General features: G+C 46.1%; 1 protein-coding gene and 1 pseudogene across 2 annotated transcripts; both read left to right on the top strand.

Annotated features, from left to right (window-relative positions):
• Positions 1-53,139: 53,139 nt before the first annotated feature.
• LOC144339526 (SH3 domain and tetratricopeptide repeat-containing protein 1-like) lies at positions 53,140-109,405 on the top strand. 2 transcript variants are annotated; one of them, XM_077994210.1, is made up of 7 exons: positions 53,140-53,324; positions 99,062-99,242; positions 100,419-100,569; positions 104,013-104,135; positions 104,866-105,022; positions 105,986-106,182; positions 109,004-109,405. In XM_077994210.1, the coding sequence occupies exons 5-6, from the start codon at positions 104,887-104,889 to the stop codon at positions 106,087-106,089; spliced, it is 240 nt and encodes a 79-aa protein (XP_077850336.1). In that variant the 5' UTR covers positions 53,140-53,324; positions 99,062-99,242; positions 100,419-100,569; positions 104,013-104,135; positions 104,866-104,886; the 3' UTR covers positions 106,090-106,182; positions 109,004-109,405. The 2 variants fall into 2 exon arrangements, with proteins under 2 accessions (XP_077850336.1, XP_077850335.1); XM_077994209.1 differs by lacking the exon at positions 104,866-105,022 and having other exon boundaries at positions 99,062-99,232.
• On the top strand, positions 108,837-109,405 carry LOC144339527 (SH3 domain and tetratricopeptide repeat-containing protein 1 pseudogene; annotated as a pseudogene).
• Positions 109,406-144,179: the final 34,774 nt, after the last annotated feature.

The raw sequence follows: 144,179 nt of genomic DNA, 5'->3' as shown, positions 1-144,179 counted from the left end.
CTCTGCTAGACTCTGCCCCATGCAGCTCTTCTTTTGGCTGATTTTAATCTGTGTTCTTTCACGGCAATAAACCATAACTATGAGGATCACAGTTTCAGTGAGTTCTAAGAGTGCTTCTGGTGAATCATTAAACCTGAGAGTAGGCCAAGTTCAGTGGTTCACACCTGTAATCCCAGCACTTTGGGAGGCTGAGGGAGGAACATCACTTGAAGTCAGGAGTTCAAGACCAGCCTGGCCAACATGGTGAAACCCTACGCCTACTAAAAATACAAAAATTAGCATGATGGCACACACCTGTGTGCCTAGCTACTCGGGAGGCTGAAATGGGAGGATCACTTGAACCCGGGAGGCAGAGGTTGCAGTGAGCCAAGATCATGCCACTGCACTCCAGCCTGGATGACAGAGAGAGACTCTATCTCAAAACAAAACAAAGCAAAAAACTGTGAATGGCCTTGGGAATTTCCCAAATGTGCAATTGATATCAGAAGTGAGGATGGTCTGTGGACTACTCACTAATGCGGTACTAACTAAGAGAAAAAGCACAAATATACATAATTAGAAATAAGAAGGAATATGAGCACAATAACAGTATCCCTGGGAAAAGACACCTTGAGGATGCAGTTTATAGATGCTGTGATTCTCATATCCTGTATCTATACTAAGGTCTTCTGGAACCTGTCCAAGGAGCCCTCTGTAGAGAGAGAATATTCCCTTAGCAAATCACTCTCTTCAAAGAGTTCATTTCTTCCTCGCTCCTCCACTGATAAATTCAGATTTTCCACCTATAATCCTAGCACTTTGGGAGGCTAACTTGGGATAATCTCTTGAGACCAGGAGTTCAAGACCAGCCTGGGCAACATAGCAAGACCCTTATCTCTATTTTTAAATAATTTTTAATTTTTTTTTTTTAGACAGAGTCTTGCTCTGTCACCAGGCTGGAGTGCAGTGGCGCCATCTCGGCTTACTGCAACCTCTGAGTCCCAGGTTCTAGCGATTCTCCTGCCTCAGCCTCCCGAGTAACTGGAACTACAGGTGAGCGCCATCATGCCCAGCTAATTTTTGTGTTTTTAGTAGAGACGGGGTTTCACCAGGTTGGCCAGTATGGTCTGGTTCTCTTGACCTCATAATCTGCCTGCCTTAGCCTCCCAAAGTGCTGGTATTACAGGCGTGAACCACTGTGCCTGGCCTAAATTCATATTTTCAAAGCGACATTTCAGTTCTTCTCCCAAATGGTGCAACTACAAATCTGTGATTTTTCTAAAAGCAGCAGAATTTAACCACTTTACTCAAATCAGTACAAAACTAGGACTGTTGGAGGAATGAAGTAAGGTCTGAATAATTGCAATTACAGTAACTCACGTTATCAGTGAGTTTGGAAGCATTTAAAATGTTCCATTATCCTGTGAGGCTGAAAGCTGGCAGGACCCTGTGTGCAGCCAGGAGACTTGGAGGCTCCTCTCTTGAGGTTGAAGGCTAGAAATTTCCTATGCATACAGTAAAGGTGAGAAGCCTTTTGGGCTAGGATAAGGTATTAATTAGACCCAAAAAGCAAATGGGACAAGGGCCCTAAAATATCTATATCTCTAGTATCCTATTTAGGAGGTGATTCTAAACATTCCAGATAGAATATCCTTGTTCCTCAGGATTAAAGCCAGCTGGAAGGCTAGATGAAAATGGAGGCCATCTGGCCCAAACTGCCTGAGTAGTGCTGGAGGCCTTCTAAGAAGACGGCAATAATGGGATGGGGGTCTTTACACGAGCATGAACCAGCCCACCACTCATGGAGTGGGGAGACGGCTTCTTGGGCCACTGTCAGTCAGAAAACCATGCACATTTTTTTGTTGTTGTTGTTGAGACAGAGTCTCGCTTTGTCACCCAGACTGGAGTGCAGTGGCTGGATCTCAGCTCACTGCAAGCTCCACCTCCCGGGTTCACGCCATTCTCCTGCCTCAGCCTCCTGAGCAGCTGGGACTACAGACGCCCGCCACCTCACCCAGCTAGGTTTTTGTATTTTTTAGTAGAGACGGGGTTTCACCGTGTTAGCCAGGATGGTCTCGATCTCCTGACCTTGTGATCCGCCCGTCTCGGCCTCCCAAAGTGCTGGGATTACAGGCTTGAGCCACCGCGCCCGGCCAAAACCATGCACATTTTAAGGGCAGCTATGCCAGACCCTTGTTTTGTGTGAAAGCCATGGCCTAGCAGCCTGTCCCAAGTGCGTGCTACCAAAATCCCATCTATAATCCTCTCTGTGTTCCGGGGGCAAGTAGAAGTTTATGAAGAGGCTCAATGCTATTAGAGACCCTTCTGTAAACTGGTTCCTGAGTGTTGTCTGGTACTTTTCTCCATTACCTTCCTTCCTTCCTTCATCCTGCTCTGAAGTCAAAGACATTGTGGCAATAGCGAGGGACAATATTTAAAGATCACGTTAGTAGGTAAAGTTTGAATTCTAGCTATATGCCATTTACTTTGCTAAATACGTGAAGTCTCATTTGACCTCCCAAGAATTCCAGGAGATAGGTAATACTACTGTCCTTGTTTCACAAATAAGGAGAGATAGTGACTTGCCTAGGATCACACATTACTCAAACCAAAATACAAAAACTAGCTGGGCATAGAGGCGGGCACATGTAATCCCAGCTACTCAGGAAGATGAGGCAGGAGAATCGCTCGAACCCAGGAGGCAGAGGTTGCAGTAAGTCGAGATCGTGCCAGTGCACTCCCGCCTGGGTGACAAGAGTGAAACTCTGGAAAGAAAGAAAGAGAGAAAGAGAGGAGAGAGAGAGAGAGAGAGAGAGAGGAGAGAGAGAGAGAAGGGACGGGAAGGGAAGGGAAGGGAAGAAAAGAAGTGTTGGGAGCAAGCCCCCCAAAATCTGGCCATAAACTGGCCCCAAAACTGGCCATAAACAAAATCTCTGCAGACTGTCACATGTTCATAATGGCCCTAATGCCCAAGCTGGAAGGTCATGGGTTTACGAGAATGACGGCAAGGTGTTCCTTGGGCAGCCATCCGGTGATATTGCTCCTAATATTAATGGAAGAAGCATATGATATTACTCCCAATATCGCAGGGAGGGTACGGCTCTTCTGTGATATTGTTCCTAGTATCCAGAGGGGGAGAGGGTGATAATAATTCCAGTATCGCAGGTGTTCACCCACCCTGTGATATTGTTATTAATATCCTGGAAGGGAGAGGATGATATTACTCCCCATAGAACAGGAGGTGTACACCCAGCCTGGGATATTGTTCCTAACATCCATGGCTGCCCACTCATTGCTACATTGGGAGTCATGATCCCTGGATATTAGGATCAGTGTCACAGGGTGAGTGTACACCTCCTGCAATATTCAAACTAAAATCATGTTCTCCGTCCCTGGATATTAGGAACAACATCACAAGTAGGTGTACACCCCCTGCGGTATTAGGAGTAATAATATGATTAATTATTAAACATCAATGATCAATTTTAATAATTATCAATGATACTATTAATTAATAGGTTACCATTATTAATTGTGAATAATTATTTTAAATATATGATTATGCACGCTTAAAATTAATTATTAATATTACTGTCATTTAACAATATTATTAGTTCTTAATATTAATTATTATTTTATTACCAACATCACTTAGTATTGATTTAAGTAACATTAATTGCTGATATCACTATTTTACAATTAATAGTGATGTTACTATTAATTATTAATACTAACCGTTAACATTTTAGCCAGTATTAATTCTTACTATCTTTATTGTGATTGTTAATATCGAAGATTGCTATTAATTTTTATATTTATGAATATTAATAATTAATAGACTTGTTCCTGATATCCGGTGGGGAGAGGATGATATTACTCCCAATATCAAAGAAAGTGTACACCCTTCTATGATGTTATTCCTAACAGCCAGGGGGTAGAGGATGACATTATTGAAACTATCGCGGTGGGTGTACATCCCTTCGGTCATCTTGCTCCTTATATCCTGGGTGGGAGAGGATGATATGACTCCCAATATCGCAAGGGGCGTAGACCTCCCCCGTGATATTGTCCCTAACATCGAAAGGTGGAGAGGATGATGTTTCTTCCGATTTCGCAGGGGGTGTACACCACCCCTGTGGTATGGTTCCTAATATCCAGGGGGAGAGAGGATGATATTAGTCTCAATACTGCAAGAGGTGTACACTCCCTAGTGATATTTTTCTTAATATTCAGGGACGGAGAGGACGATATCACTCCCAATAGAGCAGGGGGTGTACACCCCTTCTATGACATTGCTCCTAATAGCCAGTGGGGGAGAGGAAGATATTACTCCCAATATCACAACGGGGTTCCCTATATCCTGGGAGGGAGACGATGATACTACTGGCAATATCACAGGGGGTGTACACACCCACTGTGATATTGTTCCGAATATCCAGAGGGAGAGGAAATTATATTACTCCAAATATCACAGGGGGTGTACATCCTCCTGTGATATGGTTTCTTCTATTCAGGGGGAGAGGATGATATTACTCCCAATATCGCAGGGGTTGTACACACCTCCTGCGATATTGTTCCTAATATCCCAAAGGGGAGAGCATAATATTACTCTCAATATCGCAGGGGGTGTACACCTCCTTTGTAATATTGTTCTTAAGATCCATGATGGGAGAGGATGATATGACTCCCAATATCGCAAGAAGTGTGCAGCCGCCTGTGATATAGTTCCTAACATCTAGGTGGGGAGAGGATGATATTACTTCCCATATCACACGAGTTGTAAAACCCCTTTGATATTGTGCCTACAATCCTGCGGGGAGAAGATGATATTACTCCCAATATCGAAGAAGGTGTACACCCCCCTGTGACACTATGCCCCATATCCATGTTGGGAGACGATGACAATATGCCCAATATCACAGGGGATGTACACCCACACTGGGATATAGTTCCTTATATCGACAGGGGGGGAGAAGATGCCATTGCTCCCAATAACACAAGGGCTGTGGCTGTACACCCCTCTTGTGATATTGTTCTTAATATCCTAGGGAAGAGAGGATGATACTACACCCAATATCACAGGGGGTGTACACCTACCCAGTGATATTGTTCTTAATATACTCCACCTCCCACCACCAGGGATATCGTTCCTAATATCCAGGGGAAGAGAGGATAACATTATGCCCAATATCGCAGGGGAGTGTACAAGCCCCAGTGATGATGTTCCTAGCATCCAAAGGTAGAGACGATAATATTACTGGCCATATCGCAGGGGGTGTACACCCTTCTGTGATATTGCTTTTGACATTCAGTGGTGGAGAGGATAACACTAATCCCAATATCGCAGAAGGTGTACAGACCCCTGTGATGTAGTTGCTACTGTACAGGGAAAAGAGAAGAATATTGTTCTCAATAACGCAGGGGGTGTAACCACCCTGCTCCCCGTATATTGTTCCTAAAATGCAGCGGGGTGGAGGCTGATAGTACTCCCAATATCCCAGAAGGTGCACACACACCTGTGATATAGTTCCTAATATCCAGTGGGAAAGAGGCTGATTTTACTTTCAATATCGCAGTGGGTGTACACCACCCCCAAACCCGGGGTATCCTTCTTAATATCCAGGCGGGAAGAAGACGACATGGCTGACAATATCAAAGGAGGTGGACACCTCTTCTGTGATATGGTTCCTGATATCCAGGGGGTGAGTGGATGATATTACTCAGTAGAAACCGTACAGCCACCCTGGGATTTTGTCCTTAATAACCACAAGGGAGAGGTGATATTACTACCAATATTGCAAGGGGTGTACACCCCTCCTGTGATATTGTTTCTGATATCCAGGAAAGGAGAAGATGGTATTACTACCAATATTGAAGAGATGTACAGCCCCCATGGGATATTGTTCTAAAGATACAGGTTGAAAGAGGATGAGATTCCATCCAATATAACAGGGGGTGTACACCCCGCCTGTGATATGAATCGTAAAACCTAGAAGAAGAGAGAATGACTTTGCTTCCAAAAACACACGGGGTGTACACCCACCCTGTGATATTGTTCCTGTCATCTAAAGGAAGAGATGATGATACTACTCCCATTACCAGAGAAGGTACACATCCCCCTGTGATATTATTCCTCATAACTTGTGGGGGATAGCATGATATTACTTCCAATATGACAGTGACTTGACATCCAGTCTGTGATACTGCTTCTAATTTCCAGTAGGCAAAGTATGATGTTCCTGCCAAGAGAGTAGCGGGTGTACAGCCACCCTGTGATATTTCTCTGAATATTCAGGGAAACACAGGACGACATTACCCTAAATCTCCCAAAAAGTGTACACCCATTGTGTGACATGGTTCCTAATATCCGGAGGTGCAGAGGATGGTATTCGTTTTCCTATCGCAAGCTGTGAACACACAACCTGTGAAATTGTTCCTAATATCCTGAACAAAAGAGACTGCTAATAATGGACACACATTGCAGGGGGGAGTAATTGGCTATTACAATCCACATCGCAGGGGGGTGAGGCACCCTCTGCGATATGGGGAGTAATAGCAACCCCCTCTCTCCCCCTGGCTATTATGATCCACATCGCACGGCAGTTCAGGACACCAGCCCTGCCCCAACTTTGACCCAGACAGTAGGTGTCATGGGACCACCTCAGGGTCGGTGGCAGCTCAGCTCTAAGGTATACCTGCTGCCAAAGACCAACTGTTCCTGCTAATTTGAATCTGGCCACAGGGTCTCTGTTGGTGAAACAGATGACCATGAGGCAGAGACCCTGAAATCTAGCACGCCAGAGCTCAACGCCCCCATGAGAGGCACCATAGCACACAGACTTTGCAGATATACTAGCGAAGGCCACAGCAGGCCTTGACTGAGGAGCAATCTGACCAAGATCCTGGGGTCCTGCCACACAGCCCTTAAACCAGGGACCGGAAACTGTTTCCCTAAAGAGCCAGGAGTCAGTATTTTCAGCTTTGCCAACTGATCTTTGCCTCAAGGATGCAACTCTGCCATGGCTGCATGACAGCAGCCTTCTGCAGGTGGCCTGTGAAGAGATGGGCATGACTGCACCCCCATAAAACTTTGACACAGAGACAAAGTATAGAGGAAGGAAAGTGGGCCCAGGGGACCTGTGCTCAGCATACGGAGGACCCGCACTGGCACTGGTCTCTGGAGTTCCCTCAGTATTCATTGATCACTATCTCTACTATCTCGGCAAGCGGTGGGGGGGATGTGGCAGGACTACAGGGTAGTGGTGGGGAAAGGGTCAGCAGAAAAACATGTGAGCAAAGGACTCTGTGTCATAAATACGTTTCAGGAAAGGTGCTGTGCCTCGATGTGCACGTCGGCCAGATTTACGTTTGACTTTACACCAACATCTCCATGCAGTAAGAGCAGTATTGCAGCCAGCATGTCTCACCTCCAGCCAGAAGGCGGTTTTCTCCTATCTCAGTAAATAGAATGTATGGTCAGGTTTTACACCGAGACATTCCGTTTCCAGGGATGAGCAGGAGACAGGTGCCTTCCTCTTACATCAACTGCAAAAAGGCCTTCCTCGTTCACTAATCCTCCTCAGCACAGACCCTTTATGGGTGTCGGGCTGGGGGACGGTCAGGTCTTTCCCTTCCCACGAGGCCATATCTCAGGCTGCCTCAGTGGGGAGAAACCTTGGACAATACCCAGGCTTTCTTGGGCAGAGGTCCCTGAGGCTTTCCGCAGTGCACTGTGTCCCTGGGTACTCGAGACTGGAGAATGGTGATGACTTTTACCAAGCATACTGCCTGCAAACACATTTTCACTAAGGCACATCCTGCACAGCCCTAAATCCATTAAACCTTGAGTCAATACAGCACATGTTTCTGTGAGCACAGGGTTAGGGCTAGGGTTACAGATTAACGGCATCTCAAGGCAGAAGAATTTTTCTCAGTACAGATCTAAATGGACTTTCTTATGTCTTCATCTTTCTACATAGACACAATAACAGTCTGATTTCTCTTTCTTTCCCCCACATAGAGAGTGTCATCACTGTATGTCAGTCACTGGGGGACAGGCTTCAGCTTACACCCACCTTCCAAATTCCACCCCCTCACCTTGGCAGAAGCTGGCAAGGAATTGGGGCCAATGGATGGGTGGGGTCTGCAGATGACACCGTGTTCAGGTCCCCATGACGGCCTCACACATGGGTGGTGGCCTTGCAGTTCCAGATGCCACACACACGCCAGCCCCTGCTCAGGCCCTGATCTTTGAGGAGGGGGAGCATAAGAACCTGGGCACTGACCCCAGAGTGCCACTCACACCCACAGACGATTCTCCACACAGGCATCAGGTCTCGGTCCTGGCCACCTCCCGCTTCAGGGCCTCAGCTCTTTCCCGGGACTCACGTGGTCCTTCCTCACATGCAGCTCTGTCGTGTTATTCTAACTGGTAGAATTCAGGGATTTCCATTTTGATAAGAACATAGGTGAGTCGCACACACTTAATTTTAGTGCTCATTGTTCAGGAAACCTATGTCCACTATAGGATACTGCAGAGCGATGCGTTATGGAGAATTTAGGCAAGATAATATGATTTTCAGAGTTAAAGGAAGACAACCGGTTTTATGTACAGTAACTCCTCATAATATCATAGGGGATACCATATTTAAGCTTTGGGGTATCCCCAGGTACAATTCTCATTTGAGCCACATGTGAATTTCAGACACGGAGGCTTCCCAACTTTGGTGGCTTTCAATAAATGTGGAAGTTAATTCACAACCTATTTTGTGGAGGCATAAAATTCAATGAGCACTCATTTAACCTTTTATTTTAAATATTATTTTTGTAAACTTTGTATTTCCAATTAGGTGAAATTGTAAACCTGTTTCAGTTCTTATCCACTTTTTTTTTTTTTTTTTTCCTGAGACGGAGTCTTGCCCTGTCACGCAGGCTGGAGTGCAGTGGCATGGTCTCGACTCACTGCAACCTCCGCCTCCCTGGTTCAAGTGATTCTCCTGCCTCAGCCTCCCAAGTAGCTGGGATTGTAGGTGCCCACCACCACGCCTGGCTAATTTTTGTATTTTTAGTAGAGACATGGCTTCCCCATGTTGGTCAGGCTGGTCTTGAACCCCTGACCTTGTGATCTGCCTGCCTCAGCCTCCCAAAGTGCTCGGATTACAGGCCTGAGCCACCACGCCTGGCTTCTCCACTCTTTTTAGGCAGAGGGGAGTAAGGGTTGCTTTAAGTTAGGAGGGACTCCCATGTACCCAACCCATTTGTGTAAATTTCTTCCTTCAGAGTTCTTCAAATCAGCATCACCATTGTTAAAGGCCTCCCACATGGTGATAATTGTGCCACAGGGTTTTACGAACATGAAGTTTATGTTTGGCTGAATTAACCTCCTTGCCGTGGCACAAGGGGGCCATAGGTGTTTTCACCAATTATGAAGCGGGTTCACTGCGCAATGGCTACCAACTTTTCTGAGTACAATGAGACCAAATACATTCATACATAAATTCCATGAAGTGAATTTATTACTTACAAATATCTAACAGAAGACAACAGAAGTCTAGGATTCAATATGAACCGCTACCCCAAGATCAGGAAAGCTACCCAGAGCAGATGGATGGAGTTTTGACTGTAAATGCTTCACTTGCACTACAGCTGAGGGACCCCAGAAAGCAGCCCACCTTGGGTTTTCTCCCAGGATGTGGTTTGCTGGACACAAGTGTTAAAGGCCATTCTGTTTTGAGCAGGGACTATAACAGAGCCTGGGCTGTTCTGACCAATGTCACCTGATTATCAGGATATTGCATTCCCAGCATATCATACAGTTATCTTGAGAACTACCAGTATGAAAGGGAGGAAAATGGCCCTGCACCCTTGAAACTGAAGGATCAGGATGTTTGTTGTGACAGAGGCACAGACAGTAGCGACAGAGTGTTCTTGTGAGCCATCTACTAGTTCTCTTGACCGGAGCGTGGCACCTGACTGCTTTTCTCCTTCCTTTCAATGGAAACTGTTTCAGAATATTTTGAATATTTTGAGTTTCTACATCTATAGAGTTGCGGCACATGATCACTGGCAGTGTAGACTCTGCGTGGTTAAAGGAAAGAGTTCAGGAGCCCATCAACCCACATTGGAGACCACCTAATCCTCCAGAGACTGCCACTCCATCTTCCTGGGGTTAGCTCCACATGCAGTAAGGGCATTATGTCTAAGGCCGTCAAGATTTGCAGTCCGAAGATTTGACTTTTGACATGCTGATAAGCAGCGGTGATAAGAAAAGCCCACACACTGGCTAGGAATTTTTCAATGAAAGCAGCTGAGACGCTTCTTCATATGCTTCGGTAGGGGCTAATATCAAACTCTTTTTTCCCATTTTCTTTACTCATCAGTGCCTGAGCCGTGAGGCACCATAGATGTACACCTCATCAGGACGGTGTATGGGAAGCAGCAAGGGGAGCAGCAGCACAAGAAACAAACAAGGCCACTACTCCTGCCTACATAATAACTATTGTCTTGGAGTGTACAATAATTAATAATGTTCACATGGCTGCCCTAAGCATACAGAGATGGTGGCCAGAGTAGATGCAGGGACTACAGAGATACAGACTGATTCTTGCTAATTAGGACTTAAGTGTTGGCTTATGTGCTGTGCTTTTGTGCATTAATAAGCCGGGGCCTCAAAACTGCCTGCTAAGCACAGGCCAAATGTCATGCTGGGGTGCAATTAAACATTCACGTCTAGGAGATGAGAGTATTTTAGTGTGAGAGAAGATGACCACACCTGAAGACCACAAAACACTGTGCAGACCAAAGGGAAGGCCCATCATCAGCTCACGGTTCTGACCCAGGTGACTGCTGATGTGTTACGGAACCGTCAGCCGACAGCAGGTAGGTCAAGTTGAGCAGGTGTCCTGCATGAGGGCTGGTCCATTCCATGTGTGTTGCCAACTGTTTCAATAGAGTCTCATGCACCCCACTGGTGAGGAAGGAATGAGCACCCTACATTTACTGGCATCGTTAAACACATAACATCTATTACTAAACAGATAAGCCAGACATCAGTTACTATTTACATATAGAAGGATGGTGTAAGCTCCCACAGGCCCAAACAGGGATTAACTTGGGAGCAGAGAATAGTATAGCATTAAAAAAGTAAGGATGTTCCTTTTTTTTTTTTTTTTTTTGAGACAGAATCTCGCTCTGTCAGCCTTGCTGGAGTGTAGTGGTGTGATCTCGGCTCACTGCAAGCTCCGTCTCCTGGGTTCATGCCATTCCATTCTCCTGCCTCAGTCTCCCTAGAAGTTGGGACTACAGGCGCCCACCACCACGCCCGGCTAACTTTTTGTATTTTTAGTAGAGACGGGGTTTCACCATGTTAGCCAGGATGGTCTCGATCTCCTGACCTCGTGATCCGCCCACCTCGGCCTCCTGAAGTGCTGGGATTACAGGCATGAGCCACCGTGCCCGGCCGAGGATTGGTTTGTCTGTTGGCTGGTAGGGAACTGAATCATATGACACTGACTGGTAAGACTGTAACACTGTAAAATACAATAGATAAACTATAATACCATAATGGTGTAATATTGTCTACTACAATACCAAAGGCATCGATGAAAAGCCCAACACTATCATATGTGACTGAGAGACTGAATGCTTCCTCCCTCAGATTGGTTACAACATATTGTCCTATCACAGTTCTCTCTCCTTCATTCAAAGTGAATGATCCAAATAACAGAAATAATAATAAAGGGCAACAAATGTAAAGAACTCATGAGATGATACTCTATGGTAAACTTTACGTACTTAGGAATTAATACCAACTCATTATTAGCAAAAAATAAACATCTTTACATCAAGAGTCGTTTTTCCTTTAATAAAAAAAGGTGGAATGTGTATAATGGACAAGGGATAATCAAAATTTGCCAAATGAGGCTAGTAAGACAATTCCAACAATTCACAATCATTATTAACTGGTCCATTAATCACAGGACAATACATACAAATCATGTATGTATTGTCTGGGCGCGGTGGCTCATGCCTGTAATCCCAGCACTTTGGGAGGCCGAGGTGGGCAAATCATGAGGTCAGGAGTTCAAGACCAGCCTGGCCAACATGGCGAAACCCTGTCTCTACCAAAAATACAAATAATTAGCTGGACGTAGTGGCGGGCGCCTGTAGTCCCAGCTACTTGGGAGGCTGAGGCAGGAGAATTGCTTAAACCTAGGAGGCGGAGGTTGCAGTGAGCCGAGATCGCACCACTGCACTCCATCCTGGGCAACAAAGTGACACTCCATCTCAAAAAAAAAATAATAATGAAATAAAAAAAATTAAACTTACCTACATATTAGAAAAACATCAAAATTCAACCATGAATTCAGCACATTATCAAATGAATAGACAAAAATTCTACCAACAAACTTAAGAAAATATCATTATCTATGAAATTCAAGTACTACTGCTTAAAGAGCATTTACAGAACTCTCACCTCAAGGTTTCCCTGCAAAACAAGGTGAAATGCATACTCAAGACTCTTTAAGAATGAGCCACTGATAAAAACAATATACCTGTAACTTATGTAACATTTCATACATTTTTTTCAAGCACTGCATGATAATTAATTTGCATCAGGCTTTCCAAATTAGAAAAGCTTCACTGATAGAACTTCTTTCCTGTGGGAGTTTTCACATGACTTTTCAAGTAAATGTTAAAACTGAAAATATTCTTGCAGTTTCTAAACTACTAGAGTTTTAATCCTGTGTACGTTCTTGTATTTACAAGGTCCAGCCAGCTACAATGTGCATTTTCATATGTCCTTGAGTGGGTATGAGAGAAATGAAACATTCCCACATTCTGGACATTCATAGGGTTTTTCTCAGGAACGAGCTGATGTCTTCAAATGGAACTAACACAACTGAAGGCCTTACCACAAATTTAAATTCAAAAAGCTTTTCTCCACTCTGAGTCCTCCCAAATCTTCAAAAACACGAAAATCTGAAGGCTTGACCACATTTCCTACATTCTTAAGGTTTCTCTGCAGTGTGAGCTCTTTCATGTTTATGAGGGAATGGGAAAGAGTAAATGTTTTACTACATTTCTTACATTCAAGGGGCTTTATTTATTTATTTATTTATTTATTTATTTTTGAGATGGAGTCTCACTCTGTTGCCAGGCTGGAGTGCAGTGGCAAAATCTAGGCTCATTGCAACCTCTGCCTCCTGGGTTCAAGTGATTCTCCTGCCTCAGCCTCCTGACTAGCTGGGATTACAAGCGTATGCTACCACACCCAGCTAATTTTTGTATTTTCAGGAGAGACGAGGTTTCACCATGTTGGCCAGGATGGTCTCAATCTCCTGACCTTGTGATCCGCATGCACAGGGCTTCCCCCCAACCCCCCATGGCTTTTTATGTCCTTGAAAAAGAACTAAGACAACTGAAATGTGCCACCATGCCCAGCTAATTATTTTCTTTTTTTTTTTTTTTTTTGAGACAGAGTCTCGCTCTGTCACCCAGGCTGGAGTGCAGTGTTGCGATCTCGGCTCACTGCAAGCTCCACCTCCCGGGTTCACTCCATTCTCCTGCCTCAGCCTCCCAAGTAGCTGGCGTGAGCCACCGCGCCCGGCATTATTTCATTTTTTGTAGAGACAGGGTTTCACCATGTTGCCCAGGTTGTTTCACATTGTTTTAATCCAGGCTGGTTATGAACTCCTGGGTTCAAGCAATACACACACCTTGGCCTCCCAAAGTGCTGGGATTATAGGCTGAGTCACTACACCTAGCCTCTATATCATGACTTCTTTCATGGCGAGTAAGGTGACTGGAACGAGTGGAGGCTTTACCGCATCTCTTACATTCATAGGGTTTTTCTCCAGTATGAATTCTTTCATGGAGGTGAAGGGAACTGAGGCGACTGAAGGCTTGGTCACATTGTTTACATTCATAGGGTTTCTCTCCACTATGAGTACTTCTATGGTTACAAAGGGAACTCAAACGACTAAAGGCTTTGCCACATTGTTTACGTTCATAGGGTCTCTCTCCAGTATGACTGCTTCCATGGTAATGAAGGGAAGTGGAACAGCCGAAGGCTTTATCACATTTGGTACATTTATAGGGTCTTTCTCCAGTGTGAGTCCTTTCATGCGTCTTAAAAGAACAAGAAAATCTGAATGTCTTCCCACATTCCTTACATTCGTAGGGTTTCTCTCCAGTGTGAGCTCGTTCATGTATTAGACAAGAACCGGAAACAGTGAACGCTTTACCACATTGTTTACATTTATAGGGTTTTTCTCCTGTGTGAGTTCTCTGATGTCTTTCAACTGAATTGAGAAAATAAAAAGCTTTCCCACATATCGTACATTTGTAAGCTGGATTTCCACTGTGCATTATCATGTGTCTTCTAACACCTGGAACAGAAACGAAGCATTTCCCACACGGTTCACATTTATATTGCTTCTCTCCAGATGGTTTGTATGCTGAGTGAGTTAGGATGTGCCTATTAAGGAGGCAAAGATGTACAAAGACTTTTCCACAAATACTGCATGCACATTGTTTTAATCCAGTAGAAATGTTCTCATTCAGATCAAGATTTGGAATTTGGCTGACAACTTGTCCATCATACTGACTACCTTCTTTGCTTTCACACAGACTCTGTACCATATGATTTCTGTAAAAAAAAATGACAAACACATTATTATTGGTTGGTTTAATAACTTTGTACTTATTAATAGGTCTTGGACTTACACTGCTACCAATATCAGGGAAAATGCATTTTTTTTTTTTTTTTGCCATGACTGAATTATTTGAAAGTAAATGGGTTACTACTGAAAACACAGCTACCACCTGCATGGCTATGACCAAAATAGTAAGATTCATATACACAATTTTGTGGTACTATTTTCAAGTAAACTGTTTTCCAAACACTGACTGCTACACTGAAAGTATGTTACACTTTGGGTGAAATTTTTCTAAAAAGAAATAAATTTCAAGTGACTCTTATTTGCTTTGATTGCTTGTTTTTAAGTTCATGACATGCTAAGATTCCTTCAGAGGACTTTATTTCCTCTTCTCAGTGCAAATTATCTTATATCTTTCCCAGGTTTCTCGAAGTGATCTTCAATATTCTGGTCTTTCAATTTGTTTCCTAAAATGTAGACCCACAAAATTATCATGAATTATTACAAACCATAGAAACATTACTAGATTTAATGTTTATTGTACACAGTGCCCATGCCTGATTTCTTCACCAAATCATTCCCTTGCCACATTCCAAATCACAAATAGCACTGATGATAGGGAAATACTTCTGCAATTAGATGAAATGTGTTGTCATTCTTACCTACAGAAGCCAGGTTCCTGCAGGTTTCCTGCATCACTTCTCTGAAGAGATTCTTCTCAGCAGAATCTAGCAAAGCCCATTCCTCCTGGGTAAAGTTCACAGCCACATCCTCAAAAGCCACGGAGTCCTAGAACATTCCACACATGTGGATAGAAGGATGGGTGAGACTGACAGCACTGGGAATCTATACTCAATTCATAAGCTGTTTATATGATTCTAAACTTTCCAAGCATTTATTCTATGATTTGATTGTCACAACTTTTACTCTGTTCACACATACTCCCTCCCACACAGCAGTGCTAATGCTAGAATTGAACTATTGAAAAAGGCAACAGCAAAGTAGAAACACCCATCTCATTAGAGAATCCAGGGAGTAAGATGTGCTGCTAGGAGTTACCTTTTAACTTCACTTTGTACATTTCGAGTATCTGCCATAATAAAGTCCTACCTGATGTGCATGAGTTAATATTATCATTACTGAGACTACTTATTCTTAAAAACGCCTGCTCACAAAGTTCAATCTTTGTTTGTATTAGTAACTTACATTTTGAAAGGGATTCCACCAACCCAAGTAATAAGAATGACTCATTGCATCTAAATGGCTTATGCAATATATTTGTCAAAACTTTTTCTGCTGAAGGTCTATTATTTTGTGTCACTGCAGTGGTGCTTAGGGAACCAGACACCAAAACACAATCTGAACACTAAGTGTTCAATGAGTTTCCCTGGTAGACAATCTTTTACATGTGCTGTCACTTGTTAACTGGGGAGTTGAGCCCATTCCATGTGATTACACCAAGAGAGAATAGGCTTATTAAATTTAATTGAGTAGTAAATAAAATCAATAATTGATTAATTTAACAATACTAATATAACAATTTTTTAAATTTCTATTGCACAATGTCAAGGCAGAAAGGAATAAGAGGAAATATGACACCTGCTTTTTAAAATGACATTAATGTCACCACTTCCAGATGCTATTCCCATGAAATCACATAAATTCCCAAATCAGGTTGTTTTAGGCAAGAAAAACTACTTTTTCTTACATAGTAAAAATGACAAATGTCTAATGATTTTTAGTCATCTAAAAAAAGAGTGATGGCTTGTCTGACATACTTCTAAGATTTTCAAATGAAAATACTCAGGACAGCACAGTATTAGCAGAGAGATGAGCAAGCAGACCAAGGGGAAAAAAAGTCTTAATGATGCAGCATTTATATGGAAAGTTGATGAATGATAGAGTAGGCACTGTAGAATAGAAAAAGAAATCACATGCACTTTAAAATATGAGGCAAACCAGGCTGGTATCTACTTGGGAAAATGTATTGCATTCTTCTCTATTCCATGAACAATAATCAACTTATTATATATTCAAATATGAAAGATAAAACTAGAACGCTTTCGGACGTCACAGGAAGACTTTTTTTTACAAAGGATTAGGCAGAATTTTTTTTATGTAAGAAAAAAATAATAAAGGAACAGACAAACTCAAACATATTAAAATTTAGGGAATAAAAAGAAAATAGAGTGGGCCGGCCATGGTGGCTCACGCCTGTAATCCCAGCACCTTGGGAGGCTGAGGCGGGTGATCACCTGAGGTCGGGAGGTTGAGACCAGCCTGGCCAACATGGCAAAACCCTGTCTTTTTGTTGTTTGTTTGTTTGTTTGTTTTTTGAGACAGACTCTCGCATTGTCACTTGGGCTGGGGTGCAGTGGCAAGATCTTGGCTCACTGCAACCTCCACCTCCCAGGCTCAAGCAATTCTCTTGCCTCAGCCTCCCAAGTAGCTGGGATTACAGGTGCCTGCCACCACGATCAGCTAATTTTTTTGTATTTTTAGTAGAGACAGGGTTTCACCACGTTGGCCAGGCTGCTCTGGAACTCCTGACCTCATGATCCGCCCACCTTGGCCTCCCAAAGTGCTGGGATTACAGGCATGAGCCACCGTGCCAGGCCTAAAACTCCGTTTTTACTAAAAATACAAAAATTAGCTGGGTGTGGTGGTGGGTGCCTATAATCCCAGTTACTCGGGAGGCTGACATAGGAGAATCTCTTGAACCCGGGAGGCGGAGGTTGCAGTAAGCAGAGAAGGCGCCACTACACTCCAGCCGGGCTACAGAGCAAGACAGCATCTCCAAAAAAACAAAAAACAACAACAAAAAACCCTCAGATATCCAGATAAGAGGATACAGATGTGTGTCCACTGTCATAAATTCTTCACCATGCTACAAGAGGGGAACTGACATTTTGGTGAATATTTGTAAATCATCAATTTATCTATCACACTTTTATTTCACCAGTAGCATTTACAAAGCTAAGTTCTACAATTCCGTTTGAAATTACCCTTAAAAAGAACAGACCTTGGCCGGGCGCAGTGGCCCAAGCCTGTAATCCTGCGCTTTGGGAGGCCGAGAGGGGCGGATCACGAGGTCAGGAGATCGAGACCATTCTGGCTAACACGGTGAAACCCTGTCTCTACTAAAAAAAATACAAAAAAAATAGCCAGGCGAGATGGCGGGCACCTGTAGTCCCAGATACTCGGGAGGCTGAGGCAGGAGAATGGCGTGAATCCGGGAGGCGGAGCTTGCAGTGAGCTGAGATCCGGCCACTGCACTCCAGCCTGGGCGACAGAGCGAGACTCCATCTCAAAAACAAAACAAAACAAAACAAAAAAAGAACAGACCTTTAGATTCCAGAGCAAGATGGCCAAATAGGAGCAGCTCCAGCCTCCAGCTCCCAGCGCCAGCAACACAGAGGATGGGTGATTTCTGCATTTTCAACTGAAGTACCGGGTTCATCTCACTGGGGAGTGCCAGACAATTGTTGCTGATCAGCTGGTGCAGCCCGACCAGCAAGAGTTGAAGCAGGGCGAGCCATCGCCTCACCTGGGAAGCCCAAGGGGGAAGGGAATCCCTTTTCCTAGCCAAGGGAAACTGAGACACACCACATCTGGAAAATCAGGTAACTGCCACCCTAATACTGCGCTTTACCAAGGGTCTTAGCAAATGGCACACCAGGAGATTATATCCCACGCCTGGATGGGAGGGTCCCATGCCCAGGGAACCTCCCTCCTTGCTAGCACAGCAGTCTGAGATCTAACTGCAAGGCAACAGGGGGACTGGGGGAGGGGCACCCACCATTGCTGAGGCTTAAGTAGGTAAACAAAGCTGCAGAGAAGCTCAAACTGGGTGGGGCCCACCGCAGCTCAAGGGGGCCTGCCTGTCTCTGTAGACTCCATTTCTGGGGACAGAGCGTAGCTAAACAAAAAGCAGCAGAAACCTCAGCAGAGGTAAATGACCCTGTCTGACAGTTTTGAAGAGACCAGTGGATCTCCCAGCACGGAGGTTGAGATCTGAGAACGGACAGACTCCCTGCTCAAGTGGGTCCCGGACCCCAGAGTAGCCTAACTGGGAGACATCCCCCACTAGGTGCAGACCGACACCTCACACCTCACACGGCGGGGTACACCCCTGAGACGAAGCTTCCAGAGCAAGAATCAGACAGCAACACTCACTGTTCAGCAATATTCTATCTTCTGCAGCCTCCGCTGCTGATACCCAGGCAAACAGCATCTGGAGTGGACCTCAAGCAATCGCCAACAGACCTACAGCTGAGGGTCCTGACTGTTAGAGGGAAAACTAACAAACAGAAAGGACACCCACACCAAAACCCCATCAGTTCGTCACCGTCATCAAAGACCAAAGGCAGATAAAACCACAAAGATAGGAAAAAAGCAGGACAGAAAAGCTGGAAATTCAAAAAATCAGAGCACATCTCCCCCCTCCAAAGGAACGCGGGCTCATCGCCAGCAATGGAACAAAGCTGGATGGAGAATGACTTTAACGAGTTGAGAGAAGAAGGCTTCAGTCAATCAAAATTCTCAGAGCTAAAGGAGGAACTACATAACCAGTGCAAAGAAACTAAAAATCTTGAAAAAAGAATGGAAGAATGGATAACTAGAATAATCAATGCAGAGAAGGCCATAAACGAACTGACAGATAAAAACCATGACACAAGAAATACGTGACAAATGCACAAGCTTCAGTAACTGACTCGATCAACTGGAAGAAAGAGTATCAATGATTGAAGATCAAGTGAATGAAATGAAGCAAGAAGAGAAGTCCAGAGAAAAAAGAGGAAAAAGAAATGAAGAAAGCCTCCAAGAAATATGGGATTATGTGAAAAGACCAAATCTACATCTGATTGGGGTGCCTGAAAGTGAGGGGGAAAATGAAACCAAGCTGGAAAACACTCCTCAGGATATCATCCAGGAGAACTTCCCCAACCTAGTAAGGCAGGCCAACATTCAAATTCAGGAAATACAGAGAACGCCACAAAGATACTCCTCGAGAAGAGCAACTCCAAGACACATAATTGTCAGATTCACCAAAGTTGAAATGAAAGAAAAAATGTTAAGGGCAGCCAGAGAGAAAGGTCGAGTTACCCACAAAGGGAAGCCCATCAGACTAACAGCAGATCTCTCGGCAGAAACTCTCCAAGCCAGAAGAGAGTGGGGGCCAATATTCAACATTCTTAAAGAAAAGAATTTTAAACCCAGAATTTCATATCCAGCCAAACTAAGTTCCATAAGTGAAGGAGAAATAAAATCCTTTACAGACAAGCAAATGCTTAGAGATTTTGTCACCACCAGGCCTGCCCTACAAGACACCCTGAAGGAAGCACTAAACATGGAACGGAACAACCAGTACCAGCCATTGCAAAAACATGCCAAAATGTAAAGACCATCGATGCTAGGAAAAAACTGCATCAACTAACGAGCAAAATAATGAGCTAATATCACAATGACAGGATCAAGTTCACACATAACAATATTAACCTTAAATGTAAATAGACTAAATGATCCAATTAAAAGACACAGACTGGCAAACTAGATAAAGAGTCAAGACCCATCAGTCTGCTGTATTCAGGAGACCCATCTCACGTGCAGAGACACACATAGGCTCAAAATAAAGGGATGGAGGAAGATCTACCAAGCAAATGGAGAACAAAAGCAAGCAGGGGTTGCAATCCTAGTCTCTGATAAAACAGACTTTAAACCATCAAAGATCAAAAGAGACAAAGAAGGCCCTTACATAATGGTAAAGGGATCGATACAACAGGAAGAGCTAACTATCCTAAATATATACATACCCAATATAGGAGCACCCAGATTCATAAAGCAAGTCCTTAGAGACTTACAAAGAGACTTAGACTCCCATACAACAATAATGGGAGACTTTAACACCCCACTGTGAACATTAGACAGATCAATGAGACAGAAAGTTAACAAGGATATCCAGGAATTAAACTCAACTCTGCACCAAGCGGATCTAATAGACATCTACAGAACTCTCCACCCCAAATCAACAGAATATACATTCTTCTCAGCACCACATCACACTTATTCCAAAATTAACCACATAGTTGGAAGTAAAGCACTGCTCAGCAAACGTAAAAGAACAGAAATTATAACAACCTGTCTCTCAGACCACAGTGCAATCAAACTAGAACTCAGGACTAAGAAACTCAATCAAAACCACTCAGCTACATGGAAACTGAACAACCTGCTCCTGAATGACTACTGGGTACATAACGAAATGAAGGCAGAAATAAAGATGTTCTTTGAAACCAATGAGAACAAAGATACAACATACCAGAATCTCTGGGACACAGTTAAAGCAGTGTGTAGAGGGAAATGTATAGCACTAAATGTCCACAAGAGAAAGCTGGAAAGATCTAAAATTGACACCCTAACATAACAATTAAAAGAACTAGAGAAGCAAGAGCAAACACATTCAAAAGCTAGCAGAAGGCAAGAAATAACTAAGATCAAGCAGAACTGAAGGAGATAGAGACACAAAAAACCTTCCAAAAAGATCAATGAATCCAGGATTTGGTTTTTTGAAAAGATCAACAGAATTGATAGACCACTAGCAAGACTAATAAAGAAAAGAGAGAAGAATAGATGCAATAAAAAATGATACAGGGGATATCACCACCGACCCCACAGAAATACAAACTACCATCGGAGAATACTATAAACACCTCTACGCAAATAAACTAGAAAACTTAGAAGAAATGGATAATTTCCTGGACACTTACACTCTTCCAAGACTAAACCAGGAAGAAGTTGAATCCTTGAATAGACCAATAGCAGGCTCTGAAATTGAGGCAATTATTAATAGCCTACCAACAAAAAAAAGTCCAGGACCAGACGGATTCACAGCCGAATTCTACCAGAGGTACAAGGAGGAGCTGGTACCATTCCTTCTGAAACTATTCCAATCAATAGAAAAAGAGCGAATCCTCCCTAACTCATTTTATGAGGCCAAAACCTGGCAGAGACACAACAAAAAAAGAGAATTTTAGACCAATATCCCTGATGAACATCGATGCAAAAATCCTCAATAAAATACTGGCAAACCGGATCCAGCAGCACAGCAAAAAGCTTCTCCACCATGATCAAGTGGGCTTCATCCCTGGGATGCAAGGCTGGTTCAACATACACAAATCAATCAACGTAATCCATCACATAAACAGAACCAAAGACAAAAACTACATGATTATCTCAATAGATGCAGAAAAGGCCTTCGACAAAATTCAACAGCCCTTCATGCTAAAAACTCTCAATAAATTCGGTATTGATGGAATGTATCTCAAAATAATAAGAGCTATTTATGACAAACCCACAGCCAATATCATACTGAATGGGCAAAAACTGGAAGCATTCCCTTTGAAAACTGGCACAAGACAGGGATGCCCTCTCTCACCACTCCTATTCAACATAACGTTGGAAGTTCTGGCTAGGGCAATCAGGCAAGAGAAAGAAATAAAGAGTATTCAGTTAGGAAAAGAAGAAGTCAAATTGTCCGTGTTTGCAGATGACATGATTGTATATTTAGAAAACCCCATCGTCTCAGCCCTAAATCTCCTTAAGCTGATAAGCAACTTCAGCAAAGTCTCAGGATACAAAATCAATATGCAAAACTCACAAGCATTCTTATGCATCAGTAACAGACAAAAAGAGAGCCAAATCATGAATGAACTTCCATTCACAATTGCTTCAAAGAGAATAAAATACCTAGGAATCCAACTTACAAGGGATGTAGAGGACCTCTTCAAGGAGAACTACAAACCACTGCTCAGTGACATAAAAGAGCACACAAACAAATGGAAGAACATTCCATGCTCATGGATAGGAAGAATCAATATCGTGAAAATGGCCATACTGCCCAAGGTAATTTGTAGATTCAATGGCATCCCTATCAAGCTACCAATGACTTTCTTCACAGAATTGGAAAAAACTGCTTTAAAGTTCATATGGAACCAAAAAAGACCCCGTATTGCCAAGACAATCCTAAGTCAAAAGAACAAAGCTGGAGGCATCAGGCTACCTGACTTCAAACTATACTACAAGGCTACAGTAACCAAAACAGCATGGTACTGGCACCAAAACAGAGATATAGACCAATGGAACAGAACAGAGTCCTCAGAAATAATACCACACATCTACAGCCATCTGATCTTTGACAAACCTGACAAAAACAAGAAATGGGGAAAGGATTCCCTATTTAATAAATGGTGCTGGGAAAGTTGGCTAGCCATAAGCAGAAAGCTGAAACTGGATCCTTTCCTTACTCCTTATATGAAAGTTAATTCAAGATGGATTAGAGACTTAAATGTTAGACCTAATACCATAAAAACCCTAGAAGAAAACCTAGGTAATACCATTCAGGAGATAGGCATGGGTAAGGACTTCATGTTTAAAACACTAAAAGCAACAGCAACAAAAGCCAAAATTGACAAATGGGATCTAATTAAACTAAAGAGCTTCTGCATAGCAAAAGAAACTACCATCAGAGTGAACAGGCAACCTACAGAATGGGAGAAAATTTTTGCAATCTACTCATCTGACAAAGGGCTAATATCCAGAACCTACAAAGAACTCAAACAAATTTACAAGAAAAAAACAAACAACCCCATCAAAAAGTGGGCAAAGGATATGAACAGACATTTCTCAAAAGAAGACATTCATACAGACAACGGACACACGAAAAAATGCTCGTCATCACTGGCCTCAGAGAAATGCAAATCAAAACCACAATGAGATACCATCTCACACCAGTTAGAATGGCAATCATTAAAAAGTCAGGAAACAACAGGTGCTGGAGAGGATGTGGAGAAATAGGAACACTTTTACACTGTTGGTAGGATTGTAAACTAGTGTAACCATTGTGGAAAACAGTATAGTGATTCCTCAAGGATCTAAAACTAGAAATATCATATGACCCAGCCATCGCATTACTGGGTATATACCCAAAGGATTATAAATCATGCTGCTATAAAGACACATGCACACGTATGTTTATTGCAGTACTATTCACAATAGCAAAGACTTAGAATCAACCCAAATGTCCATCAGTGACAGACTGGATTAAGAAAATGTGGCACATATACAACATGGAATACTATGCAGCCATAAAAAAAGGATGAGTTTGTGTCCTTTGTAGGGACATGGGTGCAGCTGGAAACCATCATTCTCAGCAAACTTTCGTAAGAACAGAAAACCAAACACCACATGTTCTCACTCATAGGTGGGAATTGAACAATGAGATCACTTGGACTCTGGAAGGGGAACATCACACACCGGGGCCTATTATGGGGAGGGGGGAGGGGGGAGGGATGGCATTGGGAGTTATAACTGATGTAAATGACGAGTTGATGGGTGCTGATGAGTTGATGGGTGCAGCACACCAACATGACCCATGTATGCATATGTAACAAACCTGTACATTGTGCACATGTACCCTAGAACTTAAAGTATATATTTTAAAAAAAAAGAACAGACCTTTAAAACTTACTACACTCACTCTGGGGAAGAAATGAATACAAATTTTTAGCAAATAAAGTACATCATTTTACCTTGCCTCTTTGGAAATAGTATTTTTATCTTTCAAGCTGTACTGACAAAATGTATCTTACAGTCAATGAAAAACTGAAACTCAAATAAGCAGACAAGTCTTTTCAAGGTAACAAACTCAGGGAGAGGCAGTGCTGACTCCAACACAGACCTTTCTAAGTGTCACAGCAGGCCATTCTATCCCTCGGGACACCCATCCTGTTCAGTAAAGTACTCAGTGACCACCTAGGAGGCACTGGCGCTGCTCTTTGTCCTCCTGTGTGCCTTAAGTGTGTTTTCATATTCAGGTTCTTGCACATCCTCTCTGGGGTGGGTTTTCCTTGTCTTTGGGACAGTTTTTCTCTCTTCACAAGTCTGAGACAATCTAGAGAGCAGAAATCATTTCTGCCTTTTCCTCTCAATATCAGCATCCAATTGGCAGACCATCAATGTGTCTCCGAGGAATAAAAACTCGGGCTGGAGGAACAATTTTAATGACCTAACTTTAATGACATTACATTGTATTGTCCTAAAATTTTAATGACCCTAAGGGGTCACCATTTCAGATGAAACTATACCAGGAGATTCCTCTAAGGCCAAGAGCATCCAGCTGCTCCCCTAAGAGACTCTACCCCCTACCTCAGGCTGTCCTTGGGGATGAGATGACCCCAGGGCTGATACTCACTAGACCCTCCAATAGACATGGCCACTGTGGGTATCCTGGGTCATCCCCAGACAGTTCTAAAATGCCAGCACTAGGAAAAGACAGGAGGGTGGCTGAGGACACAACACCCTGTAAAGTTTTCACGGGGGGACCTCAACCTAAAGACATTTTGGTAATACATACACTTAGGAAAGATGAAAAGAAGAGAGGCACAAAGATGTTTTTTACAGTAGAGTGTCAGATGATTTAGTCTCCGCTTTCCTCTCATGTAAAATGATTGGAAACAGAAAAATATTTTGGCCAAGGTGGCTCACGCCTGTAATCCCAGAGCTTTAGGAGGCCAAGGCGGGTGATCAATTAAAGTCAGGAGTTCGAAACCAACCTAGCCAACATGGCGAAACCCTGTGTCTACTAAAAATACGAAAATTAGCTGGACGTGGTGGTGGGTGCCTATAAACCCAGCTACTTGGGAGGCTGAGGCAGGAGAATCGCTTGAACCCGGGAGTCAGAGGTTGCAGAGAGCTGAGACTGCACCATTGCACTCCAGCCTGGCGACAGGGCAAGACTCCGTCTCAAAAAAAAAAAAAAAAAACCATATATATATACACACACACATATATGCATATGTATATACACACATATATATGTATATGTGTATATGTATGGTTTGCTTCCTCATTAACCTTATCAAAGCCTCTCATTTACGCCCCTCCTGTGGACCCCAAACCACAAACCATGACTGCGGTACCCGTTTTATGAATCGCGGATTTGCTCAAACACACCGTTTAACGTTTTAACAAAGCCTCAGGCTAATTTTAGGGGGAGAAAGGTGGCACTACAAGCTCCATGAACCACAGCTCCTCCCACGCTGGAACCACGCACACGGAGTCGGGGCTCTCCCGGATCACCCTCCCGTGGTCACTGCACTACCTGGGTAGGGGAGGCGCGGGATTCCCGAGAGGGCTCCAGCCGGCGGAAGTGGCGCCCACAGGTACAGACAGGACTCAGGGGTCCCGCTGCCCGCCCCGCCTGGCCCTGCACAGAAGGGGACTGAGGCCCGGCTGCGCCGCGGCGGCTGGGTCCGCAGGTTCCGCAGCCGATGGCTGGTTCCAGCAAGTTTTAACCAGCCCTCTTCCCCACTTCGGGAAGCCAGGCGCAGTCCACTCACCGTTCCTCAGCTTCCCGGGTGTCCTGGCGTCAGCTAGGGATGTCCCAATACGCGCAGGTCACAGGGTGGCAGAGGCTGCTGCAGAGCCACCTGGGCCTCCCAGAGCCAAGAAGCAGCAGCGGAGACTAACAGAAAGAGCCTACTGTGGCGAAGGAGAGACAAAGCGCCCGCCAGCCAGATCCTGGAAGCCGCCCTCTCCTTTCCGGGGGCGTGCCTGATTGAACGGTCCCCACCCCAGAGCCCCTGATTGTTTGCGGCTTCAGGCCCCGCCCCCTCAGGCCCTGAGGGACAGGAGATTGCGATCTCACATGAGGCTGAATGAGGCCAGAATGACCGTTTTGGCCTAGCGGTTTGTAAGGGGTGCGTCCTTCCTGCGCTGGGATCTGACCATGCAAGGAGGACATTCGCATTTAACCTTGTATACAAGGTTATAGCTATTTGTGCATAACATATATATAAAATTGCAAGCAATATAATGACAATTCCATAACTGCCCAGTGGGTTCACCTTGCCTGCTACCTAGACAGAGCTGATTTCTCAAGACGGGGGAATAGCAATAGAGAAAGAGTAATTCGCGCAGAGTTGGCTGTGCGGGAGACCGGAGTTTTTTATCTTATTTTATTTTTCTGAAACAGAGTCTTGCTCTGTCGCCCAGGCTGGAGTGCAGCCTCGGAGTTTTATGATTATTCAAATCAGTCTCCCTGAGCATTTGGGGATAAGAGTATTTAGAAAGTTTATTTTGCCAAGGTTGGGTATGCTTGTGCATGACACAGCCTCAGGATATCCTGATGACAGTTGCCCAAGGTGGTCAGAGCACAGCTTGGTTTTGTTGGAGATAAATGCTCGGTACTGCAAAGTGAAACCAGCACTCAAGCGAAAGTTTTCTCAGCAACGCAATTTACTTCTGCAGAAGCGTGCTGCTTGCATCAATCACAATCGCAAGAGCACACCAACAAAGGAAAGCAGGAGTTTTTATTCCTAAGGCAATCCCTACCTCTGGCATAGGTTGGGGCCAGACCTCAAGCTCTAAACTGACCCGGTTGGCTATTTGTGAATATTTTCCCAAATAAGGAAGGGGGAAGGGGGATGTGAGTTACAAAGGTGGGACGTGTGGTTTCGAAGGGAGAAATGGGTGCAGAGCAGGTAACCAAGGAAACAGATGTGAGTTCTTGATTAGAACTGACAGGAAGGTTGTTTACAGTAACTAAGGGCAAGTAGGCATGGAGAACAAGAAAGTTGAGTTCCAAAACAAAAAACAAGAACGTTAACATGCCAAACCTTGGAAGAGAAACTGACTGTATCTGACAGTTTTATACATTTTAGGGAGACAGGAGATGTCAATCAACATATGTAAGATGAACACTAGTTTGATCCGGTACAACCTGAAGCAAAGGTGGGTCAACTCGAAGCCAGGAGGGGGCTTCCAGGTCACAGGTAGGTGAGAGACTAACGGTTGCATTCTTCTGAGTTTCTGATGAGCCTTTCCAAAGGAGGCAATAAGATAGCATTCTTCTCAGTGAGCAGCGGATGACTTTGAATAGAATGGGAGGCAGGTTTGCCCTAAGCAGTTCCCAGATTGACTTTTCCCTTTATCTTAGCGATTTGGGGGGCCCAAAATATTTTCCTTTCCAATTTCCCCCTTTTGTTTTAAAAATATTTTGGAGAAAGCATTTTAGAAGAAAATCAGTCTCTGGTGCTAGGTTTTGTCTGATTTCTCATGGAGTAGCTGGGATTACAGGCGTGCCACACCATCCCTGTCTATATATATATATACACACACACACACACACACACACACACACACACACATTTTTTTTTTGGTAGAAATGGGGGCCTCTCTCGGTTGCCCAAGCTGGTCTCTGGTGCCCAACACGGGGACCCCCGTAATCTCTACAAATAATCCAATGAAGGAACACTAGAGCGTGGAAAGCAGAGGACGACCGACAAAGGACTCCCGAGTAGGTTTTCACTTCAAGCTCTAGGGTAAGTAGGGCGCTCGGAGAATTCCAGCAAAACCTCGGGAAAATATGGGTCAGGCTGAGAGTAAGTTCGCTAATTACTTAAGCCTTGTGCTGCGGAGGGGTAATTGTGAGTACCCAAAATCTCACAGCTTTGTTCCATCTGGTAGACAAGTATTCTCCTTGGTATTCTCCTTGGTTCATGGAATATGTAACCATGAATGTAAAAGATTGGGACAAGGTCGGATCAGACTTAAAACGAGCACAAGAGGGCCACGATATTCCCGTCTCTGCTTGGTCTGTGTGGTCGGCAATTAAAACAGCACTGGAGCCCTTCCACACTGAGGAGGAGAAGGAGGAGTTTCAGGATGACATAGGAAAGTTGAATAATCAGTAGTCTAATTATCAGCAAAGTGAACCATGACAGTCTAGTTTTAAAAAGGGCGAGAAACGGGAAGGTATATATGCTAATCTTCAAAAACTTATAGAGATACAGTGCCACCTACTGCGCCTTTAGGGGAAGGTCTGGAATGGCCATCCCCAGGCCAGCCTTAGGAATTTTTGGAAGGGGAGCCTGAGAAGCGCCTTGCCGCTCCCATTGTTGCAGGCCCCACCAGTAACTATGGTGAAGGGAAGCTTTAGGCTTGTTTAACAGCCAGTTACGATGAGGAAATGATCCAGGCTTGTCCACCTGTTAATTATGGTAGAGGAATGCTGCGAGCTGGTCCAAATACAAATTATGGCACAGGGACAATCCAGGCATCCATTCGCCAGGCACAAGAAATGGGGGATTTGAATGCTTGGCAGTTTCTGGTAATTCTTTCACCAGCTGAGGAGCCCAGAGAACTTGCTCAAGCATGCTGGGAGCCATTTCCTTTTAAAATATTAAAAGACTTAAAGCAAGCAATTGGACAAGATGGGCCAAATTCTCCTTATGTTCATTACTTGTTACAATGTGTGGCTTATAACAGACGTTGGATACCTATGGATTGGGAGGCATTACCCCGATCCACCCTGTCCCCCTCTGAATTTCTCCAGTTTAAAACCTGGTGGACGGATGAAGCAACAAATCAGGCATGCAGAAACACTCAAGCCCAACGTCCCGTTAATATCACATCTGATCAACTGCTTGGAATCGGACAGGCATGGGGTACTCTAAATCAACAGATGGTAATGGCTGATGAGGCTGTTGATCAGCTCAGAACTACATGCCTAAGAGCCTGGGAAAAAATTCACGACCCTGCTACTGCTTTATCCTTCTTTTCACACAGTTCAACAGGGTCCAAGGGAGCCTTATCCAGATTCTATCACCCGTTTGCAGGGTGCGGCTCAAAAGGCTATTTCCGATTCTCATGCCAAGAAATTGATCACTCAGCTGCTTGCTCATGAAAATGCTAATACAGAATGTCAGGCAGCAATTAGACCTATTAAGGGAAAGGCAGATCTAAATGAGGAAAAAACTTTAAGTGAATACATTAAAGCCTACGATGGCATTGGGGGGCACTTATATAAGGCCAACCTCCTTATATAAGGCCAAGGGGAGAGAGGGGGATGCTATTACTCCCCATATCACCGGGGGTGCCTCACTCCCCTGTGATGTGGATCCTAACAGCGAGGGGGAGAGAGGTGCTTACTATTACTTCCCATTAGGATGCGGATCGTAATAATTACCCACCCCCCGCAATGTATGTTCATTATTAGCAGTCTCTTTTGTTCAGGATATTAGGAACAATTTCACAGGTGGTGTGTACACAGCCTGCGATAGGAGAACGAATACCATCCTCTACACCTCCGGATATTAGGAACTGTATCACACAATGGATGTACACTTTTTGGGAGATTTGAGGTAATGTCCTGTGTTTCCCTGAATATTCGGAGACATATCACAGGGCGGCTGTACACCCACTACTCTCTTGGTAGGAACATCATACTTTACCTACTGGAAATTAGGAGCAATATCACAGACTGAGTGTCAAGCCACTGTCATATTGGAAGTAATATCATGCTCTCCCCCACAAGTTATGAGAAATAATATCACAGGGGGGTGTGTACCTTCTTTGGTAGTGGGAGTAGTATCATCATCTCTTCCTTTAGATGACAGGAGCAATATCACAGGGTGGGTGTACACCCTGTGTATTTATGGAAGCAATGTCATTCTCTCTTCTTCTAGGTTTTACGATTCATATCACAGGCCAGGTGTACACCCTTTGTTATATTGGATGGAATCCCATCCTCTTTCAATCTGTGTCTTTAGAACAATATCCCATGGGGACTGTACATCTCTTCAATATTGGTAGTAAGGCCATCTTCTCCTTTCCTGGATATCAGAAATAATATCACAGGAGGCGTGTACATCCCTTGCAATATTGGTAGTAATATCACCTCTCCCCTGTGGTTATTAAGGACAAAATCCCAGGGTGGCTTTACGGTTAATATTTTATTGGGAGTAATATCATCCATTCACCCCTTGGATGTCAGGAACGGTATCACAGAAGAGGTGTCCACCCGCTTCGATATTGTCAGCCATGTCATCTTCTTCCCGTCTGGATATTAGGAACGATACCCCAGGTTTGGGGACAGTGTACACCCAGTGCGATATCGAAAGTAAAATCAGCCTCTTTCCCGCTGGATATTAGGAACCATATCACAGGTGTGTGTGCCCCTTCTGGGATACTGGGAGTACTATCAGCCTCCACCCCCCTGCATATTAGGAACAATATATGGGGGGCAGGGTGGTTACACCCCCTGCGATATTGAGAGCAATATTCTTCTCTTTCCCCTGTACATTAGGAACTACATCACAGGGGTCTGTACACCTTCTGCGATATTGGGATTAATGTTTTCCTCTCCCCCACTGAATGTCAAAAACAATATCACAGAAGGGTGTACAGCCCCTGCGATATGGCCAGTAATATCATCGTCTCTACCTTTGGATACTTGCAACAACACCACACCACAGAGGGTGTGTACACTGCCCTGCAATATTGGGCATAATGTTATCATCTCTTCCCCTGGATATTAGGAACCATATCCCTGGTGGTGGGAGGTGGAATACATTAAGAACAATTTCACGGGGTGGGTGTACACCCCCTGCGATATTCGGTGTAGTATCATCCTCTCTTCCCTAGGATATTAAGAACAATATCACAGGAGGGTTGTACAGCCACAGCCCCTGCGTTATTGGGAGTAATAGCATCTTCTCCCCTTCTCGATATAAGGAACAATATCTCAGAGTAGGTGTACATCCCCTGCGATATTGGGCATATTGTCATTGTCTCCCAACGTGAATATTGGGCATAGTGTCACAGGGGGGTGTACACCTTCTTCGGTATTGGGAGTAATATCATCCTCTCCCGTCAGGATTGTAGGCAAAATATCGAAGGGGTTTTACAACTCGTGCGATATGGGCAGTAATATCATCCTCTCCCCACCTAGATGTTGGGAACTATATCACAGGCGGCGGTACACTTCTTTCGATATTGGGAGTCATATCATCCTCTCCCATCATGGATATTAAGAACAACATTACAAAGGAGGTGCACACCACCTGCGATATGGAGAGTAATATTATGCTCTCCCCTTCGGGATATTAGGAACAATATCTCAGGAGGTGTGCACAACCCCTACGATGTTGGAAGTAATATCATCCTCTCCCCTTGAATATAAGAAACAATATCACAGGAGGATGTACACCCCCTGTGATATTGGGAGTCATATAATTTTCTCTCCCTCTGGATATTAGGAACAATATCACAGTGGGTGTGTACACCCCCTGCGATATTGCCACTAGTATCATCGTCTCCCTCCTAGGATATAGGGAACAATATCACAAGGGGGTGTCCACCCCCTGCGATATTGGGGATAATATCCTTCTCTCCCCCACCGGCTATTAGGAACAATGTCACAGAAGGGGTGTTCACCCCCTGCTCTATTGGGAGTGATATCGTCCTCTCCATCCATGGATATTAGGAACAATATCACTATGGAGTGTACACCTGCAATATTGAGACTAATAACTGAAAATGAAGGGCATGGTAAGCTGAGATAGAGATATCCCTTCTTTCCCAACACGCCACCCCTGAAAAATCAGGGTAGGCAGCCCTCTGTTAGAGCTCTCTTGCTCCAGAAGAGAACTCACAGCCACTTTGAAGTGAACCCCACCCATGAGAGGCCAGGGCCCTCAAAGCATTTACCCAGGGAGACTCTGCATTGAGGGGAGGGTGGGAACAGCCCCACTCGCCAGCAGCTGTTGGCAGCAGTGAACTTGAGCCCCCAAGATGCTGCCCAGGAGTGGAAGAAACCTGACTTGGAATAGCCCCGGATGTAGCGCTGAGCCTGAGCACTGACCTGCCTGCCCGGGAAGCTTGGTGACAATTCCTGTGTCTGTGCTTGGCATAGAGTGAGTGGAGCTGCCACCTTCAAACTGCATAGGGGGGCCACTTCCACAGGCCTGGTTCTTGCTGCATGGGAGAGCACTGTCCCCACCCCAGAGGCAACTAAAAGCTTCTCATTAAAACAAATGTAGTTGAGCCCCAAAGTTCCAGGAAATAAGATGACTCCAGGAGAAGTTGATTGTTAGGGTGTCTAACTCAACCCTATACTCTTGTTTGGCTAAGAAAGGAACTTCGGTGTGATGGATAAAGTGACCTGCACACCCCACACAGGTAAAACTCTCCTGCTTCTGGGATAAGAAGCTGTCCTGAAGCAACCCTCACCCATGCCATCTTGTGAGCTCTCAGCCCTCAGAAGAGGTGGTCTGCGAAGAACTAGAGTTTTTCATTACCATATCATCTTGGGACTCAAAATATGTAACCACCCCGAGAAAGGGACAGAAAACACAGAAACAGAAAGAGCTTGTTTCCCTATCGTTTTAAAGACTTCAATTTTAAAAACTGCCATTTCTTTGCATTTTTTTGTTCATCAATTTCTGAAGAATTCCTATAGGCAAGGGCCTTTCCAGGCTCTGCTGGAGATTTTATGGGAAAAAAGTTCAGTGTCTGATCTTGGAGAATTTAAAATAGGCAGGAAAGATAAGAGGGGCACAGTTCTCTCTTTCTAGAATGTGATTCCACTCCTCAGTTGGCCTGACTTAATCACGCTTCCATCTCAGCCTCGACGTGCCTTTCCGAGGTAAGCCTTTGGGGCACCTGCCCCTGATACAGAAGAAACACTAAGTTATTTTCCTGCTCTGTGGTCCCGGAGTTATGTGAATTTCCTTTTGAAACTCATCATGCATATTTATTTATTTATTTATTTAAGCATATTTATCTGCGAGAGTATACCTGTCACCATGGCAGGGATTTGTCTGCCTCTTTCACTGCAGTGCATAGTGCTGGCGCTGTTGGGGGTGCCTAGTAAACCTGGGTGAACGAATTTTTACCTGACTCTGAATGAGGGTGCTCAGAAGTAGCAGTGAACGCTGGGATGCTGGGGGAGGAAGAGGGTTATCATAAAGGAGGTGACACAAGGCTGGACCTCACAAGACGAAATCTCAGTAGGGCAGGAGAGCAGGGAATTTGGACAATGGCAGAGAAGAAGCGAAGCTCAGAGTAAATTAAGTAAATTGATGATGATGACAATGACAGTATCATTTATCATGTGGTCACTTTATGCCAGGAACTCTTACATTCGTAGCAACGTTTATTTGTTACACCAACCATGAGGGGCAGGTACCACTGGGCCCCATCTAGTGATATGAAAACCAGGGTTCATAGAGGTTAAGTTCCTTGCCACGGTCATATGGATGGAAAGTAAAGACAGTAAAGACATTGAGCTCTGCATTTAGACTCGGATCTAAAGTTGTTCAAATCCTAGTTCTGCTTACTCCACGGAAATGTGGGTTTTTTGAGGGGAGTACAAGTAGAGGAAAGTGGAGAAGTGGATTGCAGTTTGATTCTTAGCGGTCAAGAATGCCACCGGGGGATTTAGACTTTAACCTAATCACATGTATTTATTTCTTCAAATGCTAGCCTTGGAACGTTTTTGAGCACGTGCTTTGGAAACATTCCTCTGGAAAACAGAGAAGGTGAGGGAGGGGAGGGGAGGGTCTGAGATTTGAGGGGTCTGCAGCAGGAGGTTGGGAGACACAGTAGGGAGCTGGGACAGCAGGTCTAGAAATGAAACTAGGGCACATCCAGACCTCAGGTGGAATTAGCTAGAATCTGGTTAGAGAGCCAGAAAGAACAAAGAGAAAAAATACCTCCCAAGTTCCCACCTGGCTGCCCAGGAGGCTGTAATGCGCTTAACAAATAAAGCCTGCCCTTTAACAAATAGAGGAGGGAGGAGGTGTCTGCAGGGAGGCTACAGACAAAACATGGAATGAGGCTGCCCTCTTCTGGAGGATGAAAGCCGGCTGCTGAATCAAAGTTCTCATCTGCCCAGGACAATTTATTATTATTATTATTATTATTATTATTATTATTATTATTATTTTATTTTCAGAGACAGGGTCTTGCTGCCCAGGCTGGAGTGCAATGATGCAATCATAGCTCACTGTAACCTCGATCTCCCGGGCTCAAGCGATCCTCCTGCCTCAGCCTCCTGAGTAGCTGGGACTACACGTGTGTGCCACTACACCCAGCTATTTTGTTTGTTTGTAGAGAGGAGGTCTCACTATGTCACCCAGGCTGGCTTCAAACTCCTGGCTTCAAGCGATCCTCCCAACTTGGCCTCCCAATGTGCTGGGATTACAGGTGTGAGCCATCACACCCAGCCATCAGCACGTTTAAATACACATCCTTATATATATTTAAATATATGTCTTATATATATACATATACATCCATACAGAACGGACCAATGCTGAGTTGATACTAACTAGTCAACCAACAAACAACTGGTAACTAACGACTTGGTAACCAGGTAGGAATTCGGACAAATCTGGTTGTTCAGGGAGAACAAGGGTCTGTCAAACAAGTTGTTACATCTTGTAATGCATCCTATTTCAGACTCAGGAGCAGTTTATATTTTACACGGTCTCTCTCTCTCTAATTCCTTCAGATTTATCAAGCACAGGAGAAAACCTAGGTAAAAAATAAATAATAAAACACTCAAGAACATCTCAAATGAAAAAAAGAGTTATAATAGCAAATGTTGTTGCAGATGTGGAACAAGATGTGGAAAAACTTGAAACCCCACTAATAGGAGATACTGAAAAGCCAGACAGCAAGGACACAGAGAGGGAGACAGAGCTGAGCTAAAAGTCCAATCTAAGACAGTACACTATGACCCAGCAATTCCACTGCCAGTGTAGACCAGATAAAAAGAATTCTATGATACCAAAAGATATGTACGTGTATGTCCCTAGCAGTACTTTTCGTTATAGCCCAAACCTGGAAATCATCAAGTTATCCATCAACAGTAGAATGGACAAGTGTATTTATATAAGTATATTCATATAATTTAATTTAATAGAGATATGGGAATTTACTGCTACCCTGAACAGCAAAAGTAAATCTCACAAGCATAACTTAAGTAAGGAATCCAAACCAAAAATCATATATATCATTTCATTCACAAATTTCAAAAACTGGCAAAATTTTGTATGGCGATGGAAGGCAAAATAACAGCTCCTCAGGATATGGGCTGGGTAATGTTCTGCTCCCAAATCTAATTGTGGATACAGGGGTGGGTCACTGTGTGGATACATGGGTGTGTCACTGTGTGAATTCAGGAGTACACACTTTGATATGTGAGTTTTTAACTTTGTATTTCATATATATATATAAATATATACATAAATATATAAATATATATAAAAATATATAAATATATTTTTAAAATATATAAATATATATATATTTAAGAGACGGGGTCTTGCTCTGTCTCCCAGGCTGTAATGCAGTCCAGAACTCCTAGGCTCAAGGGATTCTCCTGCCACAGCCTTCTGAGTAGCTGGATTAGCTGGGACTATAGGCATACACCACCACACCTGGTGGTATATTCAGCTTTAAATAAATGAATTGGCTGGGTGCGGTGGCTCACACCTGTAATCCCAGGACTTTGAAAGGCTGAGGCTGGAGGATTGCTTGAGGCAAAGAGTTCAAGACCAGTCTGGGTGACAGAGTGAGACTCCGTCTCTAAAAGATATTTTAAAATAAAACGTACTTAAAATTTAGGAAAGATCTCAGTTGCAAGGGCTAAGTTGAAAAGACAGGAGTAAAACGGTAATAGACAATTTAGAATATATGGATATATATCATTTGGTACTTTAATATATATTATTGTTTTTTAATTATTTAATAGTCCATGAATAGATTAAATTCCATGAAGATAAGAACTGTACCTCATTCATCTTTATAGCCACTGGATGCCCAGTGTACATCATAAAGTAACTATTCAGAAAATATATATTTAAAAAATTTTTGAATGTTCTGTTTACAGCAAAGTTCTCTAAACTAAATATAGTGATTGAATACATTTCTACAATAAAAAAATTAGACAACAAAGACAAACGGCATTTCTGGGCTTATACTGGACAAAATAGGAGCAAGAATAGGGGCAATTTACTTTGTTTCTGTTACCTTAGGATGAAAAGAGTTTGCTTGGATTTATCTAAAATCTTTTTTCTCATCCAAATATGAAAATATTATAAAGTTAAATTTTCAGCAATAACATTGTATTGGTCCATTTTCATGCTGCTGATAAAAGCATATCCAAGACATGACCATTTACCAAAAAAAAAAAAAAAAAAAAATAGGTTTAATGGATTCACAGTTCTACACGTCTGGGGAGGCCTCACAATCATGGTGGAAGGTGAAAGGCACATCTCATATGGCAGCAAAAAAGAGAAGAGAATGAGAACCAAGCAAAAGGGGTTTCCCCTGATAAAACCATCAGATCTTGTGAGACTGATTCACTACCATGAGAACAGTTCGGGGGAAACCACGCCATGATTCAATTATCTCCCACCGGGTCCCTCCCACAACATGAAGGAATTATGGGAGCTAAGATTCAAGGTGAGATTTGGGTGGGGACACAGCTAAACCATATCAGACATATTATCTATTGCTACATAATAAATTATGCCCCAAACTTAGGGCTTATAACCACATACATTTTTTTTTTCTTCACAGTTTCTGAGGCTTAGGGATCTGGAAGTGACTTAGCAGGGGTTCTGACTCAGGGTCTCCCAAGATGTTGATTGGGGCTGCAGTCACCTGAAGGCTTGACTGGGCCTGGAAGATTCGCTCTTCGAGAGGCTCACTCACATGGCTGTGGGCTGGAGGTCTACTCACAACTCTCCCCAGAGCAGATCATCCAAGAGTAAGAGCAAGCCGGAAAACACCATCACTTTTATGACCTAGTCTCTGACATCACACACAATCACTTCTACATTCTATTCGCTACAAACAAATCACTAAGAACGGCCCACATTCAAGTGAAGGGGAACTATGTTCCATCTTCTGAAAGGAATATTAAGTAATCTGTGGCTGTATTTTAAATCATCACAGTCCACCATCTGGCCACAAATTATTTCTCTTTCTCCCACATGTAAAATACTCTCATTCCTCTCAACTCCTCCCCAAAGTCTCAAACTTGTACAGGATGTACAGGTTTGAAGTCCAGGATGTAATTATTTAAATCAGATCCCAATACAGAGAAGTCTTCTCAGGTGTAGTTCTTTTTTTTTTTTTTTTTAATTGAGACAGAGTCTTACTCTGTTGCCCAGTCTGCAGTGCAGTGGTGCAATCTCAGCTCACTTTCAGCCTTGACCCCTGGACTCAAGTAATCCTCCTGCTTCAGCCTCCCAAGTAGCTGGGTCAACAGGCACACACCACAATGACTGGCTAATTGTTTAAAAGTTTCTTGTGGTGATGGGGTTTCACCATGTTTCCCAGGCTGTTCTCAAACTTTTGGGCTCAAGCAATCATCCTGCCTCAGCCTATTCAAAATGTTGGAATTACAGACATAAGCCACTGTGCCTGACCAGGTGTAGTTCTTTAAGAATAGATCTTCAAGTAGAGTTCCTCTCTGTCTAAAGTCTTGCGGACTAAAGAGACAAGTTATCTGCAATGTCTATCAATTATCTATCACTGTGTGACTAATTACCCCCAAAACTCTGTGGTTTAAAACACCATTTATCTCAGTGTCTGTGGGTCAGGAGTTTGGTGGTTTTGCTGGATGAGTCTGACTCAGTGTCATTTCACAATGTTGTAGTCAATGTGGGATGCAGCAATCTGAAGGCCTGATTGGGGCTGGAGGGTCTGCCTCTAAAAATTCCTCACCGGCATGGTTGTCCGCTGGTGGCCTCTGTTCATTACCATGTAGCTCTCACCCTGGATTGCTTAAATCTCACAACACACGGTTGGTTTCCTCCAGAAGAAGTGATCCAAGAGGAAGCCAGCAACATGGAAGCCATGATGTCCTTTATGACCTAACTTTGTGACATGCCATCACCTCTGCTGTGTTCTATTGGTTACTTGGAACAACCCTGATATGACACAATAGAGGACTAGGCAAGAGCATCAATCCAGGAATTTAGGGCTCATGGGTGCCATCTTGGAGACAAGCTAGCATGCCTGTAATGCTAGAAGCTGAACCCAGGAGCACCATCAGAGGCTGTAGATTCTGGTGATGTCTCAAACACTCTTCCTGTGATCTTGATACAGTAACAAAATTTCTGAGTACCCTGAAAATGGAAATAATAAGTTTCTACCAGATGAATGATTAGGTGATGATGATCACTTTGAAGTAACATGAGCCTGGCCATGTAAATCCAGCAATGTGTTCTTGGAAAAAAAATCACTGCCCTTCTCTAGGCCTTGGTTTCCTCAGCTTCAAAAAGTGTATAATAATAGCTGCTTTGGGCCAGGCACAGTGGCTCATGCCTGTAATCCCAGCACTTTGTGTTGGGGTCCACGTGTTTCCTAAACAAAGGAATGAACACACAAGACAACACAGGACGAGACAAACATGGCTGCCACCCCAAATGACATGCTCTGCTTTATTTTATACAGTCGTTTGTGGAATGTTGCCAACTCACAAGACACATTGTTGTTTTTCTGACCATTCCCTGACTTTCTGGATTTTCAAGATGTTTACACATAAATCAGCCCCCAGGGTCTGCTGTTTGCAGCTGGCTCCTTTGTCCTCCCCGTTTGCAGGGAAGGAATGCCCTGCTTCGTTTGCAAGAGCAGGACTTATCGGGAACGTCTCATTTGTGAGCATGTAGTCCTCTACACTTTGGGAGTCCAAGGAGGGCATAGCACAAGGTCAGGAGTTCCAGACCAGCCTGGCCAATATGGTGAAACCTGTCTCTACTAAAAATACAAAAATTAACCAGACGTGATGGCTTGCACCTGTAGTCCCAGCTACTTAGGAGGCTGAGGCAAAAGAATCACTTGAACCCAGGAGGCAGAAGTTGCCATGAGCCAAGATCATGCCATTGCACTCCAGCCTGGGTGACAGAGTGAGACTCCATCTCAAAAAATAATAATAATAATAATAGCTGCTTTGGTCAGTTCTTACAGGGGTTCAAGGTTACATATGTAAGATACAATTATTAAGCAATTGATAAATGGTAACTATTTTAAAGAATATTGCATATTGGCCAGGCACGGTGGCTCATGCCTGTAATCCCAGCACTTTGGGAGGCTGAGATGGGCGGATCACAAGGTCAGGAGATCGAGACCATCCTGGCTAAGACAGTGAAACCACATCTCTACTAAAACTACAAAAAATTAGCCAGGTGTTGTGGCACGCACCTGTAGTCCCAGCTACTTGGGAGGCTGAGGCAGGAGAATGGTGTGAACCTGGGAGGTGGAGCTTGCAATGAGTTGAGATCGCACCACTGCACTCCAGCCTGGGCAACAGATCAAGACTCCATCTCAAAAAAAAAAAAAATGCATATTTTGTGATATTGCCTGGTAACCATCTGAGTTGATAGATGTATTTCAGTTTTTGGAAAGGAATATTTAAATTAGTAAGAAGGTAAACCTTTCTCATTTAATAACTGATATACCATATTTCATAAAACTAAGAAAATAGAAGAAAAACATCCATTGTCCTACAACTCTAATGCAATGTCATCACTGTGTTTCCTTACAGCCTTCTTTTCCATGCATTTCCCATAACTGAAGTCAGAGTGTACATAAAAGTTTGCTTTTTGCTTCTTTCTCTTTATATCTTAATATAGAAACTTCTAACAGAGTTTGACACAGACACTTGCCCCAGTGTGTCATGCTCAGAGGAATGACCCATGGGTCCTAATGAGAGGTAAGCACTGGAAAAGGAGGGGAAATTCCATAGGTCAACAAGGCTGCATCAGGATCAGATGAAGTTCTGACAGCAGATCTCATGGAGAGTATCAAAGGCTAACTAGGGGAAACAGTAGGAGTCACTAAGAGATTCTGGAAGTTGTGTAGGGATGAAAGTTGCTTAACTACTCTCTGACTCAGTTCATCTTCTATACACCAAAGATATTACATGCCCCTACCTTTACAGGGCTGCTGGGAGGATTCATGAAGTTCCTGTATGTAAAGTTCCAGGCACAAAGTAAAGATGTTGCTATTAAAATGGTAAGATGTGGTTGGGCCCGGTGGCTCATGCCTGCAATCCCAGCATTTTGGGAGGCCGAGGCGGGTGGATCACGAGGTCAGGAGTTCAAGAGAAGCCTGGCCAAGATGGTAAAACCCCATCTCTACTAAAAATTAGCCGGGCGTGATGGTGGGCACTGCTCGGGAGGCTGGGACAGGAGGATTGCTTGAACCCAGGAGGCAGAGGTTGCAGTGAGCCAAGATTGCACCACTGCACTCCAGCCTGGGCGACAGAGTGAGACTCCATCTCAAAAAACAAAAAAACAAAACAAAGCAAATGGTAAGATGCAATGCATCAGGGTCTGGGATTTTCCCGTGTTTAGCAGCGTAGGAATTCTCAACAGACTTCTGAAACATAATTTATGCCCTAAAATGTTGATGACTAATATCTATAATTTAGAAAAGTATGTCTGGATATCAAGTCAGTGTGGGTTTGATCATTCATTTCAACCATTGGAAACAAACCCCAATGTCTCAAGGAGCCAGGTGGGTGACCTAAGGGTGCAACAGCAGGAGGGTGTACCACCTATAGAGCACAAGCCCTCCTCAAAAGAGAAGCTGTTACTGGGTTCATTGTTGCCCTATGTAAGTGTGGACCAGGGTTGCTGTTTGACGTCTACAGAGCATTATTTCAACATTCATCAGATTTAATGCACTATGCCACATAAGCGAGGTGATGCTACTAGGGTAGTTTTTGGAAATTTACACACACACAAGTCTGCTAAAGTAGTTAGGTTGAAGGAGTGCTAGCTCTGGGAGAAAGGTTACATTTTCTGCCTTATCCCCAGTTCCCCAGCTATTGGGGTTATTTGAATTATTTAACCTTGACCTGTGGGATTAGTCCATTCTCACACTACTAATAAAGACATAACTGAGACTGGGTAATTTATAAAGGAAAGAGGTTTCATTGACTCACAGTTCTGCATGGCTGGGGAGGCCTCAGGAAACTTACAATTATGGTGGAAGGGGCAAACATGTCCTTCTTCACATGGCAGCAGCAAGGAGAAGAATGTAAGCTGAGAGAAGGGGCCCCTTATAAAACCATGAGATCTTGTGAGAACTCACTATCATGAGAATAGCACGGGGTTAACCACCCCCATGATTCAATTACCTCCCACCAGGTCCCTCCTGACTCATATGGGGATTATGAGAACTACAATTCAAGATGAGATTTGGGTGGGGACACAGCCAAACCCTATCACCTGTATTTAATTTATATAATAAAATACATTCAATTTATAAATTAGGTTAAAAGTACACATTGACACATGAAAGGTTTCAATAAATCCTATACTAGAGCAAAGAAACCCATTTAACTGTATTCAGCCACTTATTTCTCATAATATTTCATTCAAAAGCTTTATTTTCCATATAAAATGTACGAACACCTTACAGAGCACTCTTTGGGAAAGGATGCCCGACTTTTAAAAGGAAGACCCAAACAAACTGGTCAACAGAAACGGAGTGCTGCTGTGGTGCCATGCCCGAGACAGCTGCCAATAGTCCTCTGCCACTCACCATCCTTGCATCAGCATCTGGGACATGGTCATTACACTTGACGGCTTGTAACTCCACCTCTCCTCACTCCTCAGCTCACAGAAAAGAGATTTGTGAAATACCAGCTCTGGTCTTGGCAAATATTTGTTTTCCCCTGGCACCCTGGAAAATGCATTTTTAAAACTCTTCCTACACTTTCGGTATGGCAGCAGCTTTATCAGTATGTGAAGATAGAGCGATGATGTGGCTTGAATACTTGACATTTTGTATTGGTGGAAAGTGGCAAACTGCACTGAGCTGTAAATGCACTGTAAACGGTGTCGTGCTGAATTATAAAGACAATTAGCATATTTCTTCCTTGTTTCTCATTTATCTTTTAGTTTGTAAACATGGAAAGCAGAGTGCGGTAAGCTTTACATGCCTTATCTGTAAAATGAGCACAGTGATACTTACGTTACAGACTTTTGTAAGCCAGAATTTTAAAAATGTTAAACTACCTAAGATAGTATAAAAAACATAGCAGCATCCAATAAATGACAATTCTTAGTATTACTTCCACGCCTCCTGTTAACATTAAACTCTTGGAGGATGGAAGAAAGCATGGCTGTGAGGCACATAAAATCACCAGAGGAAATCAGAATACTGCAATGTTTGGGGTTCCTTGAAAATTTTTAAAGCGTCTAAGGGTCCTTAGACATCTTTTACAGATGAGAACAAGATGAATGAGATTGATAAAAATTAATCAATTTGCCCACGTTTTGCACAGGAGCATAAATTACCAGCAGACAACATCTGGATTCCATACTAAGAACAAGCATCTCATTACAAAGTTACAAACTGAACATGCCTCATGCCTAAAGTGCACACACCTATCAATCTTCACTTTGCATGGTCCCAAATATTCTGTAACTTTCACAAATTTGCATGTTTAATAACAAATTTGAACTTTTAGGCTACTGAGTCATGTGCTGCAAATGTCACCGGTCCTTTGTTTAAGTCTCTGCGTGTATTTCAGTCAACAGGTTTTCTTCATTACTGTGTTTTCTGTCCATCAGGCAGCAAAGCATCAGCGCATCCCACCACCAGATGGCGCCAGACCCACTTGTGGAGGCTCTAGGGGCGCTGTCAGCTTGGGACTAGAAGCTGATGAAAAACGAGGAGTTTCATTTCCGGGTTCCATTTAAACGTTCATCCTGGGCCATAAAAGCAGATGAATTAGATATGCCATTATCCTGAATATTATTATTTATATTTTATTTTATTGTATATATATATATAGAGAGAGAGAGAGAAAGAGTCTCGCTCTGTCACCCAGGCTGGAGTGCACTGGCGGGAACTCAACTCACTGCAACCTCCGCCTCCGGGTTCAATCGATTCTCCTGCCTCAGCCTCCTGAGTGGCTGGGATTACAGGCACGCACCACCACATCCGGCTAAATTTTGTATTTTTAGTAGAGACCAGGTTTTACCATGTCGGTCAGGCTAGTCTCGAACTCCCGAGCTTGTGATCCACCCGCCTTGGCCTCCCAAAGTGCTGGGATTACAGGCGTGAGCCACCACGCCTGGCCTATCCTGCATATTTAAAGTTAATTGAGTTTAAGAAAAACAGAGCAGAGAGAGAGAAATAGCGGCCCGCCCAGCAGCTCTGAGCTATCTCATATAAGGTTTAGCGGGGAATCCTGACCCAAGTCCAATCTCCAAGCTCTACACATCTCACCAACAAAACAGGAAGCCAACACATTCTGGATCTTCTTTCCAAGATAAAGTCGACCATTTGTAATATTTTTTTCAGAGACAACGGAAGCTGAAAAATAACTGCTGAGAAAGGAGGAACTTTTCTAGAAGAACTTAAATCCAAAAGCCTATGGGATAGTAATGAGAAGTGGAGGAGAACAAAAAAGGCATGGAAAGTAAAATCAGGAGGTAAAACAAACGTTTTAGAACAGCCAAGTGTGGGGAGTTGGAAAGTGAAGCTTTGAGTAGAAATCAGAGTTACAAAATTTCAGAGCTAGAAGGGGCCTTATAAGGAAGCAGAATTGGGGCCGAGGACTAAATAGTTGCCAAAAACCACACAGGCAATTAGTGGCAGACAAGACAGGACCTTCCTTTTTGCTAACCAGGGTTCCTTCCATTGAAACATGTGGCCCTCTCACTATGTAACTAAAAACCTTTCACAAAATCCAAGTAAACACAGAGAAACATCCTCTCTTCTGTCTTCACTGCTTTCTCTGCCCACACCTGCACATGTGCACACACAGCCACAATTACAACAATACAGGAAATTGAAGGAAGCCATCTGAAACTTCAACGTCGGGCACAGCCGCCACAGATAACATATCAAATGCAAGGCTAGAAATCAGCACTGTTCACATTCACACAGGAAGCCCGACTCAAGCTGTTTGACCCTATTTAGTAATCAGTTCCATACTCACAAGAGAATGCCAGAACAAAAACAGAAGGAAAAGAAAAAAAATAACTCCAACCCTCCTTTTCCTTTGGAAGAGGATTTATACCAAGAAGTTTAAAGAGAGGCCCAGCTGGTTTATAGAATTTTGCAGGAAATTTGGGGACCTCTGTGATGCCATTGTCTTCCCTGGCCCAGGAAAGTAGCCATACCAAGGCAGTTATGGGGATAATTCAAACAAATCAAAGCCATATTTCACCTCAATTGTGCTTATACTTTAGGCAAAAGTATTTTGGACCTAAATATTTCCGATAATCATCAGATGCATCCTGGTCTCATGGGAAATGCTGAGAAAATCTATGGGGCTACTATCCACTTACTAGCTCTGTAACCTTGGGTAACTTACTTAACTGTTCTGAGCCTCTTCCTTCCTCTACCAAAATGAGATTGATCAACTATTGTCTTCCAGAATAGTTCTGAGGTGAAAATGAGAGTCAATGTTCTATGGCATGAAGACACACCAGGAAATATTAGCCGTTTCTTTCAGACATATATGTATATTTAGTAATTATTAAATATTTAATATATATTTATATATATTAAATTTTATACAGTATTATATATAATTATATAAAATTATGTATAGTAAATATTACATATATATTTAAGTTTTACACACACACACATATATATATATATATATATATATATATTTTTTTTTTTTTTTTTCCTGAGACAGGGTCTCCTTCTGTCACCCTGGCTAGAATGCAGTGGCAGAATCATGGCTCACAGGAGCCTCAACCTCCCTGGGCTCAGGTGATCCTCCCACCTCAGCCTCCCAAGTATCTGGGACTACAGGTGTGACACCACACACAGCTAATTTTTGTATTTTTTGTAGAGACGAGGTTTCACCATGTCGCCCAGGCTGATCTTGAACTCCTGGAGTCGAACGATCCACCTGTCTCAGTCTCCCAAAGTGTTGGGGTTACAGGGATGAGCCACCACGGCCGGCCCCATTTAATTTTTCTATTTTGTTTAATTTGTGTGGACTTGGGCCTCAAAGAGAAAAGTGAGAGGAAAATGCCTCGTGTACAGTGGAGCCACTGGCGAGTTCTCTTAGGCCTAATCTACATCTGAAGTTCTCAAATATTTTGGTCTCAGAACCCACCTACTTTCTTAAAAATTGAGGATTCCAAATGGCTTTTGAAGTGTGGCTTATTGATATTTACTATATTCACAAATAATACTCAGGGTTGGGCACGGTAGCTCACACCTGTAATCCCAGCACTATGGGAAGCCGAGGTGGGCAGATCACTTGATGTCAGGAGTTCAAGACTAGCCTGGCCAACATGGAGAAATTCCATCTCTACTAAAAATAAAAAAATTAGCTGGGCATAGTGGTGCACGCTTGTAATCCCACCTAGTTGGGAGGCTGAGACAGGAGAATCGCTTGAACATGGGAGGTGAGGTCGCAGTAAGCTGAGATCGTGCCACTGCACGTTAGCCTGGGTGACAGAGTGAGACTCAATCTCAAAATAAAATAAATTAAATAATAATACTGGGGAAGTCTTAAATTATTTATTCATATAAAAGTAAAAGTAATATATTATATGTTAATATAAATAACACAGTTTATGAAAAATGCATTTTCCAAAACAAAACAAAAATGTGGTGAGGAGAGTGATGTCATTTACAGTTTACAGATCTCTTTAATGTCTAGCTTAATAGAAAACAGCTGGATTCTCATATCCACTCCGCTTCTACACTCAGCCTGTTGTAATAACTTGTTTTAGTGGAAGTTCGTGAAGAAAAATCAGCCTCTGTGTAGGGGAGAAATATTTTAATAGCTTTTTCAGGTATTGGTGCTTATGGTGTGATACTATACCTAAGTTCCGTAAGTACTAGTTTCTTAGAAGTTAATTTCAGTGTGGAATCTGCAGCCTTAACAATGGAGTTTTGTGCAACTTTAACAATGGACTTTTTCTTCTGTTACAGGAATTCCACTGATTTATTCTGCACTTTGAATACATTTTATCTATGCATGATTTTGTAACATTTGGAAGATACTGGTTCACTGAGTTATATAGATCTTTCAATTTCAACGAATTTTTTTATACAACATCAAAAATCATTTTTTAACAATATTACCACCAATCTCATCAGAATAGTCTCTATAAGGAAACTGTCAAGCTCACTGTGATAGACATAAGTTTTCTATAGTTTTTATTTTCTCTTGAGTTCAGATTTTATCTTTGGCAACAGATACTCTTTGTTATTTTACTTGAGGTGACAATCTCACTTTATTCATTTTTGAGAAAGCATTTCTGAATTTCTCAAAACATGACTCCCAACATAGCAATGAAGGGACAGCCACCTGGTGATATTGCTCCTAATATCCACAGAAGCAGCGTATGATATTACTCCCAATATTGCAGGGAGGGTACAGCTCTTCTGTGATATTGTTCGTAGTATTCGGAGGGGGAGAGCATGACAATAATTCCAGTATCGCAGGCTGTGTTCACCTACCCTGTGATATTGTTATGAGTATCCTAGAAGGGAGAGGATGATATTACTCCCCATAGAGCAGGAGGTGTACACCCAGCCTGGGATATTGTTCCTAATATCCATGGAGGGGAGAGGCTGATATTACTCCCAATATGCCAGGGAGTGAACATCCACCCTGTGATATTCTTCTTAATATTTCAAGGCCAAGAGGTTGATATTACTCCCAGTATCGCAGACACTGTACACCCCTGTGTGATACTCTTCCTGATATCCGGAAGGGGAGAAGATGGTATTAATCCCCATATCGCAGGAGGTGAACACCCACTCTGTGATATCTTTCCTAATATGCAGGGGGAGAGAGGATAATTTCATTCCCAATATTGCAGAAGATGTACACGTCCCCCCGTGATATTGTCCTCAATATTCCAAGGCACAGAAGATGATATTACTCCCATTATCACAGAAAATGTACACCCCCCAGTGATGTTGTTCCCATGACCCAGGAGGGAAGAGGATGACATTACTTTCAATATGGCAGGGGGTGTACACGCCCCCGGTGATACTGTTCCTAATTTTCACCTGGGAGAGGATGATATTACTCCCAATATCGCAGGGGTCAAAAACACTCCTTTGATATTGTTCCTAATATCCAGGTGGGGAGAGGATGATATTCCTCCCTATATTGCAGAGGGTGTACACTTGCCTTTGATACTGTTCGTAATGTCTAGAGGGGGAGATGATATTACTCACAAAATCATAAACACGCTGTGTGTCCACCGTGGATCCTACGTTGAATTGTCTATTAATTTTAATGTCCTAAAATTTTAATAACCCTAAGGGGTCACCATTTTAGATGAAATTATACCAGGAGATTCCTCTAAGGCCAAGAGCATCCAGCTGCTCCCCTGAGAGACTCTACCCCCTACCTCAGGCTGTCCTTGGAGATGAGATGACCCTGGGGCTGATACTCACTAGACCCTCCAATAGACATGGCCACTGTGGGTATCCTGGGTCATCCCCAGACAGTTCTAAAATGCCAGGACTAGGAAAAGACAGGAGTGTGGCTGAGGACACAACGCCCTGTAAAGTTTTCACGGGGCGACCTCAACCTAAAGACATTTTGGTAATATGTACACTTAGGAAAGATGAAAAGAAGAGAGGTACAAAGATTTTTTTTTTACAGTCGAGTGTCAGATGATTTAGTCTCCGCTTTCCTCTCATGTAAAATGTTTGGAAACAGAAAAATATTTTGGCCAAGGTGGCTCACGCCTGTATTCCCAGCACTTTAGGAGGCCGAGGTGGGCGATCAGTTAAGGTCAGGAGTTCGACACCAACCTAGCCAACATGGCAAAACCCTGTCCCTACTAAAAATACAAAAATTAGCTGGACGTCGTGGTGGGCGCCTATAAGCCCAGCCACTTGGGAGGCTGAGGCAGGAGAATCGCTTGAACCTGGGAGTCAGAGGTTGCAGTGAGCTGAGACTGCGCCATTGTACTCCAGCCTGGCAACAGGGTGAGACTCTGTTTCAAAAAAAACTATATATATATATATATGTGTGTATATATATATATATATATGTGTGTATATATATATATGTGTGTGTATATATATATATACACATTTAAAATTATCACATGTAGATAGCATTTGAAGTCATGGGACTGACTATAGTTAGAAACAAGAGAACGCAAGGAAAGTTTTTATATTTATATTTATATATAATTATATAAAATTAATATACATAATTATAATATGTAAATATATAGGCTGAGCACAGTGGCTTATACCTGTAATCCCAGCAATTTGGGAGGCCGAGGTGGGCAGATCACCTGAGGTCAGGAGTTCGAGACTAGCCTGACCAACATGGAGAAACCCCATCTCTACTAAAGATACAAAAATTAGCTAGGCATGGTGGTGCGTGCCTGTAATCCCAGCTACTCAGGAGACTGAGGCAGGAAAATCACTTGAACCCGGGAGATGGAGGTTGTGGTGAGCCCAGATTGCGTCATTGCACTCCAGCCTGGGCGGCAAGGGTTAAACTCCATCTCAAAATAAATAAATAAATAAATAAATAAATAAAACAAGAAATATATATTTATATCTAAATATATAATTATAATACATAAATGTGTATATACATACATTTATTATAAATTTATTAATATATGAAATACATTTATTTCTGAGACAGGGTCTGGCTCTGTCACCCAGGCTGGAGTGCAGTGACACTATCATAGCTCATTGGAGCCTTGAACAGATGGCTCAAGCGATCCTCCCATCTCAGCCTCCTGAGTGGCTAGGATTGCATGCATACACCACCATGCCTAGCGAATTTTAAAATTTTTTGTAGAGACAGGGTCTTCCTTTTTTGCCTAAGCTGGTCTTGAACTCCTGGGCTCAAGTGATCTTCCTGCCTCAGGCTTCCAATGTGTTAGACGTGGGCCACTGCATCTGGTCTAATGCATTTTTTAATTTGCAAGTTTATATTATTTAATATTTTGAAGTACCGAATGTTTTGAACAACCAACTTGCAGAATTCCCGAACAATGGACGGTCAGCTGTCATGTCCTGGTTCAAATCGTCCTAGCACACCAAGGCTAGAAACCTTTCGGCCAACTTCCACTTATGTCTCCCGGGGCAGGACAATGTCACTTGGCCAATTCCCACTAAGAGGGACTCTGGAAAGGCAAGAAACTATTCTGTTCTCTATAATGGAACATGACCAGAGAGAAGGCAGCTGGGGGGGCCAGCTGGGCCCTCCAACCAGCAGCGTCCACCATCGACCAACTGCCCTAGAGCTACACGGTGCTGGGCATTTGGGGGCACTGTTATCAGCAAGAGTTTCCATTTTTCTTCTCATGGGACCTTCATGCTAGTGGCAAGAGACAATTTTTTTTTTTTTTTTTTTTTTTTTTTTTTTTTTTGAGACAGAGTTTTGTTCTTGTCACTCAGTCTGGAGGGCAATGGTGTAATCTCGGCTCACTGCAACTTCTGCCTCCTGGATTTAAGCAATTCTCCTGCCTCAGCCTTCCGAGTAGCTGGGATTACAGGATTGCACCACCACATCTAGCTAATTTTTGTATTTTTAGTAGAGATGGGGTTTCACCATGTTGGCCAGGCTGGTCTGGAACTCCTGAGCCACTGCACCCAGTCAAGAGGGAGATTTTAAATCAATAAGTATAATTGTGATGAATGCCAGAAAGCAGAATGTGTGTGATGGGTAGGGGACCTAAGTTATTGTCTCATATTTTAACACTTTCATAGGCAATAACTAAACACTTAGAAGCTTAAAACAACACACACCTTTAAGCCAATTTTGGCAAGCTAGGAGTTGAGCACATTTTAGTGGGTCCTGTGCTGGGGATCTCACGCTAAGCAGCTGGGCTGCATCCTCATCTGAGGCTCCACCAGGGCAGAATCCATTTCCAGGTCTGCCGAGGTTACTGGCAGAATTCATTTCCTCGGACCCGCTTAGCAAGGGCCCAGCTTTTTGCTTCCTTGCCTACGGGGCCCCTCCAAAGGTCCTTTCTCAGCACAGCATCTCCCTCCTGTAGCGCCTGCAGACGGAACCTTTCTCTCTAGTGTGGGAAGGTGATGCACTGTGACAATGACATCCCATTGCTTTTGCCAGGCTCTATGGGTTAGAAGCCAGTCACCGGTTTTGCTCGTACCCAAGGTCAGGAAGACTATGCAAGGGCATAGGTCATTGGGGGGTCAGTCACTTTAGGGTGTGGCTGTCACCACTGAACTTGGTGAGACTTTAAGGGTTGGTAGGAGCTGGCCAAGTACAGGGGTGAGGGTGTGTCAGGCAGGGGTGAGGGCATGGAGGGGGATGCAGAGGCCTGCACCCTGGAATGTCCTTTCACCCCCTGAGGTTTTGTTCTCCTGATCCCTGAGTACATCCCAGAACACGGTGGGGCCCTAGCAGGGGAGAGGTAGGGAAGCATGTGTTGTTCATCCGGGGACCTTGTTAGGCAAATCAGATTAGGGGCCAGGTTTTCAGTGGTGGGTGCGAGCGTGGGAGTGATGAGTGTGCAGGTGTGTGTGGGAAGAGCGATGGGGATGGGGTCAGGCCCAACCACCATGAAGACCTGAACTGTGCATCCACCCATCCCAGCAGCCTCCCTGAGTGAGTGCCTTCAGGGTGCAGGTCCTGTTTTACACATGGAAGTGAATCAGAGTGGGACACTGCCTTGCCTTAGAGAGGTCACACTTCTTCTCTTTCTTCTTTTTTTTTTTTTTTTTTTTTTTAATTTGTGACAGAGTCTCACTCTGTTGCCCAGGCTGGAGCACAGTGGTGTCACCTTGGCTCACTGCAACCTCTGCCTCCCAGGTTTGAGCAATTTTCCTGCCTCAGCCTCCTGGGTAGGGTAGCTGGGATGATAGGCACGCATTACCATGCCTGGCTAATTGTTGTATTTTAGTTTCACCGTATTGGCCAGGCTGGTCCCAGTCTCCTGGCCTCAAGCGATCTGCCCGCCTCAGCCTCCCAAAGTGCTGTGACTACGGGCATAAGCCACCACACCGGGCGAAAGGTCACACTTCATGCCACGTGGGTGGCAGCCACTCAGACAGCACCCCAGCTGGCGCTGGGAGTGAGGGGTGCTCAGCGTCCTAGGAAGGCAGAGGGCTGCATGAGAGGTTCGGGGAGGAAGGACTGGAGGAGGATTTGAGATTTTCACCTGAGCAGCTGGGTGGATGGAGGGGCTGTTTACAGAGAATCAGAAGAATGTGGATGAGCAGGTTAGGACACTAATAAAGCACTCTGTTTTGGCCCGCAGAAAATTTGAGATGCTTCCCTGTGTCCAGCTGGGGCTTTGGGAAAGGTCAGGGCTGGGCATCTGACTGGGATAGATGTCTCTGGCAGGCAGCAGAGCATGTGGATGGTTTGTGAAGCCCAGAAGGGCATGAGATTTCCTGTGGCAGTGCCCACTGCAAATGGAAGGGCATTTGGCCTGAGCCCAGACATATACAAGTTGGGCAGAGAAGGGGGTGGGTCCCCGGGACCCACCGAGGAGCAGCTATGGAAGTACAGGGAAACCAAGTGTGTGGGGGCACATGAAGCAGGAAGCTCAAATAAGATGAGGAAAGACGTTTTTAAAGACGATCAGGGCTGGGGACAGTGGTTCATGCCTGTAATCCCAACACTTTGGGAGGCTGAGACGAGAGGGTAGCTTGAGGCCAGGAGTTTGAGACCAGCCTGAGCAACATAGGGAGACCCCATTTCTATAAATAAATAAATACCATTGGAACTTGGCATTTCAGGCGGGGAACAGCAAACACATGAAAGCTTTGAGGCAGGAAAGGGAAGTGATTAGCGCTCGCTCCTGGTTCCTTTATCAGACCTTAAAGAGATGCAGAGACATTTCAGGTACTCCTTGGCCAAGCTCCTTCAGGGAAGCCCTAAGTTCGCTTCTACTTCCCATCTATTAATTTTTTTTTTTTCTTTGGAGACAGAGTCTCATTCTGTCGCCCAGGCAGGAGCGCATGCAGTGGCACCATCTCAGTTCACTACAACCTCCACCTCCCGGGTTCAAACGATTCTCCTGCCTCAGCCTTCCCAGTAGCTGGAACCACAGGTACGCGCCACCACGATCGGCTAAGTTTTTGTATTTTTAGCAGAGATTGGGTTTCATCTTGTTGGCCAGGCTGGTTTCGAACTCCTGGCCTCAAGTGATCCACCTGCCTGGGCCCCACAAAGTGCTGGGATTACAGGTGCTGAGCCACCGCGCCCGGCCCTACTTCACTCCTAACGCCCACCATACGTGCTTCCAAATGTTTGCTGAATGACAAGGTGAACGAGTGAATGGGACTACGTGACTTCGGGCAGCAGGCCATCCTATTCCTTGGACCTCAGTTTCCCTTTTTGTAAAGCAAGCCTGTCTCTCGCTCTCTGCCCTAAAAGCCTGAGTTCTGGGCTTGAGATGAGCGCGTCCTGTAGAGCAGACTCCAGGTGGACGTTGAGCTGGGTCTTCTAGGAGGCCAGGATCCGGCCAGCTCTTGCGTCCGGTCCTCCCCTAGGACCCCGCACGCCCAGTCCCAGCGCCGCCCCGCCCAACCTCCCTTTGTTCCCCCCAGGCCCCGCCCTCTCCGCGCAGCTCGCTCCCCATTGGTCGGGGGGCGGGCCCTGGGCGACCGGCACCGCTGGGGGCGGGGCGGCGGGCGGGACGGTGTGCACCTGCGCGGTGTGTTTCCCGGCCGGGGCCCCGCGCCAGGTGCAGCTCCTTGATCCGAGCCGGATCCTGAGCGGGGAACACGGGCTGAAGCGGCGGCGGCGGCCCCGCCCCGGGGCTCCATTGTTGAGGCTGCGGCGGCTCTGTCGGCTGCTCAGCTGCGCTCCAGTCGGCCCAGGCGCCGCGGCGAGGAGCTAGCGCTGCGAGGCGGCGGCTTGAGGTGAGACGGCGGGACGGGCGACGGGGTCTCCGGACCGGGCGGGGGTCTCTGCCCCGGGCGTGGCGGCTCCAAGCTGGGCTCCGCAGGGTCCGAGGTCGGGATCCGGGGTCCTTGCGCCTGGGCTTTGTCTCGGGCTCGGGTGGCACCGGGGGCTTCGCGCCTGCTGCGATACCGGGTGGGCCCGCGCGGGGGTCCTGGTCGCCCTGCGGGTGGGGGCCGGTCCCTACTGCTCCTCGGCTCCCCGCGTCTGTCGCGGAGGGGGCTGCATGGACCCGGGCGCTGGCTTCTGCCCGGTCCCCCGCGGCGTGGCTGGTCCCCGCGTACGGCAGAGGGGGCCCTGCGAGGTCCCACTCGTGGGGCGGGGCCGGGTCACCGCGAGTGGGAGACTCCGCCGCCCTCCCTGCCCTCCCTGGCAGCGAGACTGCTTCGCCAGACTCACCGAGGGGACTGCGCGAACCTTCGGACGAGGGAGTCCGTGACTCAGGGTGGGGGCTCTTTCCCGGCCCCGCATGACGGCTTCCTGAGTGTTTTGTCACCTATATAGGTGGCTGCGTGGACCCGCGCGCGTGGGTCCTGGCCGCCCTGCTAGTGGGGCTGCGCGCCGCTCCGTGGCTCGTCTGGGTCGACCCCGCCTGGGACGCGCGTGTAGTGGGGGTCCGTGCGCGGGGGGCGCGGTTGGTGGGGGCGCACTGCCCCCGCCCCATGGTTTATCCTCTCACTTGCCTGGCGGGAGGAAGCGAGAGGCGCGGGCCCAGAGCTGTCGCGCAGCGGCCACACAGACCGCACTGACCTCTGCCCTGGCTGGCGGGTCCCGGGGGGCGAGGGGCTGTCACCGCGCGTCCCACCGCCGCGCTTCCTGCTCTGGCCCCGGGCTAGGCTCTGATTGGAGGGAGCAGGGCCCTTCTGCCCCGCGCTTCTTGATTTCTTCCGTTAGTAATGGTAAGGAAAAAAAATCTGGAAAGCCAGATTGAACTTTGTAGCTCTCAGCGCTTGGAGAGTGGAAGAAACTCTCCCAAGAATTTGGCGGGCTGGAAAATGCGTTTCAAGCAGGAGCATCCACACCCACGGAATGAGGCCAAGGCAGTTACAGTTAGAGGTCAGATTTATGAGGGGAGAGCCAGGGTGAGGTCCGTGGGTGGGGAGACCTGATGCTGCCCCTCAGACGTGTATTTCTCAGACACCAAAGAAAGTGGAATCACTCCTTAGTGAATGCTTTCATCAAACTTTTGAAAAACCTGTAATGTCCCAGGAAGGAAAATCGAACTGGACAGTTTTCCCCTTTTAAGAGTGTTAAACGTCCCGGAGACAAACAGCAGAAGGCTCAAGGAGTCCAAATACTCAACCTGAAGTTCTTTCTGAACAAAAGATGGTGTATAAGTAACAGGCATAGGAGACAAAACTGAACTAATGACCGCAGCTGTGGCTCCTAGCCCTGTAGCATGTCATGCAGGCCCTTTTGCCTTCTCTGCCCTCCGCTGTCCCAGACCCCAAGGCTACCGCGCACCTCCAGTCATCAGCTCCTGCCGACCCATTGCTATGAACTCTGTTTCTGTGGCTCCCTTCTCTCTGAAGTTTTGCTTGTTCTCCTGAAGTCCTGGTCTTTAAGAGCTTATGATCTGCAGGGACAGATTGGCTTTGGGTAGTACAAGTTAACTGTAGCACAGCTTGAAAAATGCTCTGATAGAGGTGCGCAGGCAGTTTGTGCATGCTGGTAAATGCGAGGTCCTTTTTCAATACCATGAATCCAACTATTCATGCTCTTTTAAATCTGCAATTCTTTGACTCTCCAGAGGGTTTTTAGATTAATTTTTTTTCTATTACTTCCTAGTGTTTGTTGCATAGTTCAGAGTACTTGATTAAAACTTACCAGGTCGGCCGGGTGCGGTGGCTCACGCCTGTAATCCGAGGACTTTGGGAGGTCTAGGCAGGCGGATCACTTGAGGTCAGGAGTTCGAGACCAACCTGGCCAACATGGTGAAACCCTGTCTCTACTAAAAATACAAAAATTAGTTGGGCGTGGTGGTGGGCGCCTGTAATCGCAGCTCCTCAGGAGGCTGAGGCAGGAGAATAGCTTGAACCCAGGAGGCGGAGGTTGCAGTGAGTGAAATGGCTCCACTGCACTCCAGCCTGGGCCATAGAGTGAGACTTCCTCTCAAAACAAAAACAAAAACAATGTACTGGGTCTACCTCCGGCTCTGGAATTCTCCTGGAAGGCCTTCTCTTCTGGGCTTCATTTTTCTCACTTTTGAGGATCATAAACTACATAATTTCCAAGAATTTTTGCCCCACACCTTTAATTCTTTCAAGCAAATATAGCAGAGAAAAATTCTCTTCCCCGCAATGGTGTAAATAATGGAGGCCTTTGAAAATGCGGATTCTAAAGTGGAAGTTCTTTTTCTTCTTCCCCTTTGTTTCCTTTTAAACGAGTTTAGTTACATGAGTATATACTTTATCTCAGAGTTGAGGACAAGTATCTATGATGAAAGCTTAAGCAGCTTTTTGGCAATATCTTGCATATTCTTCACAATTGTGTTTTATGTGTAGCATCTTCCCTATATCCAGTTGGTTTGTTTTTTTTCTCATTAATGGAGTTGTTGAGCTCAGACCTTTTCAGGAGCAGTTTGTTGATCTTTTAAGTGTCATGTGAAATACGTTCCAATTTAACTTTTTTTTTTTTTGGTGAGTAAAATGGGAGTAAATGGAAATTTGAGAGTGCCTTGAGTAGATGTACTTGGCTTTGTGTAATGGTTTGAAGCATAGTTTAAAATTACCACTTGTGGCCGGGTGTGGTAGCTCACACCTGTAATCCCAACACTTTGGGAGGGCAAGGCAGGCAGATCACGAGGTTAGAAGATGGAGACCATCCTGGCTAACACGGTGAAACCCCGTCTCCACTAAAATAACAAAAAATTAGCTGAATGTGGTGGCACACACCTGTAGTCTCAGCTACTCGGGAGGCTGAGGCAGGAGAATCACTTGAACCCGGGAGGTGGAGCTTGCAGTGAGCCGAGGTTGCACCACTGCACTCCAGCCTGGGTGACAGAGTGAGACTCCATCTCAAAAAAAAAAAAAAAAAAAAAAAAAAAAAAAAAAAAAAAAAAAAAAACCACTTATAAAAAATTGCATCACATGTTGAATGACCTATAAAGGAGTTACAATTCTAAGGAATATGGTAATTAATTCTTTAAAATAGTCAGGCCGGGTGCTGTGGTTTATACCTGTAATGCCAGCGCTTTAGGAGGCTAAGGTGCGAGGATCACTTGAGCCCAAGATTAGAAGCTGCAGTGAGCTGTAATCATACCACTGCACTCCTGTCTGTGTGACGGAGTGAAACCCTTTGTCTAAAAGATAAAAAGGTAAATAAATAATTTAAAAATAAAATACTAAGCTCCTTTCCAATTTATCTGTTTGGTAAGGTGGGAATTTGATGTGCTTGAGTTTCTTAAAACCATGTGTCTTTGTAGAAAGGAGACACAATTTTCTCTGCTATTCCTAGGTATTTGGATGATTATAGGGATTAAAAATAGCCATTTGGTCAAGTCTTGAGCTACTGAATTACAATTATTGCTTCACTCAGTAGGATTTTGCCTTTATTTTGATTTGCATTCTTATCTTAGTTTAGGAAAAGATCTTTGCTATATGCCCCATGCACTTTGTTCTTTTGGGGAATCTGATCTTAGGAGAGGGCTTCAAAACACGACCAGATTTTCTTTATGGTTTTCTAGATTTTATTAATGTCTTAATAAAACTTAACTAGTTAATGCTGCTTCTGTGTCAAAGTATTTTTCATTTAGAGTAGGCTTGATTTTTATATGCATTAAATGAAAGGAAGTCTCTCACGGAAGGGGACACAAGGGTATGGAGAAGACAGAGGGTGTGTGTGTGTATATATATATATATATATTTTTTTTTTTTTTTTTTTTTGGAGACGGAGTTTTGCTCTGTTGCCCAGGCTGGAGTGCAGTGGCAGGATCTCGGCTCACTGTAAGCTCCGCCACCTGGGTTCACTCCATTCTCCTACCGCAGCCTGCCACCATGCCCGGCTAATTTTTTGTATTTTTAGTAGAAACAGGATTTCACTGTGCTAGGCAGGATGGTCTCCAACTCCTGACTTCGTGATCTGCCCGCCTCGGCCTTCCAGAGTGCTGGGGATTACAGGTGTGAGCCACTGCGCCTGGCCGACAGAGGATGTATTTTTGAGCTCTACATTTCAGAGTTCTTTTCTCTAGCCCTGGCCTGGGTCCCAAACAGGGAACTTAATTCACTCTATCACTGAAGTATACTCTTGCTTTGATGCCATTGGTATGTTGTCCTAGAGATTTGCTGTGGCTGCTAGGAGTGTTTCAGAGTTAAGAACTGATGCAACCTCTCTTTTGTCAGTTTGAGTCTATAAACCATCTTGTTTCCTTTAGCGTTATCTCCCTGGAACTGGAAGGTCAGAGATGAAGTTTTCTTAGATTATAAGTCTCAGTCTTTGCTATCTACCTTCGTCTGTCTCCCATGTCACCTGCTGTTTTTTTTTCCCCCTGTTTTTCATTTTAATGTTTTTATTGGATAGGTGTCTATTATTGCAGCCTACTTCAAAACATCTTTGGATATTGACAGGATATAAGTATGAATAATATGTAAAAGATAACTTATTCTAGTTCTTTTGAGCAGAGGATTTGGTTTCGATATGTGGCCCTATTAAAGCTTTTGTTAAGTCCAAGTACTTTCTGAACTTCAGTTCCCTTACCTGTAAAATGGAGTTAGTTGTTAGTAATACCTGTTCTGCCTAACTCAGGAGATTGTTTTGAGGATCAAACGAAATTATGAATGTAATGGAATTTTGTAAATTTTAAATGAAATATTGTATTACCTAAGATTTTTTTTTTTAAACGACGTATTAAGAATGGAATGAATCTGGGTTTTCCTTTGAAATCCCAAATGTTTAATGTACAGAGAAGTTTTAATGTGTCTGTTGGGGAGCTTCATTAGGATTGTTTTCTATCTTTAATTGGCCAGTATTGTTTTATATGTTAGCATTTTTGGGGAACATCAAAATTTGTGTTTCAGTTATCATTAATATTTTACAAAGTTATTGAATGTGCATGATTTAGCCTTTAACAATCTCTTCAATTATTTACATTCCCATGTAAAAAATGCAGTAATGAACGTCCATGTACATAACATTCCCATGGTTCAATGAAGCATAATTTCTTGACATCTCAGTTTCTAAGTGCCCTGTGTTGAGGTTGGGAAAGCTAAAGGGCAGTCAGAGGTCAAGGTCAGCAAAGCGTCACCTTTGACGTTTGAAATCCAGCAGCAGGTATCACAGTGAACCCCATTCCAGCATCCAGGAAGTTTCTCTGCCCTGCCTCTCCTCCAGCCACCTCAGAATCTGTGTCTGCGGTGTTGGTCCTGCTTTCCTGTCTCTCCTCTGCCTTTTCTTTCTCTTCACCAACTTCTACCGAGTGCCTCTGATGTCTCAGACAGTGGCAGTAGGAGTACAAAGGCTAATAAACCCGGCCCTGGTCCTCAAAGAATTTATGTTTTCTGTGCAGATATTAAGTGACACTGCCATATATAGTGTTGACAAACATTGATACAGATTTCCTGTGAAGTGCAGAAGCACCATCCTAGAAGCAGAGATGCAGAGGCAACACTGGTGACTCACATGGAGAGCTGGAGTTCTTGGTCTAGTGGGATAAACTGACCTGGACATCATTTCAGTGCAGCGGAGTGAGTGCTGGGATGGGCTCCCTTGGGGCATCTGGGGCTGGGTTTGTCTGGTGTTTAGTCTCCTGCCTGGTACTTAGAGTTTATCAGTAAGATGAGCGTTGGGAGGCTTCTAAGTGAAAAGAAAGGCAATCACTTACCTGAAACCTAAAATTTGTAGGTATTCTGGGCCATTTATAATTCACTGAATCTGTTTTGTCAGAACAAGTCTATCATTTATTGTTTTGGATGGAGTGTGGCCAGCCCTGCCTTGCGATGTAAGGAAATCAGGAAACGCTTGTCAGGTGTCAACACTGTGCCAGACACTCTTCTAGGGGTTTCCACGTGAATCACTGTATTCATTTCTGTTGCTGCTTTACCACATTTCCACAAATTTAGTGACTTAAAACAATTGAAATTGTATCATCTCACAGTTCTGTGGGGCAGAAGGCTGACGTGGATGTGACTGGGCAAAAATCACCATGTGGGCTGGGCTGCATTCCTCACTGGAGAATTGTTTCCAAGTGCTTTTGGCCAAATATAGTTCCCTGTGGTTGCAGGACTGAGGTGTCTGTTCCCTTGCTCTCCATCTGTTGGGAGCTGCCCTCAGCTCCTGAGGCCTCTATCTGGTCTTTGCACGTAATCCCATCAGCTCAAGACTAGGTAGGCCAGGGACCTGGTCAGGCTCTCCAGTTCCCCTGTGTGCATTTCTCTTCTTGCACTCGGAGAAAGTTCTATTCCCTATTTTAAAATATTTTTTTGAGATGGAATCTCGCACTGTTGCCCAGGCTGGAGTGCAGTAGCGTGATCTCAGCTCACTGCAACCTCTACCTCCTGAGTTCAAGTGATTCTCCTGCTTCAGCCTCCTGAGTAGCTGGGACTACAGTTGCCCGCGACGACACCCGACTAATTTTTGTATTTTTAGTAGAGATGGGTTTCACCATTTTAGCCAGGATGGTCTCCATCTCTTGATCTCGTGATCCGCCTGCCTTAGCCTTCCAAAGTGTGGAGATTACAGGTGTGAGCCACTGCGCCTGGCCAGTTCTATGCTCTTAGAGGCTCATGGGATTAGATTGGACCTCCCTGGATAGCCCAGGATACTCTTCCTAAGGCCTGTGGCAAAGCCCTTTTGCTGCACGACATAGTCACAGGTCTCGGGGGCTGGAATCTCCCACCACAGTTACTGATCCACTTACTACAGCAGCCTGGGAGGTGCTTTTTGTTGCCTCTGGTTAACAGATATCTTTTGTTTGTTTGTTTGTTTTGCAAATTGGCAGGAACATGAAGATCCTTTTTTTTTTTTTGAGACGGAGTCTCATTCTCTTGCCCGGGCTGAAGTGCAGTGGTGCAGTCTTGGCTCACCACAACTTCCACCTCCCAGGTTCAAGCAGTTCTCCTGCCTCAGCCTCCTGAGTAGCTGGAACCACAGGCACGTACCACCAAGCCTGGCTAATTTTTGTATTTTTAGTACAGACGGGGTTTCAGTATGTTGGCCAGGCTGGTCACAAACTCCTGACCTCGTGATCCGCCCGCCTTGGCCTCCCAAAGTGCTGGGATTACAGGCGTGAGCGACCACACCCAGCCATGAAGATCCTTCTTAAATGAAAAAACCGTTCCTCTGACGTGATGTGAGGTTGTTGGTGAGACTGATAGCAGTGGAGACAGGTCCATCAGAAATGAAGCTAAACTTTGTTTTCTGGAGTATTTTGATGGCCTGCCCTGATCATGTAAGTTTTGCTAAGAAGTCATTAGAGTAATTCCTCTACTGGAAGAAACACCATATGGGGAATTTGGGACCTTCCCTTTTCAAGTTTTACACAAAGGACTCTTCATGGGCGAAAAGTACATGATTCCAGGTCCATTTCTAGAATGGAAACAGCTGCATCAACCCAACAGCGATTCACATTCCTGAGTTTGAGAGAATCTGATTGTTTCAAGGCTGAAGCCAAAAGCCCAATAAACAATGTTTGTACCTTTATTCGTAGTTAGGAATTAGGTGCATCCTGTGGTCAAGCAAACAACTGATGGTGGTCACCAAGTAGTTTAAAACCAAGTAGGACCTCATTTTATCATGTGGGTGTTTTTGATTTTCTTAACTAAGTTTTTATTTTCCTGTGCAATAAATTACAAACTCTGACTTGAAATGCATTTCCTTTAATAAACCAGAATCTAGGGCCGGGCGCGGTGGCTCACGCCTGTAATCCCAGACTTTGGGAGACCAAGGAGGGTGGATCACGAGGTCAGGAGATTGAGACCATCCTGGCTATGGTGAAACCCTGCCTCTACTAAAAATACAAAAAATTAGCCAGGCATGGTGGCGGGCACCTGTAGTCCCAGGTACTCGGGAGGCTGAGGCAGGAGAATGGCGTGAACCTGGGAGGCAGACCTTGCAGTGAGCGGAGATCACGCCACTGCACTCCAGCCTGAATGACAAAGCAAGACTGTCTCAAAAAAAAAAAAAAAAGAAAAAAAAAAAAGAAACCAGAATGTATAATCCTAAGGTTTTTAACCTGGCTTTCAGGACTTTGTGAAGTCCCCAAAATCCTGTGCAACAATTTTGTGTATCTGCATCCATGTGTGTTTATGGGGAGATGATTTATAGTTCTCCATACTTTTTCAAAGTGGTTGGATTCCAAAAAATTTTAGAATACACCACTTTGGCCTAGTGTAGTGGCTCACACCTGTAATCCCAGAACTTAGGGAGGCTGAGGCAGTAGGATCCACTGAGGTCAGCAATTTAAGACCAGCAACATAGCGAGACCTCCACCTCTACCAAAAAAAAAAAAAAAAGAGAAAGAATGCTGGGCATGGTGGTGCACACCTGTGGTTCTAGCTGCTCGAGAGGTTGATCACCTGATCCCAATAATTTGAGGCTGTAGTAAGTTAGAATTATACCACCGCACTCCAGCCCGGGCAACAGAGCAAGACCCTCTCTCAAACAAAAACAAAAACAAAAAACCATATCTCTTAATATACTATTGTTGTTGGTCAAGTATCAGATTTTGTTTAAAAACTAAATACTCTTTTTATTTTTGAGATGGAGTCTCGCTCTGTCGCCCAGGCTGGAGTGCAGTGGCATAGTCTCAGCTCACTGCAAGCTCCGCCTCCTGGGTTCACACCATTCTCCTGCCTCAACCTCCTGAGTAGCTGGGACTACAGGCGCCTGCCACCACGCCTGGCTAGTATTTTGTATTTTTAGTAGAGACGGGGTTTCACCGTGTTAGCCAGGATGGTCTCGATCTCCTGACCTCGTGATCCACCCACCTTGGCTTCCCAAAGTGCTGGGATTACAGGTAAATACTCATTTTTAGCAAAGTTGTACAGGCCTACAGCTCTAAGAGTCAGAAATTAACAAGGCTTAGGACAAAACCCAGCAATCCCCCACCTTACCTTTCTCCACTCTGATCCCTGCTCCTTGGAGGTTACTGTGTTTATGTTTTAGCTCGTTCTTCTAGATTGTGTGAAAGACAGGGAGGTGTCCTACTATGGAAGACAAGGATTCAGGCTGCTTACCTTCCCCGCTCCTCCTGTTGCCCACGTTTTTCTCCCCCATCCTCTCAGTATAATTATTGTGATAGTGAGGCCAGGCACGGTGGCTCGTGACTTATCCCAGATTTTTGGGAGGCCGAGGTGGGCAGATCACTTGAGGCCAGGAGTTGAAGGCCAGCCTGGCCAACACAGTGAAACCCCGTCTCTACTAAAAAATACAAAAATTAGTCAGTTGTAGTGTTGCACACCTGTAGTTCCAGCTACTCAGGAGGATGAGGCACAAGAATTGCTTGAACCTGAGAGGTGGAGGTTGCAGTGAGCTGAGATCGCACCATAAGCTGAGATTGCACCACTGCACTCCAACCTGGGCAACAGAGGTAGATTCTGTCTCAAAAAAATTATTTTGATAGTGGGATACATAGTATAATAGTGTATATATTTAGTATTCTTCCTGGTTTTTGGCCCACAGCTTCTAAAACCCTTGTAATTTCCTGAGTGATAGGAACATCATTGGTTATAATATTTGGTCTTAGGTTTCAATCCCTGACACAAGAGCTTCTAAGACTTTGGGAATCTCTGGGGTGATAGGAGTGTCTTTTGTATGATAATGAGATGACAGGGGGCTTCGGCCCCTAGACAGGTTCAGGATCAGGGCTGGTTGCCAGAAAGATGAGTCATGATTATAGAGTTGGACATGTCAGCCCCACACCTACCTCTGGGAGGGGAGACGAGACAGGCTGGAGATTGAGCTAGTCATGGGTAGCCAGTGACTTAATCATGTTGATGTTATTAAAACTCCATAAAACCCTCTAAATACTGGGTTTGGGGAGCTTCTGGTTTGGTGAACTCATTTGGTGCTGGGGAGGTGGCACTTCCAGGGACGGCATGGGAGCCCCGACCTCTCTGCCCCGTGGTGTGCCCTGTGCCTCTCTTGCATTTGGCTGTTCCCGTGTTCTCTTCTTTGTAATAAACCAATAAGAGTAAGTAAGTGCCAAGCACTTTGCGTCTGTCACCTCTCTTACTTTTTCAGCAACACTGTGTGGCAGATAATGTCCTCATTTTGCCGGTGACAAAATGAGACTGATGCATTGAGTAACTTGCTCAAGGTCACATAATAAGCGGAATTCAAGCTCTGACTCCGAAGCCTGTGCTTTTTTTTTTTTTTTTTTTTTGAGACAGAGTCTCGCTCTGTCGCCCAGGCTGGAGTGCAGTGGCCGGATCTCAGCTCACTGCAAGCTCCACCTCCTGGGTTTACACCATTCTCCTGCCTCAGCCTCCCAAGTAGCTGGGACTACAGGCATCCGCCACCTCGCCCGGCTAGATTTTTGTATTTTTTAGTAGAGACGGGGTTTCACCGTGTTAGCCAGGATGATCTCAATCTCCTGACCTCGTGATCCCGCCGTCTCGGCCTCCCAAAGTGCTGGGATTACAGGCTTGAGCCACCGCGCCCGGCCCGAAGCCTGTGCTTTTAACGAGCATGCTGCATACGTGGCCTCTTTATTTGTTAGGAGTTTCGGTGTCTCTAGGGCCTGACACCAAGTTGACCATTGTGGCCTAGAGCTGTTATAAGGGAGCTTTTAGCGGCCCTGCTGAGAACAGAGCCAGCACCTCCGGATTGGCAGGGCAGGGGCTGTTCCTGCTGGGAGCTGCAGGTCACTCCCTGTAGCCCTTGGCTGATCTTGCTCATCCACTCCCTCCCTCATTCAGTAGTTCCTGAGTGCCGCCTGTGTGGAGGAGAAGAAGGCAGCCTTGCAGCCCAGGTGGGGCCTGCAGGTACACAAAGGGAGAGGCAGCTGTGCACTGAGCTGGCTGTAGGCTGGGACAGCGTGGCTCCAGAGGTGGTGATAGAATGCTCTGGGACTGCAGAGGGAACACATGCTTGTGAAAGGGAGGAAGGGGCAGTCAAGTACTGCCTCCGCAGAGGAGGTGTACTTGAGTTGGACTTTGAGGGAGGAGTTGGATTTCCACAGTGGAACCGAGCAGCTGAGGCTTTCTCAGCAGCTGAAGATTACAGCCAGCCAGCCTCAAATGTTCAGTTTTTCCTGAATTCCCTTTTTTTAAGAGAGTGCAGTAAGTTTTCAACAGAGATAAAGCAGTCACCTCCATGTCATTCATGTTCTGCAAATCCTACGTGTAGTTTTTGATGCTTAGCAGATGGGGGCAGCCTGGGCCATAAGAGAAGAGCCTGTGTGTCCACTTGTTTGGACATCAGTCAGGTGTGGCACAGGGCAGTGATCACTGCCTTTCCCTGAGGAACTCAGTTGTACTTTTATGTGGAGAGGACAAAGAAAGCTGTTGTACAGGGGGCAGGAGACATTTCACCTGCAAAGCAAGGCACAAAATACATAGTCTGTGCCCTGTATGAGAAACCTAGCAGAACTGTGTGCTGATTCCCACCCCTGCCTCCCCTTCTGAGAGCGAACCGTCCATTGTACCATGGTGGAAGGCATTTCTGAAGCCTCTGCAATCGGAGTGATCTGTTACTTGCCCATTGAGCCTTAGGGGCAGCAACCAGATGGTGTGGCTGAAACACAGGCCTTGGCCAGACGTGGTTGGTCATGTTGGTTCTGCCACTGATTGTGAATTACAAAACCTTGGAGAAGTCATTGTCTTTGTCTGTGCCTCTCATGTAAGATGGGGAACACTGTGGCCATTGCAGAAAAGCAGATAGGTGGAGCGAGTATGGAGTGCTTTGTGTGTGTCATACGGTGAATGAAATGGCACTGATTGACATTATTGATAGTAATAACAGGTTTAATTCAGGAATAAAATTGGTAAAGTAGGCCAGGTGCGGTGATTTACGCCTGTATTCCCAGCACTTTGGGAGGCCAAGGCGGGCGGATCATGAGGTCAGGAGTTTGAGACCAGCCTGGCCAATGTGATGAAACCCCATCTTTACTAAAAATACAAAAATTAGCTGGGTGTGGTGGTAGTCCTGGGTGTGCCTGTAGTCCCAGCTACTTGAGAGGCTGAAGCAGGAGAATCGTTTGAACCCGGGAGGTGGAGGTTACAGTGAGCCGAGATGGTGTCACTGCACTCCAGCCTGGGCTAGAGAGTGAAACTCCATCTCAAAAAAAAAAAAAAAAAAAAGCCTGGTAAAGTATTTTACCCAGCCTAGGTACATGTGGTAGAGCTGAATGAAAGCTTAGAAAAAGATGACTTGAGAACTAGCCCAGCAGAGGAATCAGGTGGGATGTGTTGTTACTGAGTAAGTGAAATTTGCACCTGCTTTCTCCCAGGCCTCGCTGAGTTGTGTACAACAGAGAGCTCAGGTGTTGGGGGCAGTTGACCGGTTGAAGAATGCATTGCTATTATGTGAGGAACATTGGGCTTTGAAAAAGCAGAACTGGATCCACGTTCTTGCCTGGTAACTCTAACTATCATCTAGTTTGTAAAGGGGTATACAGTTCACTGAAAAATTCTTATGACAGTGGAGAAAGGATTGGGGCATCTGCATTGGTGTGTGTAATATAGGTCATATGAAAGAGCATTTAGGCTGGAGGGAGACTTTTCATCTCTATAACTTTACTTTCACAGGACAATTCCATCATGATTTGAAGATTTTTGAGTCAAAACTACATTGTTCTGCTATGTGTTTGGGGGCAAATTTATACATACAATTTGCTTAAATATTTCAGATGATACAAGAATATATGTGTAGCATAAAAAGCTGAAACTTGCATTTCCCCTTCTCTAGAAGTAACCATTGTGAATAGTTAAGTCTGTATTCCGCTATTTTGTGTATTATAAATACACTGTGAATATATGAGTCTATATATACATATATGTTACAGAAACACATTTGTAGAGATGGAATATTGCTGTGTTGCCCATGCTAGTCTCAAACTCCTGGGCTCAAGTGATCCTCTCGCCTCAGCCTCCCAAAGTTTTGGAATTACAGGCGTGAGCCACCGCGCCTGGCCTGGATGAGTATATTTACTAATTGCTAAGTTACTCTGTTCATTACGTGTCTATTGAACTCCCCCATGTGCCAAGCATTGTTCTGAATACCTTATATGCACCAATTCACTTAATTTTTAGAGCAGCTCTATTATTGTGGCCCTTTTAGAGTGAGGAAACTGAACCACAGAGAGGCTGGGGACGTTGTCTAACATCACACAGCCAGTGCTGTTGGAATTGAGGTTGGAACCCAGACAGCTGGCTTCAGATCTCTTAGCTGTTATCATAGATGGCACACCCAAACCTTAGGGCCGCCTCCCAAGGCTTGCCTGAGCTCTGCCTGAGCTCTGCGAGAGCCGTGTATGTGAGGTTTCTTTCCTCTTTAAGAACACAAGTCTTGGAATTGTCCCAGACCGTGGTAGGACCTCTTGAGGACCAAAACACAGGGATTCTTCAAGCCTGCCCCAAGGCCAGATCTCTGATTTAGCTACTTGGAAGGCAGACGTGGAAGAGAGTAATTTTGCCAGAACAAAAAGTCAGGATGGCTGGGCTGACTCGGCCAGATGTGGTGGCTCATGCCTGTAATCCCAGCACTTTGGGAGGCCGAGGCAGGTGGATCACCTGAGGTCGGGAGTTCGAGAGCAGCCTGGCCAACAAGTTGAAACTCCATCTCTACTAAAAATATAAAAATTAGCTGGGCGTGGTGCTGGGCGCCTGTAACCCCAGCTACCAGGGAGGCTGAGGCAGGAGAATTGTTTGAACCCGGGAGGCAGAGGTGGCAGTGAGCTAAGATTGCACCACTGCAGTGCAGATTGGGTGACAGAGTGAGACTCCATCTCAAAAAAAAAAAGAGGGAAGGGGAATGGCTGGGCTGTCTCATCCTGGGGAAGAGGCCCTACAGCAGCCGTAGGACCTTGGCCACTTGGTTGGAAAAGAAGGAAGGAAAAGCTTCACCCATGGCGGTGACCTGGACTGCAGAAACCACACTAAACAGTCCACGTCCTGGAGCCTGGCCACCCCATTTGCTTCTCTTCTCCTTGGGTAGAGGGTGTGGGGAGCTTTCTACCCTGGAGGCTGAGCAGTGCAGCTTCTAACCAGGGTAGGCATTTGTCTGTCCCTGGGAATACAGACAGCATTCTCGTAAGCAGCCCAAATACTCCTGAACAGCTTTTTGTAGGGTGGGACGGAGGGGGGCAGAGGGTCATTTTGACTCATAGGTACCTTTTCCACTTTCACGGCTGATAACTGTGTTACAGATTAAAGTTTCGTTTTTGATACTGAAGAGGGCTTAAGAGAGTGAGCTATTATGGCACATCTAAGTCTGCTAAAATAGAACCGCGGGGTAGTGTAGGAAAATCTCTTCTAAATTATGGATCATATATGGTGAACGTTAGAAGCCACGTGTACCTAAGTTGACAAATCAAAACATGGCTTGTCTTTGGGTGACCCAGGTAAGTCTGGATGCCACTGCGCCTTGTGTGAACACAGGATGCTGAGGTGTAGGGATCAACAGGCTTTTTCTGGACATCTTGCGCTTCTCCCTTGGGGTAAAGTGGGGCGGCAGTAGGAGCGCACAGCTGTTGGGCCCCTAATATTTGTCAGCTGTTTTACATGTGGGATTCCATTTAATGCAATCTTAGAGGTAAAATTATTTTATTGAAGATGAAGATAGAGGCTTAGAGAAGTTAAGAAAATTGTTAAAGTTCACGTCATTTTTTTTTTTTTTTTGAGACAGAGTTTTGCTCTTCTTGTCTAGGCTGGAATGCAATGGCATGATCTTGGCTCACCACAACCTCTGCTTCCCAAGTTCCAGTGATTCTCCTGCCTCAGCCTCCCGAGTAGCTGGGATGACAGGCATGAGCCACCACACCAGGCTGATTTCATATTTTTAGTAGGGACGGGATTTTTCCATGTTGGTTAGGCTGGTCTTGAACTCTCAACCTTGGGTTATCCGCCCAACTCGGCCTCCCAAAGTGCTGGGATTACAGGTGTGAGCCACCACGCCTGGCCAAGGCCATGTAATTTGTTAAGTGGAAAGATGAAGTACTTGATGAACTCAGAAGTTTGACTTCAAGACCCTTGATCTTTCCATAACACGTGGTTCCTTCCCTGGTTGGTGGGGAGTGACTGAAGAACTCAAGGAAGCTGTGTTTTGTGGAAAGAAGACCTGAGGGGTGTATGGTCTTTCCAGGCTTGGAATTGCCATGCTGGGCTTCTGAATTGTGTAGCTGGGCCATATAGAGAGAAGCCCCTCATTTAAGACTGATTATTTGGGGAAAATAAAGGAAGGCCGCCCACATGAGACAGGCAGAGATGACTTTCTCAGAGCTGCTGTGGCAAGGGAGTCGGCACCATCACTTGCGTGTGACAGAGACTGACATGCAAGTGAGTGGCAGATGAGGAGTGGGGAAGCTTCAGGATGGAAAAGAACGGCTCTCAGTGGAGGCTGTTGTGGGGGCTGGAGGCGGCTGTGCAGAAGTGGGGTGTCCTATGTGATTCGTTAGGGGCGTATTTGGCTTTCTTTGAATTATCCTAAATGGAAATAGGGGCCAAAATTAGGGTGGATGTCAGTTTTGAGTCAAGTCCTGGCCACGTGGGTCAGAATCATGGTTTAGTTTCTGGGTTGTGGAGAGAGAGCAGTTCGGCTTCCTGTCTGATGTGCTAGCCTGGCTGGCCTCCTGGCTGTTTACTGTAGATAGGGGATTGGTTTCCTGGGTGGGCAGCTACAGGTTGTGGTCTGAGTTCTGTCTTTATACATATGATCAGGCATGTTCTGTTTGTATATTCAGTCCCTCATTTTTCTTGTCAGTAAAAATATCAAATGACAAATTGGATACATTGGGAACTTTTTAGATGTCTGTGTCCCCTGGAGGAAGTTTTCACGTTCACATTTAATCAGAATGAATATAAACAATTGGGCCATTTATCTTGAAGTTGTAAAATAGGAAATCTTCAACAATACTACCTCAGCGCCATTGCCTGTCTGTCCATCGTTAGGGAATGTGTTTTTATCCCCCGCCGGCTCATCGTCCACCAGTTTGTGGTTGATCCACTTCTCTATACGTCTTGTCTTGTGTGCATCTCATTGTTTGCTAGTGTTAGCTTTCCCCTTGGTCAGTGTAGTTTATTTGTGTAGCCTCTGTTGGTAGGAAGCTATTTGTGGAATTTGTGAATGGAAGGGACCTTGGAGGTCTGCTAGGTCAGCCCAGTGATTTTCAAGATAAACGGAAATACAGGGAAATGTTCCAGCTTCTTTGGTGGCAAAACCAAGAATAGAAAGCAGTGTTCTTTGTGCCACAATGTCATTGGAAGACAACTCAAGGTGGCCCTAAAATGCAGAGTAACTAACTTTCATTTATCTCTGCTTCTGACTCTTGTTATCAGACATTTTAAATTGACCTTAATGTGTTCGCAGAAATATGAAAAGTTCTGACTTGTTTACATATAAGGTACTTTGTCGCCTACTCATTTGGTTGTTTTTTTCAACAGGATTGAAAAGACATTGTTATAAACCGAATGTTTATGTCCCCTCCAGATTCTTGTACTGGAGCCCTAACTGCCAGTGTGATGGTATTAGGGGATAGGACCTTTGAGAGGTGATTAGGGTTAGATGAGGTCATGAGCGTGGGCCTTGGTCTGACAGGATTAGTGCCCTTAGAAGTAGAGAAACCAGGCCGGGTGTGGTGGCTCACACCTGTAATCTCAGCACTTTGGGAGGCCGAGGTGGGCAGATCACGACATCAGGAGATTGAGACCATCCTGAAACCGTTTCTACTAAAAATACAAAAATTAGTTGGGTGTGGTGGCACGTGCCTGTAATCCCAGCTACTCGGGAGGCTGAGTCAGGAGAGTTGCTTGAACCAGGGTGTCGGAAGTTGCAGTGAGCTGAGATTGTGTCACTGCACTCCAGCCTGGTGACAGAGTGAGACTCTGTCTCAAAAAAAAAAGAGAAAGCAGAGAGCTCCCACTGCCCTGGTGTGAGGAAACAAGAAGAAAGGTGGCTATCTGCAAGCCAGGAAGAGGTCCCTTTCCCAGAACTGAGTTGGCCGACACCTTGATCTTGAACTTCCAGCCTCCAGAGCTGGGAGAAATAAACTAATGTTTAAACCACACAGTTTTTACATTTTTTTATGGTATTTGCCTATAGTATTTTTATGGTGTTTTTTATGGTATTTGCCTATAGTATTATGGCCATCTGATTTGACTGATACAGAGATGGTTCCAGAATACTGTAGCCTGTATCTAAGTTGGTGATGCCATGAAAATAAATGTGGTAGTTTATTCCTTTATATAAAGATAGCGCTGTGAGCCAAGGGCCTTTGCTCATGTCTTAGTTGAGTCTTGTCTTCTTATAATAGCTTCCTAATTTCTCTTTTCCCCCTCTAATTTATATTATATATCTGGATTAAATCATATATGGTATGATTTTATACTTTATGTCTATACAAACTTTTAGTGATTTTATTTCATTTTATTTTTGAGACATGCCCTTGCTCTGTTGCTCAGGCTGGAATGCAGCAACAGAATCACAGCTCACGGTAACCCTAAATTCCTGGGCTCAAGTGATCCTCCCGCCTCAGCCTCCTGAGTAGCTGGGATTACAGGTGTGCTATCCTGCCTAGCTAATGTTTAAATTTTTTGTAAGGACAGAGTCTTGCTGTGTTGTCGAGAGTGGTTTCAAACTCCTGTCCTCAAGCAGTCTTCTCACCTCAGCCTCTCAAAGCACTGGATTACAGGCATGAGCCTCCACACCCACCCCAGTGATTTTTTGTTGTTAAGATCAAGGATGGGTTCCCTGGCTTGGCATTCAAGGCTCATGATCTGGGCGTGATATGCAAGTTGGGTTTCAGTGTTTCCGTTCCCGCCATCAGCCTTGCATTCCAACTTGTTGCCTAAGCCCTGTTCTGAAGCCCAGCCTGAGAGCTGCATTTAGAATTTATACCTTCTCATCTCTTCATCTTCTTTGCCTATGTTCTTATCTCCATCTGGGACATCGTCTTCACCTGTGTTCTTATTTCCGTCTGGGACATCGTCTTTACCTGTGTTCTTATTTCCGTCTGGGACATCGTCTTTACCTGTGTTCTTATTTCCGTCTGGGACATCGTCTTTACCTGTGTTCTTATTTCCGTCTGGGACATCGTCTTTGCCTGTGTTCTTATTTCCGTCTGGGACATCGTCTTTGCCTGTGTTCTTATCTCCACCTGGGACATCGTCTTCGCCTATGTTCTTATCTCCATCTGGGACATCATCTCCACACTTCTGCCTCTTTAAATCTTCTCCATCCTTCAAGACTTGAAATACTCACTTCCTTTACATGATCCCCGCTCTGACATCCAAGCTAGAATTAATCTTTCTTCCTTTGAACTCTGATAGTGATTAATGTTTTTCATCCTTTATGCAGCAGTCCTGTGTGTTAGATATTATTTCCCCAGTTTTTCATAGTTACTCTGAAAATATTTACTGTAGTCATATATTTTGAGTATGTAATATGAGCGACATTCAAAAGGTCCTGGAGAGTGAAAGGCAGTCCTACTCCCATCACTGCTCTGTGACCACTGTTGCCAGTTTTGTTTGTTTGCTTGTTTGTTTTTCCAAGATGGAGTCTTGCTCTGTCACCAGGCTGGCGTGATCTCAGCTCACTGCAACCTCCACCTCCTGGGTTCAAGCGATTCTCCTGCCTCAACCTCCTGAGTAGCTGGGATACGGGCGCGCGCCACCATGCCCAGATTATTTTTGTATTTTTAGTAGAGACAGGGTTTCACCGTGTTGGCCAGGATGGTCTGGATATCTTGGCCTCTTGATCCACCTGCCTCAGCCTCTCAAGGTGCTGGGATTACATGTGTGAGCGACTGCACCCAGCCTATGTATCTTCTTTTTAAAACACAGGTGTTGGCATAAGATAAACAGTGTTCTCCACCAGTTCCCCACTGGTAAATATTTAGGTTATTCCCAACCGTTTGGATTAATCAATGCTGAGTTGTACATAATTCTTGCATATTTGCATCAATATATTCATAGGATGCATTGCTAGGAATGGAATTGTGGGATCCAGGGTTCTGCACATTTTAAATGTTGATGGGTGTTGCTCAATTCCCTTCTGTTAGGGCCATACTGTTATCTCACTGTCAATGTGTAAGGGCGCCTATTTCTATTTCCTTGCCAACAGTTTCTTCTGACATCACACACACACATAAAAATAGTCCTTTGTTCCAAAAACATGGACATTTTACCTTTCTACTTAAAGTGTGCGCACACTGACTGAAGCTCTGTGTTGCAGTGATATGTGCTGCTAGGATTGTGGCTCTGTTTTGAATTTGCTAGCCAGGCTACGGCTTTCCAGTCAGGTATTTTTTGTTTTGTTCACGTTGTTGCTGCCGTTGGGCCGGGGTAACCTGTGTGAATTTCCCTCTACTGCCCAGCCAGATTTCCTTTCCAGTGGACGGGCTTAATGTCTCATCCGGCAGTCCTGTTTCCTGGTGATCTGGGCCAAGTGTCTCATCCGGCTGTCCTGTTTCCTGGTGATCTGGGCTTAGTGTCTCATCCGGCAGTCCTGTTTCCTGGTGATCTGGGCTTAGTGTCTTATCCGGCAGCCCTGTTTCCTGGTGATCTGGGCTGAGTGGCTCCATGAGAAGTTGCACCCATCTTCTCCAGTAGTGCGTCTTTTCACAGCAAGCAAAACATTTTCACCATGTTTCTAGCGGGACAGGCACTAGCTCTTTTCTGGACATCAGGAGACCTGGCTTTGTTCTGGTTCAAGCAACAGCTGGTGAGTTACCAAAGACAAGTCGCATCTGGCCCCTGGTCCTTTGCTTTATAAGTAGAATCACAGTCCGAGTGGGCATCACTGCCCTGGTCTCTATGCGGTGCTGAGTGTTGTGGGGATGATGGCTAAGTGTCAGGATGCATTTCCACCACTAGGGGATTATAGGCCAGCCAAAGACACAGGAGGAAAGCTAACAGCCCTGGGCAGGTACACAGAACCAGAGGAGTTTGAAAGGGTGGTTCCAAGCTCCTTGGTGTGATTGATGTGATCACAATAAACATTTTATCTCTAAGTCTTGGGTCATTGGACCAACAGAAGAGAGAGCTGGTGTTGAGTTGTAGTGAGAGGTGCGTGGTTTGTGAGCCTGCTGAGCCTGGCTGGGACTCAATTCCATTGAGTCCCATTCCATTTTACCTTCTGTTTCCACCTTTTTCGTGCTCCTGCTTGTTTCTCCAGAAAAAAAATGCAATAAATTCCTTTCAAAAACTTTACAAAAGCCATAGATGCTTATTGAAAATAGTTCAAATGATTTGGAAGACAGAAAGATAGTGAGTGTTTTTCTCCTGTGTGTTTGGATGAATGTGTCTTTGGGGTAGTCACTATTAACACTGGGTGTATTTCCTTCCAGATCTTTTCCAGTGTACCTACAAATATACATGTACACATAGTAAAAAACAAAATAGTACCTGATAGACATTGAGTTCCCCTACTCCCACTCCGCAGTCTACATGGACATCCTTTCAGGGTGATACGATGAGACCTGATCGACTCCTTTTGTTCGCTGGAGTGGCAGGTAATAATAGCTACAGATAACTCACCTTCAGTGGGCATTTACCATGTGGCAGGGTCTGTGCTCCAGGCAGGCTACATGAAGTGGGTCTTAAGGCTTTTTACAACAATGCTATGGGTGAACACAGTAATTGTTAACATTTTGCAAATGATAGAATTGCAGTAGAGAGAAGCAAAGCTGCTTGCTCAAACTCATGGCACGATTCTTGAGAGAGAGAGAACACTTTTAAAACAATTGTTGTTATAGTCAGGTGATTTATGATCATTTCAAGAAATAGTGCATTCAGCGAATACATTTCAGGGTCTGGTACAGTCTGGGAGCTGGTCCTGAAAATGCACTGGGCTAGAGGTAAGGGAGCGGTCCGTTGGCCCTGGACCGCTAGTGCAAGGAGGGAGGTCCCGGGGAGAAGGGGGTATGGAGAGGAGGTCTCTGAACAAACCTTGCAACATCCATTTCTGCTGAGTCTGGTCCGAGGTCTGGTTCTTGACATGTACACTTTTCAGAGATACTTGGTTTGATTTTTATCATGGCTCACCTGAACAGCCATGGTTTCAAACTGCCTGGAGATGTGGTCTGGAAGGCCAGTGCTATGCCCATCCTTCCCGCTCCTGCAGGAGAGGAGTCATCCTGGGACTAGAGGGCTTCGCCTGTAATCAGCTATCTCATAATACGTGGATTTGATGCTGGTTTCACTGTGTCAGGAAATTTCCCATTTGGAAGGAAAACTGATACTTGTTTTTGGGTTTTGCTGAGGAGTCACAGGGTTTAGAGCAGGGACTGGAGGTTTGTTGAGACACACGTGAGTGCACTCAAACATCTTCCATGAAACGTAGAAATAAAGACAGTGTTCCAGAGAGGTCCCTGGCTTTGGAATATAAATATTTCTGTAACAGAATGGCACTGGATGTCTGCTGTATTTTTTTCTCTGCTATTTTGGCAAATTTTATTTGGGTGTTTGTCTCCTGTACAGAAGGTATGACATCAGTTTTTGCCACCAAGTATTTACAGCCATTGGTCCCTCCTATGTGGGTCACTTTTGTGCCGTGGTTTCTTTGGGGAAATTGTAGGTCTCCTACCCAAAGCATATTGCCCATTTCAAGGTGCTCCTGGTTTCTGAACACCTGTGTCAGTGCCTTCCCTATAGGTGAAGCCAGCGGAGAAAGTACTCCTCCCCAGGAGGTGGGGACTGGTGATTGCCTGAGTGAGGAGGCCGGGGATGAGCCCTGGACTAGAACTTGTGACTGGCTGCTTTTCCTTCCCCTCCTCTCCCTCCTATTTTGCCACCACCCCCACTTTTTAAAAATTTCTTATTAAAAATTAAGCAATTATTTTGGTTTCCTTTATTCGCTATTCCTTTCTAATCGCATGCAGAGTGAGCCTAGGACAGTGGAAAGGAAAGTTGTACTTAGCTTCAGATGATCCTACCAGTCTCGCATTGAAGGGCTTCCGCCAGGCAGCATGGTCAAGTGGCGTTGAGGTTCTCCTTTCAGTCCTCAGCATTAACCAGCAGAGGCAGGTGGTACTTATTCCTGGTTAATGTTGAGGAAGTTGAGCTCAAAGTGGCTAAGGGAACTTCCCAAAGTCACATAGGAAGTAGCAGAGTAGAACCAAACACAGATTGTCTCTGTTTTGTTTTGTTTTGTTTTGTTTTGTTTGAGACGGAGTCTCGCTCTGTCGCCCAGGCCGGATCTCAGCTCACTGCAAGCTCCACCTCCCGGGTTTATGCCATTCTCCTGCCTCAGCCTCCCGAGTAGCTGGGACTACAGGCGCCCGCCACCTTGCCCGGCTAGTTTTTTTGTATTTTTTAGTAGAGACGGGGTTTCACCGGGTTAGCCAGGATGGTCTCGATCTGCTGACCTCGTGATCCGCCCGTCTCGGCCTCTCAAAATGCTGGGATTACAGGCTTGAGCCACCGCGCCCGGCCCACAGATTGTCTCTGAATCAGGCAGGTCGTCCGATTCCAAAATGGGCTCTTAATTTTTGGAGGTCAAAAAGCTGAACAGACACAGATATTTCTTTTTTTTTTTCTTTTTGAGCTAGGGTTTTGCTATGCTGCCTAGGCTGGTCTAGGCTCAAGCTGTCCTCCTGCCTTAGCGTTCTGAGTGCTGGGCTTACAGGTTTGTGTCACCACACCCAACCGAACAGACATTTCTTGAAAGAAGACATACAAATGGCCAAAAAATATGTGAGAAAAATGTTCAGTATCACTTATAATCAGAGAAATGCAAATCAAAACCGCAGTGAGGTATCATCTCACCGATTAGGATGGGTATTATCAAAAAGACAAAAAATAACAAGTGCTGACAAGGATATGGAGACAAGGGAGCTCTTACAGGGTGTAGGGGGGTGTAAACTAGAGCAGCTGGCTGGGCACGGGGTGCACGCGGACATCCCAGCACTTTGGGAGGCCGAGACGGGCAGATCACCTGATGTCAGGAGTTTGAAACCAGCTTGGCCAACATGGTGAAACCCCGTCTCTACTAAAAACACAAAAATTATCTGGGCATGGTGGATCACACCTGTAATCCCAGCACTGTTGGGCGACTGAGGTGGGCGGATCACTTGAGGCCAGGAGTTCAAGACCAGCCTGGCCAACGTGGTGAAACCGCATCTCTACTAAAAAATACAAAAATTTGCCAGGTGCGGTAGCAGGCGCCCGTAATCCCCGATACTCAGGAGGCCGAGGCATGAGAACCACTGGAACCCGGGAGGCGGATGCTACAGTGAGCAAGCCGAGACTGCACCACTGTACTCCAGCTTGGACAACAGTGAGACTCTGTCTCAAAGAGAAAAATGAAAAAGAGTAAGAGTAAGCTAGGGCACCCACTATGGTAAACAGTATGGAAGTCCCTCAGAAAACTGTAAATGAAATTACAGTGTGATCCAGCAGTCCTACTACAGTGTAGATACCCAAAGAAAAGGAAATCAGTGTTGGAGGGGCATCCACGCCTCTGTGTTTCCTGCAGCACTGTTCACCATAGCCAAGGTATGGAATCAGCCTCGGTGTCCAACAGCAGATGATGGATAGAGAAAATGTGGTCTTTATACACAGTGGAGTACTATTCAGCCATAACACAGGATGAAGTCCTGTTATTCTCAACAATGTGGATAGAACTGGAAGATATTATGTGAAATAAGCCAGGGACAGAAAGTTACACAGCATATGTTCTCTTATGTGGAAGGCAAAAGGAGTAGATCTCATGGAAGTTGAAAGTAGACAGAGGATCCTAGAGTGTTGGAAGGGTGGGGGAAGAGGGAGATAGGGAGAAATTTGTTAAAGGATGCAAAATTATAGCTAGATAGGAGTAAGTTCTAGTGTTTTATAACATAGGACGACTATAGTTAACAAGTATATATAGTTTCAGGCTGGGCACCATGGCTCATGCATGTAATCCTAGCACTTTGGGAGGCTGAGGTGGGTGGATCACCTGAAGTCAGGAGTTTGAGAGCAGCCTGGCCAATGTGGGGAAACCCCATCTCTACTAAAAATACAAAAATTAGCCGGGCATAGTGGTGGGTGCCTGTAACCCCAGCTACCAGGGAGGCGGAGGCAGGAGAATAGCTTGAACCTGGGAAGCAGATGTTGCAGTAAGCTGAGATCACACCACTGCACTCCAGCCTGGGCAACAGAGCAAGACTTTGTCTCAAAAAAAAAAAAAAAAAAAAATATATATATATATATATATATATATATATGTGTATATATATATATTTCCAGATAATTGGAGGAAGGGTATTGAACGTTACCAACACAAAGAAATGATAAATGTTTGAGATGGTGGATATGCTAATTACGCTGATCACATACATTACATGTATTATAACATCACTATGTGTACTCCATACATATGTAGAGTGCACAATTATGTGTCAATTTAAAAAGAAAAAGCTGAACTTAGATTGCAATGGCTAAGTAGCTAGCTTTTTCATATTTTTGATATAGACCCTGGACATTTATTTTAAGTAAACTACCCTTGGCTTCAGGAAATGTTTAGTATTTGAATTTTAGCCTTGCATTTTAGTATACAGAGAAGTAAAACTGTAGGCTTGCTTTAGATACAGTCACAGGGGTTTGCCGTGATGACTTTTTGTGTAATGAGGGGGAAATATACCTTAATTAATAGGCATACATGCTCATTTTTCTCCCTCGTACACATTTTTAGTTGTTGTCCAGGCATTGTGATACTTATGTAAACAGTATGCGATATCTTAGGTAGGAATCAGAATTTTAAGGTAAGAATACTTAGAGTTATATATTTTTCAAGCTTTCAAAGTGGACATTTTACATGTCTATTATATAACTGTAATTAAATGTTCAAAAAGACAATACCTGTCTCATATGGGTGATGCTCTAGCATTTTTTGTTTGTTTGTTTGTTTGTTTGTTTGTTTTTTGGAGACAGCGTCTCACTTTCTCCCAGGCTGGAATGTAGTGGTGCAATCATGGCTCACTACAGCGTCAGCCTCATAGGCTCGAGAGATCCTCCCACCTCAGCCTCCCAAGTAGCTGGGACCACAGGTGTACAACACCATGCCCAGCTAATGTTTAAAATTTTTTGCAGAGACAGGGCCTCCCTCTGTTGCTCAGGCTGATCTGGAATACCTGGGTTTAAGTGATTCTCCTGCTTCATCCTCCCAAAGTGTTGTGATTACAGTCATGTGCCACTGCCTGGCCCCATATAAGTGGGATGATGACTTTAGCCTAGGAGTTCCACACCAGCCTGGGTAACATGGCTCAAGACCCTGTCTCTACAAGAACTAAAAAATTTACTGGTCTTGGTAGCACCTGCCTGTGGTCCCAGCTACTCCAGGAGGCTGAGGCAGGAGGATAACTTGAGCCCAGGAGTCAAAGCTGCAGTGAGCTCTGTTCTTGTCATTGCATTCCAGCCTGGGTGACAGAGTGAGACCTTGTCTCTTAAAAAAAGTTACTGGCTACCTGATTATTCATAGGAAAAAAACCTGAACTCTGATCTAAACCTCATACCTCGTACAAAAATTAACTCAGAATGGATCATGGACTAAAATGTACAGTGCAAAATAAAGATGAAAAGAGGAGTTAGAGACTGGGATAAACTATTTGCAAACCACATGTCTGATAAAGGACTCATATCTATAATACATAAAGAACTATCAAAATTCAACAGTGAAACCAAATCATCTACTTTGAAAATGAATAAAAGACCTGAAGAGACATTTCAGATAACATATAAGCACAGGAAAAGATGTTCAACATCATGAGCCATCAGAAAAATGCACACTAAAGCCACATCACTATACACCTATCAGAATGCCTAAAATAAAAAGTAGTAACAAGACCAGTGCTGGTGAGGATGCAAGGAAATGGGATCACTCACACTTGGCTGGTGGGAATGGAAGATGGTACAGCCATTCTGGAAAACAGCTGACAGTTTCTGAAAAAACTAAATGTGCAATTGCCATAGGATGTAGCACTCACATTCATGGGCAGTTATCCCAGAGAAATGAAGACTTATGTTCACACAAAAGCCTTTATGTATCTGTTCATAGCAGCATTATTTATAAAGGCTAGAACCTGGAAACAGCCTGGAGACTGTTCAGCAGGTGAATGGTTAAACAAACTGGTGCACCCAGGCCCCAGATACCACTCTGCAGTAGTTAATGACATCGTTGTTCATCAGTCTTTCAAACTAGAAACCACTATCATGCTTAATCCCCTTTTTTCCATCCTGGGTCTGAGTGGACTTCATTTTGCATTTCTTTCCAATGCGTTTTCCCTCTGTCCTTTCTGGTTGCGCCTCATGCCTCATTTGAACTATTGTAAGAGCCACCAAACTGTTACTCTGCCTCATCATGGAATCCTTTCTACAATTCATGCCCCGCATTGTCATTGGAACAATCTTTCCAAAACATGAACAAACTAACTTAAAAGAAATATCCCAGGTAGCCTTCCAAATAAGTATAAACTTTCTGTTAGAAGTTTTAGTTCTTGTCTATAGGGAACCCCAGGACTCTAGAGAGACGGATTTGCTGTCTGCATTTTAAGATCAGGCAGAAATCCCTGGAGGGGCCCATGTGGAATAGTGGCACAAATACTGGTTGTAGAATCAGAAGCCCTCATATCCTGGTTCTAACACTAGCTGGATGTTCTTGGGAAAGTTTTGGTTTCATAACCTCAGAAACTCCATTTCTTAAGAAATGGAGATGAGGAAGCATACTGAAGGGATCACACAAGGCTGCTGGGAGGAGCGGATGAGGGGCATGGTGAAAATGCTGTGTAATCCGTGAAGCACGTCGTATGTGTGAGAAGTGGAGCTGTGTGAATAGCGGTTCTGGAATCATTGTATGAAAATGATGGAAAGCACATTCATAGTTCTGCCTGATGATACCACTGGGTGCCTGTGTTGTACATGCCTGCAACATGGGTGAGGCCCGGGTCAGTACGGCTCACAGTTTGGTTTTCATGCAGTTAGAAAGGCCCGAGAGGACCCTTCCCCCCTCCAGCTGTAGGAAGGTGGTGGCTGTCTCCTGCCTATATTTGGTGGGATTGTCTGTGGCTCCTTAGGGACAGGAATGCAGGGAGTGGGGGAAGAAAGCCGGCCTGACTGCTCGCTAATCAGCCTTCCCCCAGGGAGGAGTGGAGGGGTCATTTCGTGGTAACTTGCCAAGTGTTTCTTAACCCATCTGCTCTTAGAAATGACCAGCATGACAAGTAAAAGACCCGTTAGAGACAGATGGGCTGTGTGTCCCCTGCGTTTATGGCTTTGTGGCCTCAGAGCTTCCAGAACTCGATAGCTTTCTGGGGAATGCTGGGTCAGCCAAGGGGCTGAAAATAGTGAGAGGAAGAAAATTCCCCCTTGCTGCTCTGGTCTGGGAGTGATTACTGAGGAGAGCAGCATGGAGAGCCCAGCCGTGGGGTCCCTCTCAAGCACACCCTCACCGCAGTGGGAATGCGGGTCTCAACCTCCCTAGGCCTCTGTGATTTTCGTCTGTCACATACTCACCTCCAGCAGGGATGTCTATGGTGATGAGATGAGGGAGCATCAGAGCAGATGTGGCACTTAGTAGGCTTGCGGTGAGTGGACGCTGGCGTCAGTGGAACAGGAGACTGGGCGCTGCGTGTGGACGCACTCACGTGCTGGTGGCATGGGTGGACAGAGGAGAGAGGGACACTCTGCCATTCTCCTTTTGGTCTGTCACCCCCGCTGTTTTGAACAGAATCCGTGAGTGTATTCTGTTGCCCCAGTCAACTTGGTAGGCTGATTGCTCAATTTTCTGCTTCCACATTTGATTTCTTATGAATGGGAAAAGGAATACTTCAGTTACTTTTCTGGTTGATGGCATATATTCCTTGATATCACCTTAATGCTTTTTAATTTCTATGTATTTTGGATGCTGGAGCTTGCCTGACATCTGTGTTTTTATGCCTCACCCTCTCGCGTAACTGTTGGCCACACCAGGACCAGAGAGAAGTGACCAGACTGATTGGTAGCAGGGCTAGGACTGGAATTCCCCAGCCTTTTGGCACCCAGCAGGCTCTGTTTTCTGTATTGCACTGCTCTTCCCTATTTCGACCCCTGTTAGGACAGTGGATGTGAAATGTAGCTGGGCGCTTTTGGGGGTGTGCTAGGAGTGTGGCAGATGCCTCAGACTGGCATTTTCCCCTGATTCTGAATTCTCATGGCTCAGAGTCAGTCTCTAGGCTACGGACCGGGAAGATACAGGAAGTTGTTTTGTGTGGCAAACTTTGCCTGGGCATTTTTTTCACCCGGCAATTTATTTGGTTTGGACTGGAATAAATTTCTGATATTGGTTTCTTTGCCAATATTATTAGGGAGTCAAGCCTGACTTGTTAACTTAGCCCAATTCATAGTGCTTAGAATCTCAGTGAGTGTGTGTTGAACTGAGCGGAAGTGTGAGAGCATCTTGGACAGTGGTTTGCAAACCTAGCTGCATCTGGGGGACTGAAAAAAGCATGCGTGCTTACTCCAGACCAGTTGAAATAGAATCTGCAGGAATGGAGCCTGGGCAGCTATAGTGCTGTTAAAAACTGATATACCATAAAAGTTGAGATCCACTGATCCACAGTGAATTGGAGTCCTGGATCATAGACATGCCTTATGCTTTCACCAGCTTAGAATGGTTCTTGTGCTTTAGAACTGTGAAAAAAAGTCTTATGCAAACAAATGTAGAAATAGCGTAAATGCCACCTCCTGTTACTACCTGCCATGAAGTATATTTACCAGTTATTCACTCTATTCTGATCTCTACCCTTTCCACCTTTTCTTCATGGAACAATGATTTGACAGTTGGTTACACAGAACCAGAGTAAGTGTAGTTTGATTGGTGGGAAACAATTTTGGGTATGAAGTACTCTTTAGGCATTTATTAAACTCTTGTTTGTACCACCGCTGTGCTGGACAGTTTATAAATATTACTTCTTTAAGCAAGGCCTATGGAGTCAGGCTGCCTGGGTCTTGCTAACTAGCTGTGTCATCTGGGGCAAGTTTTTAAGCTTATATAAACCTGACTTTCAGCTATGAAATGGGATGACAAGGAGTCATTATCATCTCACAGGATTGTGCAAATGTGTGTGTAAAGTGCTTAGTTTGGTGCCTAACACATAGTAACTAAGTAAAGTTATTATTACACCATCATCATCATATTTAAATGTAAATATTAAGAGCTAATAAATTTGTAAAGGTAGCATATACCCTTACCCCTTGAACCAAAGACTAGTTTAGTTTTAAGTGGTTGGGTTAATTTATCACTTAAATATTAGCCTCTTGAATACCTTGAATTTCAATTGAACGTAGCCAGAGGATTTCATAATTGGACTGTTGCCTCTGGAAGTTGGAGCTTTGTTTGGTTGGTTGGTTTCACTTCCTACACTAAGCATGTGGCTGTGTGCACCTTTATGGTGACTTCCGGTACTGGGGAGTCAAAGCTTCATTCGCTTCTTTGGAGGAGATGATCTTATGCCATATGAAGCACTCAGACTTCGTTAACTATGTACCATCCAGACAAGACCAGGTGCTTCCCATGGCAGCCTGTCCTTTTCTTAGCTCTCTCATCAATCTAGCCTGTTCCTTCTATTCCTCTTTATATTAGAACTCCTCTTTGAACAAGGAATGTTGTTTTGTCACTGCTAGGTCCCCAGCAATTAGTAATGCCTAGCACATACTAGGTGCCTCCTGAATGTTAATAGGTGATAATCTAGCAGAACACAAGATAAATCCGCAGGTTGAGATTTAAGCTGTGTGGTATGAACGCTGCATTGGCAAACGTATTGAATCAATTTTGTTAATACAAGTTAAACATGTCTTAGTAACTGACTTAGTTCAGTAATCATTTACTGAGTGTCTTCTAGGCCAGACATTGGGGACAGAAAGGTAATAATATATGATCCCTGCCTCATGCACAGGAAGTCTAGTGTGATGGACAGACATGTGCCAATGGCTGCCATGGAATATGGTGAGTATTGATAAAGGGGCACCCTGTGTGCCCTTGGAGCATAGAGCAGGGCTTGTGTTCTGGGAACATGGGCTCGATGTGAAAACACAATTTAAATTAATTTTCTTTTTTCTTTTTTTTTTTTTGAGACAGAGTCTTGCTTTGTCATCCAGGCTAGAGTACAGTGGTGTGATCTCGGCTCACTGCAACGTGCTCCCCCCAGGTTCAAGCGATTCTCCTGCTTCAGCCCCCCGAGTAGCTGGGATAACAGGTGTGCGCCACCATGCCTGGCTAATTTTTGCATTTTTAGTAGAGATGGAGTTTCACCATGCTAGCTGTGCTGGTTTTGAACTCCTGACATCAGGTGATCCTCCCGTCTCGGCCTTCCAAAGTTCTGGGATTATAGGCATGTATGTGTTCATCCTTTTAAATATCTGCGGGTAGCACTTAACTTTAAATGGGTACTAATTAAACTATTGAATGACTTTAGTATGGATTGAATGACTTTGCTCGGTCCTCATTTTTAATTTCCTTCATTAGAGGAAAAAAAAAAATGCAGGTTGAATATCCCTCATCCAAACTGCTTGGAACCAGAAGTGTCTCAGATTTTTTTGCATTTTTGGATTTTTGAATATTTGTATTATACTTGCTGGTTGAGCATCCTGAATTCAAAAATCCAGAATCTGAGCTGCTCCAATGAACATTTCTTTGAGCGTCACGTCGGCACTCAAAATCCACACTTGTGGATTTCGGTGTTTCTGGTTAGGGAGACTCATCCTATATGGGTGCTGGATTGTCGCAGGAGTTCTGGACCAGAGGTTAAGTGACTAGGCTTTGGTATCCGCTTTGTTCCTAACCAGGCTGTTTTCTTCCATAAGCTCAGCTTTAGATCCCCTGGTTGTCAAAGAAGGGGATGGGCCATCTGATGTTTAAGGCCTCTGTTAGTTCTGACTTGGAGACACCTGGCTTCAGTTCATCTTCCTTAGGAGTGGACAAAGAATATGGGAATTTTGAAATTGTTAGTCAACATCTACAGGGTCGTTGCAGCCTGGTTTTAGGTAAAGGTCATCTTTAGTGAGCCCAGGGAGAAGCACTGGTTTAGCTGTCAGCTGAGAGGGGTAAGCGGTCCTATTAATTTTTCTCTGTGTTAGTGAAAGCATTGTTAAGGGTCACAGCATTAGTGGAGCTGGCTGGAAAGAGGAGGGGAACTCACTGTTACAGGTTATATTGAATGTCTTTTCAGTCACTAAATGCTTTTTATGATATGTTTTTCAGGATTTCAGTGTTGTATGATTTCTCTGTATTAAGCACAGGAAATTTAACATCAGCAAAAAAGAATGCTCTTTATTTTTTCTTCTTTGAGGTGGAGTTTCGCTCTTGTCCCTCAGGCTGGAGTGCAGTGGCGTGATCTCAGCTCACTGCAACCTCGGCCTCCTGAGTTCAAGCGATTTTCCTGCCTCAGCCTCCCGAGTAGCTGGGATTACAGGTGCTCGCCAGCATGCCCCGGCTAATTTTTGTAGTTTTAGTACAGACGGGGCTTCACCATATTGGCCAGGCTGTTCTTGAACTTCTGACCTCAGGTGATCCTCCTGCCTCGGCTTCCCAAATTGCTGGGATTACAGGCATGAGCCACCACGCCTGGCCTTGAATGTTCTTTCTATGGGAATCTACAAAAGCCAGCTTTTGAGCCTAGTAGCAGAAAACCTCTTCTTCATTGTTTAGCTGTGCTGTGAGCTTGGAGGGCTTCAAGCCCAGCTGAAAAAGCTGTAGTATTTTATGTCAGTGGCTGTCTTGGAGAACTTAATGAGCACTGGGCTGGAGTGATACTGTCAGAGTTCCTGAGCTGTTTGAGGCTCTCAAGGCCTAGATACTGGGTTGCCCAAATACATCAGCTGGACTCACTATTTCTCTCGGGAGTCGGGGGGTGGAAAATGCTGTGGTCTTAACTCTGCTCTTAATTTTACAGTGCTGTTATTAATGGTAAGAATGATTTCATACGTTTGTATTTTGCTTCGTAATTCACAGAGAATTTAAAAATCCATTATCTGATTTTATTCCCTCAGCAGTTCTGTGAAAAAGGCAGAGCAGTTTTCCTATCTTCTGTTTTCCCGTGATTCTCTTGTGGCTCACAGAAGCTAAGAGCCTTCACCAAGGTCATAGGGTGAATGAGTTGCAGAGCTGGGAGTAGAGGCTCAGGCTTCTAGTGACCCTGTTTCTTCCTCGATAGCTCGCTCTGGTGGCGCTATGCTCAGGTAACTGCGCATGCTCGGTTTGATCTTTTGTAAATCCCTGCCCCATTTTGGGGGAGGTTCTTGGGAGGCTTCTATTCATTTTGGAGCATTTAAGTATCTTGTCCTCTCTCCCTCCTCCCAGATGCATGGGCATTTCTGCAGGCCCCCAGGCTGGCCCTTGTGCGTGGGAGTGTCTCCTGCCTCCACGTTGCTTGCATGCCCCCTTCTGAAGGTGCTCTTCCCCGCATGGAGCCCCCTCGTGCCTGCCTCCACACTGCAGGCTGTTCGGTAAATGTTACTGACTCAGCATCGTTGTTTTCTAGAAATGGGACGGGGTATGGAGGCCAAGTTCTTTTCTGTTTGAAGGCTGCGATGGTATCGTCTTGCCTTCCCCGTGTGTGCTCCTTGAGGGTGTCGCTGTGCTGCCGTCATCTGTGTTCCCTAGGGTGCCTCCCTTGGAGTCCCGGCCGTAGCAGACATGCAGTCAGTGCTCATGGCCTAAATAAGAGGAAGGCCAACGGAGCCATTAAATCTGGAAAATGACAAGTGAGGGAAAGGAATTATTATTGAAGGCATGTGAAAAAGAAATCTTTTTAGAAAAGTTGACCTGTTTCTTAGCTGGAGCTGAATTTCAGCTCAGAAAAGCAGCTGTGTGCCCAGAGGGCTTTGGGATTTCAGTTTGGACAGATGAATTTAATTTGTTGTTATATTATCCTTTTGTGGTTTTATTAGACCTTTCTCGATTTTTCTATAAAAGTCTCACTTCCTTTTTGAGAAGTGTAACACTAATTGTATGGGATGGTCTCCCAAAAGATTACCTGCCAGGAACCAAACACACTGCCTCAGACTCACGGCCCCTGGTTTCTGCCTGTGCAGCTGCAGGGGAGAGACGCACGCTCGAACTGAAATCAAGACGCATGTCTGCATCTTCTCTTTCTTTACTGCTGTTTCGTCTCTGAGCTGGCCTGCCTTCAACGTCTAGGAGCTTGGTGGGTGTAGACACATTACGGTATGGAGGAGGGATATGGTGTTGCAACATCCAGGAGACTCACTGAAGTCTCTGTTCTCTTCCTGCTCACTGCTCTGACTTTGTACAAGTCGCATTTGTAGGGCTGTGCACAGTGGTTTACACCTGTAATCCCAGCACTTTGGGAGGCCGACCTGGGAGGATCTCTTGAGCCCAGAGTTCGGAACCAGTCTGGGCAACATGGTGAAGCCCCATCCCTGCAAAAAATAAAAATTAAAAAATTAGCCAGGTGTGGTGGCTCATGCCTGTAATCCCAGCTACTGGAGAGGCTGAGGTGCGAGAATCACTTGAGTCCGGGAAGTTGAGGCTGCAGTGAAACATCATCACGCCACTGCACTCGTCTGGTCAGAGCAAGACCCTGTCTCAAAAAAAAAAGAAAAACAAACAAACAGAAACCCATTTGTAATAGTGGCAGTAGTTAACTTTTGAAAGTTTGGAGAAAAGTTCCTAAATAACCTGTGACCATGGACAACTTACTTAGCCTTTCTGTGACTCAGTTTCCTCATCTATGAAAAATGAGAGAATATGGTACTGATCTTACCGGATTTCAATGAGAACTAAACGAGATCAAACTCAGAGCCTGGCACCTCGTGAGTGCACACTCAATGTTATTATTTCAACATTTTAGAGGAAAAAGAATGCTAATGGGTCATTATGGCTAAACATAGTCTATCACTGGCGTTACTCATGGTATTGGAAGGAACTTGAATTCCATATAGATAGTGTGATGGAGAAAGTATTTTGGGCATTGGCAGCATTTATTCAAAGAACAAAGGACGTGTCTGTCCTGTGTGGAGAGCTGTTTCCGCTTGTTTCTTTAAATGCTATGGGAAAAGCAGTCGGCCCTGTGCTCTCTGCCGGACAGCTTCAGTCTCCATGTATTGATTTGGCCAATTGTCGCTCGCTGTCATCATGGCAGCAGCAGTTGAAGGGACAGCTTGTCTTGATTTGCATTTTTGTGTGTTTGTGCCATTTATAGACAATTAAGACATGGAAGCCTGTTTATGGCAAGCTGGCAAATTCAGCAAAACATGGAAAAACCTGTTAGCACAGCTTGCACGTGTGCAGGCACAGAGCAGCCAAATAAACACACACGTTTTCCTGTACTTTAAAAACCCTCTGAAAAAAAAAAAAAAAAAAAAAAAAAGACATTAAACCATTGCCCAGATGGCTTATAGAGCTAGAGCTTTCTCCTTGAAGTACATGAGTATGTTATGCCCAGACCATTTATTCCCCGAAGAAGACCACCAGAGTCCAGAGTCAAAGCTAAGCAGCAAGGATCTTTATTACAGGTTCGAACCTGGAACTCTCCCTCGCTCGTGAAACGAGACGGGCAGGAGAGCTCCCCCACTCAGCTCCGAACAATGTTATATAGTCTAAGAAAAGTGGGCATAGAGTTATTATACAAATCAGATATATGATTGGCTAGTGTTTGAACAAGGCGATTTGGCTAACTATGATTGGTTCCTGCCATTTCTGATATTTTGGTTCAAACTTTGAGGCGGGAGAGCAGGTTTATGGCAGCAAGAGTTTATCTTACTTAAACACGTCTTGTGACCTTGCCTCAGAACTTACAAAATCTCTGGTATGTGCAAAACAAAATCTCTGGTACGTGCAGAAAACCAGGTACTCACAGAACTTACGAAATCTCTGGTATGTGCAAAGATTAGAGAGCAGAACAAGGGTGTAGCGGATGGGGGGCGGGTACACATCTATCTTTGTGTCCTTTCAAGTATGGCTGTCAGACATCTGAAACCCAAAGCCATCTTAAAACATCACCATCATTTTGATGCTACCCCTACCCACCGTTTTTTTCCATTTGTAAGGTACAAGGATCCAGGAAGGAAAGTATCAGCTTACAAAGGCTTTTGTTACAATTAATCGTTCACATTCTTTCTTTTGGTATCTTATTCTCTGTTTACATTTTATTTTTATTTTTACTGTTTTTGAGACAGAGTCTTGCTCTGTCACCCAGGCTGGAGTGCAGTGGCGCGACCTCGGCTCACTCCAACCTCTGCCTCCCAGGTTCAAGTGATTCTTGTGCCTCAGCTTCCTGAGTAACTGGGATTACAGGTGTGTGCCACCACCTCCAGCTAATTTTTATGTTTTTAGTAGAGACAGAGTTTTGCCGTATTGGTCAGGCTGATCTTGAACTCCTGAACTCAGATGATCTGCCTGCGTCAGTCTCCCAAAGAGCTGAGATTACAGGTGTGAGCCACCGTGCCAGGCCGCTGTTTCCATTTTGTAACGCTGGCATCACCCCAGTGTAGGGTGGCTAGGGGTATTCTTCTTTCCTGTTTCCTGGTGTATTTTCCTCTACAGCATTGATCACTCTTTAACATACTTTTTGGTTGTCTGTCTCTACCTACAAAAATATATATGTTCCTTGTTATATCACCAGTGCCTGGCACGTAGTCAGTCAATATTTGTTGAATGAGTGAATGAATGAATGAATGGGCTAAAAGAACCTTCTTCTTCTTTCTTCTGTCACTTCACACCAAATGCTTTTGGAAAATGCTATGTGAACAGGGATCATAAGCAGGAGAGGTTACACACATTGCTGTGGGATAGCCCATCATCCTCAGATACTTGTCTGGAAGGAGGTGGAGTACTTGAGTAGAAATGATACAAGATAACTTCTTCAGGGAATCAGCCAAGTGTCACAGCTTTTCACATAGGCGTGTGATATTTGCGTATGTGTGTATGAAGAGCTGTCGTGGCCTAGAATCACGGGCCTTTAGATCCCTTGTTCAGATAGAAAAGTAAAGGCCGAGGCCCAGGAATGCTGCAGGACACCGAGGTAGAGTCCCTGTCTGCCCTTCTCAGTGCCCAGTCACTTCTCACTGCACTCCCCTCTTTACTGCTAAAGCCACTTTCCCTGACTCTGAATGTGTAACCACGAGGGAGAAAAATGTACTCCAGGCTCACAGTTTGTGGAGAAAAAGCCCAGCAACTGAAAATCATGTTAACGAAGTTTGTACCTAGAAAAAGTGGCCATTTCTATAGTGTCTTTTAATTTCCCTGTTTCTCATACATTTTATAAACAAGACAGTAGAAGGAGATTTGGGAACAGCAACTTTAGAACAAGGGGGAAAAAATCAAACCTAGAACATTCCAGTTTCTGTTTTCTTCTCAGTTTAGGGCTGAGGCACTTTAGCTTCCTGTCTAAGGGACCACTCAAATCTGATTAGAAGCCATTGTGGGCTGGTAATTATCCGTAATTTTAGGAAGACAGATGCAGCACCAACTCTGTTCTCTAATAGCAGGCTTATTAATTTTATATTTGCATGGCAGGAGAAGCAGATGGCAAGGTGGGATAAGCGTCCAGATGCTTGGTCATTGATAGCTTTTTACTTCTACGTATCACATGGGGATTCCTGGGAGGCCTGCTGAGAACTGATGATCATCTGTCCCTTAACCAGCTGGGTTCTTTTTCATCCTGAGCTCAGAAAGATTGCTCCTACTGCAGCCAGGGAAGACAGGTGGTTGACTGGTTAGAAATCATGGCAGGTTATTTTCTCCACCTGCAGTTCCCAGTTGGCAAGCAGAGCTATCAAAAAGTTGTCTTCTTTATTGTATTTCAAATCTGGGTGTTTAAAAAATTGTGTAAGCAAATTAAGCATTTATTTAATGGTAGTTGTGTGTGTTCTTGATGCGAATGAGAGGTGCGTTCCCTTGTAAAATCCCTGGGACACTGTAGGAGGACGTGAGCCTTAGAACTGAAGTTGGTTTTCTAGATAATCATGTAGACCTGATGCTGAGCACCAGACAAAGATGTTGATTGAAGCGATTTAAAAAAATTTTCTGAATTCAGATTTTACACCAATATTTAGAAAATCAGCAAAGGAACTTGGAGGAATGTTCTCAGGCATCCAGTTCAGCCCCCTACCCACATTGTCATAAAATCCGAGTGTGTGTACAGGGAGGCGCATTCCTTTCTGTTCTCATCACAGATCCTTCCCTGGCTCTGCACCTGCCTGTCATGTATGTCCGTGTGAAGAGACCACCAAACAGGCTTTGTGTGAGCAATAAAGCTTTTTAATCACCTGGGTGCAGGCGGGCTGAGTCCTAAAGGAGAGTCAGTGGAGGGAGATAAGGGTGGGGCCGTTTTATAGGATTTGGGTAGGTAAAGGAAAATTACAGTCAAAGGGGGGTTGTTCTCTGGTGGGCAGGAGTGGGGGTCACAAGGTGCTCAGTGTGGGAGCTTTTTGAGCCAGGATGAGCCAGGAAAAGGAATTTCACAAGATAATATCATCACTTAAGGCAAGAACCGGCCATTTTCACTTCTTTTGTGGTGGAATGTCATCAGTTAAGGCGGGACAGGGCATTTGCACTTCTTTTGTGATTCTTCAGTTACTTCAGGCCATCTGGGCATATATGTGCAAGTCACAGGGGATGCGATGGCTTGGCTTGGGCTCAGAAGCCTGACATTGCCCTCTTCCCTACCTTTTCCCTCCTGTGCGGTTCTCTCACAAAGTGAATGGCCTCAGCCACAGCTTCTCTGCAGCTGCATCAGACTGTGGCGACAGGAGTGATGGCTGCTGCAGGGCCTGCTGTCCCCACGGAGCCCAGTCTTGCTTGCCGCTACAACCTGGTCACCATTTTGCCCCGAAAGTATGTAATTCTACAGAATGTGAGCCCACATGCTGGGGATGGAGGTGTGTTTATCACGGTGCTCTGCATATTTTAATCTTGGGTGGAAAGTATGGAAAAGTATGTGATACCTGTGGTTTGATGTCAGAAGGACGTTGTGAACTTGATGTGGACTGAGGATGTTAAGGTGCAACAGGCACCCCGGCTTCATTAAATGAGACTTCCCCATCTCCCTGCCAGGCACGCACAGGTGTATGGCCACGCCTTATGTGTTATCCTTATCTAGAATGTGTCTTGTTGTCATGCTTAAAATTATATGATGATATTCTGCCTCATAGAGTAGGTCCCAAACCGCATTCAACACAGAAATGTACTCTTGCTATTATACATAGAAAGTGCTTTCATATACCAAGTGGGAGAGCAGTCCTAAAATCTGGGCTGGAATCGCAGAAGGAAGGCATTGGAAAGCAACAGATTCCCTAATCCGAAGCTGATTTTTGATGAACCTAGAAACAGGACCAAGAGAAGTGAATTTGCCTAAGGCCCTGACAGTGTCTCACGGTAGCATCTGAACCTAGCAGTTTCTTGACCTATTTCTTTAAATGATTAGTCATGCTTCCTCTGATTCCTATATAAACATTCATTTATATAATGTTCATTCTTCATTCATTCTTTTATATTCATTTATATAATGTTCCTCATTCATTCTTTTGTTTCAGTGAATTATTGCAGTGCTACCACGAAACAGTATTTGAGTCAAAATGTGGCAGTGTTGATCCCTTTCCAAGGATTTTAGTTGCACAGTTTTTCAAAGTTGTGCTAGCAGTTTCTTGTTGGTTGCAAGGTGTCCTTTCAGAAGCCAATTGTGTGGTGTATTTATGTTGATTGTTGGAGGTAGTTTGGTTAGAACCTACTTCGAGTGGCTGGCGTGGGCCTGGGGGACAGTGACAGCTGCCTGCTTCATGGGCAGAGATGAAGTAATTGCTTCCTGGGAAGTACCATCCTCCTGGCCACACTCTCCAGCCCATTTTGTTTGTGTTGGTTTCCTTGGCATCTGCACATTTCTGGCTTCATGTGAGTCTCATTTATTTTAGCGTATGACTTCAGGCTGTGGGGAAGAATGGCCATTTTAGCACAGAGATGCACACAAAGGAACAACTGGCTAAATGTGAGTGAAGACATTCTTAGGGGGGGTTTCATTTCTTTTATTCTGTAACAGGCAGTCTGGGAAGCAGTCTGGACACGTGGCCTGCGCTGTCACAGTTCCTCCTCGCAGGATCGCAGATGTTTGGAGATTGTAGTGATAACTGTTATCATTGAGAATGTCATTCTCGCAGGCTCTAATAAGTCAGGATTTATTCAGTGTTAATTTGTTAAAGACAACTGTATTTCTAGCCAGATCCATGTTAGACATTTCTCCTGGCATTGTTGCTGGGGGTATTCCCGTGGCTTAGTCTTAGGGAAGCACACGCCTTTGAATACTGCTGAAGCTGTGAGTACCCAAAGCGCACCGGAGTACTTTTGCCATATGGGGTGTTAGTCACTGATACACATCTCAGTCAGACCTGATGGATTCTTGACCCCTTCCTTTTTTAATTTTTTAATTTTTAATTTTAATTTTTGTTTTTTAAGAGCACAACCCCTCAGGTGGCCACCATGAATCTCTGGTGTTTTCAGTTGGCTGCAGCCTATTTGCCATCTCTGGTTCAAACATATTCAAAGCCTGATGATGCTTCCCTCTGTTGTTCTTCTGCTGTGTGACCCCCGCACCCACAGGGTTCAAGACTGTCAGAGCTGGGAGCCACCTTCACAACTACCAGGGTTTCCGGAACCTCCTTCTTCTAGCCCTGGGGATGGAAGAGATGTCATCAGAGGTGAAGGCTTATTAGGTTTCCATGCCATTGATAACGAATGAGGAGGTTTTCTTTTATATAAGGGGAGCTTCTTATAACGTGCTTTAGTAGGGTAAAGAAGCTTTTGAGGTTTGCTCTCTCTGGAAAGATAATTTGTGATCCTGCCCTTGCTTTCAACAAAAATATAATTTGCATACCAGTGCATTTTGTATTACTGAGCACTGGCTGACAAATGGTTCTTAACTCGTCATTCACTCAGCCACTGTTTCTTGAATGGCATATGTGTGCCAGCTGTAGTAGGAACTTGCTAGGCTCTAGGACTAACCCTTATGAAACGGGGGTCCTGGGGGAAACAAATGCATATAAATATAAACGTTTGAGGGGATATCAGAGGGGGTGCCTATAGGTGCAAAACTTCGTTCATTCTTTGCCCCATCTAGGAGGTTTTGTGTCTTAGCAGCATGTTCCATAGCAACACATCCCTCTATCAAAATGTTCATCATATTATTTTGAAATTCTCTGCTTAGGTATGTGTTTTTCCGACTAAGTTTAGAACTGGTTAAGGACAGGCTATGGGGTATGTATTATATATATCTACACACACACATATATTTATATGTATACACATTACCATTGTAAATTTACAATATATTTATATATATATACACATATATATTTCTCCCTTTCTGTATATACACACACACCACACACATATATGTACACACACACATATATATGAAATTCTACTGCCAAGCACAGAAAGTCAAAACTAGTCAAGGGTTCTTTTAGTGTTCATGAAAAAATAGATGTGCTTAGTTGAGAGTGTCCTTCAGTTGCCAGGGGAAAGACAGGATGGATTCACAAAGGGAGATAGTGTTTTGTTTTTGTTTTGGTTTTTGTTTTTTCTTTGTTTAACTCTTGAATTCAAAATAATCTAGACTTATGGAAAAGTTGCAAAAATAGTACAGAGAATTCCCATATACTCTTCCCTCAGATTCCCCAAACATTTTACCCCATTTGTACTTTCTCTTTCTCTCTCTGTGGATATAATTTTTTTTTTTTTCTGAAATGTTTGAGAGTGGAAGGTAGAATGCAGGGCAGGGTGAAAGGTGGAAGGAGAGAGGTAGGTTGGGAGGCTTTTTTTTTTTTTTTTTTTAAACCTTCTGAGATGGAGTTTCGCTCTTGTCACCCAGGCTGGAGTGCAATGGCACGATCTCGGCTCACTGTAACCTCTGCCTTCTGTGTTCAAGTGATTCTCCTGCTTCAGCCTCCCGAATAGCTGGGATTACAGGCACCCACCACCATGCTTGGCTAATTTTTTGTATTTTTAGTAGAGGGGTTTCACCATGTTGGCCAGGCTGGTCTTGAACTCCTGACCTCTGATGATCCACCTGCCTTGGTCTACCAAAGTACTGGGATTACAAGCATGAGCCACTGTGCCTGGCGATTGGGAGGCTTTTGCAGTAACCCAGAGCGCTCTGATGAGGGCTGGACCTGGTTGGAAATGATGAGAAAGGTGAGAAGTGGTTAGGTCTGGCATATAGTTTGAAAGGAGAGTTTAAATGGGTTAGATGACAAGAGAGAGACGTGGCTCTGAAGGCATAGTAGCCCTTGCCCTGCTGGGCCAGATGAGACAGGCAGCCTAGGGCTACTACCGTACCCTGCGGGTGGCTCAGGACCTGGGCCAGCGGAGGAACCAGGCAGTGGTGCTGGCCAACTTCGGGACCCTATGTCTGCACGCGGGTGCCAGCAGGCTGGCCCAGCACCACCTCCTGGAGGCCGTGCGGCTGTTCTCGAGGCTGCCCTGCAGGGAGTGTGGCCGGGACTTCACCCACGTGCTCCTGCAGCTGGGCCACCTCTGCACCCACCAGGGTCCGGCCCAGCAGGGCAAGGGCTACTATGAGTGGGCCCTTCTGGTCGCTGTGGAGATGGGCCTTGTGGAGAGTGAGTGCCCCGGTTCCTCCTGTGCGCCTTCCGGGGCCACTCGCGTCAGGGCACACCTGGGGTTTGTGATTCAGAAACAAGTGGTGGTTTTTCTACCATCGAAAGTGCTGAGTCATGGCCAGCAGCAGATGTTGGCAAGCGCCCTGGAGACAGGCGGTTCCCACGCAGGGCCAGGCCCTCTGCCCTACTGGGGCAGCCAGCTCTTCCCACTTTGCCCAGGGACCATGCTGCCTTGAGCACGGAAAGTCCTGCATGCTGGGAATCCCTAGCCATAACCCTGGGATCAAGACAGGCTCTGCTGAGCTGGGACTTGGGGCCCCTCCATGAGCCAGGCCCTGAACGCCGGTTCTTGTGCCCGTGTTATCTGCTTGGTGTGTTGGCAGCCTGCGCACCTGTCATCCCACTTCACAGAGGACATGGGGCGGGTGATTGCCCAAAGCCGCAGAGCAGTTCATGCAAAAGCAGCTCGTTGTGCAGTGTGTGCCAGGCCCCACCCATAAATGGGGCTTGTGGGGTCCTCGGGTGGCAGGGACTGAGCGTGAGAATGTGAGCTTTAGGCCAGAGAAGCCACAAAAGGGTGAGTGGCGTGATGGCGGGGCAGCACTTGGCCCCGGGTTAGGGAAGACTCTTAGTCTGGGACCAGAGGGTTGAGAGGATTTAGTCAAGTAATAGGTGGTGGGGGAGGGGCTGGTGGTGTAGCCTGTGTGAAGGACCAGGGATAAGCTAGTGGGGGTGAGTGGTGGTGAGTGAGTGGGGGTGAGTGAGCGGGGATGAGTGAGTGGGGGTGAGTGAGTGGAGGTGTGATGGGGGTGAGAGAGTGGGAGTGTGAGCGGGAATGAGTGGGGTGTGAGCAGGGGTGAGCGAGTGGGGGTGAGTGAGCGGGGATGAAGGGGGTGTGAGCGGCGGTGAGTGAGTGGGGGTGATTGAGTGGGGGTGAGTGAGTGGGGGTGAGTGAGTGGGGGTGAGCGAACGGGAGTGTGAGCGGGGATGAGTGAGTGGTGGTGAGTGAGCGGAGGTGTGATGGGGTGAGTGAGCAGGGATGAGTGAGTGGGGGTGAGTGAGCAGAGGTGTGATGGGAGTGAGTGAGCAGGAGTGTGAGCTGGGATGAGTGGGGTGCGGTGGTGAGTGAGTGGGGATGAGTGAGCGGGAGTGTGAGTGGAGATGAGTGAGTGGGGGTGAGTGAGTGGAGGTGTGATGGGGGTGAGTGAGCAGGAGTGTGAGCGGGGATGACTGAGTGGGGGTGAGTGAGCGGAGGTGTGATGGGGGTGAGTGAGCGGGAGTGTGAGTGGAGATGAGTGGGGGTGAGTGAGCGGAGGTGTGATGGGGTGAGTGAGCGGGAGTGTGAGTGGAGATGAGTGAGTGGGGGTGAGTGAGCGGAGGTGTGATTGGGGTGAGTGAGCAGAAGTGTGAGCGGGGATAAGTGGGGTGTGAGCGGGGGTGAGTGAGCAGGGCTTATGCAGGGAGGTGCAGAGTTAGGAGTGCGTGGGTTGGGTGCTGGATGGTGAGAAGCTCTTCTGGAGAGCTAAGCAGGGCCTGGGGCCTCAGGCTGTGGCTTGGCCTTTTCCCCAAGAGCACTGGGGAGCCATGGAGTGCTATCCAATAGTCACTGCAGACTGAGCAGTGAATGGACAGTAGGTGGGCAGGGCTGTCCGAAATCTAGGCCGCAGAGGATAGATGAGGAAGTTGAGTCCAGGGAAATGGCCGAGACAAGGGATACTGTTGTGGGTCCCCTCTGCCTTGCAGCGCTTTGTCATGGCATCGTGAGACCACTCAGAGCTGCCTCCTGTGGCCTGGACCAGAGCCCCAGGGGCTGTGGCCAAATCTGCCCATTTCCCAGCACAGGCCTGGCACCCACTCCTGGCCCTAGGAGGGATGAGATTTTGGGAAGGACCGTGTGAAGGGGCCCCGGTCCCACACATCTGCCCAAGGAGGGTTGGGAGGTTCAGACCCAGGCTTCTTCCCCAGGGGCATTCTTTGACTGGAAGGAGGCCCTCCAGGAATCCAGCGCCCCAACCCCCACTGCAGCCTCCCGTGGCTCCTGGCACAATAGCCTGTGGCACCTCCTCCTACGAGGCCCTCCCCAGGGTGCTGGGGGATTCAGACTTGGAAATGCAGGCCAGGGAACGGGGATCATGCTTCCCTATCTCCCCACCCTGCGCTGAACGGTCGAGGAGACCGAGGGCGGGGCTGATACCCCACATGCTTACTTGGGGTCATTTTTGAGTCATTTTTGGTAGTTTGTGTCATTTTAGGAGTTTGGCTGTTGTGTCTAGATGGTCTGATTTGTTGGTGTAGAGTTGTTCGTAGTGTTTTCATGGAACCCTTTCATTTCTGTCAGGTTGGCAATAATGTTTCCTCTTTCATTTCTCATTTTAGAAACTTGGGTTTTTAATTTTTTATTTATTTCTTTTTATTAGAGATGGGGTCTCATCATGTTCCCCCAGGCTGGTCTTGAATGCTGGCCTCAGCGATCCTTCCACCTCGGCCTCACAAAGCGCTGGGATGACAGGCGTGAGCCATGGTGCTCAGTCTCTGATTTCAGTCATTTGTGTCCCTCTTTCTTTTCTTGGTCAGTCTGGTGAAAGATTTGTCAATTTTGTTATTATTTTCAAAAAACCCACTTTTGGTTCTGTTGATTATCTCTTTTGTTTTTCCATTCTCTGTATTTTTACTTCCCATTTCCACTCTCATGTTTATTATTTTCTTCCTTTTATTTGCTTTGGGTTTAGTTCATTCTTTTTCTAGTTTCTCAAGGTGGAAGGTTAGGTTTTTGATTTGAGATTTTTCTTCTTTCTTTGAATGTAGACATTTACAGTTATAAATTTCCCTTTCAGCACTGCCTTAGCTGCATGTTGGAATTTTTGATACACTGTGCTATTTTTTTTTTTTTAAAGACAGAGTTTTGCTCTATTGCCCAGGGTGGGGTGCAGTGGTGCAATCTTGGCTCACTGCAACTTCTACCCAGGTTCAAGCCATTCTCATGCCTCAGCCTCCCGAGTAGCTGGGATTACAGACGTGCACCACCCTACCCGGCTAATTTTTATATTTTATTTTTTTATAGAGACGGGATTTCACCATGTTTCCCAGGCTGTTCTCAAACTCCTGGACTCAAGCGATCCTCCCGCCTCGGCCTCCCACAGTGCTGGGATGACAGGCGTGAGCCACCGCGCTGGCCCGGGCTGTGCATTTGTTTGCATTCTTCTCAAATTAGTTTTCAGTTTCCCTGATGGTCTCTTTGACTCACTGGTTGTTTAGGAGTGTGTAATTTCCACATATTTTTGAATTTGTCACATTTCCTTCACTGTTGATTTCCAGTTTCATGCCAGTACAGCTGAAGAACACCTCTGCTTTGGTCTCAGACCTTCTCCATTCACTGAGGCTCATTTTGTGGCCTGGCACATGGTCTGTCATGGGGAATGTCCCATGGGTGCTCGAGAGGACTGTGTATTCAGCTGTTGTTGGGTGGTGTGTGTAACAGATGTCCATTCGGCGTACCTGGTTTCTTGTGTTAATCTCCGGAATGTTTCTGGCACTAGAAAATCAGAAGCTTTCCACCGCCAGGGCCCAGCTTTGAACCCCGTTCCCCCAACATGATGCCGTATGTGGCAGACATGACGCTTGGCTTTGCTCTCTCAGGGTTCCATCTGCGACAGGGGCTACTTGTGCCCCTGGCCTCATCAGCTCAGGCTGAAGGCGGCCGTGGTCCTGGCCAGAGAGGCTTTGTGAAGCAGAAATAGATGGCCTGGTGCAGGGGCCGAGCCTGGCCAGGACCTCGGCCCTGGGAGTTGTAAAGAAGGCCGGCCTCTACCATGAGCATCTGCACCAAGGTGTGCCCATGTGACTGTGTGTTCGGAATCTGTCCTGAAATGGGTGCATGGCCTGTCTGTGCTCAGTCTCCCCACCTATGGGGCCCAGGCTCACAGAGGTGTGAAAGAGGCAAGCATGGCGCAGGGGCCTCCGAGCCCAGCCAGCCTCGCTTCGACGCTGGGAGACTAACATCTTCCATTTTGTCTTCTGCCCAGGCCAGCTGTGGGCCGTCCAGCGGCTGTGCTACTTCTACGGCACCGTCATGCCCAGCGAGGCCCAGTGTGTCATCTACCATGAGCTCCAGCTCTCCCTGGCCCGCAAGGTGGCCGACAAGGTGCTGGAGGGGCAGCCCCTGGAGACCATCAGTCAGCTCTACCTGTCCCTGGGTACCGAGCGGTAAGGGCTGGCTTTGCGGTGGTGGAGGTGGGGACGGGCAGGGCAGGGAGGGGGGCACAAGAAAGCTGGCCCAGGACCCTAGCAGCCCCTCTCCTTTTGATCATTTGGTTCCTTGGCATCAGATGCTTTGAGCTGGTGGGCCTGGGGTCGTTCCAGGGCTGCTGCTGGCCCGTGAGTCCCAGCTTGAGCCTCCCTTGTTGGGTCAAAGGTCATCTCCACCCCAGCAGAGGCAGTACGTGCACTCTGGGCTGTTCTTCCTACTATGGTGGCTTTTGTCATCTGACCTCTGCCTGCCCTGAATCTTCACTCCTGGCCTTCATCTGTCCCCTTAAATGTGACCACAGCAGCCACCTGTGGCTTCTCTCCCACAGAAGACAGAGCCAGTTGTGTCACCTGCTTCCCTGGGGCAGGGTTTCAAGGTCTCACATCCCATATGTGGCCTACTCGGCTTCCCCCAAGCATCCTGACCTGGTGGGGTAACCATGGCCCTGGCCACCCCACCCACAGGGCCCAGTGACATTGCTGCAGTCACACCCCCTCGAGTGTCGGACTTACTGAGAGAGCAGGGAAGGAGCCAGATTCCATGGGGACCTGGGAGACTGGCTCCAGTCTTGGTCTCAGGTTCACAGAAGGAAAATGGGCCAGTGTGCTAGAGCCATGCTTCTCAAAGTGTAGTCCCTGGACCAGCAGAGCAGCATCTATGTCACCTAGGAGCCTGTGGCAAGTGGGAGTTCTAGGGCCTGCCCCAGGCCTGTGGAGCCGGAAGCTCTGTGGGCAGGGCCAGCAAGCTATAGGGACAGGCCTCCGGGTGACTGTGATACCTGCACACCTTGAGAACCATCGGCCCAGATAGCCTCTGAACACTAACGGCTCCTGGTGCGTGTGGAGAAGACACAGGCCATGTCTGGGAGGCAGGGGAGATGGACTAGCACACTCCTCCTGCTACAGGGCAGCATGATGCTCAATTCCCTCAGAAGGATGTCCTTCATCTTTTCCATGCTGTGTGTGTTCACCCTGGCCCTCCTAGCAGCTTGGGAAGGGCAGAACACTGCACACACAAGAGGGCCGTTCCCAGTCCGCACATTCCAGATTCATCTGTCACCAGACCCACAGGAGGAGGCAGACTGGTTCCAGGAGGATGAAAGCCCTTGTTCTGACACCTGTGTCTGATTCCAGGGCCTACAAATCCACTCTGGACTACACTAAATGAAGTCTGGGGATTTTCATTGATCTTCAGAAGAAAGAGAAGGAGGCGCGTGCCTGGCTGCAAGCAGGGAAGATCTATTACAGCCTGCAGCAGAGCGAGCTGGTGGACCTGTACATCCAGGTGAGTGGCAAGGGATGCAGGAGGACCCCTGTGCTGTTCACTCTCTGTCCATCCACCCATCCATTCATCCTTCCATCATCTATTTACCTGTTCATCCATCCATCCATCCATCTGTCCATCCATCCATCCATCCATCCATCCATCATTCATCCATCCTTTTCTCATCCATCTATTCACCCGTCTATCCATCCATTCACCTGTCCATCCACCCATCCATTCATCCTTCCATCATCTATCTGTTTACCTGCTCATCCTTCCATCCATCCATCCATCATCCATCCATTCTTCCATCATCTTCCCATATACCTGTGGGTCCTTCCATCTATCCATCTATCATCCATCCATCCATCCTTCCATCCTTCCATCATCCATCCATTCACCTATTTGTCTTTCCACGCATCCATCCATCAATCCATCATCCATCCCTCCGTCCATCCATCCATCCCTCCGTCCATCCATCCATCTATCATCCATCCATCCTTTTATCATCCATCCATTCACCTGTCCATCCATCCATTCACCTGTTCGTCCATCCATCCATCCTTCCATCTATCTTTCCATCATCCATCCAACTGTTCATCCTTCTATCCATCCATCCATCCATCATGCTTCTGTTCACCTCTTCGTCCATCCATTCACCTGTTCGTCCATCCTTCCATCCATCCTTCCATCCGTCTTTCCATTATCCATCCAACCATCTTCCATCCATCCATGATGCTTTCATTCAGCTGTCCATCCATCCATCCATTCATTCATCATCCATCCTTTTATCATCCATCCATCCATTCACCTGTTCATCCATCTCTCCGTCCATTCTTCCATCATTCCGTCATCCATTCACCTGTTCATTCTTCCATCTATCCATCATCCATCCATCCTTCCATCATTCATCCACTCGCCTGCTCATCCTTCCATCCATCCATCCATCCTTCTATCATACATCCATTCACCTGTTCATCCTTCCATTCACCTGTTCATCCTTCCATTCATCCATCTATCGTCCATCCATCCATCCATCCATTCGTCCATCCATCATTCATCCATTCTTTTATCATCCATTCATTCAGCCACCATCCATCCACCTGTTCGTCCATTCATCCATCCATCCTTCCATCATCCATCCATTCACCTGTTCATCCTTCCATCCATCCATCATTCATCCATCCATCCATCCATTTATCCATTCATCCATATATCCATCCATCCATCTATCATCCATCTATCCTTCCATCATCCATCCACTCACCTCCTGTTCATCCTTCCATCCATCCATTTATCCATTCATCCATCCATCCATCCTTCCATCATCCACCCATCTTTCCATCATCTATCCTTCCATCATCCATCTATTCATCTGTTCATCCTTCCATCTATCCATCATCCATCCATCCATCCATTTATCCACCCATCCATCATCCATCCAGCCATCATCCATCCATCTGTCCATTCATCCATCCATCCTTTTATCATCCATCCTTTTATCATCCATCCATTTATCATCCATCCATTCACCTGTCTATCCATCCATTCACCTGTTCATCCATCCATCCGTCCATTCATCCTTCCATCAACCATCCATTCACCTGTTCCTCCTTCCATCCATCCACCTGTTCATCCTTCCATCCATCTACCATTCATCCATCCACCATTCATCCATCATTCATCCATTCATCCATTTATCCATTCATCCATTTATCCATTCATCCATTTATCCATTCATCCATATATCCATCTGTCATCCATCCATCCTTCCATCAACCATCCACTCACCTCTTGTTCATCCATCCATCATTCATCCATCTATCCATTTATCCATTCATCCATCCATCCTTCCATCATCCATCCATTCATCTGTTCATCCATCCATCATCCATCCATCCATCCATCCATCCATCCATCATCCATCCATCTGTCCATTCATCCATCCATCTGTCCATCCATCTGTCCATTCATCCATCCATCATTCACCCATCCTTTTATCCATCCATTCACCCGTCTATCCATCCATTCACCTGTTGTTCCATCCATCTGTCTGTTCATCCTTCCATCATCCATCCATTCACCTGTTTATCCTTCCATCCATCCATCATCCATCCACATATCCTTTTATCCATTCATCCATCCATCCATCATCCATCCATGCTTCCATCATCCATCCATGCTTCCATCATCCATCCATCCACCTGTTCATCCTTCCATCCATCCATCATCCATTCATCCATCCATCCATCCTTCCATCATCCATCCTTTCTCCCATCCATCCATTCACTGTTCGTCCATCCATCCATCATTCATCCATCCACCCACCAATCTACCTATTAATCCATCCCTCCATTCATCTATCTGTCAGTTTGTTTATCCATACATTCATCTATCCACCATCTATCCATCCATATGCACATACATCATCTACCCTCCACCCATCCATACATTATCTACCCACCCATACATACATACAGACATACACACATCATTCCACCCATCCATCCATCCATCCATCCATCCATCCATCCATCCATCCATCCACCCATCCACCCATCCATCCACCCACCCGTCCGTCCGTCCATCCATCCATCCATCCATCCATCCATCCATCCATCCATCCATCCCAGCATTAATCTATCTACACACTCATCCATCCATCCATGTGTCTACATCTCCTCATCCATTCATCCATCCATCCACTCATTCCTAAGCCACTGCTGAGCACCTGTTGTGTGCCTTTTTCCTCCCTCCAACTGGTTCCCTCATATCCTCCCCCAGTGGCCAGCATCTTCTCCCTGAGGGCAGAGGCGCGGCCCCTCACAGTGCCCAGCACCTGCTCAAATACAGCACATGCTCAAATAATGTGACCACTCAGTTAACACACAGAAGAACTTGCTCCAAGCACCAGGTGGCACATTTCCTTACAAAATGAATCTATCATAGTGGCTGTTTTCAGAGGCTTTCCCAAACACAGTGTGATCTGGAACAAATTGTGAAGCCCACAAGCCTGGTGAAGCTTTCATTACTGAGCACCTGCTGTATACCTCCTTGAGCTGAGGAGAGGGATCAAGAGCTCATGGCCAAGAGGGGACCAGGCCCACCCACAAACACTGTTGATGTGGCAGGGATGTGGCAACGCAGAAAGGAGCCAGGGGATGGGCTCCCAGCAATCTGGGGGCCACGGAGACTGGTTTGAGTGCAGGGGGAGTGGGCTACGGCTAGCCCTGGTGGTAGGATTCACAGGTGTCGGGCTCCTGGGCTGCAGCTGCTCAGTCATCTCCTGGCACTCAGGTGCATCAGTTCATTGTCCTCATGCCAGTGGTGGGGGCAGCCCTAATGCACAGGGTCTGAAAAATGCTCAGGTGTACCTGTAGTGTGTGAGAGGAAGGAGGCTGGAAAAGGTGGGCGTGGCTACCTCACCAGGTGTGGGTCTTGAGGGAACTTCTGTCTCCTTTCAGGTGGCACAGAATGTGTTCCTGTACACAGGCGACCCCAACCTGGGGCTGGAGCTGTTTGAGGCAGCTGGAGACATCTTCGTCAGTGGGGCCTGGGAGCGGGAGAAAGCTGTGTCCTTCTACCGGGTGAGCTGGCCTGTGGGCTGATGTGGGTGAGCTGGCCTGTGGGCTGATGTGGGTGGGCCTCAGGGGGGCACCTGGAGGGCTGAGGCACAGGTGTGGCAGGGCAGAGGCCTCCCACCTGGAGGCAGGGCCACCCATGCACATGCTAGTTTCCAAGTGGTCTCACCGGGCATGATATTGACCGTGCCCCTGCCCGGGAAAAACGCTCGGGGCCTGGATGTGACAATGGCTCTACCCTTGTACCTGATGATCTCAAGCAACCATGAGCGGAAAGTTCTGTCCCCATCTTTCAGATGAGGAAACTGAGGCTCAGAGAGGCACAGGGACATGTCAGAGGACACACAGCATGTCAGTGGGAGGCCCAGGTCTGCATGCACCCGGAAGTGGGATGGCTTCTCCCTTCCTCTGAGCTCACGGTGTGGCTCAGCCCTGGGCACAGATAAATGTGGTGTTTTTAGAGCAGAGAGGAGTGCTGGCTCCCCTGAGTCAGACCCCCGGTGCCCAGGTGGGAGAGACGGGTCTGAGGCTGCCGGGTGTAGCTGGATGGGCCTCAGGTGATTCTTCAGCCCCCAACTTGGGTGTCTGAACTGTGTGTTATCCCAGAGCACAGAGCTGTGTGGAGGTGCAGGGGTAGCTGGGGTGTGGGAAGCTCCAAGCACATGTTTGAGCTCTGAGGAGGGCGCTGGGCAAGGTGGGTGCTACGGGAAACCTGAGCCACCTGCCTGTGTGGTAGGACCGGGTCCTGGCCCTGGCAATGACTACGGGCAACCGCAAGGCGGCGCTGCAGCTACAGCTGTGCAACAAGCTGGTGGCACTGCTGGCCACACTGGAAAATCCCCAGGAGTGCTTGGAGTTTGCCTACGTGGCCCTAGCACTCAGCATCACTCTGGGTAAGTCCCCTGAGCCCCCACCCTGCCAGGACCCACACTTTGCCAGAGCCCAGCCTCCAGGTCTGCAGGGCAGGAGCTGAAACAGCTGCTGGATTTTCCTGGTCTCCTGTCCAGGCAGGCAGATCTACCCAACTGGCTTCCCCGTCCGGCTGTGGGGCACTGCCCGAGGTCTCTCACGCAGTGCAGAGCTCCCTGCCTGACTGAGCTCTGTTTCCTCTGCCTGTTCCCGCTGCTGACCACAAGGGCCGCCCAGTGTGCCCTCTGCCTTCCAGACATGCCAGGCATCTCGTTGGTCCCTGTATGTGCCAGGCCGAGTGGCATATTCCCTTTCTCTTGTACCCTTCCCACCCTCATCAACCACACAGCTCTCTGGCTGATAAAATCCCAGTTCCCCTTCCAACAGTCTGCCCCTTAAGGCCGGGCATCCCCTGGTGCTGTGCCAGGGTCATCTGTCCCCCTCCAGAGACAGGGAACCCTAGGCAGGCCACATGCCCCAGCGCCTTGTGCCCTGTGGCCCAGTACACAGTAGGTGTGCAGCTGACTCCCCAAAGTAGGGGGCTCTGATTGTGACACACCCAGGAGGAGTCGGATGTTATGTCTGTGGGTTGCCTGGAGCTGGGGTGCCTGGGAGCACCTGGACTGCATGGCTTTTGGGCTCCCCTGGTTAAAACCAGTGAGCATAGGCAGGTGGCTATGTGTAGGCACAGAGCTGGGCCATCCAAGTCCGACTTTGCCAAAGCCTCACAGTAGACAGGGGCAGGCCTTATTAATTCTGCTTTGCAGATGGGAAAGTGAGTCTGGGAACCCAGAAGGGACTGGCCAGAGCTGCCCAGGTGACCGCAGGTGCCTGGAGGCAAGCCAGGTGTGCTGCCTGGGGTCTGCATACCTGCTCCTGAGGGGCCTGTGCCCTCCCTGCCCCAGGGAGCCACGTCCTCACACCTGCCCCTTTGGCCTGCACCCCAGGGGACCAGCTGAACGAGCGCATGGCCTACCACCGGCTGGCCGCCCTGCACCATCAGCTGGGTCATGGCAAGCTGGCAAAGCACTTCTACCTCAAGGTCCTGTAGCTCTGCAACTCGCCGCTAGAGTTCGACGAGGAGACCCTCTACTACGTGAAGGTGTACCTGGTGCTCGGTGACATCATCTTCTACGACCTGAAGGTGGGTGGGGAGGGGCAGGGCTTGGGGTGTTCCTGGCCCCCTTGGAGTGGGATCTCCACCCAGACCCCAGAGGCCTGGGTTCCAGCCTTCCTTAGGAATGGCCCAGTGGCCTCCCTGGAGCTCTGCACGTGGCTGGAGGAGCCGGCAAGGTCAGCAGATACAACCCAGCTCCCAAGCTGGCCAGGCCCCACCCTCAAGAACTCAGTCTCAGCCCGGGAGGCTGACACATGAGTGGGCAATGGTGTCCTCTGGGTAAAGAAGGAGGATTGTAGTCGGGGGGCCCTCCTGGAGGAGATGACACCAAAGCTGTTTCTTGACAGTCAAGTGTCAAGTTGCATTTAACAAAGAAAACAGGGTCGGGAGAAGGACATTTCGGAGGACGGCATCATCCTCACATTGAATCAACGTTGCAAGATCCAACCCAAATCCTGGCGCCTCGTCTAGGAAGCCTGCCCAGGGTGCCAGCCTGCACTGAGCAACTCCCTCCTGGAGCCCCGAGACACCTTGAATCTTCACATCACCCAGGAAGGGTGGGGTGGGACCAGTGTCTTACCATTGGGTTCACAGACAGGGAAACCCCAGCTCGGGGCAGGTGCGGTGGGGCCTGAGCCAGCCAGGCTGAGGCCTTGCTGGGTCGGGTCTGTCTCGAGGGGAGGTGCTGTGCTCCCTCTGCCCCCAGCCCTGCAGGGGTGGAGAGCTGGGACTGTCAGACTCAGACCTGGGGTGTCTCCACCCCTCTGCCCAGCAGGCACCGCCCCTCCTCAGCATCGCACCGGCACCGCGTCAGTGCTCCTTATGGGCTGAGGGGCCAGGGCACTCCAGTCCTGGGGCCGAGATCTTGGGGGCCTTAGAACAACATGAGGAGCTGGGGCAGCCCTAAGACCCCACCCCGTATCCCCCACCGCAGGCCTGGGGCTGCCCGGGAGGCCCCCGCCCAGTGCTGGCGACACTTGGTGGTCAGAAGTGGTCCCTGTGGCCTCCCAAGTCCCAGCCAGACAGGGAGGTGCCAAGTGTCAGACCCAGAGGGACGCTGCTCACCGCTCAGGGGCTCGCCTGGGACCCAGGGGGACGGGCCTCCCAGAAGAGGCCTTTATCTCTTTTGGTCAAGCCTGCCACCCACTCCGCTTGCCCAGGAGGAAGGAAAGGGCCAAGTAGTACCTGAGAGGCCAAAGTCCACGGTTGGGGTTGAGGGGCAGAGGCCTCCTTCACCTCCTTCCCATGCACAGCCCTCCTTCACCTCCTTCCCATGCACAGCCCTCTGGGCCTCATCGTGACTATGCTGTCAGCGCAGGCCAGCTTCCCACAGGGAGGCCCACTTGGAATTCCCCAAGGGCGGCTGTCTTTCCAAGACTACACCCTCCTCCTTGTATAGTAGGCTCTGGACCCAGGGCCCAGAGGAGTAGGAGAAAAAGCCGGGCTGCATGGGGCCTGGAAGGCTGGCAGAGAGGCAGGGGTAAATGGGCATCTTTGCCAATTGCCTCTAAAAAGGGGTCCCCTTTAGTCTACACGTGAGAGCGAGCCCTGGAATAGGGAGGATTAGGTGTGTCCTGGCTCAGCCTGCCACTCACTAGCTGCTGCACACACTACAGGCACATGGAAATGCACACGCAAATGCACACGGGCACAGGCACACGCACACACAGGCGCGCACACACACACAGGCATGCACACAGGCACACACACGGACACGCACACACAGGCACACAAACACGCACAGACACACAGGCACCCACATATGCACAGACACATGCACAGGCACACGCAGAGACATATGCATTGGCTGGCTCCTTCCTGTTTAGTTGGGATGTCCCCACCCCTTCAGGAAGCCTTTGCCTTCCACCCCTGGCTGAGTCTGGGGCCTCCTGGGCCCCCCACAGGCTCCTGGGCTTCCCTCTGCCACAGCCCGGGCCACCCTGTGTGGTCAGTGTTCACTCCCAGGTCCCTCAGACTGGGAGCAAGGACGTTAGGCTCAGCCACGCACCCAGCACAGAGCCCAGTGTTCGGCTGGGCCGAGGGGCATTGGATGAGCAGTGGCGGTGACTCGGGGCCTTCTCACGCCCCTGCGCCGTGTGTGGGGCGGGGCAGTGGGGGAATGGACTGCTGCATCTTGGACTTTGTCCTTGGCCCTGGGAGTCATCTTGAGATGGTAGAGGGACAGGCTAGGCATGGGTCTTAGAGAGGTCCCTTGGGTGACCCCATGTGGAGGAGGCGCCTGGGGAGAAGCCGGGTGGGGGATGGGAGGGTCAAGGAGGAGGTCTGGGAGACGGCATCCCAACCCAGGGATGGTGAGTTTGAGCCAAAGATGCATTGAAAATGGGAGTGGATGTCTGGGGAGTCACACTCCGTCAATATTTCAGGGAACATTGCCAGATAGAACACCTGTGAGATGGTTTTGTACCTGGCCTGTCCCGTGGAGGGCCTGGAAATGGTCAGCATGGACAGGGGCCAGAGGGGAGCCTGGGTCACTCAACGCTGTGCCCCTGCTGTGGCTTGGAGCCACGGGCCCTGCATGGAACTCTCAGAGCAGGCAGGATCTGCCCTGACCTCAGCCCATGGGGAAAGCAGCCACTGCCTGCAGAGAGGGTGGCACTGGGGCAGGACACTTGGGGTGAGTGGGGCGTAGGGGCAGTCAGGAAGGCTTCCGGGGTGTCAGTGTCGTCCCCACCTCCTGCAGCTGAGACCACAGCAGTGTCACAGGCTTCGGGGTTCATGGGGTGAGCCAGCATTGGCTGGACATGTGGAATGACCTGGAGACAGGAACGGCCTCTGGGAAGACGGGCTCCGAGTCCCCCTCTTGCTGAGCATGACCTGTCCCCTTCAGGACCTGTTTGATGCAGCCGGGTACTACCAGCTGGCACTGGCAGCCGCCGTGGGCCTGGGCAACAAGAAGGCACAGCTGAAGATCTACACGCGGCCGGCCGCCATCTCCCACAACTTCCTCCTGGACCGTGAGAAGTCGCTCTTCTTCTACCAGAAGGCCAGGACCTTCGCCACAGAGCTCAACGTCCGCAGGGTCAACCTGCCTCCTCTGCCACTCTGCGGGTGGGCCCCCTGGTTGGCCCCCAGCCACCCTCGCTGAGGACAGCATCCGAGGGAGTGGGTTTTGTGCAAGGAGGATGGTCTCCTCCCTCTCCTGGTGTCTCCCGTGGCTCATTTTCTGGGAAATGGAGGCATGAAAGCAGGGTTCAAATAGCAATAAATGGTTTTTTTTTTTGCAATAACATACCGAAGTCCCCAGGGCATCCTTCCCTGTGTGCTTCCTGGGCTGTGTCTGGGGGCCATCCCCTTCCCTGGTGGCAGCCCTCTGATCTTGGGGATGAGAACAACTGTGAGTCCAACAGACCTGGGCCAGGTCATCATGAGCCTCGGTTTCCTCGGCGGCCAGGGGGGAGATGGTGGTGGAACTCTGGGCAGCTCCTTGCTCTCCCTGCTCAGAGTTCTTGCTGTAGGTCTCGTGCCACCCTTGCCTTTAACCTTCAGGCCACTGTGCCTGGATGTGGGGGCTGCTAGTGTCCCTGTTCGCCATTGAAGAAATAGAGGCACAGAGAGGTTAGGTGTCTGGCCCACCGTCACACAGCAGGTAGGGGCGGAGACACAGAGCCCAGTACACTGACCACCACACCACCCTGCCAGCCTGCAGCCAGGAAGATGTCCCCCATTAGGACCCAAGGTCAGCTCCTGGACCTCTCTTGTGGTGTCAGGAGAGCCACAGGCCAGTGAGGGTGGCCCCAGGGATCCCTCACTCAGTGTCCTCTGCTCCCAGACTTGGTTGGGCCAGGCCTGGCCAGTCCCACCTCTGGCCACTGGTCAGCCCTGCGGGAAGTGAGATGCGGGGATCTTCGCCTGTGTAGATGCTGGTACCCAGTATTGAAAGCCTTATCTGGGCTGCCCCCCAGCCGTCCCCACATACCCCTCCCCTTCCGGCCTCCAGCCCTCATCCCAGTCCCTGGAAACCCAGGTTTTCCTTCTTAGAATCTCTGGGCCCCAGGAACACAGCTCACACGGTCTCTGCCAGTTTATGGCAAGGAAACCGAGGTTAGAGACTGTGGGTGTCCCACGCGATTCTCGCATACACTGCACTCTCCCAGGCCCCTCTTTTAAACACTTTAAATGAGGTGACGTTCACATCGCATGCAATTAACTATTTCAACGCAAATAATGTGGCATTTGTGCATTCACAGTCCTGTGCAACCACTCACGCCATCAAGTTTCATAAATGTATTCGTCTCCCCAGAAGAAACCTCCCATCCTCACTAAGCTGTTACCTCTCCTTTGTATCCCCCAAGCCCCTTGTTTAATGGAAGAGGAAACTGAGGCCCGGAGAGGGACTTGTCAGTGGGCGGAGCTCTGATAATAAGGAATCAGGCACCCATCTGCTGCTTCAGTCCTGGGTTGGTGTTCCACCCAGCAGAGGTGACAGAGCCAGGAGGTTCTGGGACCCCATGCTTGCAACCAGAGCCCTGCCCCGAGCCTCCCCACCAGGGGACAGCAGAGAGCTTTCCAGAACGGGCCGCGGGGCTGGCGGGAAGCAGCGGGTCAGAGCTGCTGACAAACCTCACGTTGACCCCAGATCGCTGTCTCTGTGGGTTGGGCTTGGGAATTGGAGAGGAGGCCGCATGACTGGAAACGTGAAGACGGCACGGCCTTGGCTGGCTGGAGGAGCGGGAAGCGCCGTCACGTTGACTGAGGACACAGACCTCCTGCCCGCTGGGCCGGACCTGCAGCCATTCTTCTCGGGGTGGGGTCCGCAGGTCCGGGTTGCTCTCGGCCCCCGACCTGCCTCAGAATCCGGGGGGCTTTGGAACTGTGCCTCCTCATCTCCACCCACCCTGGCTGGTGCCATGAGGGGCCTGGATCCTGGGATCCTGTTTCTCCTGGGCAGCAGAGACTGGGGGACCAGAGGAGACGATGGGTCTTCAAGCCCCACATTCATAACCCCAGCCCACCACTGACAGTCTGGGGGTTCGAGATGAGGGAGTTGATGTCTCTGAGCCCCAGTTTTGTCACCACTAAAATGAGGCCGACATACTTGGGCAGAGTGCCAGCCCCAGGGCTAACAGAGGCCTGTTTCCTACTGACAATACCTGTTACTGCTAGGAACAGCTCCAACAACCACACACTAGGGAACACTCAACCCAGGCCAACTTGTCAGAGGCACGTGAACCAGAGCAACTCCATCTTGAATGGGGGCTGGGAAAAGGGAGGCTGAGACCTGCTGGGCCGCATTCCCAGGAGGCTAGGCATTCTTCGTCACAGGATGAGATAGGAGGTCCCCATAAGATACAGGTCATAAAGACCTTGCTGATAAAGCAGGTTGCAGTAAAGAAGTTGGCCAAAGCCCCAAACCCAAGATGGCAACGAGAGTGACCTCTGATTGCCCTCACAGCTCATTATGTGCTAATTATAATGCCTTAACTACTACAAGACACTCCCACCAGCGCCACAACAGTTTACAGATGCCATGGCAACATCTGGAGGTTGCCCTACATGGTCTCGGAAGGGAGGGCAGAAACTCTCAGTTCTGGGAATTGCCCACCCCTTTCCTGGAACACTCATGAATAGTCCAAACCTTGTTTAGCGTATGATCAAGAAATAACCATGAAAATGGGCAACCAGCAGCTTTTGGGGCCACTCTGCCTATGGAGCAGCCATTCTTTTTTTTCTTTTTTTTTCTTTTTTTTTCTTTTTTGAGATGGAGTCTTGCTCTGTTGGCCGAACTAGAATGCAATGGCATGATCTTGGCTCACTACAACCTCCGCCTCCTGGGTTAAGCGATTCTCCTGCCTCAGCCTTCCTAGTAGCTGGGATTACAGGCACCTGCCACCACACCGTTAATGTTTTGTATTTTAGTGGAGACAGGGTTTTGCCATGTTGGACCAGGCTGGTCTCGAACTTCTCACCTCAGGTGATCCACCTGCCTCGGCATCCCAAAGTTCTAGGATTACAGGAGTGAGCCGCTGCACCCGGCCAGAGTAGCCATTCTTTTATTCCTTTTCTTTCCTAATAAAGTTGCTTTCACTTGATGGACTCGCCCCGAATTCTTTCTTCTGTGAGATCCAAGAAACCTCTCTTGGGGTCTGGATCGGGACCGTTTTCCAGTAACAAACTTGCTTAACCTGTCAGACCCCTCGTCTCTTCATCTGTAACCAGAGATAAAGCCTCCCCCGAGGTTCCAACAGTGAGGAGAGAACGCATGGAAAAGAGGGGCACAGAGTTGGTGTGCAGAACCAATATCACAGACTGGGTGTCAAGCCACTGTCATATTGGAAGTAATATCACACTCTCCCCTACAAGTTATGAGGAACAATATCACAGGGGGGTGTGTACCTTCTCCGGTAGTGGGAGTAGTATCATCATCTCTTCCTTTAGATGACAGGAACAATATCACAGGGTGGGTGTACACCCCGTGTGTTTTTGGAAGCAATGTCATTCTCTCTTCTTCTAGGTTTTAGGATTCATATCACAGGCGGGGTGTACACATCATCCACTCACCCCCTGGATATCAGGAACCATATCACAGAAGAGTTGTCCACCCCCTTCGATATTGTCAGCAATGTCATCTTCTTCCCGCCTGGATATTAGGAACGATACCCCGGGGTTGGGGGCGGTGTACACCCAGTGCGATATCGAAAGTAAAATCAGCCTCTTTCCCGCTGGATATTAGAAACTGTATCACAGGTGTGTGTGCACCTTCTGGGATATTGGGAGTACTGTCAGCCTCCACCCCTCTGCATATTAGGGACAATATACAGGGGACAGGGTGGATACACAACCTGCGATATTGAGAGTAATATTCTTCTCTTTCCCCTGTACATTAGGAACCACATCACAGGGGTCTGTACACCTTCTGCGATATTGGGATTAATGTGATCGTCTCCCCCAACTGAATGTCAAAAACGATATCACAGAAGGGTGTACACCCCCTGCGATATGGCCAGTAATATCATGGTCTCTACCTTTGGATACTAGGAACAACATCACAGAGGGTGTGTATACTCCCCAGCAATATTGGGCATAATGTTATCCTCTCTTCCCCTGGATATTAGGAACGATATCCCTCGTGGTGGGAGGTGGAGTACATTAAGAACAACATCACTGAGTGGGTGTACACCCCCTGCGGTATTGGGTGTAATATCATCCTCTCTTCCCTAGGATATAAAGAACAATATCACAGGAGGGGTGTAGAGCCACAGCCCCTACGTTATTGGGAGTAATAGCGTCTTCTCCCACTCTCGATATAGGAACAATATCCTAGGGTGGGTGTACATCCCCTGCGATATTGGGCATATTGTCATCGTCTCCCAACGTGAATATTGGGCGTAGTGTCCCAGGGGGGTGTACACCTTCTTCGATATTGGGAGTAACATCATCCTCTCCCCTCAGGATTGTAGGCAAAATATCGAAGGGGTTTTACACTTTGTACGATATGGGCAGTAACATCATCCTCTCCCTACCTGGATGTAAGGAACTATATCACAGCCGGCTGTACACTTCTTGCCATACTGGGAGTCCTATCATCCTCTCCTATCATGGATATTAAGAAAAATATTACAAAGGAGGTGTACACCCCCTGAGATATTGAGAGTAATATTATGCTCTCCCCTTCGGGACATTAGGAACAATATCGCAGGAGGTGTGTACAACCCCTGTGATATTGGGAGTCATATCATCCTCTCCCCTGAATATAAGAAACAATATCACAGGAGGATGTACCTCCCCCCCTGTGATATTGGGAGTCATGTCGTGTTATTCGGAACAATAGCACAGTGGGTGTGTACAACCCCTGCGACATTGCCACTAGTATCATCGTCTCTCTCCCAGGATGTAAGGAACAATATCATAAGGGGGTGTACACCCCTGCGATATTGGCGGTAATATCTTCCTCTCCCTGGCTGGCTATTAGGAACAATGTCACAGAAGAGGTGTACACCCCCTGCTTTAATGGGAGTGATATCATCCTCTCCGTCCCTGGATATTAGGAACAATATCACCAAGGAGTGTACACCTCCTGCAATATTGAGACTGATATCATCCTCTCGCCAGCTGGATAGTAGGAAACATAGAACAGGGGTGGTGTACAACCCCAGCGAAATCGGAAGAAACATCACCCTCTCCACCTTTAGATGTTAGGGAAAATATCACGGTGCAGGTCCACGCCCACGGTGATATTGGGAGTCATATCAACCTCTCCCACCCTGGATGGAAGGAACATGACCGACGGCATGTACACACACTGTGGTAGTTTCAATAATGTCCTGCTTTACCCCTGGCTACTAGGAATAACATCATAGAGGGGTGTACACTTTCTGCGACACTGGGAGTAATATCCTCTCCTGGCAGGATATCAGAAACAAGATTATTAATAACTAATATTAATAAATAAAAATTAATATTAATCACAGATATTGAAAATCAAAACTAAGATACTATGAATACTGGTGAAAAATGTTAACGATTAGTATTAATAATTAATAATATTAACACAACTAATAATAAAATGATGATATCAACAACTAATGTAACTCTAATCAATACTAAGGGATGTTGGCAAAAAATTAATAATTAATATTAAGAAATAATAATATTGATAAATGACATTAATATTAAAAATAATTCTTAGAGTAGATCATAATCTATTTAAACCAATTATCTGTAATTAATAAAAAATTATTAATTGATAGTATTACTGATAAATATTAAAATCGATCATTGATGAGTACTAATTAATTATATTCTTGCCCCAAGAGCAATACACTGAGGGTGTACACCTGTCTGTGAAACAGTTCATTATTTCCAGAGAGGCAGATGATACTACTCAAAATACGGTAACCAGGCTGTGAGTCCACCATGGCTCCCAATAGCCAAGGGGGGGAGAGGGGGTGGCTATTGGTCCCCACCTCGCGGGGGGTGGCTCACCCCCCTGCGAGGTGGCTCCCAATAGCCAAGGGGGGGAGAGGGGGTGGCTATTGGTCCCCACCTCGCGGGGGGTGGCTCACCCCCCTGCGAGGTGGCTCCCAATAGCCAAGGGGGGGAGAGGGGGTGGCTATTGGTCCCCACCTCGCGGGGGGTGGCTCACCCCCCTGCGAGGTGGCTCCCAATAGCCAAGGGGGGGAGAGGGGGTGGCTATTGGTCCCCACCTCGCGGGGGGTGGCTCACCCCCCTGCGAGGTGGCTCCCAATAGCCAAGGGGGGGAGAGGGGGTGGCTATTGGTCCCCACCTCGCGGGGGGTGGCTCACCCCCCTGCGAGGTGGCTCCCAATAGCCAAGGGGGGGAGAGGGGGTGGCTATTGGTCCCCACCTCGCGGGGGGTGGCTCACCCCCCTGCGAGGTGGCTCCCAATAGCCAAGGGGGGGAGAGGGGGTGGCTATTGGTCCCCACCTCGCGGGGGGTGGCTCACCCCCCTGCGAGGTGGCTCCCAATAGCCAAGGGGGGGAGAGGGGGTGGCTATTGGTCCCCACCTCGCGGGGGGTGGCTCACCCCCCTGCGAGGTGGCTCCCAATAGCCAAGGGGGGGAGAGGGGGTGGCTATTGGTCCCCACCTCGCGGGGGGTGGCTCACCCCCCTGCGAGGTGGCTCCCAATAGCCAAGGGGGGGAGAGGGGGTGGCTATTGGTCCCCACCTCGCGGGGGGTGGCTCACCCCCCTGCGAGGTGGCTCCCAATAGCCAAGGGGGGGAGAGGGGGTGGCTATTGGTCCCCACCTCGCGGGGGGTGGCTCACCCCCCTGCGAGGTGGCTCCCAATAGCCAAGGGGGGGAGAGGGGGTGGCTATTGGTCCCCACCTCGCGGGGGGTGGCTCACCCCCCTGCGAGGTGGCTCCCAATAGCCAAGGGGGGGAGAGGGGGTGGCTATTGGTCCCCACCTCGCGGGGGGTGGCTCACCCCCCTGCGAGGTGGCTCCCAATAGCCAAGGGGGGGAGAGGGGGTGGCTATTGGTCCCCACCTCGCGGGGGGTGGCTCACCCCCCTGCGAGGTGGCTCCCAATAGCCAAGGGGGGGAGAGGGGGTGGCTATTGGTCCCCACCTCGCGGGGGGTGGCTCACCCCCCTGCGAATTATGAAAGATATTACAGAGTGTGTGTTCAACTCCTGTGATATGGGAATTAATTCCATCTTCTTCCCTTCCGGATTTCAGGAAGAGTATCACACGGGGATGTACAGTGTCTTCAATACTGGGAGTAGTATGAACCTCTCGGCCTTGAGATATTAAGAAGAGTATCACAGGGTGGATGTTCACCCCCTGTCATATTGGGAGTAATATCAGCCTCTCCCCTCCATGGATATTAGAAACAATATCCCAGGCTGGTTGTACACCTCCTGCTCTATCGGGAGCCATATCATCCTCTCCCTTCCAGGATATTAATAACAATATCACAGGGCGGGTGAACACAGCCTGTGATACTGGAATTATTATCCTCCTCTCCCCTTCTGGATACTAGGAACAATATCACAGAAGAACTGTACACTCCCTGTGATATTAGGAATGATATCATATGCTTCTTCCGTGAATATTAGCAGCAGTATCACCAGGTGTCTGTCCATTCATTGCTATGTTGGGAGGCATGTCATATTCTATCCGCCTGGATATTAGGATCGGTGTCACAGCTTGAGTGTACACCTACTGCGATATTAAAACTAATATCATGCTCTCCGTCACTGGATATTAGGAATGACATCACAGTTAGGTGTACACCCCTTGCGGTATTAGGAGTAATAATTTGATTAATTATTAAACATCAATGATCAATTTTAATAATTTTCAATGACACTATTAGTAGGATACCATTATTAATTATGGATAATTATTTTACATATATGATTATGCACGCTTAAAATTAATTATGAATATTAATGTCACTTAACAATATTATTAGTTCGTAATATTAATCATTATTTTATTACCAACATCTCTTAATATTGACTTAAGCAACATTAATTGCTGATATCATTCTTTTATTATTAATAGTGATATTACTATTAATTATTAATACCAATTGTTAACATTTTTAACCAGTATTCATTTTTACTACCTTTATTATGAGTATTAATATTGATTATTATTATTAATTTTTATTATATTTATTAATATTAATAATTAATAGACTTGTTTCTGATATCCGGCGGGGAGAGAATGATATTACTCCCAACATTGAAGAAAGTGTACACCCCTCTATGATGTTTTTCCTAATAGCCATCGAGTAGAGGATAACATTATTGAAACTGTCACAGTGGTTGTATATCCCCTCGGTCGTCTTGTTTCTTATATCCTGGGTGAGAGAGAATGATATGACTCCCAATATCGCAGGGGTTGTAGACCTCCCCCATAATATTGTCCCTAACATCCAAAGGTGCAGATGATGGTATTTCTTTTGATTTCGCAGTGGATGTACACCACCCCTGTGATATGATTCCTGATATCCAGGGGACGAGAGGATTATTCTCAATATTGCAGGAGGTGTACACTGTCTAGTGATATTGTTCCTAATATCCAGGGATGGAGAGGATATCACCCCCTACAGAGCAGGGGTTGTACACTCCTTCTGTGACATTGTTCGTAATAGTCAGCGGGGGAGAGGAAGACATTACTCCCAATATTGCAGGGGATGTACACCCCCTTGTGATATTGTTCCCTATATCCTGGGAGGGAGACGATGATACCAGTGGCAATATCGTAGGGGGTGTACATCCTTCTGTGATATTGTTTTTGACATTCAGTTGGGGGAGAGGATAACATTAATCCCAATATCGCAGAAGGTGTACAGACCCCTGTGATGTGGTTCCTAATGTACAGGGGAAAGAGAAGAATATTGCTCTCAACGTCGCAGGGGGTGTAACCACCCTGTCCCCTGTATATTGTTCCTAATATGCAGAGGGGTGGAGGCTGATAGTACTCCCGATATCCCAGAAGGGGCACACACACCTGTGATGTAGTTCCTAATATCCAGCGGGAAAGAGCATGATTTGTTTTGATATCGCAGGGGGTATACACCGCCTGCAACCCTGGGGTATCGTTCCTAATATCCAGGCAGGAAGAGGATGACATGGCTGACAATATCGAAGGGGGTGGACACCTCTTCAGTGATATGGTTCCTCTTATCCAGGGGGTGAATGGATGACATTACTCCCAATAAAGTAGGAACCGTACAGCCACCCTGGGATTTTGTCCTTAATAACCACAGGGGAGAGGTGATATTACTACCAACATTGCAAGGGGTGTACACCGCTCCAGTGATATTATTTCTTATGTCCAGGAAAGGAGAAGATGGTATTACTAACAATATTGAAGGGATGGACAGCCCCCATGTGATATTGTTCTAAAGATACAGGTTGAAAGAGGATGAGATTCCATCCAATAAAACAAGGGGTGTACATCCTGCCTGTGATATGAATCCTAAAACCTAGAAGAAGAGAGAATGACATTGCTTCCAAAAACACACGGGGTGTACACCCAGCCTGTGATATTGTTCCTGTCATCTAAAGGAAGAGATGATGATACTACTCCCACTACCGGAGAAGGTACACACCCCCCTGTGATATTGTTCCTCATAACTTGTGGGGGAGAGCATGATATTACTTCCAGTATGACAGTGGCTTGACACCCAGTCTGTGATATTGCTCCTAATTTCCAGTAGGTAAAGTATGATGTTCCTTCCAAGAGAGTAGTGGGTGTACAACCGCCCTGTGATATGTCTCCGAATATTCAGGGAAACACAGGACGACATTACCCCAAATCTCCCAAAAAGTGTACACCCATTGTGTGATATGGTTCCTAATATCCGGAGGTGCAGAGGATGGTATTCGTTCTCCTGTCGAAGGCTGTGTACACGCAACCTGTGAAATTGTTCCTAATATCCTGAATAAAAGAGACTGCTAATAATGGACACACATTGCAGGGGGGAGTAATTGGCTATTATGATCCACATCGCAGGGGGTGAGGCACTCCCCATGATATGGGGAGTAATAGCAACCCCCTCTCCCCCCTGGCTATTACGATCCACATCGCAGGGCAGTTCAGGACACCACCCCTGCCCCAACCTTGACCGAGACAGTGAGTGTCATGGGACCACCTCAGGGTGGGTGGCAGCTCAGCTTGAAGGTATCCCTGCTGCCAAAGACCAACCGCTCCTGCTAGTTTGAATCTGGCCACAGGGTCTCTGTTGGTGAGACAGGTGACCATGAGGCAGACACCCTGAAATCTAGCACGACAGAGCTCAATGCCCCCATGAGAGGCACCATAGCACGCAGACTTTGCAGACATACTAGGGAAGGCCACAGCAGGCCCTGAGTGAGGAACAAGCTGACCAAGATCCTGGGGTCTTGCCACACAGTCCTTAAACCAGGGACTGGAAACTGTTTCCCTAAAGAGCCGGGAGTCAGTATTTTCAGCTTTGCCAACTGATCTTTACCTCAAGAATGCAACTCTGCCATGGCTACACCACAGCAGCCTTCTGCAGGTGGCCTGTGAAGAGATGGGCATGACTGCACCCACATCAAACTTTACTTATGGACATGGAACCTTCTCAGTGTCATGAATTGTTATTTTTTTATTTGTTCAGGCATTTGGAAATGTAAAATCCATTCTTGATTCACGGGCCACAAGAGCAGGCAGGTACGGGCTGCCTCTGCCCCTGGCCGACCTCTGGAATGAGCTTAGAGAAGGAAATGACAGGCTGGGTCAGCGCAGCCTCCTCACAGTGGGTTCACTGCAGGAGGGTCCTTCGTAGCAACCACTTCTCATCCTTCATCTTGGCTTCAAGTGCAATTCACATGGAGAAAGAGAGAACAGAACCGGCCTCAGCAACAAGGAAGGAGATGCAGGGTCAAGCAGCCGTGTGGATCCATCACACTCAACATTCACACCAAGCGGAGCACAAGCAGGACCAGCCCAGGGGGGGCCGAAGTGGAGGCTCTCTGGGGTGGGGGCCCTCTGGGTGGGCAAGATTCTCTACATAAAACTCCAATAGAAGATCTACACAGCAGTAGTTAAAGAAAACACACACTAAGAAAAAGGCCAAAATAAAAATAGGACACCAAGTTTGGCCAACCGGGTCTCACAAGCCAGTAGGTAAGAAATCCCAGGAGGGCCCACCAGAGGAGCTGGGGGTGGGTTCCTGCCTGCAGGGGGCCTGGGACACCCCATTCCCACAGACGAGGACCCAAGCTTTGGGGAGGAAGCTGTTAGAGTCATCAGTGAGCTTTTCAGAGCTGGAGCCATAGGTCAGGGGGGGAGCCCTGGCCACGTCCCTGTGTAGGCTCAGAAGCTGGGGTGGGGGCACACCCCCAGGGGCCGATACAAACAGTGGACCGCGAGTCCTCCTCCTGTCCAGAGGATGCTCAGCTCCCAAGGGACCACCAAAGTCTGGAACCCAGGGACACACCACCTGACCCTCATGCCCAGGCCTCCTGGACCAGGCAATGTCCAGTACAGGCAGGCAGTCTGGGCTTGGGGCCAGGACAGGGGTGGATGGTCCTGCTAGGCAGGCCTCCTTCTCCCTACCAGCTGTGCTGGTTGCACTGTAGTTTTGTTCTGGCAACATATTGCTGCCCACTTTGGCCACACCAGTCCCCGGCTCCCTGGCTAGGCCCAGTGCTGTCCAACCCACCTACACAGGCCCCACACACCCAGTGCCCACCAGACTCCCATCAGCCAGGAGGACCCATGCTCACCCCCTGAAGTATCCGTGGGAACCTGCATCCGACAGGGACCCACAGCTCAGGGCCAACCTCCATGGGGCCTTTTGGTTGTGGTGGTAGGGGCGGGGGGGAGTTGACCTCCAGCCCTCCCATCCTGGCCACTGTGTTCTGTGGGGATCATTCAGTCCTGGGAGCTTCCTAGGGATCCCAGAAGGAAGAGAACAGGGTGGTCATGGCGGCCTCAGCCCCAGGCTCTGGGCCCGAGTGCAAGAGTCTTTCGGTTCTGGTTTGACCTGGGCGGTAACAACAGGCCAAGTCATTCACACAAGGATTGGCTTTGATATAATGCATCAAGGGACTGTGGAGGACACAGATCAGCCTCCAGGCCAGTTACACCTGGTGGCTTCGCCAGTGCAGGCTAGGGAGTGGAAAAGCTGACCCCTGACCTCCCCACCTACCCTGCCCACCAGACGCCAGTAGCGGCCAGGGATCCCTGACTTCAGGCAGAGGCAGGCAGCACAGTTGCTGCCTCCTTTGAGCCCATCCCAGGGCCCACAGGGCCTGGAGAAACCTGGCAGGGGCTGAGTTGGGAGAATCCGGCAGGGAGATGCCAAGTGAAGAATGTGAGGGACTGGGTATGAGGGGCGCTAGGGCACAAGGTCTGCTTCCTCTGGGGAGGTGGCAGTGAGACATATAGTAGCCAAGCCTCCGCAGGCCCCACCCTGCTGCCAGGCACATGTGGTGCCCATACCCACCCCAACGGCTGCAGGAAGGTTCTTCACCAACAAAAGGGGAGGATGTACCCACACCCACATAGGCATTGGTGCCCACAAACATCAGAGAAGAAAATTGCTGCTGTGCCCAAGGTGTGGGGAAAGGGGCAATGTCCCCCTCCTCCCCATGGTGGGTCCAAAATTACCTGTTCCTGCCAGCACCCCCACCCCCAACTCCACAAGCTGCTGACCTCCACCCCAGTGCCATGCCACGCGCCAAGAACAGCTCAGCAGTACATCCCAAAGGGTGCTATCCTGGCGCGGCTGTGCTGGGCAAGTGACATGTTTCCTAGTCACAGAGGTTTTCTTTCTTTACCGCTCACTGGCCCTGTGCCTCGGTTTCCCCCACTGTGGCAGAGTGTAAAAATCCCATCTTGAAGGCTAGGAACCCAGGAAGATCACCACACCTGGTGAAATGGTGGGTGAAACTCCCTGCCTTGGACCTCTTGCTCCAGGACTGATGTCCACTGGGACATGGCCAGGCCAGCATTCTGGGGAGGGCTGCATTCCTTGCCTGGGGAACCTTACTCCCAGTTAGGAATCACTGGAGTTGAGGCCCCTAATGAATTGGGGGAGGCACAGGGGTAGAATGGAGGTAGCCCCATCATACGGGCCTGTGTAGACCCCAGAAAACAAGCATTGAGTTCAGACTCTTGTCTGAAGCTGGCCACCTGAAAGGATTTGGGGTGTGATGAGGGCCTGGGGTCAGGGAACAAAGTGCTCTGGTTTGGACACGTAGGAGGTTCTCTGCAGCTCTCTCAGGTACAGGGTATGTTGCTAAGTATATGCTTTTAAAAACCCTAGGAGGAGGGGGCACGCAGAAGGGGCCCTGAAGCCAAGGGCAAGGTCCAGGCTTTCCACCTCCCCAGCTGAAGACATGCTGGAGGACAATTCTCCGGAGTTTCATAACAAAGAAGAGAAAAAAGAAACCAAAAAGACCTGGAGGATAGGCAAGCTAATGAGGGCTGACTGGGATTACCCTGCCTAATCCTCAAAACAAGCCTTCCTTATCTGTCCTCTGGGCCAGGTGAGGAAACAGGTCACAGTAGGACATTCAGACCCTGGGCAGGCAGCTGGCAGTCTGGAGCCCAGGAGGTACAAACAGACTGTCCCAACCCCAGCCCTCAGCCAGGAGCGGCTCTGCCCACAGCTCATTCACTGGTAAATCAGGCCCACTGGGCTGCCTGCCCTTCCCCAATCCCCCTCGCTCACCAGGCAACAGCCGCCCTGCTCGTGGCTGCCAGACTGCGGATGGCAGTGCACGCCCCCTTCATTCTGGCTTCTCAGCTGCCCACCAGGCCATCCCTCTCTGCCAGGCCACCTGGAGCCTAGCAGTGTGCATGCGGGATGGGCAGCACCTGGAATACTTGGGCGGGCTTGGCTGGGGGCTGCAGTTCCTATGCAGGGAGGAGTTAGCGCCCCATCCCATTCCCTGGCCCCATGGCCCCTCTGAGAAGACCCTCCACATACTGCCAGGCCTTGACCACCAGTAGCCCCACATCCAGGAGGCATCGACGTGCTCACCTCTGATTGGCAGTGGACATGCAACCCTGGGGCAGACCCCTTAGAATCCCAGGTATGAGAGAGCTAGGTGAGGGCAAGGGTGGCATCAGAGTGAAGGGGGCCTGCCCCTCCACACCTGTGGGTATTTCTCGAAAGGTGGAGATGAGAGACTGAGAAAAGAAATAAGACACAGAGACAAAGTATAGAGGAAGAAAAGTGGGCCCAGGGGACCTGCGCTCAGCATATGGAGGACCCGCGCTCAGCATACAGAGGACCCGCACCGGCACTGGTCTCTGGAGTTCCCTCACTATTTATTGATCACTATCTCTACTATCTTGGCAAGGGGGATGTGACAGGACTACAGGGTAGTGGTGGGGAGAGGGCCAGCAGGAAAACATGTGAGCAAAGGACTCTGTGTCATCAATAAGTTTCAGGAAAGGTGCTGTGCCTCTATGTGCACGTCGGCCAGATTTATGTTTGACTTTACACAAACATCTCCGTGCAGTAAAGAGCAGTATTGCCGCCAGCATGTCTCGCCTCCAGCCATAAAGTGGTTTTCTCCTATCTCAGTAAATAGAATGTATGGTCAGGTTTTACCCCGAGACATTCCATTCCCAGGGATGAGCAGGAGACAGATGCCTTCCTCTTATATCAACTGCAAAAAGGCCTTCCTCTTCCACTAATCCTCCTCAGCACAGACTTTTTACGGGGGCCGGGCTGGGGGATGGTCAGGTCTTTCACTTCCCACGAGGCCATATCTCAGGCTGCCTCAGTGGGGAGAAACCTTGGACAATACCCAGGCTTTCTTGGGCAGAGGTCCCTGAGGCTTTCCGCAGTGCACTGTGTCCCTGGGTCCTCGAGACTGGAGAACGGCGATGACTTTTACCAAGCATACTGCCTGCAAACACATTTTCACTAAGGCACATCCTGCACAGCCCTAAATCCATTAAACCTTTAGTCAATACAGCACATGCTTCTGTGAGCACAGGGTTGGGTCTAGGGTTACAGATTAACAGCATCTCAAGGCAGAAGAATTTTCTTAGTACAGATCAAAATGGACTTTCTTATGTCCTCGTCTTTGTCCATAGACACAGTAACAGTCTGATCTCTCTTTCTTTCTCCCACACAGAGAGTGTCACTACTGTATGTCAGCCACTGGGGGACAGGCTTCAGCTTACACCCACCTTCCAAATTCCACCCTCTCACCTTGGCAGAAGCTGGCCAGGAATTGGGGCCAATGGATGGGTGGGGTCTGCAGACGACACCGTGTTCAGGTCCCCATGATGGCCTCACACATGTGTAGTGGCCCTGCAGTTCCAGGTGCCACACACATGCCATCCCCTGCTTGGGCCCTGATCTTCGAGGAGGGGGAGCAGCAGAACCCAGGCACTGACCCCACAGTGCCACTCACACCCACAGACGATTCTCCAGACAGGCATCAGGTCTCGGTCCTGGCCACCTTCCCCTGCAGGGCCTCAGCTCTTTCCCGGGACTCACGTGGTCTTTCCTCACATGCAGCTCTGCTAGGATGCACTGATCTGTACACAGGGGCTCTGAGGTGACAATGGCCACGATCATGCAGAATGCAAGGGCACAGGCTGGGTGCCCATTGTGGGGACTCTGCAGCACTCCCAGACTATCATCGGGCATGCTGGCCCCCAGGCTTAGCTAGGGCACCAGTGGTAGGAGTGCACTGCTCTGGACTCTGCAGGAGGAGGACAACTGTCACCACATCTTCATGTTCTCCTGCTGGTGTCACTGTGTGTTTCTCATCTCCTGCTTGTAGGATTCAGGGCAGACTCTCTGAACACCTTGTGGGAAACAGCAGAATCCAGCAGAGAAGAGGAGAAAAGCCCAGCTGCAAAGATGAAAAAATGGCAGGTGTGACATGGACCCCCATTCAGATTCTGTATTTAGATGAGGTCTTCCAGAACACCTGCTCTCATTGGATAATACTTCAAATACATACATATATATATATATATATATATATATATATATTTTTTTTTTTTTTTTTTTTTTTTTTTTCCAGAGAGAATCTTGCTCTGTAGCCCACACTGGAGTGCAGTGGCAGGATCTCGGCTCACTGCAACCTCCGCTTCCCGGGTCCCGGTTCAAGCAATTCTCCTGCCTCAGCCTCCCGAATAACTGAGATTACAAGCATGCACCACCATGCCCAGCTACTATGTTTTCTTTTTTTTTTTTCTTGAGACGGAATCTTGCTCTGTCACCCATGCTGGAGTGCAGTGGCACGATCTCAACTCACTGCAGTTTCCAACTCCTGGGTTCATGCTATTCTCCTGCCTCAGCCTCCTGAGTAGCTGGGACTACAGGCGCCTACCACCACGCCCGGCTAATTTTTTATATTTTTAGTAGAGACGGGGTTTCACCGTGTTAGCCAGGATGGTCTCGATCTCCTGACCTCGTGCGACAGAGCGAGGTCACCTGGGCAAAAGAGCAAGACTAAGTCTCAAAAAAAAAAAAAAAAAAGAAAAGAAAAAGAAAAGAAAAAGAACAATATAAGCCAAATTCACTCAAAAGAAATAAAAACAAGATGACAAGTCAATGGCACTGAAAACAGAAAATCAACAGAAGAACTCAATAGAACAACAGCTGTTTCTTCATAAAGATCAACAAAATTGGTCACTATCAAGCCAGGCTAACAAAGAAAAAAAGAAATCGCACAAATTACTATAAGGTGAGTACAAAAGCAATGGCAGTTTTTGCATTCTTGGAATTTGCTGTTTGATACTGGAATACCTTCTTAAATAAATGTGGTTATGTTATTCATCATTTTAATGGGCATTTCTTGCTTTTTATTGCTAATGACTTATTACTTATTTATTTTAGACTGTGGAAATGATGTCAGACAAAAAGCAAATTCAAGCGACTCTCTTATTCGAGTTCAAAATGGGTCCTAAAGCAGGGGAGACAACTCACAACATCAACACATTTGGCCCAGGAACTGCTAATTAATGTACAGTGCAGTGGTTCAAGAAGTTTTGCAAAGGAGGCAAGAGCCTTGAAGATGAGGAGGGTAGTGGGCAGCCACCGGAAATTGATAACAACCAATTGAGAGCAACCACTGAATTTGATCCTCTTACAGCCACACGAGAAGTTGGCGAAGAACTGAATGTCGACCATTCTATGGTCATCCGGCATTTGAAGCCAATTGGAAAGTTGAAAAAGCTTGATAAGTGGGTGCCTCATGAGCTGACCAAATATTTTAAAAAGCATCCTTTTGAAGTGTCATCTTCTCTTATTCTATGAAACAACATTGAACCATTTCTTGATCAGATTGTGACATGCCACGAAAAGTGCATTTCATACAACAGCCAGCTCAGTGGTGGGACTGAGAAGAAGCTCCAAACCACTTCCCAAAGTCAAACTTGCACCAAAAAAAGGTCATGATCACTGTTTGGTGGTCAGCTGCCGGTCTTCTGATCCACCACAGTTTTTGAATCCTGGTGAAATCATTACATCTGAGAAGTATGCCACGCCATTCGATGAGATGCACGGAACACTGCAGCACCTGGAGCCGGCACTGATCAACAGAAAGGGCCCAGTTCTCCACAACGCGTGACCACATGTCATACAACCAGGGCTTCAAAAGTTGAATAAATTGGGCTATGAAGTTTTGCCTCATCTACCATATTCACCTGACCTCTTGCCAACAAACTACCACTTCTTTAAGCATCTTGACAACATTTTGCAGGGAAAACACTTCCACAACCAGCAGGATGCAGAAAACGCTTTCTAAGAGTTCATTGAACCCTGAAAGCATGGAATAAACAAGTTTATTTCTCATTGACAAAAATGTGTTCATTTTAATGGCTTCTATTTTTTTTTTTTTTTTAATTTTTTTTAGACAGAGTCTCATTCTGTCGCCCAGGCCAGAGTGCAAAGGTGCAATCTCGGCTCACTGCAACCTCTGCCTCCTGGGTTCAAGAGATTCTCCTGCCTCAGCCTCCCTAGAAGCTGGAAGTACAGGCGCCCGCCACCACACCAGGCTAATTTGTTTGTATTTTTAGTAAAGACGGGGTTTCACCATGTTCACCAGGATGGTCTCGATCTCCTGACCTCGTGATCTGCCCGCCTTGGCCTCCCAAAGTGCTGGGATTACAGGCGTGGGCCACTGCGCCAGGCCAGGTGACTTCATTTTATTAGTTTTATTAGGAATTTAGGTAGAATCAACTTCTGATTAAAGGCTGAATTTCTGTCATTTTGTAGAGAAATGAATAAACTGGACACTGTGTGGTCAGTGTTTAGATTTGCCCATGGGTTTGTTTAAATCGATGTCATGGATCCTGAGACACAAATATAATTAAGATAGGTCTAGAGACAGGAGAAGCAGAAATAAGTTGACCCAGGAGTACAGTCTCAAGTAGTTCATTAATGAGAAAATGGACATCTGGCAAGAGTCTTTTTACTTTATCCTGGCTGAAAATCCAAATCTTGTTTTATTTTTCCCACTAAAAGTAACTAAAATAATAACGAATTTTATTTGTTCTTGGGTTCTTTTTTCCTTTAATGATTGTGCTGTAACTTAAAATAATGATGTTACTTTTGAACATTTTTAAAGCATATCTGAAAACGATTGATGTTTATAACTCTCTTTTGGCTTCAAAATAAGATTGTGTTATCACCATTTTGGTAGATGAGGTTGTCTGATGAAAATGATGCGCATGACTTGTACCGTTCAGTGTACATCTTGCAGTAGTGGACGATTGAAAACATAAAAAAGTGGAGTATAAATTAAAAATTAATTTGGTTTCTTCTATTTCTTAATTTAGGAATGTTAAACCATGGCTGTAAGGGATTTTCTTGGTGAAAAGAGAAGATCCTCAGAGTCAAAAATGTTCTTACAACTCGGGCTTGATGGCCTTTGAATTAGGAATGGATTGTTCCTCTCTCTGAAGCCTGTTGTCACATGGGTTTTTAATCCTGGCCTTGCTGCTAGAAATCTGTGCTTGAAGTCGTCTCTTTCTGGTGGTAACGTACCACTTAAAAGTCATGAGGTGGTGGAACTCAGTTTACTAAACTCTTTAGCCTTTGAGCTAAACTGAGCAAGCTCTTAGATGTACACACACCACTTTGTATGAAAGGGTTCTCTAGAATGGTTCTTTGGAGAGAAATATTTTCATGTAATTTTGACAGGGGTGTAAATAAAGCGTGGTGACTAATAAGTCTTTCACTCTTCATCTGATGAACATAAGGATCTATGCATCCAGATATTATTTTGTATACAAATATTTAATTTGGTGATTGATAATCTCTCTTTGGGGTAGTCACATGGAAAGCTCTTTTAAATTTAACTTTTGCCTTTGGATCTTTTTTGAGAAAAGCCATTGAAGAGCAAAACTAATGTAAACGTCTTGATCATTTAAAAAGCTTACTTGTCCTCGAAAGGAAACACGAGTCATCAGTGAGTATAAACGTAGACAGTTAATTTGTGAATGCTGTCGGCCTCAACGTGCTTGATAATAGATTCTACTGATCTAGCTGGAGTAACTTGATCACTTACTTCCTTATTAATACTAGATCACACAGTGTCTTTCTTACTCCTTCTTCTTTACTTACTGGCATGAGCACAGAGTCCCACTATCTGAAAGAGAAGGGAGAGTTTGGGGGATTATTGGAGGATTCTTAAAAACTTGGTTGGCAATTGGGCAAGATGGCTCATGCCAACCATGAGGGGCAGGTATCACTGAGCCCCATCTAGTGATATGAAAACCAGGGTTCATAGAGGTTAACTTCCTTGCCATGGTCATATGGATGGAAAGTAAAGACATTGAGCTTTGCATTTAGACTCGGACCTAGAGTTGTTCAAACCGTAGTTCTGCTTATTCCACGGAAACGTGGGTTTTTTGAGGGGAGTACAAGCAGAGGAAAGTGGAGAAGTGGATTGCAGTTTGATTCTTAGCGGTCAAGAATGCCACCGGGGGATTTAGACTTTAACCTAATCACATGTATTTATTTCTTCAAATGCTAGCCTTGGAACGTTTTTGAGCACGTGCTTTGGAAACATTCCTCTGGAAAACAGAGAAGGTGAGGGAGGGGAGGGGAGGGTCTGAGATTTGAGGGGTCTGCAGCAGGAGGTTGGGAGACACAGTAGGGAGCTGGGACAGCAGGTCTAGAAATGAAACTAGGACACGTCCAGACCTCAGGTGGAATTAACTAGAATCTGGTTAGAGAGCCAGAAAGAACAAAGCGAAAAAATACCTCCCAAGTTCCCACCTGGCTGCCCAGGAGGCTGTCATGCGCTTAACAAATAAAGCCTGCCCTTTAACAAACAGAGGAGGGAGGAGGTGTCTGCAGGGAGGCTACAGACAAAACGTGGAACGAGGCTGCCCTCTTCTGGACAATGAAAGCCGGATGCTGAATCAAAATCCTCATATGCCCAGGACAATTTATTATTATTATTATTTTATTTTCAGAGACAGGGTCTTGCTGTGTTGCCCAGGCCGGAGTGCAATGATGCAATCATAGCTCACTGTAACCTCGATCTCCCGGGCTCAAGCGATCCTCCTGCCTCAGCCTCCTGAGTAGCTGGGACTACATGTGTGTGCCACTACACCCAGTTATTTTGTTTGTTTGTAGACAGGTCTCATTATGTCGCCCAGGCTGGTTTCAAACTCCTGGCTTCAAGCGATCCTCCCAACTTGGCCTCCTAATGTGCTGGGATTACAGGTGTGAGCCATCACACCTGGCCATCAGCACGTTTAAATACACATCCTTATATATATTTAAATATATGTCTTATATATATACATATACATCCATACAGAACGGACCGATGCTGAGTTGATACTAACTAGTCAACTAACAAACAACTAGTAACTAATGACTTGGTAACCAGGTAGGAATTCGGACAAATCTGGTTGTTCAGGGAGAACAAGGGTCTGTCAAACAAGTTGTTACATCTTCTAATGCATCCTATTCAGACTCAGGAGCAGTTTATATTTTGCACAGTCTCTGCCTCTCTGATTCCTTCAGACTTGTCAAGCACAGGAGAAAACCTAGGTAAAGGCCGGGCGCGGTGGCTCGAGCCTGTAATCCCAGCACTTTGGGAGGCCGAGACGGGCGGATCACAAGGTCAGCAGATCGAGACCATCCTGGCTAACACACTGAAACCCCGTCTCTACTAAAAAATAGAAAAAAACTAGCCAGGCGAGGTGGCGGGCGCCTGTAGTCCCAGCTACTCGGGAGGCTGAGGCAAGAGAATGGCGTAAACCCGGGAGGCGGAGCTTGCAGTGAGGCGAGATTGCGCCGCTGCACTCCAGCCTGGGCGACAGAGCGAGACTCCGTCTCAAAAAAAAAAAAAAAAGAGAAAACCTAGGTAAAAAATAAATAATAAAACACTAGGGAGGCCTCACAATCATGGTGGAAGGTGAAAGACACATCTCACATGGCAGCAAACAAGAGAAGAGAATGAGAACCAAGCAAAAGGGGTTTCCCCTGATAAAACCATCAGATCTTGTGAGACTGATTCACTACCATGAGAACAGTTCGGGGGAAACCACCCTATGATTCAATTATCTCCCACTGGGTCCCTCTCACAACATGAAGGAATTATGGGAGCTAAGATTCAAGGTGAGATTTGGGTGGGGACAGAGCTAAACCATATCAGACATATTATCTATTGCTACATAACAAACTATGCCCCAAACTTAGGGCTTAAAACCACATCCATTTTTTTTTTTTCTTCACACTTTCTGAACATCTCAAATGAAAAAAAAAGAGTTATAATATCAAATGTTGTTGCAGATGTGGAACGAGATGTGGGAAAACTTGAAACTCTACTAATAGGAGATACTGAAAAGCCAGACAGCAAGGACACAGAGAGGGAGACAGAGCTGAGCTAAAAGTCCAATCTAAGACAGTACACTACGACCCAGCAATTCCACTGCCAGTGTAGACCAGATAAAAAGAGTTCTATGATACCAAAAGATATGTACGTGTATGTCCCTAGCAGTACTTTCCATTATAGCCCAAACCTGGAAATCATCGAATTGTCCATCAACAGTAGAATGGACAAGTGTATTTATACAAGTGTATTCATATAATTTAATGTAATAGACCTATGGGAATTTACTGCTACCCTGAACAGCAAAAGTAAATCTCACAAGCGTAACTTAAGTGAAAGAAGCCAAATCAAAAATTACATATATCATTCCATTCACAAATTTCAAAAACTGGCAAAATTTTTGTATGGCGATGGAAGGCAAAATAACAGCTCCTCAGGATATGGGCTGGGTAATGTTCTGCTCCCAAATCTAATTGTGGATACAAGGGTAGGTCACTGTGTGGATACATGGGTGTGTCACTGTGTGAATTCAGGAGTACACACTTTGATATGTGAGTTTTTTACTTTGTATTTTATATATGTATATATGTGTGTGTGTATGTGTGTGTGTATATATATATATATATATATATATATATATATATATATATATATATTTAAGAGACGGGGTCTTGCTCTGTCTCCCAGGCTGTAATGCAGTCCAGAACTCCTAGGCTCAAGGGCTCCTCCTGCCACAGCCTTCTGAGTAGCTGGAGAAGCTGGGACTATAGGCATACACCACCACACCTGGTGGTATATTCAGCTATAAATGAATTGGCTGGGTGCGGTGACTCACACCTGTAGTCCCAGGACTTTGAAAGGCTGAGGCTGGAGGATTGCTTGAGGCAAAGAGTTCAAGACCAGTCTGGGTGACATAGTGAGACTCCATCTCTAAAAGATTTTTAAAAATAAAATGTACTTAAAATTTAAGAAAGATTTCAGTTGCAAAGGCTAAGTTGAAAAGATAGGAGTAAAAGGGTAATAGACAATTTAGAATATATGGATATATGGCATTTGGTACTTTAATATATATTATTGTTTTTTAATTATTTAATAGTCCATGAGTAGGTTAAATTCCATGAAGACAATAACTGCACCTCATTCATCTTTATAGCCTCTGGATGCCCAGTGTACATTATAAAGTAGCTATTCAGAAAATATATATTTAAAAAAATTGTGAATGTTCTGTTTACAGCAAAGTTCTCTAAACTAAATATAGTGATTGAATACATTTCTACAATAAAAAAATTAGACAATAAAGACAAAAGGCATTTCTGGGCTTATATTGGACAAAATAGGAGCAAGAATAGAGGCAAATTACTCTGTTTCTGTTATCTTAGGATGAAAAGAGTTTGCTTCAATTTATCCAAAATCTTTTTTCTCATCCAAATATGAAAATATTATAAGGCAAATTTTCAGCAATAACATTGTATTAGTCCATTTTCATGCTGCTGATAAAATCATATCCAAGACATGACCATTTACCAAAAAAAAAAAAAAAAAAAAAAGAGGTTTAATAGATTCACCATTCTACATGGCTGGGGAGGCCTCACTCTCATGGTGGAAGGTGAAAGGCACATCTCACATGGCAGCAAACAAGAGAAGAGAATGAGAACCAAGCAAAAGGGGTTTCCCCTGATAAAACCATCAGATCTTGTGAGACTGATTCACTACCATGAGAACAGTTCGGGGGAAACCACCCTATGATTCAATTATCTCCCACCAGGTCCCTCCCACAACATGAAGGAATTATGGGAGCTACAATTCAAGGTGAGATTTGGGTGGGGACAGAGCTAAACCATATCAGACATATTATCTATTGCTACATAACAAACTATGCCCCAAACTTAGGGCTTAAAACCACATCCATTTTTTTTTCTTCACAGTTTCTGAGGCTTAGGGATCTGGAAGTGACTTAGCAGGGGTTCTGACTCAGGGTCTCCCAAGATGTTGGCTGGGGCTGCAGTCACCTGAAGGCTTGACTGGGCCTGGAAGGTCCACTCTTCAAAAGGCTCACTCACATGGCTGTGGGCTGCAGGCCTACTCACAACTATCCCCAGAGCAGATCATCCAAGAGTAAGAGCAAGCCGAAAGACACCATCACTTTCATGACCTAGCCTCTGACATCACACACAATCACTTCTACATTCTATTTACCACAAACGAGTCACTAACTCCAGCCCACATTCAGGTGGAGGGGAATTATGTTCCATCTTTTGAAAGGAATATTAAATAATCAGTGGATGTATTTTAAATCATCACAGTCCACCATCTGGCCACAAATTATTTATATTTCTCCCACATGTAAAATACTCTCATTCCTCTCAACTCCTCCCAAAAGTTTCAAACTTGTACAGGATATCTAGGTTTGAAGTCCAGGATGTAATTATTTAAATCAGATCCCAATACAGAGAATTCTTCTCAGGTGTAGTTCTTTTTTTTTTTTTTTTTTTTTTTTTTTTTTTTTTTTTTGAGACAGAGTCTCACTCTGTTGCCCAGTCTGGAGTGCAGTGGTGCAATCTCAGCTCACTTGTAGCCTTGACCCCTTGACCCCTGGACTCAAGCAATCCTCCTGCTTCAGCCTCCCAAGTAGCTGGGATGACAGGCACACACCATAATGGCTGGCTAATTTTTTGAAAGTTTTTTGTGGTGATGGGGTTTCACCGTGTTTCTCAGGCTGTTCTCAAACTTTTGGGCTCAAGCAATCATCTTGCCTCGACCTATCAAAATGTTGGGACTACAGGCATAAGCCACCGTGCCTGACCAGGTGTAGTTCTTTAAGAATAGATCTTCAAGTAGAGTTCCTCTCTGTCTAAAGTCTTGTGGACTAAAGAGACAAGTTATCTGCAATGTCTATCAATTATCTATCACTGTGTGACTAATTACCCCCAAAACTCTGTGATTTAATAAACAACATTTATCTCAGTGTCTGTGGGTCAGGAGTTCAGTGGTTTTGCTGTATGAGTCTGACTCAGTGTCATTTCACAACATTGTAATCTATGTGGGATGCAGTAATCTGAAGGCCTGATTGGGGCTGGAGGATCTGCCTCTAAAAATCCCTCACCGGCATGGTTGTCGGCTGGTGGCCTCCATTCCTTACCATGTGGATCTCTCCCTGGATGGCTTAAATCTTCTCACAACACACAGTTGGGTTTCCTCCAGAGAAAATTATCTAAGAGGAAGCCAGCAACATGGAAACCATGATGTCCTTTATGACCTAACTTTGTGACATGCCATCACCTCTGCTGTGTTCTATTGGTTACTTGGAACAATCCTGATATGACACAATAGAGGACTAGGCAAGAGCATCAATCCAGGAATTTAGGGCTCATGGGTGCCATCTTGGAGACAAGCTAGCACACCTGTAATGCTAGAAGCTGAACCCAGGAGCACCAGCAGAGGCTGTAGATTCTGGTGATGTCTCAAACACTCTTCCTGTGATCTTGATACAGTAACAAAATTTCTGGGTACCCTGAAAATGGAAAGAATAAGTTTCAACCAGGTGAATGATTAGGTGATGATGGTCACTTTGAAGTAACATGAGCCTGGCCGTGCAAATCCAGCAATGTGTTCTTGGAAAAAAATCACTGCCCTTCTCTAGGCCTTGGTTTCCTCAGCTTCAAAAAGTGTATAATAATAACTGCTTTGGGCTGGGCGCAGTGGCTCATGCCTCTAATCCCAGCACTTTGGGAGGCCGAGAAGGGCAGAGCACAAGGTCAGGAGTTCCAGACCAGCCTGGCCAATATGGTGAAACCTGTCTCTACTAAAAATACAAAAATTAGCCAGGCGTGATGGCTTGCACCTGTAGTCCCAGCTACTCAGGAGGCTGAGGCAAAAGAATCACTTGAACCCCGGAGGCAGAAGTTGCCATGAACCAAGATCGTGCCATTGCACTCCAGCCTGGGCGACAGAGTGACACTCCATCTCAATAATAATAATAATAATAATAATAATAGCTGCTTTGGTCAGTTCTTACAGGGGTTCAAGGTTACATATGTAAGATACAATTATTTAGCAATTGATAAATGGTAACTATTTTAAAGAATATTGCATATTGGCCGGGCATGGTGGTTCATGCCTGTAGTCCCAGCACTTTGGGAGGCTGAGATGGGCGGATCACAAAGTCAGGAGATCGAGACCATCCTAGCTAAGACAGTGAACTCCTATCTCTACTAAAAATACAAAAAATTAGCCAGGCGTGGTGGCACACACCTGTAGTCCCAGCTACTTGGGAGGCTGAGGCAGGAGAATGGTGTGAACCCAGGAGGTGGACCTTGCAGTGAGCGGAGATTGCACCAGTGCACTCCAGCCTGGGCAACAGATCAAGACTCCATCTCAAAAAAAAAAAAAAAATGCAAATTTTGTGATATTGCCTGGTAACCATCTGAGTTGATAGACGTATTTCAGTTTTCGGAAAGAAATATTTAAATTAGTAAGAAGGTAAACCTTTCTCATTTAATAACTGATATACCATATTTCATAAAACTAAGAAAATAGAAAAAACTATCCATTGTCCTACAACTCTAATGCAATGTCATCACCGTCCTTCCTTCCAGCTTTCTTTTCCATGCATTTCCCATAACTGAAGTCAGAGTGTACATAAAAGTTTGCTTTCTGCTTCTTTCTCTTTATATCTTAATATAGAAACTTCTAACAGAGTTTGACACGGACATTTGCCCCAGTGTGTCATGCTCAGAGGAATGACTCATAGGTCCTAATGAGAGGTAAGCACTGGAAAAGGAGGGGAAATTCCATAGGTCAGCAAGGCTGCATCAGGATCAGCTGAAGTTCTGAGAGCAGATCTCATGGAGAGAATCAAAAGCTAACTAGGGGAAACAGTAGGAGTCACTAAGAGATTCTGGAAGTTGTCTAGGGATGAAAGTTGCTTAACGACTCTCTGACTCAGTTCATCTTCTATACATCAAAGATGTTACATGTCCCTACCTTTATAGGGCTGCCGGGAGGCTTCATGAAGTTCCTGCCTGTAAAGTTCCAGGCACAAAGTAAAGATGTTGCTATTAAAATGGTAAGATGTGGCTGGGCGCAGTAGCTCATGCCTGCAATCTCAGCACTTTGGGAGGCCGAGGCGGGTGGATCACGAGGTCAGGAGTTCAAGATAAGCCTGGCCAAGATGGTGAAACCTCATCTCTACTAAAAATTAGCCAGCGTGATGGCGGGCGCTGCTCGGGAGGCTGGGACAGGAGGATTGTTTGAATCCAGGAGGCAGAGGTTGCAGTGAGATGAGATCGCGCCACTGCACTTCAGCCTGGGTGATGAGGTGAGACTCCATCTCAAAAAACAAAAAACAAAACAAAGCAAATGGTAAGATGCAATGCATCAGGGTCTGGGATTTTCCCAAGTGTTTAGCAGCCTAGGAATTCTCAACAGACTTCTGAAACATAATTTATGCCCTAAAATGTTGATGACTAATATCTATGATATAGGAAAGTCTGTCTGGATATCAAGTCAGTGTGGGTTTGATCATTCATTTCAACCATTGGAAACAAACCCCAATGTCTCGAGGAGCCAGGTGGGTCACCTAAGGTTGCAATGGCAGGAGGGTGTACCACCTAGAGAGCACAAGCCCTCCTCAAAAGAGAAGCTGTTTCTGGGTTCATTGTTGCCCTATGTAAGTGTGGACCAGGGTTGCTGTTTGACGTCTACAGAGCATTATTTCAACATTCATCAGATTTAATGCACTATGATACCACATAAGCAAGGTGATGCTACTAGGGTAGGTTTTAGAAATTTACACACACACAAGTCTGCTAAAGTAGTTAGGGTGAAGGATTCCTAGCTCTGGGAGAAAGGTTACATTTTTTGCCTTATCCCCAGCTCCCCAGCTATTGGGGTTATTTGAATTATTTAACCTTGACCTGTTGGATTAGTCCATTCTCACACTACTAATAAAGACATATCTGAGACTGGGTAATTTATAAAGGAAAGAAGTTTCATTGACTCACAGTTCTACATGGCTAGGGAGGCCTCAGGAAACTTACAATTATGGTGGAAGGGGAAGCAAACATGTCCTTCTTCACATGGTAACAGCAAGGAGAAGAATGTAAGCTGAGAGAACAGGAAAGCCCCTTATAAAACCATCAGATCTCGTGAGAACTCACTATCATGAGAATAGCATGGGGTCAATCACCCCCATGATTCAATTACCTCCTACCAGGTCCCTCCCGACTCACATGGGGATTATGAGAACTACAATTCAAGATGAGATTTGGGTGGGGACACAGCCAAACCCTATCACCTGTATTTAATTTACACAATAAAATACATTTAATTTATAAATTAGGTTAAAAGTACACATTGACACATGAAAGGTTTCAAGAAATCCTATACTAGAGCAAAGAAACTCATTTAACTGTATTCAGCCCCTTGTTTCTCACAGTATTTCATTCAAAAGCTTTCTTTTCTTTTCTTTTTTTTTTTTTTTTTTTTTTTTTTTTTTTTTTTTTTGAGACAGATTCTCGCTCTGTCACCCAGGCTGGAGTGCAGTGGCCAGATCTCAGCTCACTGCAAGCTCCGCCTCCTGGGTTTACACCATTCTCCTGCCTCAGCCTCCCGAGTAGCTGGGACTACAGGCGCCCGCTACCTCGCCTGGCTAGGTGTTTTTTGTATTTTTTAGTAGAGACGGGGTTTCACCGTGTTAACCAGGATGGTCTCGATCTCCTGACCTCGTGATCCGCCTGTCTCGGCCTCCCAAAGTGCTGGGATTACAGGCTTGAGCCACCGCGCCCGGCCTCAAAAGCTTTATTTTCCATATAAAATGTATGAATGCCTTACAGAGCACACTTTGGAAAAGGATGACTGACTTTTAGAAGGAAGACCCAAACAAACCGGTCAACAGAAATGGAGTGCTGCTCTAGTGCCATGCCCGAGACACCTGCCAATAGTCCTCTGCCACTCGCCATCCCTGCATCAGCATCTGGGACATGGTCATTACACTTGACAGCTTGTCACTCCACCTCTCCTCACTCCTCAGCTCACAGAAAAGAGATTTGTGAAATACCAGCTCTGGTCTTGGTAAATATTTGTTTCCCCTGGCACCCTGGAAAAGGCATTTTTAAAACTCTTCCTACACTTTCGGTGTGGCAGCAGCTTTATCAGTATGTGAAGACAGAGCGATGATGTGGCTTGGATACTTGACATTTTGTATTGTTGCAAAGTGGCAAATTGCACTGAGCTGTAAATACACTATAAATGGTGTTGTGCTGAATTATAAAGACAATTAGCATATTTCTTCCTTGTTTCTCATTTATCTTTTAGTTTGTAAACATGGAAAGCAGAGTGCGGTAAGCTTTACATGCCTTATCTGTAAAATGAGCACAGTGATACTTACGTTACAGACTTTTGTAAGCCAGAATTTTAAAAATGTTAAACTACCTAAGATAGTATAAAAAACATAGCAGCATCCAATAAATGACAATTCTTAGTATTACCTCCACACCTCCTGATAACATTAAACTCTTGGAGGATGGAAGAAAGCATGGATGTGAAGCACATACAATCACTAGAGGAAATCAGAATATTGCAATGTTTGGGGTTCCTTGAAAGTTTTTAAAGCGTGTAAGGGTCCTTAGACATGATCTTTTACAGATGAGAACGAGATGAAATGAGATTGATAAAAATTAATCAATTTGCCCACGTTTTGCACAGGAGCATAAATTACCAGCAGACAACATCTGGATTCCATACTAAGAACAAGCATCTCACTACAAAGTTACAAACTGAACATGCCTCATGCCTAAAGTGCACACACCTATTATCAATCTTCACTTTGCATGGTCCCAAAGATTCTGTAACTTTCACAAATTTGCATATTTAATAACAAATTTGAACTTTTGGGCTACTGAGTCATGTGCTGCAAATGTCACCGGTCCTTTGTTTAAGTCTCTGCGTGTATTTCAGTCAGCAGGTTTTCTTCATTACGCACTGCGTTTTCTGTCCATCAGGCAGCAAAGCATCAGCGCATCCCACCACCAGATGGCGCCAGACCCACTTGTGGAGGCTCTGGGGTCGCCATCAGCTTGGGACTAGAAGCTGACGAAAAACGAGAAGTTTCATTTCCGGGTTCCATTTAAACGTTCATCCTGGGCCATAAAAGCAGATGAATTAGATATGCCATTATCCTGAATATATATATTTATATTTTATTTTATATATATATATAGAGAGAGAGAGAGAGAAAGAGAGAGATAGACAGAGTCTCGCTCTGTCACCCAGGCTGGAGTGCACTGGCGGGATCTCAATTCACTGCAACCTCCGCCTCCGGGTTCAATCGATTCTCCTGCCTCAGCCTCCTCAGTGGCTGGGATTACAGGCACGCACCACCACATCCGGCTAAATTTTGTATTTTTAGTAGAGACGGGGTTTTACCATGTTGGTCAGGCTAGTCTCGAACTCCTGAGCTCGTGATCCACCAGCCTTGGCCTCCCAAAGTGCTGGGATTACAGGCGTGAGCCACCGCGCCTGGCCTATCATGCATATTTGAACTTATTTGAGTTTAATAAAAACAGAGCAGAGAGAGAAATGGCTGGCAGACCAGCAGCTCTGAGCTCTCATGTAAGGCTTAGCGGAGAATCCTGACCCACAGTCCAATCTCCAAGCTCTACACATCTCACCAACAAAACAGGAAGCCAACACATTCTGAATCTTCTTTCCAAGATAAAGGCGACCTTTTATAGTATTTTTTTTTCCAGAGACAACGGAAGCTGAAAAATAATTGCTGAGGAAGGAGGAACTTTTCTAGAAGAACTTAAATCCGAAAGGCTATGGGATAGTAATGAGAAGTGGAGGAGAACAAAAAAGGCATGGAAAGTAAAATCAGGAGGCAAAACAAACGTTTTAGAACAGCCAAGTGTGGGGAGTTGGAAAGTGAAGCTCTGAGTAGAAACCAGAGTTAAAAAATTTCAGAGCTGGAAGGGGCCTTATGAGGAAGCAGAATTGGGCCCGAGGACTAAATAGTTGCCAAAAACCACACAGGCAATTAGTGGCAGACAAGAGAGGACCTTCCTTTTTGCTAACCAGGGCTCTTTCCATTGAAACATGTGGCCCTCTCACTATGTAACTAAAAACCTTTCACAAAATCCAAGTAAACACAGAGAAACATCCTCTCTTCTGTCTTCACTGCTTTCTCTGCCCACACCTGCACATGTGCACACACAGCCACAATTACAACAATACAGGAAATTGAAGGAAGCCATCTGAAACTTCAACGTCAGGCACAGCCGCCACAGATAACATATCAAATGCAAGGCTAGAAATCAGCACTGTTCACATTCACACAGGAAGCCCGACTCAAGCTGTTTGACCCTATTTAGTAATCAGTTCCATACTCACAAGAGAATGCCAGAACAAAAACAGAAGGAAAAGAAAAAAAATAACTCCAACCCTCCTTTTCCTTTGGAAGAGGATTTATACCAAGAAGTTTAAAGAGAGGCCCAGCTGGTTTATAGAATTTTGCAGGAAATTTGGGGACCTCTGTGATGCCATTGTCTTCCCTGGCCCAGGAAAGTAGCCATACCAAGGCAGTTATGGGGATAATTCAAACAAATCAAAGCCGTATTTCACCTCAATTGTGCTTATACTTTAGGCAAAAGTATTTTGGACCTAAATATTTCCGATAATCATCAGATGCATCCTGGCCTCATGGGAAATGCTGAGAAAATCTATGGGGCTACTATCCACTTACTAGCTCTGTAACCTTGGGTAACTTACTTAACTGTTCTGAGCCTCTTCCTTCCTCTACCAAAATGAGATTGATCAACTATTGCCTTCCAGAATAGTTCTGAGGTGAAAATGAGAGTCAATGTTCTATGGCATGAAGACACACCAGGAAATATTAGCCGTTTCTTTCAGACATATATGTATATTTAGTAATTATTAAATATTTAATATATATTTATATATATTAAATTTTAGACAGTATTATATATAATTATATAAAAATTATGTATAGTAAATATTACATATATATTTAAGTTTTACACACACATATATATATATATATATATATATATTTTTTTTTTTTTTCCTGAGACAGGGTCTCCTTCTGTCACCCTGACTAGAATGCAGTGGCAGAATCATGGCTCACAGGAGCCTCAACCTCCCTGGGCTCAGGTGATCCTCCCACCTCAGCCTCCCAAGTATCTGGGACTACAGGTGTGACACCACACACAGCTAATTTTTGTATTTTTTGTAGAGACGAGGTTTCACCATGTCGCCCAGGCTGATCTTGAACTCCTGGAGTCGAACGATCCACCTGTCTCAGTCTCCCAAAGTGTTGGGGTTACAGGGATGAGCCACCACGGCCGGCCCCATTTAATTTTTCTATTTTGTTTAATTTGTGTGGACTTGGGCCTCAAAGAGAAAAGTGAGAGGAAAATGCCTCGTGTACAGTGGAGCCACTGGCGAGTTCTCTTAGGCCTAATCTACATCTGAAGTTCTCAAATATTTTGGTCTCAGAACCCACCTACTTTCTTAAAAATTGAGGATTCCAAATGGCTTTTGAAGTGTGGCTTATTGATATTTACTATATTCACAAATAATACTCAGGGTTGGGCACGGTAGCTCACACCTGTAATCCCAGCACTATGGGAAGCCGAGGTGGGCAGATCACTTGATGTCAGGAGTTCAAGACTAGCCTGGCCAACATGGAGAAATTCCATCTCTACTAAAAATAAAAAAATTAGCTGGGCATAGTGGTGCACGCTTGTAATCCCACCTAGTTGGGAGGCTGAGACAGGAGAATCGCTTGAACATGGGAGGTGAGGTCGCAGTAAGCTGAGATCGTGCCACTGCACGTTAGCCTGGGTGACAGAGTGAGACTCAATCTCAAAATAAAATAAATTAAATAATAATACTGGGGAAGTCTTAAATTATTTATTCATATAAAAGTAAAAGTAATATATTATATGTTAATATAAATAACACAGTTTATGAAAAATGCATTTTCCAAAACAAAACAAAAATGTGGTGAGGAGAGTGATGTCATTTACAGTTTACAGATCTCTTTAATGTCTAGCTTAATAGAAAACAGCTGGATTCTCATATCCACTCCGCTTCTACACTCAGCCTGTTGTAATAACTTGTTTTAGTGGAAGTTCGTGAAGAAAAATCAGCCTCTGTGTAGGGGAGAAATATTTTAATAGCTTTTTCAGGTATTGGTGCTTCTGGTGTGATACTATACCTAAGTTCCGTAAGTACTAGTTTCTTAGAAGTTAATTTCAGTGTGGAATCTGCAGCCTTAACAATGGAGTTTTCTGCAACTTTAACAATGGACTTTTTCTTCTGTTACAGGAATTCCACTGATTTATTCTGCACTTTGAATACATTTTATCTATGCATGATTTTGTAACATTTGGAAGATACTGGTTCACTGAGTTATATAGATCTTTCAATTTCAACGAATTTTTTTATACAACGTCAAAAATCATTTTTTAACAATATTACCACCAATCTCATCAGAATAGTCTCTATAAGGAAACTGTCAAGCTCACTGTGATAGACATAAGTTTTCTATAGTTTTTATTTTCTCTTGAGTTCAGATTTTATCTTTGGCAACAGATACTCTTTGTTATTTTACTTGAGGTGACAATCTCACTTTATTCATTTTTGAGAAAGCATTTCTGAATTTCTCAAAACATGACTCCCAACATAGCAATGAAGGGACAGCCACCTGGTGATATTGCTCCTAATATCCACAGAAGCAGCGTATGATATTACTCCCAATATTGCAGGGAGGGTACAGCTCTTCTGTGATATTGTTCGTAGTATTCGGAGGGGGAGAGCATGACAATAATTCCAGTATCGCAGGCTGTGTTCACCTACCCTGTGATATTGTTATGAGTATCCTAGAAGGGAGAGGATGATATTACTCCCCATAGAGCAGGAGGTGTACACCCAGCCTGGGATATTGTTCCTAATATCCATGGAGGGGAGAGGCTGATATTACTCCCAATATGCCAGGGAGTGAACATCCACCCTGTGATATTCTTCTTAATATTTCAAGGCCAAGAGGTTGATATTACTCCCAGTATCGCAGACACTGTACACCCCTGTGTGATACTCTTCCTGATATCCGGAAGGGGAGAAGATGGTATTAATCCCCATATCGCAGGAGGTGAACACCCACTCTGTGATATCTTTCCTAATATGCAGGGGGAGAGAGGATAATTTCATTCCCAATATTGCAGAAGATGTACACGTCCCCCCGTGATATTGTCCTCAATATTCCAAGGCACAGAAGATGATATTACTCCCATTATCACAGAAAATGTACACCCCCCAGTGATGTTGTTCCCATGACCCAGGAGGGAAGAGGATGACATTACTTTCAATATGGCAGGGGGTGTACACGCCCCCGGTGATACTGTTCCTAATTTCCACCTGGGAGAGGATGATATTACTCCCAATATCGCAGGGGTCAAAAACACTCCTTTGATATTGTTCCTAATATCCAGGTGGGGAGAGGATGATATTCCTCCCTATATTGCAGAGGGTGTACACTTGCCTTTGATACTGTTCGTAATGTCTAGAGGGGGAGATGATATTACTCACAAAATCATAAACACGCTGTGTGTCCACCGTGGATCCTACGTTGAATTGTCTATTAATTTTAATGTCCTAAAATTTTAATAACCCTAAGGGGTCACCATTTTAGATGAAATTATACCAGGAGATTCCTCTAAGGCCAAGAGCATCCAGCTGCTCCCCTGAGAGACTCTACCCCCTACCTCAGGCTGTCCTTGGAGATGAGATGACCCTGGGGCTGATACTCACTAGACCCTCCAATAGACATGGCCACTGTGGGTATCCTGGGTCATCCCCAGACAGTTCTAAAATGCCAGGACTAGGAAAAGACAGGAGTGTGGCTGAGGACACAACGCCCTGTAAAGTTTTCACGGGGCGACCTCAACCTAAAGACATTTTGGTAATATGTACACTTAGGAAAGATGAAAAGAAGAGAGGTACAAAGATTTTTTTTTTACAGTCGAGTGTCAGATGATTTAGTCTCCGCTTTCCTCTCATGTAAAATGTTTGGAAACAGAAAAATATTTTGGCCAAGGTGGCTCACGCCTGTATTCCCAGCACTTTAGGAGGCCGAGGTGGGCGATCAGTTAAGGTCAGGAGTTCGACACCAACCTAGCCAACATGGCAAAACCCTGTCCCTACTAAAAATACAAAAATTAGCTGGACGTCGTGGTGGGCGCCTATAAGCCCAGCCACTTGGGAGGCTGAG

This window comes from Macaca mulatta, chromosome 2 (genome assembly GCF_049350105.2).
Source record: "Macaca mulatta isolate MMU2019108-1 chromosome 2, T2T-MMU8v2.0, whole genome shotgun sequence".
In the NCBI taxonomy this organism is placed as follows: domain Eukaryota; kingdom Metazoa; phylum Chordata; class Mammalia; order Primates; family Cercopithecidae; genus Macaca; species Macaca mulatta.
This window is presented reverse-complemented; position numbering and strand designations above follow the sequence as displayed.

Bases quoted from the DNA above. Each gene is read 5' to 3' on its own strand.
- LOC144339526 (XM_077994209.1), top strand. From the start codon at position 99,109: ATGCCCAGCGAGGCCCAGTGTGTCATCTACCATGAGCTCCAGCTCTCC. The intron at 99,233-100,418 runs GTACCGAGCGGT...GTCTGATTCCAG, and splicing joins TCAGCTCTACCTGTCCCTGG to GGCCTACAAATCCACTCTGG. The intron at 104,136-105,985 runs GTGAGCTGGCCT...CCTGCACCCCAG, and splicing joins AAGCTGTGTCCTTCTACCGG to GGGACCAGCTGAACGAGCGC.